Source organism: Myotis myotis, unplaced genomic scaffold (genome assembly GCF_014108235.1).
Source record: "Myotis myotis isolate mMyoMyo1 unplaced genomic scaffold, mMyoMyo1.p scaffold_m19_p_8, whole genome shotgun sequence".
Classification (NCBI taxonomy): Eukaryota; Metazoa; Chordata; class Mammalia; order Chiroptera; family Vespertilionidae; genus Myotis; species Myotis myotis.
Window position 1 is genome coordinate 48,177,724 of NW_023416390.1, and position 108,795 is coordinate 48,286,518.

Genomic DNA, 108,795 nt, shown 5'->3' on the forward strand with positions numbered 1-108,795 from the left:
ATTGGGGCCATCTTGCCCAGTCCAGATTGGGACCTACCGACTGCGGGGAGGGACCACGGGAGGTTGGCTGTCGGAGCGCACTGGCCACCAGGGGGCAGCTCCTGTGTTGAGCGTCTGCCCCCTGGTGGTCAGTGCATGTCACAGCGACCAGTCGTTCTGCTGTTAGGTAGATTTGCATATTAGGCTTTTATTATATAGGATTTATTACCACTTTTATTAAAACTATTGGTGAGCAAGGAGACCAAAACAATTTAATGAAACAAGGCTTTGGATTTATTTTGAGTCTTACTTTAATGAGTGTTTTAAAGTATGACAAAAAGATCTTTCTGAAGTGGTAACGGGAACTGAGATCACTGAGAATAGGAAAGGATGCCCCGTCCCTCCCCAGAGTTGATCTGTTTCAGAGTGTATTATAATTGACCAGGCATGTCCTGAAAAGTATTGAGGTTACAGGTGATGAGGGGGAAGTCATGCTGCTAATATGTGCCACCCCTCCAGGCTTGCACCTTGCCCTTAGGCACGCAGGCTGATGGATGGGTATACACTCCACTGAAGCTGTTTAGTTTCAGTTTCCTAATATACCAGTTTATGGTTATACATCTCAGATTCCCCAGGCTTCTTTTGTGTTCCTTCTTTTAAAAATGCAGTTTATTAAGATTTAGTTGGGGTGAGTGGATGAATAAATATATCTGTCTATCCAGGTTAAGTCTAGACATTGCTATTATCCTATAAATTAAGTGGGGAATCTTTTTTTTTTTTCTCCAAAAGAATTTCATTTCCTCAGGTAAAGATTAGGGTACCAAACATGTGCCAAATATACATTTCCCCTTTAACATCCCATAAGTCAGAGTAAGACTTAAAGAGAAAACCTTTTAGAGAAATAATACATTGACTTAAATCCACATGAGGAAAGATATAAATGATTAATATTGGACCCTTCTTGTGAGCAAGTTATTGCCACTGAGAGGTGGAGAGAGTTGCAGGCATCTGGGTAGCCATGAAGTAGAGAAGGGCGAAGGACAAAGAAAAGGCTATTTAAGTTTTGCTGATTCAATACTCTAGTCTAGTGTAGGTCTGTTTTAAAAACATCCCAATATGGACAAAAAAGGGGCCACATACTAAACATGACAAACTCAGGAGAGGCCAGCATGGTGGGCCTTACAAACTCAGAGACTGAAGTACCCACATAGGATGGTCTGATCATACACATTCTAACTAAAAGCAGATCATGGTGTGTAGTCACATCCTGGGCCTGTTGCTTCCTTAACAAAGGTCAATCTTTATCTTGAGTGAGCCTGTCTATTGTCCTTCTGCATCTAAGATAGGGATAGGGAACTTCCGGCCTGCTGGCCCTATGAGACCGGAGAAATCACTAAGGTCTAGTCCTGCCAAGGTATTAGGGGTGAGTTAATTAAATGTTGGACCAAATACAGCAGGCTAATTTTTAAGTTGATCATTTTGTATGGCCTTCAAATGATGTCATAAATATCCAAATGGTCCTTGGCAGAAAAAAGGTTCCCCACCCCTGATCCAAGATAACATACCTTTGAAATATCAGAGTAATCTTTTCTAGACCCCCTCAGGGCACAACCTCTCTACCCTAGCACCAGATCCCAGGAATCCTCATTGTTATTTTGTTCCCAGAATAACAACTCTACTAGTATATGCTATAAATGATCATTATTAATATTACCCTGTAACCCCCAAGATAAAAGAAACCTGTGTCACGCTAGCCAGCCAGTTTGACTCATTGGATAGAGTATCCCCTCCCCCCACCTTAGACTGAAGGGTTTCAGGTTTGATTCTGGTCAAGGGCATGTACCTCCGTTGCAGACTCAATCCCTGCTTCAGTCAGGCAGGTGCAGGAGGCAACCAATTGGTGTGTCTCTCTCACATCAATGTTTCTCTCTCTGTCTCCCCCTCCCTTCCACTCTCTCTAAAAATCAATGGAAAAAGAAACTCGGGTAAGGATTAACAACAACAACAAAAAAGAATGGTATGTCTCTCCATCTTATTTTTTATCCAGTCCCAGAGATATCCCCTGATTTGATCTCTCCTGCCCCCTTAATCTACCACCAATGGCTTTCATGCAACCCTTCTTTGATTCTAACATAAAATAAGCTGCAAAACTGCCATTTTCTCAATCTGTTGAGATTTTGCCTCCTGGCATTTGTTGTCAGTTTGGCTCAAAAAAATTCTGTATAGGTTTAGAAATTTCTTACATCAATACCAAATAGACTTTTTTTTTTTTTTTAAAAAAAAGATGTTTTGACTGATTTGTGTATTGAGAACTAGAACTAGAACTCTTGCTATGTCTAAATCCCTCAATTCCAGTGCACCCAGGTTTTTAAGAGTTCAGTTTTAGTAGCCCTGGCACCGGGGTTGGAACATTTGCTTCTCTGGTCAAATGGTCCTATTTAGCTGTTCAGTTAATGGAATCATTTGCCAGCAGCACTTTATCCGGCCTGTAACTATATCTGCCTTCAAATTCACCTCGTAAGTGCTGATTTTTCCTTCATTCCATTCTGTAATAAGACAACCTAGGAAAGTGCTATTTTGTTCAGAACTCACTCTACATTAGACTTCTGGCCATCCAAGGTGATGTAAAAAATCCAGAACTGAATTGCCATAGTATTTTTTTCCTAATTCCTTTTTAAAACAGAAGATTGCACAGTGGATTTCATTTAAATGCAAATGTAAATGTTGACAAACGGTAATTATAGAGGGGTAAGGCTAGATACTGCAAAACACTAACATGACTCTCCTTTTCCTTCTAAATTCATAGGCCCCCATTTTTCCCTCCAAAGGTGCCTTCTCCACCCTTTTCAGACACCACAATACAAGGAGAATATTTAGATTCTTGGCTGTCTCAGATGACATGCATTGGGCTTCTCAGATGACACACATTTGGTAACTGCACAGGGCTGAACATGGAGCAAACCACAGATAATCCTGAAATGGGAGTCAAATGGAGAAAAGCACTTCCAGCAGGAGTGTGGCTGGTGCTACTCTTGTAAGGATAGTGGGGGCCAAGGCTGTCATGGGGTGTGCATGTTGACCTCCCCCTTCCTGGCATAATTATAGAATCCTGTCTCCAAGGTCACCCTCAGTGGAGTGCATTTCTCTGAATAACTATGAATTGGTACTAGGACTGTATATTTTTATTAATTTTTTTGTTGTATTTTTAAAATGTTTAAATTACAGTTTTCATTCAATATCATTTTGTATTAGTTTCAGTTGTACAGCGTAATGGTTAGCCATTCATATGCTTTACAAATATTTTCAATACCCAACAGGCACCACATGTAGTTATCACAATATTAATGACTGTACTTCTCAATCCCTTCACCTTTTCATCCATTTCCCCAAACCCTTTCCCCTCTGGCAATCATCACTCTGTTCTCTGTATCTGAGTCTGTTTCTATTTTGTTTTGTTTATACTGTTCTTTAGGTTCCACCTATAAAGGCAATCATGTGGCATTTGACTTTATATTTTTAAAAGAGCATTTTGTAATTTCTATCTCCTCCCTTTATCAACAGAACAGCTCTTTTATTTCCACTATAGAAGTCTCCCTTGCTACATCAACAATACCTTTGACATTGGAGCAGAGCAGGTCAATTGTAAATGATGCCCATGAATGCATAGCTAGGTTTGGTCAAAACTAGGAGCTTTGTTACTCATTTGTCATTTCCTGACTCTCCCAACTGTAAAATGAAGCTGGGCTAATCTTTTGTTCCTCTACACTGTAAGATTCTTGGAAATACTATTAGGGACTGAGTCATGAGAACTTTTGGTAGATTCTTTGAAGAAAGATTTTTCTTATTTGCAGAACACACAACCTTTTAGCTTACTCAAACAAGAGATCTTAGTTTAAAAGGTAGGGTGAGGAGTATTATATTGGAGAGCATTGTTCTGAAAAGGAGCAAGAGAGGTGGGTGAGAAGGAAGGTAAAGGACCAGAAACACTAGGGATGCTTGGAAACAGGGAGACTTGCAAAAAATAAGATGGGAGCCTTAATAAGAAAAATGTGACTCTCAAGAGGAGCGTGTTAGGATCCCTGAAGAAGGAACATAAGAGGCCCAAAGAAGTAAAGAATTACAAATTTATTAGGTCATCTGGGGACCAGATGGGCTGAGTCCCCATATGGCACCAGCACCCAAGGATGGGGAGTCAGAGGTGTTAAAAGACCCTAGATGGGCTTTTTCAGTGGGCAACTCTCTGGGTGCGTCCTGCTCCTGGGAGGGTCCCGAGGGGAAGGATAATGGTCTTAGCAAGTGGACTATGGTCTAAGCAAAAGGGAATGTTGGTTGTGAAGTGGTCTAAAGGTCAGTTCCCAGGGGAAGGGGTATCAATTCAATTATTTGATCAGACCTAACAGGGGGGAGGTGGATGCTCCTTTTGGTGTGACTGTTGTGGGTGGAAAACAGGATCTTCCTCAGGATCTCAAGAAAAGCTTTGCAAGGATCCATGCACAGGAGATTGTGGTCTCATGGAAAGATTTATTCGGGATGTCTGCCCCTGCACTTCCAATGTTCTGTCTCTGTCCCACCATGGAAAAAGTCTAATCTCTCTTCAGCAAGGCCAAGACAAAGGCCAGTGCCCAGAGTTTCTGCTTCATATTCCTGTGGAGCTGGCTAAGAAAGAATTCAGAGCCCAGAATGAAACTATAAGATAACATTTATTTGTAAAATCACTGAGATAAAAGAAGTAATTTGTAGAAGAAATGGGTTTAGGAAACAAGATATAGAGGTAAAGGAAGGGCCCTTGGATCTGGGGAGCGAGGAAGGTAATGGTAGGTGCCTGGGAAAGGGAAGAGAAAGGCTGGGGCATGCTCCTGGGAGGGAAAGCGCCCTGGGTCCTGGGTTTTAAGGGATTTCAGGGTAGAAATTTTAGGGGAGGTCCCACAGGAAGATCTTAATGGAATACTCACTAGCTTTCCAGGTGTCCTTTCAGGGTCTAGGTCTCTACTGATTGATTCGTTGGTGCTGGGGGAGGGGGTCATTATCCAATGCAGCTGGTCCTGAGGTCAGCCTTGGTGTCACTGGTCTGGTTTTGCTGCTATTCTGAGCCTGGAGCTGAAATACAACTGAGGCCTAGATGTTATCTCTAGGGAGGAAGGGTCAGGGGGTCTAAACCGAATTGCCAAGGATATGCTAGGGGAGGAAATGTCACCCTGGAGGTGAGGTCCCACCTTACAATTGTACTTGTTAAGCACCCAGGACTTTCCACCCTAGTGACTTCTGTACCTGGCCCATTGTCCTTGCTCTGCTCATGCCTATCTAACTTCCTACTACAAGGGTACATACCTAGGTTGTGGGTTTGATCCCTGGTTGAGGCATGTATGGGAGGCAACTGATTGATGTTTCTCTCTCACATTGATGTTTCTCTCTCTCTCCCTCCCTTTCTCTCTCTTTAAAAATCAATTAAAAAAAATCCTCAGGAGAGGCTAAAAAAAAAAAAGAGCCTTTAGTGTTTAGGCTAATTACTGAAAGATTAAGGGATGAAGTAATATGATGGCTGGAAATTGTTTTAAAATCTACAAGTGTGGCAGGAGAGGATGCAGGTGTGGCTGAGCCAGGATTAGCCATGGATGTATGGTGGGGCTAGTGAAGGGTACATGGGAGATCAGAATACTAATCTACTTTTATGTATGTTTGAAATATCCTATATAATAAAGAGGTAATATGCAAATTAACCCTCATACCCTCACAAGATGGCTGCCTACGACCAGACTGGCAAGGGGGGTTAGTGAGAAATGACCAAATGACTGAACAGCAGGCTGTGTGGGGGGGACCAGGCCAGCGGAGGGCTGTGAGGGGCAACCAGGCTGGCGGGGGGGGGGGGGCGGCGCGGGTGCAGGGGTGAAGTTGGGGGAGACAAGGCCAGCAGGGGGGACAGTTGGGGGAGACCAGACCAGCAGTGGGGGGCAGTTAGGGGCAACCAGGCAGGCAGGCAGATGAGCGATTAGGAGCCAGTGGTCCAGGATTGTGAGAAGGATATCTGACTGTGGGTTTAGGCCTGATCCCTGGGATCAGGCCTAAACCGGCAGCTGGACATCCCCCACGGGGTCCCAGATTGGAGAGGGTGCAGGCTGGGCTGAGGGGATTAATGAATTTCATGCATGAATTCATGCGCTAGGCTTCTAGTTCTATTATAAAAAGTTTAAAACATGATATAACTACACTTTGTTATTTATATGTAAGATAGGTATTATTTGTTTGAAAGCAAACTGCCTGTACACTAAGCTGAGTGCAAAACATCACATTCTAGAAATGGCCGTGTTGTTAACAAAACTTACCAAAAGTAAAAGGGGTGTTGTTATAGTACCCTGCTGAAGTTGGTCGGCTGGAGGCACAGATAACGTCTCATGGTGAAGTAGATCTCTCCTAACACAGGTTAACTTCCCAGCTATCAGTGGCCCTCCAGTGCAGTGCCAAACATTTGTTAAGTAAATGGTCCCATATGAACTTTGTGCCTTATATTTATTATGTACCGGGAGCACTTCCTGGATGGCAGCTTTCTAAAAGGTTTACCATCAACTTATTGTAAACATTTTCTGATATTAATAACTATCATTTTGTTAAGTGATTTTTAAAAGGTTTTATTATATTCCATCATATGGGTATGCTTGTCCAACCTCTTATAATTGAGCATTTAGACTGCTTCAAATTTTTCATTATCATGAAAAATGCTTTGAAGAACGTTTAAATGAACGTCTTTTCATACCTCTGATTGTTTACTTAGAATACATTCCTAGAGTTTATACTATTTAAGCATCTGAATATGGTTGAAATTTGTGGTATATTGTTTCAGTAACGGACAAGCCTCCTCCCTAACCATTCCCTTGTGTGTAGTCCCTTCCCACATTGAATCTGGGTTTGGCCACAGGGCTTGTTTCAGAAAATGGGGCATTGGCAGAAGTGATGCAAGGGCACGCTAAAAAACCTGCCTTGTGTAATACTGCCACCATAGAAAGTCTGGGCTAGGTTGCTGGAGTCGTGTGGCACAGCCATATGCCAGCACCAAACCACCAAACATGAGTGTAGGGGAGCAGAATTTGCCACCAAAATATGTCTCTTGGGCATTGGATTATTGTAGGCTGGTTATTTTTAAGAAATGGTGGACATAAGAGAAGCTCTGAAAATTAAGTAGAAGTTCAAGTAGAAGTAGGTGGAGATCCAGTTGTTCCAGCATCCTTCGTTGAAAAGACCATTTGTGTTTTTTTCTCCATTTAAAACTCTGAAAATCAGGTTTTCCTCTTTCTAGAATCTCTTGTGTGATTTTTTTTTTCCCCTGTGGGTTGTAGTTGTTTGTTGAATGACTTTTCTAAGCTATTTTAGTAACGAATGTATTTTTTTGGTTGATCCCTACAATCTCTATTTCTTTTGCTTAGTAGTCAGCTAGTTGTTTGATATTTTCTTAAATGGCATAGGAAATTTAGCTCTAATTAGCTGTAAGAATCTCAGCAGTGGTTAGAGAAACCAGCTCAACCTTAAGGTCATGCAAAATGTGGCTAATCCAGGCTTTAAGTTACAGCAACATTTCTCACACCAGAGCCTTCTCGGCGGTTAACCACGGTTCCAGGATGGAAAGTTTTGTCACCCAGAAGGGCTGACTGAGTTAACTATAGATATTTTATAAGAAGGAGGGCCAGCAAGTAGAGATGTGGAGGGGGAAAAGGTTTCATGTTTTAACAGATTTGAGTTGGCAGTGACACACCGGCAGTCAGGGTGAGGGAGGGAAGTCAATAATCACTTAGGGGGGGAATCACTCAGAGAAGCCATGAGAAGTCATTGCAGTCAAGATTTGAGATGAATCATTGAAGAGTCATTTAGACTGTTTCTTCCTCTTTTTTTCTTACTTTCTTGTGTTATTTTCTGAATTCCTTGTGATCATATCTTCAGAATGTCTAAAATTGAGTGTGCATGCATGTGTCTGTCGATATGTGTTTTCCTATATCCCCTCAAGAAGTAATGATGCAATTTAGTTTCTGGAGCTATCTAGGAGTGATAAGGGATATCAGTGAGCATAGATCTAGTTGCACAGGAAAGAATATCCTGGTAAAGATGCCTTAGGTAATAAAAGCAATTATTTCACATTATATGAAATCTGGAAGCATTTCATTTCAGGGTTGGTTCAGTGGCTCAGTCATATCATCAAAGCTGATGCTCTTCCCACCTCTCCACCCTGCTATCCTCAGCATGTGGCTCTTCACTTTTCAGTATGTCACCTCATAATCACCAGAAATAAGTCCTTAAATTCTGACTTGGAGGCAAATACTATAACTTAGAATATGATACATGATGTGTTTGCTTTTGCTTCACACACACACACACACACACACACACACACACACACACACACACCACATTCATTAGTACTAAAAATAAAGACATAGCCCTGACTGGATGGCTCAGTACACCAAAAAGGTTGTGAGTTCGATCCCAGTCCAGGCACATATGGGAGGCAATCAACTGATGTCTCTCTCTCTCTCTCTCTCTCTCTCTCTCTCTCTCTCTCTCTCTCCCTCCATTTCCTCAGGTGAGGATTAAAAAAATAAAAATAAAGGCATATATAACAGCCCAAAAGAAAATAAACACCAGAACTGTCATTAGTTTATATGCCCATAATAACATGTGAGGGTCTGAAATGAATTCCTGAGAGTGCAGGCAACCACACTTCCATATCCAATAAGGAGGTAAGGATGTGGGAAATCAGCTAAGGTTGGATGGCTGTGGTCTAAAAATAAGGATGAGTAATTGCATCCTGGGAGAGATAAGTGTGGGCACCCCCAGGAGGTCTGCTGAAACTCTTGGGCTGAACTGGGAAAGAGTCCCTGTGTAATGGTAGCCACCTTGACATCTTTATCAGACCAGGCTGCCAACCTCAGATTTTTTAAAAATTTAATTAATTTATTTTTTTATTTTATCCTACCTCAGTTTGAGGTTTGATGCTCATGACCAGGATCCCCTAGTTAATCACTCTTAATTATTATTTAAAATTGTGACATTCCCAAGTGAGAAGCAATGAATTAGTGAATCAGGTCTAGATAGCTGACTACTTTAGAGCAGACTTTCACAAGTTATGTGTCCTGATGTATTAAGGAGTCACCCAGAGTTAGCAAGAGTGGAAGTGGGGAGCTCTGAACAGCCAGTTGCAACATAGCAATAAAAATGATGTAGCTCCCTTCATCTTTTCCCCTCAAAGTTAAAAATTTTAGTTTACCAACATCCATCTGAATTGAAAAGCTTATATAGATAACTGGATTTTGGATTTATGGGGCTATGGGATTGTTGTCCAAAGACATGATTGACTAATTTGGTGAAACTGGTTTACTGTTGCCATGGTAGGTTGTGTTAGCAATGAATTGCCTTGCTTTAGGCTAGGGAGTAATAGATATCACTCACACCTTAAAAATATAACTACTTAGCATAGATCACCAGGACCTATGCTTGACTATTAATATCCCAACAAAGGAGTGGTTCCCAAGACTGATGCATCACCTTAAGAAGCTGAGGCATGAAAGCTCAACCCACCACAAGTTTCAGGCAGGCTTGCTGCTTTCCAGTGAGAAATGAGTTCATTTGACACTTCAGATGTCTACTCAGCACCATAGGCACAACCACTTATTAATCAATTTCATTCTGTTTTTTTTTTCTTATTATTTAGTTCACCTATTCCTCTCCCTTCTCCAATTACTGATATTCCCTTATAAATTTTTCTTTTAGTATTTGACATGATGTGTACAATGATGAGCCTTTAGGAATAGATAAGAACTACACTAAAAATATGAGAAAATACTTGCTTATGAGTGAAGTCTATAGTCTATGCCAGTTTTTCTCACTAGAGAGGTAAACAAAAACAGAAATGCTGACCATATATTGAGTGCCAAAGTAGATAAGATCAATGTTTACATCTCATTTAGATAATTATAAATTACAACTTGATAAGAGTGTGATTAAATGGTCTTATTTCATGTTATTTTTTCTATAGAGGGAACATAAACATCTAAAATATATATTGAACTTACTCAACTCACTACTTTCAACTTTTGTCCCCATGATCATCTTGAAGAAACCATGCTTTGAAGACCATGATAAAATTTTGTATGTGTCAAATGTTTTACTCTAAATAGCCCAACAAGGAGTGCTTAGAGGAGTTCCAGGAGCCAAGGCCATGACATAGGGTGGGGACAGACTGTCCACTGAGCAAAGGGGGTCTTGTGCTCTTTTCACTGCTCCATTCTACCTCCCTCTGAATTGAGGTAAACTACAGAAACTGTATCCTTCTACACATTCTGCTTTAAAAACACAAACTACCCAAGGAAGCTTTAATTTAGACATATTTTTCAGCCACAAAACACAGTCAATTATATTATGTCAATCTGGCTTTTTACAACTTATATTGATTTCCATGGTGGTGATGATCAAGCTAAGGAGCCCCCTTGAACAGGACCACACACATACATACACTCCACCTCCTACACACACATACATGCACACACACTCAGTCTGGGACAATGGAGACACACCCATTCACCTCACATGCTCATCTTTGAGTCTGTCATTGGTGTACATGCGTGTTAACCTAAAAAAAAACCATTGAAACCTGTAAAGAATTTTTGTGAGTTTATTTGAGCCAAACTGTCGACATATGTCGGGAAGCAGAACCTCAATGAATTGAGATAGTGCTCCGGAGAATGGCAGGGTTACATCCATATTTATACATGAAATTCATTGGTGACAGATTTAAGGAGGTGGGATTAAGCGAAGCGGGGGAAACCTCTGTGATAGGATAAAAAGTTAAATGATGGACACATACTTAGGTGGGTGCAGGATCAATCAACATGATAATGAAGGAATTTATAGTATCTGCCCTGGCGCCCAGAACATTTGGTTATGCCCCAGGGGTTCCAGAAAAAGGGAAGCCACAAGCTACCCAGACACTTCAAAGGAATGTTATCTTAGAGTCAAAAAGGCAAATGGGCTCAGTAAGGATCAAAGTTGATCTTGTCAGTGAAGATACTGGCCTAGGACATAACTGCCCACCATAACTGCTTTTAGTCAAAGTTTAATTTCAGACCATCCTTTGTGGTTATTTTAGGTTTCTGAGTCTGCTAGGCTGCCACGCAGGCCTTCCCTGAGCTTGTCAGGTCAGCGTGTGGCCCCTTTCGTCCACATGCGCAAGACTTCCCCTGACCTGGAGTTCCAGTTGTAGACTGTCTGGGGCTCATTCTACTGGCATTGAAAACCCTTCTTTGTTTGTCTTCACTTATGTTTTACTTATTTGTTCATTGCTTACTCCTTGCCCCACTAGAGTGTAAATTACAGGGTTTCTCATCTGTTTTGATCTTTCCTGCATCCCAGAGGTTAGAACAGTTTTGGCACATAGCAAGCACTCAAAAAGTAGTTGTTTTAATGGGAGGACAGCAGGAAATGTAACCTTATCCATGTTCAGGCCATAAATCATAAAGAAAACTCACCCACTGCTGAAACAAATTAGGAATGATTAACTCGATACCCTCTTCCCCCAGGCCGGTCAGGTGCCAGACTGAAGGAGAAAAGGAAGACACCATTAGCCCTCCGAGGGGGTCAGGATAGGTTGCTGCTGAGTCCTTACTTTTCTCATCTACAAGATGAGGTGGTCAGAGAAGAAAAACAACATGTCCTTGAATAACATCATTTCACCCAATGTCATTTCATTACAAAGTTGATGAGGAGGAAAAAATTGATTTCCAGACAGGGCCTCTGTTTGTGTGGAAATTGCAAGTTCTCTCATGTCTGCATTTTCTCTGGGGACTCTGGTTGCCTCCCACACTTCAAAGATGAGTATGTGAGGTGAATGGGTGTGTCTCCATTGTCCCAGATTGAGTGAGTGTGTGTGCATGTATGTGTGTGTGGGAGGTGGGGTGTATGTATGTGTGTGGTCCTGTTCAAGGGGACTCCTTCCTGGTGGCCTGAGCTGCTGGGAGAGACTCTGGCCACCCTGACACTGAACTGGGGATAAGCGGGTTGGAAAATAATGTTTTTATTCATTTCTTTTAAATGATTGTGGAGCTCACATTTATTTCAATATGTAGGTGATGTTTTTATGACCAGAAATATGCCCTAGGAACTTAACTCTTGTTTGTATCAATTAGTCTATGGTAAAATCGGTTTCATTATACATTGGTTCATTTAAAGTCCCAGTTTTCAAGAACCTGTTGACGATGTTAAGTGAGGACTTACTGTATCTGCAATTTCCTGCTCTAAGGCTCTATGCTTCATCTTCCCCTAGGTCTACATGCCACACAAAGGAAACCTTAGGGTGCTAGGACCAGTGAGACGCTCCACTCTGGCTCCGAGGTGACAGTTTTCTCCGTAGCATTTTCACCTTTTTTTTTTTTTTTTTTTTGTGCAATATTGGGGGACCAGGCGGCCAAGTCCGGAAGGACTTCCACCACTGCTCAGGCTGCTCCAATCTTTTATTGATCTGGAGTAGCCCTTAGGGTAAGGAGGTTTCAATGACACACAGATCAGCAAACAATTTCCAGGAATAGACAAAGTATCTGATTAGCTCATCAATAGATTTCCGGGAGTAGGCAGAGTATCTGATTAACAATAATCAACAAGGATCTACATAAGTATGTTAGGAATTAAGTGAGCTAAGGTGGGGATGCTTCAACTATTATTACCTAAATTAACTGAGTGGTTTCTAGATTAACTGGGTGGTGCACAGCCCTGACCTTTACTAGGACTTTCAAGCCCTGACCTTTACTAGGACTTTCAAGGTCTACTAGCTTTTGGGGGGTCTCTGTCTAAACTCAGCTAGTGAAGACAATGAATGGACTCCGGCATCTCCCCCTTATTTTTTCTTTAAAAAATAATCAAGTCCCAATTTCAATGTCCAAAATTTCTGAGTCCAAGTTTCAATGTCGACAGTTCATGTGTACATGCCAGCATGAAATGTTGGTTCTGGATGGTAGAAAATGCAGGTCCGGTCCTTTCTGGTCTGGTCCTGGGTACCCTGCAGTGACGCACGGCTGCTGACTGCTAGCATGGCAAGGCGTCTTCACCATCTCCATCTCTGAACTGTCTCTTCTGTCTTTGTGGCTGGCTTTCTGGGATCCGTTGTTACAGGAATCCACATGGTCTTGTAGCTGTTCTCTGAAAGTATACGAACATATTCTCAACCAAAGGTTAAAGAAAAAAACCTTACTTGGGGTCTTTTCTTTAAAATGATCTTTCCTGGCTTACCCTGGCATAATGTGTGTTTTTTCTGGGTGCCTCGCTAATGAAAAAATTTTAATTTAGTTATAAGATCTATTTTCTTACATGGCATTTTTCCACTATATTTTTCCACTATCCCCCTTTTATTGATTTAATTAGGAGGCTCCTTGGAAATTTTATAATGCAGTCTAGATAGCTTTAAATATTAATTTTTTGCACACAAAAAAATGAACCTGAAGATGCTTTAGGTTCATAGCATGTTTACCACGAAATGAAAATTTTAGTTAATACTCTTTGAATAATTACTTCTTTCAAGTTAGCCAAATTTAATTTGAAAACTTGACAACTATGTTACTGTCAAATTTAATATTTTAACAATTATCTTAATTTACACTGTAAATATTAATTGAAAGGATCACTTTACGTCCTTGAGGAGGCCCAAGCATTCCTGTTGTTAGGCTAGATTTAGACATAGGGTCTGTTAGCCAAGCCTCCGTTTATCTGGATTCTGATTTCAGCTGGACCAAATCTCTTTTGTTATTTGGTTCCTGATCTGGGCTGGGCATGGAAAGCAAGATCAGCCATGGGTACAGAAGACCTTCCTCAGAAGGGGTGAGTGTTCAAGCCCCTGCACCATTGGGGGGGTGAGGATCTGTGCCCCACCTCTGTTGATCCCCAAGTTCTCTCCTACTGGCCGCCGACAGTGCCTGTCTTAGGTCGCCCCACCCTGTGGGGTCTTACCCGTCTTTGACTACCAGCCATCTCTGGGCCAAGTAGGGTGACGTGAGGTTCAGTTCTGTCTCCTTGGTAGCCTATGTCCCTCTGGCCTCCATGCCCAACAACTGCCTTTGGATCCCTCGCCTGTTGGCGGGGTCCCGGCATTGATCATAGGGAACCCAGGTTTCTTCTCCAGAGAGGGCCCAGCTTACGCCATTGGGCAAGAGACAGATCCATGGTACCAGCTTTTCATGATCTCAGCTTGAACGGAGAGCCTAGATAACAGCTGTAGACAATTGGAATCCTTTTGGCAAAAAAAAAGGTCAAGAGAGGTCAATACAGAATGCTTAAGTGCCTTCCCAGGAGGGAATAAATCCCTTCATATTCTTAAAACATTCAAAGTAAATATTAATTTGTAAGTTTGTTTGGGGTAAATGCACAATATACTGTTGTAAAGCATCAAAAATTAATAAAACTTTGTAGAATAATACCATGTAAGAATATTCTTTGCTCTAGGTCATGACAACTTAAATTTTAAATTCAAGGTTTGGAATGAGGAACCTAGTTTAAAAAAAAAAGAAATTTACAGAAGCAGAGACAGTATGCTATCTAAATTACAGTTTTTTGGGTGAACACATTATCTAGAGTCCTTGGTGACCTAGGTTAAACTTAGGCATGTTATCTAAATTACAGTTTTGGGTCTAGAACCCTTGAGTGACCTGGGTTAAACTTAGGCACTTAGGCAGTTTTGGGTCTCCAGAACACTGAGTTGACATATTAACTGGAGCCCTCTAACCTTGGGATAGCTGTGCTGTCCTTCCCAGGTAAAGGAAAAATGTGTCTTTTAAGACCAACTGTTGTCAATAACTTTGCCATAACAAAGATAGCAAAATTTTATTGAGAATTTTCTCCCAATCACATCTACAATCCTGCAGCTCTCTTTTTGGTTTTATAAAGCAAAGTTCTTTTTTCTGGGTCTTAATTGGTGTCAAATAGGATATTATTACATTTATGTCACCTCACAAGTCATTCCATTCCAGGACTGCTCAAACTAGCTCAGATAGGGAACATAAAGAAATCTTCCTTTGCTTTGCTGACCTTGGTATCTTGAGCTTTTGAAATATAAATATAAAGAATTTGGGGCTAAATGATGAACTATCATATATCTACATTCCAGTAGGGACAAATAGTAGTGGGATGCTAAATTTTCTTTTTTCTTTTTTTTTTTTTGAGAGGAAAGGAAGGGGAGAGAGAAATAGAAATATCAATGAGAGAGAATCATTGGTCAATTGCCTCCCACCACACCCCTCACTGGAGATTGAGCCCAGAACCTGGACATGTGCCCCGACTTGGAATCAAACCATGACCTTCTGCTTCATAGTTGATGCTCAACCACTGAGCCACACCGGCTGGTCTGGATGCTAAATTTTAAATAAAACTTTTAAATTGAGAAAATGTATCCTTATTGTGTAAATTGATCTGATTTTCTGCAAACAGAAGCACTGGCCCACTGGCTGCATTTCAGAGCACAGGCGGAGGAATGTTAGCATAGGGTGGTCAGAAGCATAGGCTCTGGGCCTATTCATTAGACGCCGTTGGGTGGATTACTGAACCTCTCTGTGCTTCAGTTTCCTCAATAATAGCATCGAATGTCTAGGGCCGTGGTCGGCAAACTGTGGCTTGCGAGTCACATGCGGATCTTTGACCCCTTGAGTGTGGCTCTTCCACAAAATACCACATGCGGGCGTGCACATACAGTGTGATTGAAACTTCGTGGCCCATGCACAGAAGTCGGTATTTTGTGGAAGAGCCACACTCAAGGGGCCAAAGAGCCGCATGTGGCTCGTGAGCTGCAGTTTGCCGGCCACTGGTCTAGGGTTATTGAAACACCTAAATAAGGTAGTACAAATAAAACTTCAACTGAGCCAGGCACCCAACAAGGGCTTGACCACTGTTGACTGTTATTCATCGCAGAAGGCCATAATAAAACATGCTTAGGCAAGGGTTAACTCAGGCAGGAAGAGAGATTAAAAAAAATAAGAGCATTTTGAGAAAATGTAAGGATTAACAAAAAAAAGAACAGGAACAGATATGGGCAACACAAGACCGTTGGATAAGCTATATGTGTTTATTTGACTTACATTTCTGTTCATTTGAACCTTTAAAAAATCATGAATCTACTTACTGGTACACAGGACTGCGTGTGTAGATGAGGTAGGGCTTGAGGTTATTGACTATTCAGGCAGGCAAGGTGCAAGGGTCATCGGAGCAAAGGCTGTTTTAGGTGTTCTTTTAGGTTATCTGTCTCCTGGAAAATCTGGGGACCTGCAACCCAGGGATTTTCCAAGAATAATCTTTCTAAACTGAGGGGGAAAGTTTAAAGATTTTGTTGCTGTTTTGTTTTGCCTTACTATGTTTTTAAATAACCTTTCAAAAATAAGGCTCTATGAAAAGAAGAGTTAGAACTCGCCTCTCTTTCCCAGGCAAATCAGTACTTTCCACAGCCCGTTGATCCCTCCGAGCATTTCCCCAGCACACTCTGTGTTTGGGGTTATTACTTTGAGCGTGTTCAACCTTTTCTCAGATGTCACTGAACTGTGCTTAGGCTGGCCTTCAGGGCATTGACCCTTAAGCAAATAGATAATGTTCTCGAAAAAGTTTGAATTCTGTTGAATGCTTTATAATGAACACTGAAGTTGGAAAAACCCTTTGACTCTCCACAGTGGAGTTCATTGTTTCTTCTGGCTTCCTCAAGTTCACGTTCACAGGTAAGCGACTTACAATTTCTACAGCATTTGAGGCCTATGTTCTGCAAGTTCATTTCCTCTAAAGCTCACTGTGTGGGGCATTGTGTTTTTTATTTACTGAAGGGTGGCCTCTTGTCATGCGATAAATAATATGACTTGCAGAATAATGAATGATTTCATAATATTATATACAATACAGATGACTCCTAATTTGTAGCAATGCTATTTTATGAATCAATTCTCTTGAGAATCTGTGGTGTGAGGGGATGTGTTGTACAAATGGGTGAATAGATTGAATAATCTACCAAAAATGAAAAATGCCAATGAAGTTTCTTAACTTGGCTTTATGAAAGCATAATTCTGTTTGTACTGATAGCCACAAATCCTTACCCCAGAAAGCTGGTGCTGGTTTAATAAAGAACTATACCGACTTACCTTTTTTTTCTCCAACACCATGCTCCTTTCCTCATTCTCCCAGTTTTTAATAATTTAGATACTGAAAAATATGAGCTCTGGGATACCTGGCTAAAGGGGGAAAAGTTGGTTTCTAGAATCTAACTTTAGTTTTTATGGTTCCCTCGCTAGTAGAAATTACATGTTGCTGATGATTTGAATGCATAGATAAAATATCATACACATTTAAGACTGGAATTAAGTGCGGTATTTCTAAATGTTCTGAGGGAGGACTCGCTTTCTAGACATTTTAGAGACACATTAAAATGATTGTACCTTAGTCTCTAAATATTTGGATCTAATCATGATTATTATTAAACTTTTAAAGTATTGACTTATGTATAAGCTCTTGTTTAATAGAGGTTCTTTCTATGTGCAGGTACCCGTCAACCTACCCCCACAAACCCCCTTCAGCTCCAGACTTAGTTACTCCTGGGCTGGCTCTGTAACTCTGTAATGATCTCTGAACCCTCCATCTCCCTGCTGAGGATTAACTGTTTACACACCCCTCCCCCACTTGATTGTAAGCCTCTTGAATAATTTGAGTCCCACCACTAAGAGTAGTGGTGACAAATATTTGCTGATGAATGCTGGGAGTGAATTAGGAAGTAATTTAGGAAAAAAATTTGCCCATTCTGGTTTTAAAAGACACTGAAATTGCTAAAAAATGCCTAAGTTCCACTGTAGGAATCAAGTATTAGAGTGCTATGTTGCTCTGTGAAGGTGAAAGGACTATGCATGGAGAGACCAAGGAGAGCTGGGAGTAACTGCGCAGTTAAATTCCACTTTCTTCAGGAGCTATTCCTTAGTCCTCCATCTCAGCTGTGACTCTGGGGAGGAAGGATGCTTGTGTGTCCCTTGAGGGTCCCTGTGTATTCCTTTCCCCTCTGGGCTATAAGGGGGCAGTGTCTCCCACATTGTTGACACACACCATCATCCCACAACATAAAAGAAAACATTTTTCTTGCTTCTTAGTATAAGTTAATACTTCTTCTCTTCTTTAATGATCCTTGGGAAAAATCAATCCTTTGCTAGGTTTAATGATAACACAGGAGCCCTACCTACATTCCTCAATAGCAGCAGTGAAAGATGTTTTAAAGGCTAGTTATTTATTTATTTGGTTAATCCTCACCAGAGGATATTTTTCTATTGATTTTTAGAGTGGCAGAAATAGAGAAACATCAATGTTAGAGAAACACATCAATTAGTTGCCTCCTGCACAAGCCTGACTGGGTCCAGGGATCGAGCCTGGAACTGAGGTACGTGACCTTGACTAGAATTGAACCTGTGGCCCTTCAGTCCCTGGGCAGACGTTCTATCCCAGTGGTCGGCAAACTGCAGCTCGCGAGCCCCATGCGGCTTTTTGGCACCTTGAGTGTGGCCACAAAGTTTCAATCGCAGTGTACGTGCATGCCCGCACGTGGTATTTTGTGGAAGAGCCACACTCAAGGGGCCGCAGTTTGCCGACCACTGTTCTATCCACTTAGCCAAACCTGCTAGGGCAAGGGCTTTTTAGAAAAATCAAAATTTGTGGCTTCAAAAGTGACTTCTAAATTCAAGAGGAGCAGGAGCAGTTCTGTTTTTCTCTCTGAGCAGCTCAGGGAAGGAGAGTTTGTGGAGCTCAGGGACAGAGGGAACAACTTCATAAGAGTCAGGAGAGTATTCACTGTGTGATGTTGGGGGCAGGGCGGGCCACTCCACTCCTGAGCTGATCCTCTCCCCTAGCTGTCCCTCAGCTCCTCAGTAGCTGTCAGGGTTCCCCCTTACCATGTTGGTCTGGATGTGGAAAATCCTCAGTCTCTTCCTCCTGAATCCAGTCTAGGCAAGACCAACATGTTTTAAAGATAGTATTTGAGAGAAAATGGAATGGGAAGCAGAACAAATCTCTCCCCCGACCCCCCCAAAAAATTCAAAACCCTGAACACTGACAGAGTCAAGAAGCCATCCCCTAAAGTGACAAGAACCTGGGCACCATTGGTTTGGCTGTGTCACATCACACAGCCCGTTTCCTTTGGTGACCTCAGTCACATAGGCCGGGGAGTGATTTGAACTATAATATACTCCGGGCCTTAGTAAATGAGGGGGAGCCGCTGCTTCATCTGGGTGGATTTCTGACCTTCCCAACATGTTCCCTTGTATCTCTCTCTAGTGTGGATTCCCAAGTCTCAAGCCTTATCAGAGGTTTGAATTTTTTTAAAAGAATATATAAATGTGATCAAACCCTTCTTTTGCCTAACAGCCTTTATTAGTTCCCCTTGTCCTTGGGATAGAATCCCAAGTCCTTCATGTTAAGGATTACCAGGTCCCAAGGAAACAACCAGACACATCCTCCAAGGTTACCCCGTCAACTTGCCTCGCTAAGGTAGAAAACTCCTGATGTCTACCAGTAAAGGTCAGAAGACTGTCCTTCAGTGTGGGCTTCTGTGTTGATAGGATTACACATTTTATCAAAGAAATTAAAAACTTCAAGCCTGGATAGTTAAACAGAAGCACACGTAGAACACAGGTTATAGAGTACGTGCCATTTAGCAAAGAGAAACACTGGTGTTGGCATGGACAATTAAGAATTCTTGGGGGATTGCATGATTAGGTGGCTAAAGTTTGCCAATGAGTGCTTAGAAATTTTGATTTCCTGCTTTTAACTCCTATATTCTCAAATTTATTAAAAAATACATTTTCCTGAAAGACCCTGAAATTTGTTCCCAGAGATTTTTAGGAGACTACATAAAAATTCAGAATGAAAAAGAAAGAGCATAGTATCTTATATATTTTTTAACACTGAGTTCTTTTGTGTTGGTTAAAGTGAAATTTTGTTATTATAAATTAGAGGCCTGGTGCACAAAATTCGTGCATTGGTGTGGTCCCTAGGCCTGACAGGCAATTGAAGCGTGAGCATCTGGTGTGGAAGGGTAGGTCTCAGCTGACCTCTGGGCCCTGGACAGCACCTGGGCCCCCAAGCCCTCATGTGCCCTCCTCTGCCTGAGTCATGAGGTGGATCGGAGCTGGGCCTGTCCGGAGGAGGAGACAGCAGGAGATTGGGCGGTTGGCTGCCCCCAATCGGGGCCTGATCAGGGATGGGCCAGCTTGGGGGAGGGGCCACGGGCGATTGGCCGGTGGGCCCTGCCCCCAATTTAGGTGTGGGGTGGCTGATTGGGAGTAGGGAGGCTTTGGGGAGGGGCTGTGGGCAGTGGGGTGGGGGGGCTGATTGCGGTCAGAAGCTGGGGGAGGGGCCATGGGAGGTTGGCCAGCCAGCCCTGCCCCTGATCAGGGTGGGGGCTGATCTGGGGTGGGACCAGGTGGGGGGAGGGACTGCAGGAGGTTGGCTGGCTGGCCCTGCCCCCTATTGGGGTAGGGGGGCAATCAGGGGCGGGCCAGTCAGGGAGAGGGGCTGCAGACCAATCAGGGTGGTGGAAGCCCATCGGGGCCGGGGCTGGCCAGGGGGAAGGGCTGTGGGTGTTTGGCTGGCCTCCCCACCCTCGATTGGGGTGGGAGAGGCCGATCAGGGGTGGGGCCAGTTTGGGGGAGGGGCTGCAGGAGGTTGGCCGCCGGCCCCATCCCCCAATCAGGCCAGTTCACTGGCTGCAGTGGGCATCATAGTGACCGGTTATTCCGGTCATTCCGGCGTTCCGGTTGCTGGCTTTTTATATATATAGATGAAGCAATTCATGTAACATCTAATTTTGGAAACATTGCCTTTTCTGGAAAATATCACAAGCAAGGCCTTGTTTATTCTTTCTAGTAATTTTGTTATCTCATTGCATTTTCCCAAACTTGGTGTCACAAAAATTGCCACTGTCTTTGTGGGTGCATGCAAGCAATTAACATTTTCAGCACAATGCCTTTCAAAAGTCATCATTGCCATTTCTAAACTGGCCAGAGATAAGGCATCTAGCCTCCATTTCTATTGAGCAACAGTCAAATGTTATGCAATGCATGCCTTGTTGCAATGGAGAATATACATCTTTTGAAGGATGGCTCCTTGGTATATCAAAAGGGAACAGTGGCCTTTCAAAGCTCAGAGTGATGCACTGAATGCTGAAAAAGGAAACAAGAAAAGGAAAGAATAGCCACAAATATTCCGTACCTGGCCTGTCATTCTCGGGTGATGCACTTGGAACCAGAGAGGAAGGAGCCTGATTCTGGGGTGCATCAACTGAGAACCATCCTCTCACAATCTGGGACCCCTTGGAGGATGTCAGAGAGCCAGTTTCGGCCTAATTTCCGGAGGCCAGGCTGAGGGACTTTACTGGTGCTTGAATCCGTGCACTGGGCCTCTAGTATATATATATAAAGTCAAAAGTAGGTTTGGAAAAATGTCTATTCAGTTTCTATACCCTCAGTTTCTCTTCTTTTTTGTTCTGTTCAAGCCCTCAAAGGATTGAATGAATGATGCCCATCTACATTGGTGAGGGAGATTTTCTACAGATTCAAATGATAATCTCTTCTGGAAACACCCTCACAGACACACCCAGAAATAATGTTTTATTGGCTATTAGGTATCGCTTACTCCACTTAAATTGACACATAAAATTAACCATCCCATCAACCTCAGGCAAGGTCATTTATTTGCCTGAAGATAAAATGAGAAAAAGCACGCCCACTTCATAATTTTGTCTAAGAACAGGACAAAATAAGGTCACTGTGAAACCCACAAAATACCAAACATCCCTCTCTCTTGCCAAATGAATGACTACCATTTCTTTAACTAACCATAAAATTACTCTGGCGTTCTGACAGCTTCCAATCTGGAGCAAACCCCCACTTCATTGGACTCTCTCCCAAATCATCTAACTAAAGCTCACGCCCTATAATTGGTTATTCCTAACAACACTCTTACTGAGACACCCATAGTCCCCACAATCTGTTCTTTCTCACTACAACAAGTAATAAATCCAGATTCTTCTACTACAGGTGCATTCCTGGTGGTTTTGGCTAAAGGGCATGGTGATGCTATGGGGATAGAAATCCATGCTGTGCATAAATTTTTGTCTGAGACTATTACTTTTTAATAGAAAATAGAGATCACAAAAATCATTGCATTCAGAAAGAAGGAAAATGTAAGCAAACCTAATGTGAAACCTAATGTACAGAATGGCTGAAGGCACATTTGGTACTTTGGTTAAAAAAGAGATCATGCCTCTATTTTGTTTTATAGGGTTACTGGCTGCAGATTGCAATTACCATGTCTGACTCAGTGATTCTTCGCAGTGTCAAGAAATTTGGAGAGGAGAATCATGGTTTTGAGTCAGATGGATCATGTAAGTGGCCCTCTTCTCTCACTGCCTGTTGTACAGCGACAGTTTAGAACAAAAAAGGAGCAAACTAGTGAGTCTTCAAGGGGCAGAGACAAATCATCAGCAGTATTTAGGACTATCACTGAACATGTTTCCCACATACAAATGGGTGGTTCCCCCTAGAATCCATGTAATGGAATGTCTGAAAGTGTTAAGGTAAAGATGCATAAAGTATGGGTGAAGGAAGTATCTATTAACATCTGCTTCCTAGGCAGAGTAGGGTTGTTCTAGCATTGGCTATGATGATTACCTCTATTCATGTATTGTTATAATTAATTATAGCAGTAATTATTCAGTGAGCACTGCTTCCCAAGAGGAACTGCACCAAGACTGTGCTGGAAGAATGGGAAAGGGCTAGTACCTAGCATGTAGTGAGCACAGATGATTCTAAGCAAGTTTTACTGTTTTATCATTTTTTAAGAAATGTGTTTTTATTGATTTCAGAGAGAGGAAGGGAGAGAGAGAGAGAGACAAAAACATCAATGATGAGAATCATTGATCAGCTGCCTCCTGCATGCCCCCTCCTGAGGATTGAGTCCACAACTTGGGCATATGCCCTGACCAGAAATCAAACCATGACCTCCTGGTTCATAGGTGCATGCTCAACCACTGAGCCACGCCGGTCGGGCAAGTCTTATTGTTTTAAACCAATCTTATGACTTTATAAGACAAGAAACTAAGACTTGAATACACTTTTTAAAACTTGGCAAAGATCACATGACTCATAATCCTAACCCAGTTCTGTCTAATTCCCAAACCTAAGATATTAATCTCTATCTATAATATAATTCCAGTTAACTCTTGATTAAATTAAATTAAATTAAATTAAATTAAATTAAATTAAATTAACATGCCAGGAGGATCAGGATGTGCTGCTCCATGGTAATGATTGACATTAGTTAGCACCTTTGGTTCCTTTCCCTATGGTTTCCCTACTCAGACCCTTTTGCTTCCTACCCTCCATCTGTTCTGACCTGTGCTGGGAAAGTAATGTGCAGCTCAATCCCATGGCTTCTACTGGCATGCAGGTGGCAACAGCATTATACAGTCTGGGTAATTTGTGGTGTGAATTCTAAGTGGGTAAATTCTGATGTTTCTAAAGAACCAAATAATAAATAAATATCTTTTTATTTGGTAGTTCAAAAAATCCTATTTTCTTCATCTAGTTTAGAAATGTTGGTCTCTAGTTGATATTCAGAAGATACAAATATTTCATATCCTGAAGAAAAGTCATGCAGAGATGTAATCAAGCCTGCAGTCCTAATCCTGAAAGAACATCTTCGAGATTATATATATATATATATATATATATAGAGAGAGAGAGAGAGAGAGAGAGAGAGAGAGAGAATAAAAAAGGAGAAAAAGCAAATAATCATTTTGCTATGTTACATGAGTAAAAAATAATTTATAGGAATGGTGCTTTTCTAATGATTATGTTGCATATAGTCATTATTAACTGCCTTGTGCATTGTTTTTATTCTGACAGATAACAATGAGAAGAATTCACGGTAAGTGACTATTTCAACAATGCATTTTTTTTCTAGAATAACTTCACAATATTCTTATGATAGGCACAAAGCAGAGGAAATATTTTTAAGTACATTGCACTTCCTATAAAATGGTATAAATAATCCATTATTTTTCTTTTTAAAACATTATTATAATTTGATTTCAAAAGCCTTTTGGAATATCCCTTCTAGACTAGGTCTAAATCTCCCCTGTGTATCCAGGAAAAGCACAAAATTTCCAACCTAAACAGTAGGAAAGGTGTACAAGTATGATTTTGTGAGTACAGGGGAGGTTCCCAAGCCCAAATTCTTCCACAAGCAAATAGCAGATACCTAAAACTTAATTGTTACATATTCCTCTTTAGTTTAAGAGTTTAAATTCTCATATAAAATAAATTTTAGTTAATTATACATTGGCATGATGGTAAAATTAGATGGAGTCTAATTTAGAAGACATTTGGGAGGTGCCAGGCAAGTTTCTGAAATAGAGGTGGTAGGAAGGGAGAGGTTGAAGGTATTTAAGAAATTTTAAGTAAGTAATTCATGGCAGAGGGAGGTGTTGGGTGTGGTAACATTACTTGGACTAGGAGTGGTAGGACTAGCCTGGGCCTAGAAGAACCACACTGGGTGGGAAAGAGATGAAAATGGGTGTGAATGTGCTGAAAACCAATGAGAGAATGACCAGGAAGTTTGAATGAATTCTTTGTTTTCTATTTTTATTTATACATTTTTTTCAGTTTACTCTTTTTAAAATTAAATTTATTGGGATGACCTGGTTAATAGAATTATACAGGTTTCAGGTGCACAATTCCATAACACATCTATTAGTATATACCATACTGTGTGTTCACTACCCCAAGTAAAGTTTTGTCCATCACCATTTATGCCCCCCTATGCCCTCCTTCTCCTTCCTTCATCCCTCTGGCAATCACCACTCTATTGTTGGTGTCTATAAGTTTTTCTCTCTTTCTTTCCCTTTTTTTCTTCTTTGGTTTTTAGAGGAGATGTAATAATGTAGAATGAGAATATAAGAGTGAAAGTTTGATAAAGCTGCTGGGGGGAACAGGAGCAATCTCTAGAGGGATAAAGTACATGAGCTAAGGTTGGAGACCATTCTCATTCATTCATTTCACAAATTTTGAGTGCCTACTAGATGTCAGGCATTAAAATTAGTGCTAAGGTACAGAAAAGAACAAATTGGGCAAAAAATTCTGCCCTTGAGGAGATTTCAACTTACATCTTAGTGAGGGAGATATCATAAACACCGTAAGTAAGTAAAATATGTAGCATGGTAGCTAGTGATAATCTATCAGTTTCTTTCTACAAAGGAAAAAGTAAACATGGAATGGAGTTATGAAATGATGTGGGGGAAAGTTGAAATTTTACCAACTTTGTCCAGAAAAGGCCCCATTGAGAGAGAAGGTAACTTATGAGGGAAGGTCTGAAGGAGGAGAGAGAATTGACCAAGTAGATAAAACCACATTCTGGGGGGAGAAAATTGCAAGTGCAAATGCCCAGAGGAGGAAACAAACTTGGTGTGGACAAAGGTCAGTAAAGAGGCCAGAGGGCTCAGCTGACAAGACCTGGCATGCAATAAGAGGAGACAAGGTCAGAGAACCAGTTGGCCAGACCATGGAGGGCCTTGAATGTTTCACCAAGGACTTGGGATTCTACTCTGAGCTGGAAGGGAAACTCAGGGTAACCAAATGCTAGGCATGGCATGAAATGTTGGTATCAGTTCACATGGTGGAGATCTTGTCTCCAGCCAGCCCAGCAGCCTGGCTTCAGGAGAAGATGGCAAACATGCTGGATGGATGGAGGGATGAAGTTTCCAAGGAGGGTTTTGGGGGAGATGATTGAGGATGATGTTGAGAGTGTGGTTCAGCTGGCAGGCAGTGGGACCTGGGAATGCATGGGGAAGAAGCAAAATCTGTATGAGGTTTAGCAATTAATTAGAAGTAAATGGAGGGTTTAAGGGACTGCATGTCTCACGTGAGATGACAAATAGTTGTGGAAGGGAGAAGGAAGTGAGGAAACAAGATGCCTGGGCTGTCCCAGTATGCGATGGAGTAGAGTAGTTCCTGGTGAAGGCAAGGTCCAGGGTGTATCCATGAATGAATGACTCAGCTGAAGAAGAGTTCCTTGGAGTGAGAAGGTCAAAGATGGGTTAAGTATAACTTTCTGAGAAATAAAATGAATAAGAAATACTAAGGAAATATGATTTAATGGGAAATATGGGAGTTTAAGGGAAACTTTTCATCACATCAACACTATTTAATGTAGTTGTAAAATGTTTTAAGTGCTAGAAGGAAGTTTTAAATCAGGTAATCCAACCACAAGAAAATAGGTCCATACCACATTATCTCACTTATATGTGGAACCTAATGAACAAAATAAACTGACAAACAAAATAGGTCCAGTGGAACAGAATAACAGATTTCAGTGGGAAGAGGGTTGGAGGGAATGGGAAAAAATTAACCAAAGAAGATATATTCATATATGCATAACCCATGGACACAGACAGTATTGTGGGGAAGGCCTGGGGTGGGGTGGGGCTTGTGTGGAGTGGGGCAAAAAAGGGTAGGCGGAGGGGGGGGGGGGAGATGGGGAACATCTGTAATACTGTCAACAATAAAAATAAATACATAAATAAATGTTTAAAAAAAGAAATAGGTCAGGGGTTAAGGCTGAACTCTAATAGTTATTTATTAGTATAAATGAGAGTATGGAATACTTTTTATTTTCTCTCAGTGCCTTCCGAAAAACATTCATGAATCTCTCCTGAACATGAGATATAGCTATACTGAAATCTCTATAAGAGGCAAATCTGAAGAATAAAAGCTTGTTTTTAAGATACCAGGTTTGGGAAGAATTTCTCAACCAGAGGGAGCTTTTTTTCTTGCTAAAAAATGACTCATTGAATCACAACCTAGGGAGAATTTCTCATTATTTGGGAAGGATGGTCTGTAAATCCCTATTTTCTCTCTTCAGGTTACAAAATGAGAAGAAAGGTGACAGCAGTCCAGTTGGCTTCTTTCAATTGGTAATAAGACTGTGCAGACTTATGACATAGGCTTTGTAACTATGAATCGTTCAGACCATGGAGGAAGTGTTAAATCTTTAGTCATATTGGCAGGTTTTTTAACTACAGTGATTACCTTTTCAGTTATAAACGTTGTCTATGTGATAACATGCTGACTAGCAATTAGAAATGTATTACTGATTAAACACACGAATCTTACTCAGTAGATCAGAAAAGTGTCCTGGAAAATAATCACTAAGTTTATAATGATCATTTTAGTAAGAAAAATCATCACAGAAATCATATTGTGCATATTTATTTGTATGACAAGACTTTAGAAATAGTGTAAGTATTTTCTCCAAATTATTCATGGCGGAGGCATTTCTAGGCACAAACAGGTACTCTTCGTTGCCATTATCAGTTCTAGGAGCCAATGCATGTTATTGCTGAATGTCCTGCGTAGTATATCTACATGGCAATGGTATACGTGCCAGTGACTGTTTCCCTCATAAGTTGTGGACAAATAGCTAAGTTGGCTTCTTTCAGTTGGTAATAAGACTAATAAAGTCAGCTCTTGAGATAAAGAAAGTGAATTCAGAGATCAGGAAAGAAATAACATGGACTGACAATGTAAGAGTCTAATGTTTTAGGTAACTGCTATACCCTTCATTTTTATGTAATTAGTGAGAACTCTGTTGTTCAGTATGATGATCCCACAAAATTTGGTGTTGAATACTATTTATCAGAATCTAGTAACTAAAATTAAATAGTCCTCCTACCTCTCCTGCTTTCACCCATAGATGACCTCTGAATCCTTTGTTTTTCAAGTTTCGATTTTCTTCAACGACTGACATTTGGCTGATGTTTGTGGGAGGTTTATGTGCATTTCTCCATGGACTAGCCCATCCAGGCGTGCTACTCATTTTTGGCACCATGACAGATGTTTTTATTGACTACGAAACTGAATTACAAGAACTCCAGATCCCTGGAAAAGCATGTGTAAACAACACCATCGTGTGGACCAACAGCTCCCTCAACCAGAACGTGACAAATGGAATGCCTTGTGGGTAGGCTGCTATTTTTTACTTTTTTGTTCACATCTTAAACTGTAATTCAAAATGTGTAAAGGGAACATATTGACTGAGCTGGAATGGTATCTAATATAGAGTACACAGAAACATAAATTTACCCACATTTCTACAAATTACTCTGCCCTGAGGTTCTCCTATCTTACCAGGTTTTGACATCCTAACAAAAAACATATTTGGAAATTGCCCATTAAATGCATCATCCAAATTTAACCACTTTTCAGTGTATAGGTTTGAGGATGGGGCTACCAATATTTAATACCAAAAGAAAATGGCCCATGGATTTTACTTTAGTTCTATGTCATGTCTTATATACAAGACTTCCTTTCCTTTTTTTCTAGCTCTCGTCCATTCCTTAGCTTCTGTGGCCATGGCTAATGATCCACTAGATCCCCAGCCTTTCCCGTATAATGGGAATTTTATTACTATGCCAGAGGCCTTGGAGTAGGGGGCGCTGGTCTCAGTTAGTAGTTGAATTTCTATGGAAGAGTGGTATGGTGTCATGAACAGAAGGAAGCCATGCAGGGTTAGCCAGAGCTGGCTGTGCTACTACTGTTTTCTTTGTGATAATTCCAATAGCTGCCTGGTAATCAGTGGAGTTAGAGTACACAGGTTGACTCACTGTTTTGGACTTTGTAGCCTGCCTCACGCTGCCTCAGGGACAGAACAAAGTCGTTTGCATATGTGAATCCACATGCTTAGGTTTAAGAACCAAAGGCAGGGCACAACCTCGCTAGGAAGACACTTGGAATGGCTTTCCTAAGTGAATTTATATTTTTTACCTTCATTTAAAAAGCTTTTAACAGGCTTGATTCCAGATTATGAAAAACCCTTTTAAATCACTCTCCATAACATTATCTACTCTTATAGCATTTTATTCATTCACCTATTTAACCAAAAATTTTTGAACACCAACTATGTACCAGAAACTTGTGTAAGCATCAAGGATACAGTGGTTATTTTAAGAGTATGGTTCCTATCTCTGAAACCATCATTAAATCAATGACCATTCAAATAAATATGTAGTTGAAAACTAGTTAGTGCTTGATAGAAAAGTATAGGATAACATACAGTATGCAGAAGTACCCTTTGAAAAATACTAAACCTACTCGTTAGAAATACATTTTCTAATACATATATGTGTGTTTTTTCTAAATTTAGAAGTAAGACTCAGAACGGTTTGTACGAAAGGGTGACTATTTCCAGTGACCATCTTTTAAGTCTTTCATTTACATTGGAGGACAGAGATGAACTGCTTTTTACAGAATGAAATGACTACAAAATGTAAAGTTAATTACTCCCCCTTTTGAAAAAAAAATGCGTTAAGACTTCTTTATAATGTAAATAGACCCAAGTCCTTAATAATCATGAAGATAAATTTTTTTAAGAGAAAATTCCTAAAAGTATATCTTATAATGTTTTAAAATTTGGAAATAACTATTAGAAGGGCCAAAATTGCCCTGGCTGATTTGGCTCAGTGGATAATGTTGGACCTTGAACTGAAGGGTCCCTGGTTCAATTCCATCAAGGGTACATACCTTGGTTGCAGGCTTGATCCCTGACCTCTCTCTGTCAGGGTGGTATGAGAGGCAACCAATTGGTGTGTCTCTCTCACATTGATGTTTCTTTCTGCGTCTCTCCCCCTTCTACTCTCTCTAAAACTTAATGGAAAAATATCCTTGGGTGAGGATTTACAAAAAAAAAAAAAAATCAAAATTAGAGATATATCCATGATACCAAGTGCTCATAAATAGTTATTAGATGAATTAAATAATGAATCTACCTTTATTCTGCATCACCAATGTCCATTAGAAAGGAATTCACTGTGGCCATCCATTACTCAGGCTTTATTCACTATTACTGGGTCATGTACTTCAAGGTGAGCAAATAGTGAAAAGCAAATAGTGGTTTTCAGAAGCTCACTGGCTTTAGGTGAGTCCACATGATACCAAACATGTAAAAAAAATTCATATGATAACTCAGATTGTGCAGACCACACCTTTCTTGGGCCATTTCTTTAGTAGGAACTCCTTTGATGAGTTAAATACTTTAATTGTGCATTATTATGGTCATTGACATTAATACTGTTACACCTCTGAATTACTATGTTTGTTTAGCTTTCATGTAGTAAGATCACTGAGAAAATGCAGTTGGGTGGGACAAAGGAGAAGGGAGAGGACATTTTCCTCCCTCTAAGTTAATATGCCTCCCAAATTATCCAACTCCTTGCAACTTGCTTTCTTGAAAAAGTGTATCATTAAAAGTCCAATTTCTCCACCTATTATAATAGGTCTATCAGTCTTGGACTATACAAGGCGACTCAATGATTTTATCAACATAAGCATGCATGTTTAATAGTAGGAGCTAGTTCTTCTCTTTCATTATATTGGTTTCCACATACCAATTGTAATTTATTGGATGGAATTTATAGGCTAAAGCCTTTCAAATGGCTCTTAGTGAAAAATGCTGAAAAACATTAGGCCTCCTGATTAACTTATTGGTTTTTACACTTTAATTGGATAGAAGTAAACTGCATTTTGATATTTGGACTTCCCTTCTTTCATCTTCTTTCAGTCTTTCACCTTACTGTTTGATTATTCTGAGCAAATAAATTCTGAAAAGCTAATGAAATCATGGAAGTGACATGCCATCATTTCTACCATATTCTGTTGGTCACACAGACCAACCCTAGTACAATTTGAGAGGGCACCACAAAACAGTGTGAATACCAGAAGACAAGAATCATTAGGGGCTTCTTGGAGGCTGATGACCAAAGCCATTGGGAAGTTACTATCCTCAATTGCCCCACATATGGATGCATTAATATAGAAATCTGAGTCTCTATTTTCTCTTGGATTTCAGTCTATTTTCTTAGCAATGTACATGTAACTTATGCATTTAAGCACTCTTTTGAATTTAGACACTTTAAGACCACACACTTAAAAACAGCTTTATTGAGATACAATTCAGATACCATATAATTCACCTGTTTAACATGTACAAATTAGTGTTTTCTAAGGATTTTTTTTGCCTTTCATCTAAATTATGTAACTTGTTGGCATACAGTTGTTCAAAGTATTTGCTTATAATTCTTTTTATTGCTGGAAGACCAGTAGTAATGTCTCTCTTTCATTTCTTTATTTGAATCGTCTCTATTTTTTTCTTGGTCAATCTAGCTGAAGGTTTATTAATTTTGTTTATCTTTGTGAAGATAAACAGCCAGCAGATGAGATAATATCCTATATAATAAAAGCCTAGGTGGCGTCACATGATGTCATCACAAGATGGCTGCCACAAGATGGCTGTCACAAGGTGGCTGTCACAAGGTGGCTGTCACAAGATGGCCAGCAGGGGAGGGCAGTTGGGGGCAACCAGGCTGGCAGGGGAGGGCAGTTGGGGGTGAGATCAGGCCGGCAGGGGAGGGCATTTGGGGGCAACCAGGCCAGCAGGGGAGGGCAGTTGGGAGTGACCAGGCCAGCAGGGGAGGGCAGCTGGGGGTGACCAGGCCTGCAAAGGAGGGCAGTTGGGGACGACCAGGCCAGCAGGGGAGGGCAGTTGGGGGCCATCAGGCCAGCAGGGGAGGGCAGCTGGGAGCGACCAGGCCTGCAAAGGAGGGCAGTTGGGGACGACCAGGCCGGCAGGGGAGGGAAGTTGGGGGCCATCAGGCCAGCAGGTGAGGGTGTTGGGGTGACCAGGACTGTAGGGCAGGGCAGTTGGGAGTGATTGGGCCAGCAAGGGAGGGCAGTTGGGGGCAATCAGGTCGGCAGGGGAGCAGTTAGGCGTCAATCAGGCCAGCAGGGGAGTGGTTAGGGGTGATCAGGCTGGCAGGCAGAAGTGGTTAGGGGCAATCAGGCAGGCAGGCGAACGGTTAGGAGCCAGCAGTCCCAAATTGTGAGAGGGATGTTCCCCGAGGGGTCCCAGATTGGAGAGGGTGCAGGCCAGGCTGAGGGACACACACCCTCACGCACAAATTTTGTGCACCGGGCCTCTAGTAACAAAGATTTAAAAAAACAAACAGAAAAATAATACAGGAAATCAATAAAACAAAGAGCTGTTCCTTTGAAATCAGCAAACCTTTAGCAGGACTGACAAAAAAAAAGGGGGGGAGAAGACACAGTTACCAATATTAAGAATAAAAGATGAGATGGCTACAGATCTTGCAAACATCTTCTAAAGTAGCAGTTCTCAACCTGTGGGTTGTGACCCCTTTGGGGGTCTAACGACCCTTTCACAAGGGTCACCTAAATACATCCTGCCTATCAGATATTTACATTACGATTCATAACAGTAGCAAAATTACAGTTATGAAGTAGCAACGAAAATAATTTTATGGTTGGGGGTCAGCACAACATGAGGTACTGTATTAAAGGGTTGCGGCATTAGGAAGATTGAGAACCACTATTCTAAAGGATAATAAGGAACTACTATAAACAAGTCTACACACTTAAATTTGACAACTTGGAGAAATGGACCCATTGATTGAAAATACAAATTACCACAGTTCATCCAATATGGTATAAATAATTTGAATAGTTCTAACTATTAAGGAAATTGAATTTATAATTTAAAAACTCCAAAAAAGGACCTTCCAGGTCAATACGTTTTCACTGTAAAATTCTATCTATACTTAAATAATAACAACACAATTTTATACATTATTTTCCAGATAAAAGGAAGGAACATATGCCAATTCATTTTATGAAGCTAACTAGGGGACCAGTGCACAAATTCGTGCACCTTGAAAGGAACTGTGGGCCACGAGGCTGCAGTAGGCACAGAGGAGGGTCTTGGCTCAACCTCTGTGTCCCCACCCAGCCACTCCCGCCATGGCCTCCAGCCCCCTGTCTGCCAGCAGCCTTGCTCTTGCTGCTGCTGCTCTCATGCACTGACACTGGCCCTGCTCACACCCTCTGAAGGTGCGGAGCGATTGGGGCCAGTGCCAGCAGCAAGTGTGAGCGGCAGCTACTGCCCCAATCACCCCTCAGGAGCAGGGGGAGGTGGAGAAGCCATCAGGGGCGAACAGGGCCGCCAGCTGCCACTCACTACCGCTGATGGTGCCGAGCGATCAGGGCTGTTGCCGGACACCAGCAGCAGGTGTGAGCAGTGGCTCTAGCACTAGCAGTGGATGGAAGTGGGGCTGGTGCCGGCAGCAGGTGCGAGTGCTGGGTAGGGCCGCAGTGTGCGCGGGAACAAAGAATTTTCAGTAACAACCAGAGGCTTGCCCTGATAACAGCGACCGGTACCCTGTCTTGGTCTGGTGCCCCCTCTCACACCATCCCACTGCAGCTGACACCCGCCATATTCCGCACATGCCCCCTGTTGGTCAGCACACATAATAGCGACTGGTTGTTCGGTTGTTTGATTGTTCCGGTTGTTCTGTTGTTCGGTCTATTTGCATGTTAGGCCTTTTATTATATAGGATATTATACTGATACCCAAACCAGGCAAAAATATTACAAAAAAGAAAACTATACATTACTATACTCTCATGAATACAGATGCCAAATCTTAACAAAATATTAGCAAATAGAATTTGGCAATATACCAAAAAAATTATACACCAGAAGCAAGTGGGCTATATTCTAGAGAAACAAAGCTGGTTCAATATTTGAAAAAACAATCAATGTTATCTACCATGTTAACAGGCTAATAAATAAAACCACATGATCACCTCCATAGATGAGAAAAAGCATTTCAACATCTATTCGTGATGAAAAGAACGAAAGCAAACCCTCCCTTTAAAAAAGTGCATCTACAAAAAATCCAACAGTTAACATTATACTTAATATTGAAAGATTTTACCTCTTTCCTTCCCCCTAAGACTGGAAATAAGGCAAGAATATATGCTCTCACTTCTATTATTTAACATAGTTCTAGCTTGTGCAATAAGGAAGGAAAGAGGTAAAAAAATATATTGATTTAATACTTAATACTACTAAACTGTACATTCAACAATGGTTAAGGTAGAAAATCTTATTGGTTTTTTTTTTTTTTTACTACAATTAAATATTTGAAGATGTAAAGGAAGAATTACAGATATCTTAGTTGGCAGATGACATGATTTTCAACACAGACAATCCCAAAGAATTTACAAAAATCTCCTAGAACCAATAAATGAGTTCAACAAGGTCTTAGAATACAGATAAAATACAAAATTCAATAGTATTTCTATATACTAGCAACAAAAATGTGGGTACCAAAATTCAAAATATAATGCTTATAACTACTTAAAAACTTTTACTTATGTGTAAATCTAGCAAAACATGTACAGGATTTGTATGCTGAGAGCTGCAAAATGCTGATAAAAGAAATCAAAGAAGACCAAAATAAATGGAGACACATACTGTGTTAATCAATTGGAAGATTCAGTACAGTAACAATGTCAGTTCTCCCAAATTTACATACATATTTAATACAATTTCTATCAAAATATAAATAAGATTTTTTGTAGATATAAACAAGATAACTCTAAAATGTACATGAAAAGGCAAAAGAACTAGAATATCTAAAACAATTTTCAAAAAGAAGAATGAAGTGCGAGAAAACAATATACCCAATTTTAAGTCATATCATATAGCCATAATAATCAGGGCAGTATGATATTGACAGAGGAACAGAATAGAGAATGCAAACCCACGCAAATATGGCCAACTGTTTGTTGACAAAGGTGGAAAAGCAGTTTCAATGAAGGAAAGATAAAGTTTTTATTAAATGGTGGAGAAGTTATTGGACATCCCAAACATAAACATATTCAGAAATTAGCTCAAAATGGATTATGACCTTAAATGTAAAAAATAAACTGTAAAATTTTAGAAAAATATATTGGAGAGCATTTTCTATGGCTAGAGAAAGAGTGCTTAGGCTTGACACCAAGAATAATCCATAAAGATAAAATTTGATAAATTGGACTTCATCAAAATTAAAATCTTTGCTTTACAAAAGACCATGTTAACTGCCCTGGCTAGGTAGCTCAGTTGGTTAGAGCACTGTTCAGTATGACAAGGCTCTGGGTTCAATCCCTGGTCAGGGCACATAGAAAAATCAACCAATGAGTGCAAAAATAGAGAGAACAACAAATGGATGCTTCTCTGTCTCTCTCAAAATTAATAAATAAAAATTTTTACAAAGACCTTGTTAAGAGGGTGAAAAGACAAACTACAGACCAGGAGAATGTATTTGCAAATCATATATCTAACAAAGGACTATAACTAAACAACTCTCAAAACTCAATAGTTAAAAAAATTCAGAATATGGAGGAAAGACACAGACATTTTACTAAGGATATAAAGATGGGAAATGAGCCTATGAAAAGATGTTCACACTAGTGGTTAGGGAACGCAAATTAAAATCAAAATGAAATCAGTATTTATCTGTCAGAATGACTAAAATAAAAAATAGTGATAACACCAGCTGCTGGTGAGGATGTGGAGGAACTGGATCACCCATACCTTTGTGGGAATGTAAAATGGGACAGCCACTCTAGAAAACAGTTTGGCAATTTTTAAAAAGCTAGGCATGCAACTATTATATGACCCAGCAATTCTACTCTTGGGGATTTGTCCCAGAGAAATGAACTTAAATGTAAAAAATAGAAGCATTATTTGTAAAAGACAAAAAGTGGAAACAACCCAGACATCCTTCAATAGGTGAGTGGATTAAACTAACTGTAATTCATCTATACCGTGGAATACTACTTAACCATAAAAAGGAATGGGCTGTTGATGAAACTTGAAAGAATTATGCTGATTGAAATAAAACCCAATCCTAAAAGGTTACATTCTGTGTAATTCCATTGAACATTCTTCCAATGACGAAACTATAACAACAGAGAACAGATTAGTGGTAGCCAGTGGTTAAAGGAGGCGTGGCCACATAAAAACATGGATGCATATGAAAGGGCAGCATGATAAATCCTGTGGCAATGAGTCTGCCCTGATCTTAATTATTCAGTTTCAACATCCTGATTGTGATACTATCCTATAGCTTCACAAGATGTACCACTGGGGGGAAACTGGGAAAAGGGCATACATAAGCTCTCTGTAATATTTCTCACAATTGCATCCTCATCTATACTTATCTCAAAATAAAAAGTTTGATTAAAAATAAACAAAAAGTAGATTCCTGGGTGGAAAAAAAATGGTTTTGGGTTCTCTGGAAGTAAGACGTAGCCATTTTGGCAGTAGCTACCCTCATGGGTGGGTGTTCTAGCAACATATCCCTTGCATTAAGGAATACCGAGTCTCCAACACCTTGAAGCTAGGACATGAACATGTTTCTGCCGCATCGTGATGCTCAGTTTAGAGCTGACAGGGATGTTCACTCTACTGTGCCAGTGTTCCTATGTCTACAGGGAATGAGGACCATTGAAAGAAAAACTCCTCGCTAAGCAATGCACCTTGTCATAATGACCTCCTAGGTATTTTAAGTGAAAAACCTATGGCTCTAGTAAATATGGAACTGTGAGGTGTAAAGTGAGTGATTCACTCTCATGATGCATTTATTTTTTATAAAAAGCAAGGTAAAAATCCTCATATATTAATAATTTGTAAAATATCTCTTTCCTTTCCTTCTAATTGTCCTCACACCCCTCTCCTCTTTTCAACGAATGAGTCAAGGGAATCTTAATTTATTTAAGTAGATGTAAGTTAATTTTGCTGTTTTAAAAAAAGGTGCCATTTTGGGGTCAGAATCACCTGCACAATTTATAGAATCCTTTCCAGGATTTTATAATCAAAAGAACTTTCCACCAGGCACATGATGCAGAGTTTGATGTGCAGCCAAAGGAACAAGGCCAGCCTCTCTTTTCCTCCCTGTCAGTTTTCCTGAGAGGTTTGTCCTGTTGTTCCAGAAATATTCTCAAGTAATCTCTAAAACTGATAACTTTTTCTTCCCAAGAATAACACAGAAACGAGTTAGTCATCTATCTCTGAGGTGCCTCAGAAGTGAAAAGAATCATAAACTGCACGTGCCCTTATCCACACCACTCAGCGATGACGTAATTCTCCTGACCTTCGCTCCAGTAAATCCCGGGGCTGGCTAGGTGCTCAGTTCTCTAAATCCTCGTAGGTTTGTTTATAACTGGCAGCTGCGTCTTTCATGACAGGCACTAAATCACCTCTGCTTGGAGTGTCCGTAGAATGAATGCACCATAGGAAGGCTAAGTAAAGCTTTCTTACGAATGCCCATAGGTTTCTGTTTTTGGACACCCAAATTCCATTTCACAAACAAAGAACTCAGAGTATGGACTCCTTTATTCATTAGAAGGCTTTACTCATTATACGCTCTGTTGTTAGCTTTTGTAAATGCCTCTGACCGTGGATACTTATATATACATTTATGATTTTCTAGGTCTTGTTCATTCTCAGGGTTCCCTTAAATCATTATGAAAACCTTGGAATGGGGTGAGAACAGACTTATTAGCTGGTTTAGAGATTATCAGAGGGGTTGGCCAAGGCAGTTATTTCCCTTCCACTAGTTTTTTCAAAGTCAAAGCAAAATCCAGAAACATTTATTAAGTACCTACTATGTGGAAGATATTGTACCAGGCTTCAGACAGTGTGAGCAAGCAGCTTAAACCCAGTCCTTGGCCTCAAGTAGCTTGCAATGTACTAGCATGGAAAACAAATATATATATACTAATAATAGGGGAATATGCAAATTGTCCAGGACTCCGTCACAGTAACAACCGAACAGCAGGCTGTGTGGGGCGACAAGGCTGGCAGGGGGTTAGTGAGGGACAACCAAACAACTGAACAGCAGGCTGTGTGGGGTGAATAGGCTGGCAATAGGGTTAGTGAGGGACGACCAAACGACTGAACAGCAGGCTACATGGGGCGACCAGGTCAACAGGGGTGGGCAATTGTGGTTGACCAGGCCAGCAGAGGGGGAAGTGAGGGATGACCAGGCCAGCAGGGGGCGCATTTGGGGGCAACCAGGTCTGCAGGGGGGCAGTTATGGACAATCAGGCCAGCAGGCAGAGGCATTAGGGGTAATCAGGTTGGCAGGGGGGGCAGTTAGTGGTTATCAGGCAGGCAGGCTGGTGAGCAGTTAGGAACCAGTGGTCCCGGATTGTGAGAGGGGTGTCCGACTGCTGGTTTAGGCAGTCAGACATCTCCCTAGGGCTCCCGGATTGGAAAGGGTGCAGGCTGGGCTGAGGGGACCCCCCCATGCATGAATTTTGTGCACCAGGCCTCTAGTATATATATATGTGTGTGTGTGTGTGTGTGTGTGTGTGTGTGTGTGTGTACATATTTGATGTAAATATATTCAATAAAGGTATTGAAAAATAGTGCAAGGTGGCAATAAAATCTGTCATAGATAACAGTCTGTTCTGAATTAAATGAATTAAACTTTGATACTTGGTTTGAGGTCAGTAGAGGAGAGAACACTTCCAGCCTGGTCACAAAAGGAAGTTGTGATAGAAAGCAGGAAGCTTGTGGGGTGAAGATGCTGTTTTCTGATTTTCTAAAGAAATGGACTCCATATCATTTAACTTGTCCCTGAGGATCAGGACAGTCATCAACTGATATGTTAGTTTTCTAATTATAAAGTTCCTGATTTCCTCCCCTCCCTGCCCCAAACCCTATGCCACAGCATGATAGCTGTGCTGGAAAACGCTGTGGAGCTTTCTTGCTGTTCCCCATAAGTTCTTTGGCTTCAACCTTAGAAAGCGCCCTGGAGAGTGAAGCTTCCTGAGCTGTAGTCAGCAGAGAGGCTCTGCTAATACAGTGTTTTTCTGCCTCTGTGGGAAGATGACATTGCACATTCCTCACAGTGTCACTCTGAGATGGAGGACTTGCAAAGCGGCTTAGATTCCTGAAAGAGGAACAGCAAGCCTCCTGATTTACAGCACACATCTCCCTGTGGCTGTGATTGCTCTATCACTGCACATAGAACCCCAGTGAAAGGGGCCTCAGTGGACAGAGCACTGGGTTGCCATGGAGGGCCCCCGGGCTTCCAACAACTGCAGATTGATGATTTCACACCCTAGCATCTGGGCCTGCAAAAATGAAGGGGGTAGGCATCTCGGCTGTGATTGGTACCTTGAGATCTATTTAGGGATTTTTTTTTGAATTGTCCATAATTCTATTTAGATAAAAAGCCTTATCCATATTTAGTAGAAATGTATAATACATGTATGTTAAATTTCTCTGTACCCACAAATGTAATCTTTGGTAGCTTGATCCTTCTTGTGAGTCTTAACATTTTCTCTCTCTTTTGAAGGTTGATGGACATTGAAAGTGAAATGATCAAATTTGCCAGTTACTATGCTGGAACCGCTGTTGCAGTTCTTATCACAGGATATATTCAAGTTAGTAGCACCTATATTTATTTCTTTTTTAACTATCATGGGCTTTTTCTTTTCTTTTCTTTTTTCATTTAAAAAGATGTTTTTATTTATTTTTTAGAGAGAGAGGAAGAGAGAGGGAGAGAGAAAGAAATATTGATCTGTTACCTCCTGCATGCTCCCTACTGGGGAGTCCACAACCCGGGCATGTGCCCTGGCAGGGGAATCAAACCAGTGACCTTTGGTTCCTGGGTCAATGCTCAACCACTGAGCCACTTTGGCCATTTTACTTCTTGAGCAACATCTGGGTTCAAAGTCATTACAATGAAATGAAAAGTGTACTCCTTAACTTTTAAGTTACTCAGAAGCCCTGAGGACTACAGTGTTGTGCTTGTTTTTCCGGGGGTGGGGGTGAGGGGTTGAGGGGTGGTGGGGTGGGGGCAGAGGAGCCATGAGAGAATGAGAAAGATTCTTCCTCTCAGTTGGAGAGGATACAAGCAGTTGTCTAGAGAGACAGATAGACCTTTAATTTCCATGTCCTGTCCTTCCCTTCCCTCCCTACTTCATACTCTCTTCTAAACTCAGAAATAGACACTGCAGGTGAGTTTGTAGAGGGCGAGTGAGTGGTCTGGAGAAAGCCAGATGTGGTGAGTTGGAGGAAAGCAAACTTTACTCTGCTTCTCTTTCATGCTAAAGTCTCACCCAACTGTATTTCAACCCAAATGCTATAAACTAAATGTAGAGCACATTTAAGCTATGGAAAGACCTAGAGTCACTGAACCCTTATTAAGGAAAAAAGTATTTCATGTTTTGCCATCTCCTGTAGAAAAAAATAATAACCCTCCCCCCCTCCCCCATTTAATCAATAATTCTAGGAAGTTAGTGCTAGTTGAAGAGAGAAATGCATCAGTTTTTCTCATTTGGCCCTGGGAGTTTTAGTAATAGGCTTACTTTGCTTGGTTAGGGGAAACAATTAGCTTATGTCATAATTGTTGTCTTGCTTTCTCTGAAAATTGTTGTCTAAAAGCTCGAAAACTATGCATAAATACTTGTTGGCAGGCCTCTCAGGGGAAAAATTCACTCAGACATGGCATGCAAGACGAGTGAGTTAAAAGCAATAATTATTTTTGGTGCTTTGAGCCTTATTTTCCACACAAGGTAAGTGAAGCTCAGTAAGGTTCAGTCTAAAAGTGGCAGAGCTGGATTCAAACCCAGGACTTCTGGCTTCCCTGCAACAGAAGCAGATGCCAGCACTTACACCTCAGATCCCCAAAAGAGACATTTTGTGAATTACTTCCCTCCTTTTCTCAACTGTTACAGTGAAAGTATTTTCTTCTGAAAAGAGAAGGAATTAATAATGTTAATCTCAATGTTAAACATGCCTTGCTCCATTTCTAGATATGCTCTTGGGTAATTGCCTCAGCTCGTCAAATACAGAAAATGAGAAAACTTTACTTTAGAAAAATAATGAGAATGGAAATAGGGTGGTTCGACTGCAATTCAGTGGGAGAGCTGAATACAAGATTTTCTGAGTAAGTGGCTGGTAGGACATTTTATGTATGTATGTATGATTTTTTTTTTTATAATAAACTCTTATTTTTAAACTAGTGGCCCAGTGCACAAAATTCATGCACGGGGGGGGGGGGCGGGAGGGGGGGGTCCCTCAGCCCGGCCTGCACCCTCTCCAATCTGGGACTCCTCTGGCAATCTGGGACTGCTGGCTCCTAACCACTCACCTGCCTACCTGCCTGATTGTCCTTAACCACTTTGCCTGATGGCCTGCTCACCCCTAACTGCCTCCCTTGCCAGCCTTCTCATCCCTAACTGCCCCCCCTGCCAGCCTGCTTGCCCCAACTGTCTCCCCCACCAACCTAATTGCTCCCAACTGCCCCCCTCCCGCTGTCCTGCTTGCCCCCAACTCCCCCCTCACCACCAGCCTGCTCGCCCTCAACTGCCCCTCCCTGCCAGGCTGATCACCCCTAACCGCCTCTGCCTTGGCCCCGCCACCATGGCTTCGTCCAGAAGGATGTCCTGAAGGTATCCTGGTCTAATTAGCATATTACCCTTTTATTAGTATAGATGAAATAACAATTGGAAACATTCTCAGTTATTTTTTAATTGGGGTGGCATTGGATAATAAAATTATATAGGTTTCATGTATACAATTCTACAATATATCATCTGTATATTGTATTGTGTGTTTACCACCCCAAGATGAGTCTCCTTCCATCACCATTTATCCCCGCTTTACCCTTTTCTACCTCCTCCCAGTACCCTTGTTCGCTTTGGCAATCGCTATACTGTTGTCTGTGTCCATGAGTCTTTATTTTTTTTCTTTGATTAATCCTTTTCCCCATCTTACCCAGTCCCCATCCCCTGACAGCTGTCAATCTGTTCTCTGTATCTATGAGTCTGTCTCCACTTTGTTAGTTTATTTTGTCATTCTCAGTTATTTTTTATATGTTTTGTCTCTTAAGTTGGGCTTTTATAGGTATGGCTTTTTCACGGGTAATGTTTTATCAAATATGGCCATTATAAATTAAAAGCCAGGATACTATCATTTGGTTTGTAGGCCTTTGATTAAACTACTAGAAATGACATTACAGAAGAGAGTTAGAAGAAGTAGGTTATTTGGCCCCAAAAGGAGAAATTGAGGGATGTCACAATCTAGGTATCTATCAGGTATCTAACAATATAACTAGAACAAATCCCCTTGCTTTGACTGTTGAGGTAATTTTTATGCACATAAAAACAAAAATAAAAAATCCATAATAGTTTGAGAAAGATTCAAGCTAAAAAACTGTCTGTAAATCCAGTTTACATCTGAATGCTAGTTTGGGTCATTAATAGCCCCCTCAGTGATTCTGAATGAGCCCTGAGTAATTAGAACCAGTTGAACCCTGAGGAATTAGAACCAGTTCAATGGAATGAAGCTTTGAAGCCCCATTAAAGATAGTGTGCAGTGTAGTGAAAATAAAGTAGACTGAATGTTGGGACCCTTAGATTCCAGCACTCATTCTGCCCCTTACTGAGACCTTGGACAGATACATAGCCTTGCTAGAATACAATTGTCTGATCCCTGCATAATGTCTCAGGTCATTTTTTGCTATCAAGTCCTAAACGCTTATTTGCTCCACTGAACAAAAGATTATGGGAATGTGAATTTAATGTAACTATATTCAACCAATATTCTGGAGCATTTACTCTATGCAAAGCATAAAGATAAACCACAGAACTCCTCATCTCAAGGAACTTACAGCCTAGTATGATGATAAAAGGTACAAACACATAAATAATCAGAACATACACATGTTGACTGCTTACTATATCCTAGGTACTGTTTTACATGCTTTACATATATTAGCTAATCCTCATTACTACCCTTTGAGGTAGGATCTGTCATTCTCTCCATTTTACAGATGAGGAAACTGAGGCACAGAAAGGTTAGGTAACTTGCTCAAGAATAGCTTGTGTTTAAACTCAGGGTCTGGCTCTAGAGTCTGTCCTCTTAAACACTATTCTATACTGTCTATAAGCAGAATGAAATAATTACATACACATACATACACATGTATACAGACTAGTTACATTGCTATGGAAATATAGGGAAGAAAATATTACTTCTTTCTGAGGAATTACATAACTTTCTATGAATTAGTTGGTATGTGAGCAGAACCTAAAAGGACTTAACAGAAATAAAGAAGGGAAGACTGGTTCTTCAGGGCAGATCAAGGATATCTATAATAATAAAAGCATAATATGCTAATTAGACTGGACAGCTGGACATCATTCCAGACATCCTTCCGGACAAAGCCGTGGTGGCAGGGGCCAAGGTAGAGGCAGTTAGGGATGATGAGGCAGGTATGAGAGAAGTTAGGGGTGATGAGGCAGGCAAATGAGTGGTTAGGGGCGATGAGGCAGGCAGGCAGAGTGATTAGGGGAAATCAGGCAGGCAGGCAGGCGAGTGGTTAGGAGCCAGCAGTCCCAGATTGTGAGAGGGATGTCCCACTGCCTATAGGATTGGGCCTAAACCGGCAGTCGGACACCCCCCCCGAGGGGTTCCAGATTGCGAGAGGGTGCAGGCTGAGTTGAGGGACACCCTCATCCCTGTACATGAATTTCATGCACCGGGCCTCTAGTACTAATTATAAAAAAGAGACAAATAAGATGGTTTCCAAAAGCCTTTGCCAATGTTTAATGGAGACCAGTTGGGAAAACTGGGTTAAGGACAACTTTCTTGGCTGTGACAGAAAAGGCTTGATGACCTCCCAAGCTGCAGCAAATTTTTCCAGATGTGAGAGTCAGTCATGTTTCCCAAGGGCGATGGGGTACAGGATAGGAGTGTTTAGAAGGGAAAGACTGAGATTTCTCAGTAAGACATTTGAATTGACCAATCCCACTGTAGTGATAAAAGCCTCTCTTATTTCTAGTGATATTAATAAAATCAATGATGCCATTGCTGACCAAATGGCCATTTTCATTCAGCGCATGACCACGAGCATCTGTGGGTTCCTGCTGGGATTTTACCAGGGTTGGAAGCTGACCTTGGTCATCATTTCTGTCAGCCCTCTCATTGGAATGGGAGCAGCCGTCATTGGTCTGGTAAGGGTGTCTTCTCATTGCTTTCCAACGGGAGATATTGTCTCTGAGGAACAGCCAAAAATATAAGCTCGAGTCCCTTTTCCTGAGTATGGCTAGTCAACATCTTTATCACTATTTTGACTGATTATTCCTCAGTATCAAATAACATTCCATAGATTAGGGATTAATGATATTTTAATAACATAAATATTGCTGTATTAATAACAATAACAACTACACTTATTGAGCATTTACTATTGTGCCAGGCACTATGAGGAGCTTTATATATATATGATCTCTAATCTTTATGACAATCTTATAAAGTATTGGTGCCATTTTAAATATAAGAAATGGAGACTCAGAGGGGTAAAGGGACTGCACAGATAGCGAGTGACAGGATAGAATTCAAATTCAAAGGGGACTGACTCTAAATTTCCACACACTCTCTAATGCCTATTGCTTCCCTGGTCTCCCAACCTCAGATGTTCCCTCAAAAAGGCCCAACAAATATACCCATATTAGTAACAAGCACCTAAAAGAAATTTCTGCAATCACTACTGTGTTCTCTCTTCATTCCATCTGATCAGTTTCAGAGAGAGATTACTTGGTCCATTCCAAGCAGTTTCCCAAGAGCAGTCTCCATTCCCCAGGTGCACAGGCCAAGAAAAAGTGTGGGAGTAGGAATTTTGGGTCATCCCAGTTAAAACACACTCCCAAGGATTGAAAAATTCTTATAGCTTACTATTAGAGCAACCACATTAGATAGCAGGTCCTGGGACCAGGCACACTAATAATTTTCTCTAAATGAGAGTAGAATTCAAGTGAAAAGCTGACGTTATTGAGCAACATGTACCAATCTCCAGATGATATTTTTCTGGAAAACTATTCTCTACAGTCCACTGGTTCTAATATTCAATAGAGCCAGGTAATGCAGAGGGACAATAGCAAAGAGCTCACTGCACTTAACTAGGTCCCAACCTGGCTTAACAAAGGTATGTTTAACTCATCAAAACTTCAGTCTTCTCAACTTAAAAACAAGGATAATACCTCCCAAAGCCATCATGATGACTCAAGACATAATCCACATTATGCACTCAGCACAGCACCTGACACAGAATTAATTACTAAAGAGATATTAGCTTTTATTTGTTCCCAATCCACCATATCCTGCAAGCTTTGCATAAGTCTTTTCTACCAAATGCCCTCCAGCTGCACTCCAGAGGAGCCTCTGTTTCTGTGGAGGGTCTGTGGGGATTCTGCACACATTTGATTAAAAACTTTTCCTGCCAAATACATGTAATCTCTTTCTTTAAACCCATGATAAATTAATATTCACTCTCTACCAGGTCACATGACACATTTTAACATGCTGGAGACCGACAATGTGGCCTGGTTTCCTTGGCTTTATTCCGACTGAGAGCACTGCTTCCCTTGCCTCAGTGCCCAACATTTCAACTTCAAGTGTTTTGCAGCGTGGTGGCTCTGCGCTGGTTTCTTCTTGACTTCAAGCCTATGCCTGTTTGTGTAAAATGATACAGGCATCTTCCCTGGGCTCAATTCAAAACAAGGCAAGAAAAGGTGGAGGGGCACTATATGACATGGTGGAAGATATGCTGGGCTTTGTTTGCCTTTGACTTTTGTAGTTACGATGAGAAACATGAGCAACTGTTAGACATTCCCCAATCTACATTTTTTAAAGCTCCCGTATCAGTTTAAGTGAGATTATTAATGTGTCATTACAACAAAAATTGATAACATTTGTAACTACTTAATTATCTCATTACCATGCTGCCAGTACATATTTGTGAAATAAATTAGAAACTGATTGTGGTAAAAACTACAGGCGTCCATAACACCCAAATTTAAGTGTTAATGAAAGTAACCTCACTTTTCTTATTGTTGCCTTTTCAATTCACAGAAGTTTTATAAAATGTGGATTTCTGAGATAAACATATTGCAGTAAAATATTACTTTTACTTACTTTATATCTTAGAATTATACTTAAGAGTTTGTTTGATAAGAGTTTTGCTGCTAAAAGTTTGGAAAAACTAGGAAGAGAAATCCTCTTAGTGTGGGTACTAAATGTTTTTTAGGTTTGCTGAGTGAGATAATTTCCCACAATATTTGCTTTTTCCCCTCCTTGTTTCTTCATCTGTGCCAGGAATTTTGTTGGTAGTTAATTCTAACTAGGATTCAATCCAAGTTCAATTTTAGAAAAAGTAACTTGTTTAATATTAAGTACAATGTCCTTTTATTTATTTTTGTGAAAAGCAAAGGTAGTTGGTGGATAAATAGTGTAGTATTTATCTGAAGCTTTCTCCTGTGGTATTACCTTTGCAGGCTCAGTACCTCTCTGTCATTCTATATTCTAACAACGTGATGCCTGAACTGACCTCTGGCCTTTGCCTCTGATGTTTGTCTGTGAATTGTGCAATGGTCTCTGGCTAGTAGCAATGAAATGTGACTTTTTAAAAAATAATTAATAATGGCTGTATTTTATTTTATTTTTTTAAACTTTGTTGTTGAAATTATTACCTATGTCCCCTTCCCCCCCCCCCATTGACCACTTCTAGCCCACCCCCACCCCTTCACCACCCTATTATCTGTGTGCACAAGTTATGCACCTATGCATACAAGTTCTTTGTTGATTTCTTCCCACCCACCCATCCACCCGCGCAGCCACCTACCTATCCACCTGGCTGTGTTTTGACTTGAAAACTTCTTTACTGTAATGATGAAACACTGTGGTCTCACAGAATGCCCTATTTGGAACTTACTCTGCGAGAGGGGTTTTGAGGCTGACTTTTTTTTTTTAGTTTGAGCAGTATCATTTATTTTTTAATTTTTATTTTTTATTGTTTAAAGTATTACATATGTCTTCTTTTTCCCCGATTGACACCCCCCCCCCAGACACTCCCACACCCAAGAGCAAGCCCCCACTGCCCAGTGTCCATTGGTTATGCTAATATGCATGCATACAAGTCCTTTGGTTGATCTCTAATGCCCTCTCCCCTGACTCTTGTCTCTGGATCTATTTTTGTTCATCAGTTTATGTTGATCATTATATCCCACATATGGGTGCATATATCCTTTCTGATTGGTGTTTCTGGTTTCTTGAGATATAGTCCTAGAAGTGGGATTACTGGGTCAAATGGGAGTTGCATTTTTAACTTTTTGAGGAAACTCCATACTGTTTTCCACAGTGGCTGCACCAGTCTGCATTCTCACCAGCAGTGAAGGAGGGTTCCTTTTTCTCCACATCCTCGCTAACACTTGTCGTTTATTGATTTGTTGACAATAGCCATTCTGACAGGTGTGAGATGGTACTTCATTGTTGTTTTGATTTGATGATTAGTGACTTTGAGCATGTTTTCATATGTCTATTTAGGTCTTTTGCCCATTTTTTGATTGGATTGTTTATCTTCCTTTTGTTAAGTTGTATGAGTTCTCTGTAAATTTTGGAGATTAAACCCTTATCTGAAATATCATTGGCAAATATGCTCTTCCATGCGGTGGGCTTTCTTGTTGTTTTGTTGATGGTTTTGAGGCTGACTTTTGATGCAGTCATTTTGATATGTCAGCAACCAAACACTGGTGCATCAGGCTTAGCACACATCAAATTTAGACCAAATCCTTCCTTGGCGAGAATCTAGTCTTGTGTAAAACCATGACACCTGTTTTCTCACCTAAATGAATCACTGAGTGACAGACTGACTTACTTAATTACCTGGTCTTCAGATATTATTTTCTTCTTTTGGATTTTAGAGTGTGTCCACGTTTACTGACCATGAATTGAAGGCCTATGCGAAAGCAGGGTCAGTGGCTGATGAAGTCATTTCATCCATTCGAACAGTGGCTGCTTTTGGTGGTGAGAAAAAAGAGGTTGAAAGGTTGGTTAACTGAAATGTCTGCCACTTTCCTGAATTTCCTTGATCCATACACTACCCTGAAGCTTCCCCGTTTTTTTGTGCAAAGCGGCATATCCACCGTGGTCTACGGTACCCGGAGGAGCTTTTGTTCAGAGGTAGCTCGGCAGAGCAATGAGAGCGACCAGAGCACTACAAGGCTCCCAAGCCCTTAGCTGTGTGTTTTGGAAGATGCTAGAGTCAGTAATTTTTAAAAACCCATCTTAGGTGAGGGGTGTGTGCACACATACTGTACTGCATACCCGGCTATAACAGTTTGCTGCCATCAAGGAAAAGCCTCCATGATCTAAAGTGCAATTTCACACATTTTTATTGAACGCTTTTTTATTCAATGTGTTTTAGTCAGCTACTCAACTACACATCCTCAATTGCTAGCACATTCACCAAATAAAAAAGAGAATGGGATTTACAGTCTCTAATTATCTCTTTTCCTCTTTTATTTTTCATTGGCTTCTTTTGGTTTGTGGAATGAAGTTTTCTGATTTCTCGTAAAAATTTTTTCAGTAGCAGTAGCATATTTCCTTCAGTATAAAAGATATCTTCTTCTATTGTTAATAAAACAAGCAATGTGAATGTTTTAAAAATTAACAGACTAGGTCTTCAATTTTGTCCTATGAAATGTTAAAGTTCTCCACAAGTTTACTTTTTGAGACGAAGGAAGGCAGTTACAGGATGACTAAGCTTTAAGACAATGCCCATTACTAATGGCTAAATGATAGAATTACTGAAGCTTAGTGTTTGGACTGAATTTCCACATTGTTATCCATGTCCTATGGCTGTGAATCTGACCCATCATGTTACAACATAGCATTCTTGGTCACAGGGCAGATAGGTGAGTGAGTACATGCAGATGAATTGGTGCGAACACTATATTCAAACCTGGAAGAAAACAGTTGCATCTTTTTCTGATAGAAAGCATGTCGCATGACTTAATAAAACAATATAAGCACAAACAGTACTGGATTCATGTCACATGACTTAATAAAACAATATAAGCAGCAACAGTACTGGATCCGTCACGTCCAGACATGTGTGCTGAACAATTCTTTTCTCTTGGGGGCAAAGCTTACCCCTCTGTACTCATCCCTGAAGTTATCAACTATGAGGCTTTGTTAGGCATCATTCTTTCAACTCATTTCATTGCCAGGTTGAAACAAACATTAAATAGCTACACAGAACTTGTTTTCTTTCCCTAAAGCTGTTCTGTGTTTGGATGCCTTTATCATCATTGAGGAAAGCCGCTGCACTGTGGTCTGTATTAAACATTCTAACTTGAGCCACTACTGCTGCTGCTGAAAGAGATCCAAATGTTTTCTCTTGACAGGTATGAGAAAAATCTTGTGTTTGCCCAGCGTTGGGGGATTAGAAAAGGGATAGTGATGGGATTTTTTACTGGATTCATGTGGTGCCTCATCTTCCTGTGTTATGCACTGGCCTTCTGGTACGGCTCCAAACTCGTCCTGGATGAAGGAGAATATACAGCAGGAGCCCTTGTCCAGGTACTTGGTTCTTGATGACCCACATGTAACATTTCCTGTTGGTTTCTCAGAAAAGCCCACAGTTAAGGCATTTTGTTTATTCCTTTACTGTCTGAGGGAGGACAGTGTCAATGATTTGCTGGAGTCCATCTGCAGAAACGAGCAACACGAATGAATTTTATGGTAAAGGGATGCTGAGCATTTTAATTGATGAGACTACTGATTTAATGATCTTCAATTAAATAAAGGTTTTATAGCTGCAAAACAATGATTTTTCTGACTGAGTCCAAAAAATAATATGGCATGAAAATTGGAAGTCAGTGATTTCTCAGCTAAAAATTAACAGCTCATATAACTGAGCTTAATAGTAGCACAATATATGTGCTAATGAACACATTTGTGAAAACATAATGAGTTACTAAAATGCCAAGCTAATAAAATCCTCAGCGGAACAGGTAATGCAAACGTATTTTATTGGTCACCTGCTTATATCTGCTCATTCTTCAGAAATACAAGCATTGAGAAAAGACATCTTTCTTTTCATTCTATGCCTGCAAGGAGAGAACAGAAAAAAATAACTTGGTACATTGAAAATTAAATAATGTATGATTCCAATTGCAAAGAGTGAGTTTAAAAAAACCCTTGGAGCTCTCTTTACAAGAATCCAATTTTATGGTTCTGTTAAAAGAAAAACTGAGGCATATTAAAACTTTCAGGAGTTCATTTGAGCAAAAATAATACTAATTAAGTGGTGCCAAAATAGAAGTTGTTAAAAGGGCTTCACTGATAGAAGTGAGGGCAAAGACTTTTATAGAGAAGAGGTGGAAGCAAAGCAAAGACATTACTTGATTGGTTATAGCTTAAGCAGTTGTCTTATTTGAAAAAACCTAGTTGACTCTTGGTGATTGGTTGCTCATAGGTTTTGATTTCTTAACCTTGAGGCAATTTTAGGCTTAGGTTTTGGTTTGCTTATGTAAGCTACTAAGGCTACATAAAGCCACCTCAATCTAATGACCTCCTTGTTTAATTAATTTAAGAGTTCTCACCTTTGAGTTTCCAGTTTGATTGTGGATTACTCTGCACCTCTGTAGATAATTCATTCTCCCAATTAATATTTCTTGAGTACCTACTATATGCAGACATGCATACTACATCTCTCTAACATTTTAGTCATCAATTACTTTTTTATTTTATAAAGTTTTTAAACAATTTTATTTTTAAATTATATTATAAATTCATTATTATTTTGTATTAGTTTCAAGCGTAATGATCAGACAGTCATAAACTTTACAAAGTGCTCCCCCGATATTTCCATTGCTCACCTGGTACCACATATAGTCATGAAAATATTATTGACTATATTCCCTATATTAGTCATCATTATAAACCTGCCTTTTACTTCTAACCTCTTCCTGCAAGCCTCCTCTTACACCTTAAGAAAGTTTTCTTTGGGAAAGTGGGAGACATCCTTTAACAGAATAAGCTTTGATTGTTCTCTCTCTCTCTCTCTCTCTCTCTCTCTCTCTCTCTCTCTCTCTCTTTCCTCCCTCCACCCCTTCTCTCTCTGTCCTCTCTTCTCTTTTACTCATGCTTGAGCAGCAAACTATGAAGACTGAGTATGCATGAGTTGAGTTTTTTTAATCCACTAAACTAATTAACAATTAGGTTAATCTAATGCATTTTGTGATGCACAAAATCATAATTGGCTGCATAGTAATTGGGCATAAATAGTAAGGAGTTCACATAAATGATTGTAATTAGTATCACTTGTACCCAGACAAAAATCATACTCTGTGATATATTAGGGGAAAAAAAATGTAAGGGAACTGAATGGTGAAGAAGACTGCTCTTTCATTCCCCTCTTAAGTTTCAGGACTCAATAATAAAAAATAATAGCAGTCATAGAGAATAACATTATTAATTATATACATGGTGTGAAGCACTGAGTGAGGTATTTAATAAAATTATCATAGGTAATATAATTTTATTCAGCAATTGATGTTATTATACTACCACTTAAAAATGAAATAGAGCCATGAGGTTGGGAAATACGTGCCCAGTGGTATGAAGTCGGATTTGAACTCAGGTTTTGGGGGCCTGACCCGTTAACCACAGTGTTGCTGACTCTGGATCTGTCTTCCAAGTGGTCACAGATCCCCCTCTCTCCAGCACAGCACACGCACAGGTAGATTGTTTCCCAGTGGTCTTTCCAGCCCTCCCTTTCCCCACATTAGTCCATAGGGCTAAACGCCACTAAAGAGTGACATTTGGAATGAGCAATGAGGGCCTATTGGGATGTGTACCAGCTATTGCGAGGTATTAGTTGAATGCCCCTGTCCTGTCTCACTCACTGTTCTCCTAAGAACCCCGAGAGAGACCTTTATTTGAGGTAATGTTTGCAAAGCCTAGCTGAGTGAGGATTTAAGCCCAAACCTCAGTTTAGTACCCTAGTGAGTCAGTCTAGAATCTAGATCAGGGGTTAGCAAACTATGGCCTGCAAGCTAACGTCAGCCTGCTGCCTGTTTTTGTAAATGAAATTCTATCGGATCACAGCCACAGCCATTTGTTTACTATTGTCTATGGCTGTTTTTGCATTAGATAGCAGAGCTGAGTAATTGCTGAGCGCATGTGGCCCGAAAAGCCTAAACTAGTACCATCTGGCTGTTTGGAGACAATGTTTATCGACCCCTGAGCTAGTACACATGGAAGGGTTCCTTTGCTCAGATAGGAAGTCTTTGGAATATAGTGATCTTAACCCAAGCTACACCACAATTACTGTTCTGTTTGTTCACCTTTCCACTTGCTAACTGGGAAATCATGCTTTTTTCTTCATCATCAGTACTATTATTTATATGGCTGAACTGGATTAATCACTTTTCGTGCATTATCTCATTTAATGCTCATAACAATCACATGAGGGATATACTCTCATTATTTCTGTGCTATAGATAAAGAAATTGGGGCTTGAAAGATTAAGCAATCTGCCTAAGGGAGGACCTACCTGCCATATTTAAGGAGAAGGAATAAGAAGAACAGATGAAGAGATAATGTTTACCCCCCTACATAGAGTGGGGAATTCAGGGAGACGTCAAGAGGGGGCTGGCCCACATAATCCTGATGTGTGGAATGGAGAGGTGACTGAAGAGGGAGGGAGGTGGCTGGGAGCCTTTGAGAAGCCTCATGGTCAGAATCCAGCTCATGGAAATCACCACAGACCAGGATCATCTGAAAATGATTACCTGAAAAAGACTACATTCATGCAAAAGTCAATATTTAGCTCAGCAAATAACTGTAGTCCCTTATAGACGGTGACCACTGAGATATCCTCCATTTGAGTTGTGACGGGCAATCAATCTTTGGTTGGAAGGGTGGAGAGAAGGAGTCTTGTGCTCCTCCTGGAGGCCAGTGTGAGGAATTTTCTCTTCCTTTATAAACTGATAAAAACAGAGTGCTGTTGGGTCATGATCATGTCGCCTTTACCTAACCTAGTGAGATGGTTGAGTTGGTGAATCAATGACAGCTTCCCCAGCTTTGCACAAGAACCTGGACACTCCACCTGCATGCAACCTCCTGCAGATGAACCTGGGAGGTAGACAGAATGTCAGTCATGAATGGGGTTAGATACTGCTCTACCACTTAATATATATTGTGACATATGTGAAGTTAGATAACCTCTGTTAAGGATTAAATGAAGTAATACAGGATAAAGCACATAGAAACATGACATTATTATTATTATTACTAGAGGCCTGGTGCAAGAAATTCATGCATGGGGGATCTCTCAGCCCTGCCTGCATCGTCTCCCATCCAGGACCCCTCAAGTGATGTCCGACTGCCGGTTTAGGTCCGATCCTGCAGATTGGACCTAAACCGGCAGTTGGACATCCCTCTCACAATCTGGGACTGCTGGCTCCTAACCGCTCACCTGCCTGCCTGATGCCCCTAACTGCTCCCCTGCCTGCCTGATCACCCCTAACCTCTCTGCCTGCCTGCCTGATCACTCCTAACCGCCTCTGCCTCCTGGCTTGGTTGCCCCTAACAATTCTCCCCTGCCAGCCTGATTGCCCCTAACTGCCCTCCCCTGACAGCCTGGTCTCTCCTAACTGCTTCTGTCTTGGCCCCTGCCACCGTGGCTTTGTCCAGAAGGATGTCCAGATGGATGTCTGGAAGATGTCTGGTCTAATTAGCATATTACCCTTTTATTAGTATAGATTATTATTATTACTATTATTATTATTATTGCTAGTAGTATTATTATTGCAGTAGTTATCCTAATAGCTAGTATACTAGTAATAGGAATATAGCAGTAGTAGTAGTAGCAGATCTATATTGTGTGCACCAAGTTCTAGGACAATCAAGCTAATCATATTGTCTTTATTATTTCAGGGACCCCTTAACCAGAAAAACCATTATAAGGCTATTTATATAATGAATCAAATTATCATATCACTATTCTAACCTACTTTGTGTTGATTGAAATCTCTGCGTTCACATGGATAGCCCCAAAACACGTGAACACCATGTTTATCTCTTCTCACTTCAGATTTTCCTCAGTGTCATAGTGGGAGCTTTAAATCTTGGCAATGCATCTTCTTGTTTGGAAGCCTTTGCAACTGGACGTGCAGCAGCCACCAGCATTTTTGAAACAATAGACCAGGTATGTAAAGGCCAAAAGTAAAGGCTATTCATAGGTTGGGGGTGGGAAGAGGAATGAACTCCTAAGAAATTTACCCTCAGTGTTAAAAACTATCCGGAACTATCAGAATGCCCTTAATTCAGCAATATTCAATAAGTGCTGTCTTGAGCCTGACCCTGTTCTGAATTGGGAGTGCAAGTGAAACAAAACCAATAAGGCCCCTGCTTTCATATCAAAACTGGGAAATAGGCAATAAAGAAGTAAGCACATTTATGGGGCTGGCATAGCTCAAGTGGTTGAGCATCGACTTATGAACCAGGAGAACACTGTTTAATTCCCAGTCAGGGCACATGCCGGGGTTGCAGGCTTGATCCCCAGTGTAGGGTGTGCAGGAGGCAGCTGATCAATGATTCTCTCTCATAATTGATGTTTCTATCTTTCTACCTCTCTCTTCCTCTCTGAAATCAATAAAAAATATTTTTTCAAAAGTAATAAGCACATTTAAAGAGAAGATAATATTAAATAGTACACTGAAGGAATTTAAATAGATCAATGTGATAGCAATTGGGGGTGGGAAGGAGTGTTTAAATTGAGTGACGATGATGGCATTATCTCTGAGGAGGTAGTATATGAGCTGAAAATCAAAGAAAGAGTTGGCCCTACAAGGGAGACTGGGGGGCGGTGAATTGGAGGTAAGAACAGGGAGGGTATTCATGGAAGAAAGGTCTTCAGTTTGGAAAATAGCTTGGTGAATGCAAGAAGCTAAAACAAGGCCAGTGTGATGAAACTGAGTGAACAAGCGACAGAGGCTAGGGATGGGAAGGGGCCAGATCATGTAAGACTTTAAAGCCCAGTTCATATGATTGGATTACCTTGTAAATGTGACAGAAAGTCTGTACCAGCTAGAAAAGGACCCTGATAGTGTGGCTAGAATTTTTCTGGTTAATCTATTAAATCATTGGAGGTCAAGGTAGAAAGTCAAAATCCAAGAACAGAAGGGAAAAATGGCAACATATTCTTTCCCTCTGAAAACAATGCCCTGGGCTAAGAGTCAGAAGCCCCGTAAATCCAAAGTGCTTTGTGGGTTCCCTAAACCATGGCTACTTAGGAGGCATCTCACCTTCCCGAGAAAATTTCTCATCACTGTATCTGTTTTGTACTTTGGGGCTTTGTGTATTGGGATATAAAGAGATTATTGAAAACCACATAGGCCCGTTGAATGATCCAAATTCTCATTCCTGGGTTGTTATTTGCTCAAGTAAGATGATGAGTCTAAAAAGCCCCTTAAACTGTGTCAAAAAATTAAAGCATTTAAAAATTATTTTATAATCTTTATTGGAGATCTGAGAAGAAAGTAGGTTACACTATAGCCCCAAATAGAGATATGGTAATGAATTTCTCTCACTAGTGTGGAAGAGTAAGAAGCTGACCTGGGGATGTCCTGGTAGCAGGAGATGACCCTTGTCTGATGAACTGGAATGGTTAAGTTCTAGATTAGGCTCACTACTAACAACAGCAGAGGTGAAATTCAGCAAATCAACTGAAAGTTGGTAGTGTTTGAAGACACCCTCTGAGGACATTCAGTTACTCAAATCTTAGACCCCAGAGTGGTTGACTAGTTGTGTGGCCTTAGGCAAGATACTTAACCTCTGAGATGTCTCAATTTCCTCAAGTGAAAAAAATGTCTTGTTAGGTTATAACGACATTTACTTAAATTAAAAAAAGCACACTAAAACACCTAGTACATTGTCTTCCATGGTATCTTAATAATATAATTATACATAGTAATCTTAATATGTAGATCAGTACTATATATTATATTAGTATGTTGTTAAATAATAATGTCATAGTGCCAATAAATAATAATTAAATAAACTAATGTGATATATATAATTTTTATTAATTGGCATAATATGTTATATAAATTAAAATTAATTATATATTAGTTATTTATATTATACTAGAGGCCCAGTGCACAAAAATTTGTGCACTCGGGGGGGGAGAGGGGGTCCCTCAGCCTGGCCTGTACCCTCTCGCAGTCTGGGACCCCTCGGGAGATAAAGACCTGCTGGCTTAGGCCTGCTCCCAGGTGGCAGAGGGCAGGCCCAATCCCTAGGTGCAGCCCCTGGTCGGGCTCAGAGCAGGGCCGATTGGGGAGTTGGGGCGCCACCCTGTCATGCACAGAGCAGGGCAGATTGGGAGGTTGTGATGCCACCCTCAGTCACGCTCAGGGTAGGGCCAATTGGGGGGTTGGGGCACCGTCCCCTGTCACACTCAAGGCAGGGTCGATGGGGAGGTTGCGGTGCCACACCCTGTCACACACAGATCAGGGCCAATCAGGGGGTTGGGGCGCTGCCCCCGTCACACACAGAGCAGGGCCCATCAGGGGGTTGGGGCGCCGCCACTCTCACACTCAGGGCAGGGCCCATGGGGAGGTTATGGCTCTACCCCATCACACACAGAGCAGGGCCCGTGGGGGGGGGGGTTGGGGAGCTCCCCCCTATCAGGCACAGAGCAGGGCTGCTCAGGGGGTTGGGGCCCCACCCCCTGTCACACACAGAGCCACAGGGCGATCAGGGGATTGGGGAGCTCCCCTGTATCAGACACAGAGCAAGGCTGATCAGGAGGTTGGGGCGCCTTCCCCTGTCACGAACAGAGCAGGGCCGATAGGGAGGTTGTGGCCCCACCCCCTGTCACACACAGAGCCGCAGGGTGATCAGGGGGTTTGGGCGCTGCCCCCTGTCACGCTGATCCCGGTGCCGGGAGGCCTCGTGGCTCCGCTGATCCCGGTGCTGGGAGGCATATTACCCTTTTACTATATAGGATAGAGGACTGGTGCACCTGTGGGGGCCGGCTGGTTTGCCCTGAAGGGTGTCCTGGATCAGGGGGGGGGGGGTCCCCACTGGGATGCCTGGCCAGCCTGGATGAGGGGCTGAGGGCTGATTGCAGCTGGTCACACACCCTTCAGGGTGGGGGTCCCCACTGGGGTGCCTGGCCAGCCTGGGTGAGGGGATGATGACTGATTGCAGCTGGTCACACACCCTTCAGGGTGGGGGTCCCCACTGGGGTGCCTGGCCAGCCTGGGTGAGGGGATGATGGCTGTTTGCAGCTGGTCACACACCCTTCAGGGTGGTGGTCCCCACTGGGGTGCCTGGCCAGCCTGGGTGAGGGGATGATGGCTGTTTGCAGCTGGTCACCCAACCTTCAGGGTGGGGGTCCCCACTGGGGTGCCTGGCCAGCCTGGGTGAGGGGATGATGGCTGTTTGCAGCTGGTCACACACCCTTCAGGGTGGGGGTCTCCACTGGGGTGCCTGGCCAGTCTGGGTGAGGGGCTGAGGGCTGTTTTCAGGCTGGTGGGTGACGGAAGCTCCCAACCACTCCTTTTTTTCTTTTTCTTTTTTTATTCTGGGCCAGCTTTAGCTCTGGCTCCAGCTCTGAGGCTTCTGCTGCTGAAAGAAGGTATCTGGTTTGTTTCCATCCTATAATTGAAATACTGTATAACTCCAGCTCTAAGATCCCAGCCTCGCTGAAAGCAGGTTTCTGGGGTTTTTTTTAGCTTCTATAATTGTTACAATGTTTCTTAAACTGCAGGCTCAGAGGCCAGCAAAGCAGGTGGGGTAACGTTGGTTTCCTCCGTCACTGAAGCAAGCAAGCCTCATGTTAGTTTCAAGCTGCCTGGCTGCTGGCCGCCATCTTAGCTGGCAGTTAATTTGCATATCTCGCTGATTAGCCAATGGGAAGGGTAGCGGTCGTACGCCAATTACCATGTTTCTCTTTTATTAGATAGGATGTTAACAAATATAATATCAGATAAAATGTATATGTATATTAATATGTAACATAATACATATAACATATTATATGCTAATATATTATATAGTAACATAGCATAATACCATTAATATATCATAATATAATATCTCTATAAATGCTAATTATTCTTAAAAATAATTATTTAATGTGGAAGAAACCTATCTTTAACAAATCGCTGCAATGTTTTACCTGGTTGTTATTTTCTTTTATGAGTAAATTCAAACCGAGATGGACAGTAAATGCATCTAATACATGTTGCTATATCCCTTTACATTCTCTTCCAGAAACCTGTTATTGACTGCATGTCAGAAGATGGTTACAAGTTGGATCGAATTAACGGTGAAATTCAATTCCACAATGTGACCTTCCACTATCCTTCCAGACCAGAAGTGAAGGTAAGTACTAATCTTTCCTTCAGGAACAACAGCATTTTATTCTTTTTTAAAAAAAAATATATTTTATTGATTTTTTACAGAGCGGAAGGGAGAGGGATAGAGAGTTAGAAACATTGATGAGCGAGAAACATCGATCAGCTGCCTCCTGCACGCCCCCTACTGGGGATGTGCCCGCAGCCAAGGTACATGCCCTTGACCAGAATTGAACCTGGGACCCTGAGTCCACAGGCCGACGCTCTATCCACTGAGCCAAACTGGTTAGGGCCAGCATTTTATTCTTGATGATTCATTTCCAGAGCCATGAATTGCTTGTTTTCCTGAGGCATGATTCAGTTTCCAGAGACATGGAACAGAAGCATGTTTCTCTAGAAGTGTCCTTGGGTGTTGTGTGATTTCTCAGGCACCAAACCACATTCCTTCATAATGACAGTACTGTGCAAATCCCTTTGGTAGGAACACAGTCTGGCAGCACTTTCCGGTTAAGTCACCTTTATGAGTCTGTTGAAATGAGTGTGCCAGGCCCTGTCATTGTAACCATGAGTTCAATAAAATGCAAGGCAATCAGACCAATTAAGAAGTACAACTATGTCAAACCACCTCCTTAGAGAGTACAGAAGGTAGAACACTCAGAGTAGGAAGGATATGAAGTAACAAAGGAAAGCAGCTCTCTTTGCAGTTTTTTACTTGCTATAATTTCACCAGGGCCAATATATCAGTCCTTGGTGCAAAGGTAATCTTGTGATATGCTCATAAGTCACCCATGGTGAAGAAAATTTAGTTTTCCTGTATCTACTGAACAAGTATATTTAAAGGCAATTTACTCTACAGGAAAATTAGGATCTACTCCTGCTGAATGAATTGGCTTTGAAATGAGACTTGTTCCTCATTTTTAACAGAGTACCTCTAGCTACCCTTTCTTAATAATATTTCTGTTATCCCCACAGAACTAAATTCCATGAAACTTAATTTGATAATGCATACCTATAATGCAGATAAACACACACACACGCATATACACTTTCATTATATGTACATATAAAGTATAAGTACATATATTAAGGTTATGTTTATGAAGTAAATTTTTTATTAATGTTATATATTACATATATATGTAAACATTAACTGTCATAAAAAATATAAAAGTACTTGTGAAATATAAACCTCAAGGTGGTGTTCATTCAATAATGATCTTTGAAGGGATGGCTCAATACTTCCTTTATAATATTTGTTCAGAACCAGCTCATAATAGCTGTTCAACAAATACCAGTTGAATTGAAACACAGTTATTTCATTTGTTTTATCTGCTATTTCCAATACCAAGAGTTTGTTTTAATAAAATCTTCTTACTTAGACCTGTAAATATTCTTCATTCATATCACAAGGGTGTATTTAGCCTTGCTGGGTGCCATGATGTACTGAGACTATAGTGATATTAAAAAAAAAAAAAAAGAAGAGCATACTCAATGCCTGCCTGCCCTAGGGGAAGATTACAGTCCAGTAAGTAAAAGTTTGTAAGCCTGACCCTATAGTGTGGAATGAAAGACTTGTGAGATTTTGACACATAGAGCACCCCAAACCACCTCACATAATAAGTACAAAAATCACCACTGAATTGGTGAAAATATCCAACACATGGTTATAAGGTAGCTTTTTTTTCTTCCCTTTCTAGGCTTACCAGCATTCAATCTCTACTTTGAACAGAGTTTTGTATCTAGCAAATAAACCACAAACATCTGTTAGATACAGTTATTCATTCAAATAACATGTTCACACACAATACAAGTGTGTGACAGCTTAAACTTTGAAAACTGGCTTATTAACATGTGGTTAATAAATTTGTATTATTTTTCTAACTTAATGGCTTTCTTCCCTTAACTAATTGGGACCGTCTTCTTGAGGTATCCTAGTATGTCAGGATGTTTTAAATGAGATTCCAGAACATCTAAAAGCGGATGTGGTTGATTTACTTTAACCTCAAGTGTTACCACACATCATTTTATTTGTTGGCCTGGCTTTCAGCTAAATAGTAAGTAATGTGCTGAATGCTAAAGCTTCATCCTAGGCACTGCTTACTAATGTGCTGCTTATTCATGGATGCAGGGTACAGTTCAACAAACACAATATCCTCACAAAGCATCCTAACTTGCAGCCTAGCTGCTGACATTGTTCTTTTCTCTCCTCTGCAGATTTTAAATAACCTCAGCATGGTCATCAAACCAGGGGAAATGACGGCTGTGGTAGGATCCAGCGGAGCTGGGAAGAGCACAGCCCTGCAACTCATCCAGCGATTCTACGACCCCAGTGCAGGCATGGTGTGTGTCTTCCAGAAACTTCTCACTCCAGGGGATGGGCAAGTGCAAATGGTGATAACTTAATCAACCCCAAAGGCTTAGCATACACTGAGACCATCCTGACACATGTGGGGTTGACTTAATGATTTTGACTGCTGTGGCTGCACTAATTCCTTGCATGACCACGTTCACTGAACAACCAGTCCATTCTCTGAGTGATGGAACTGGCTGTGCAGATACATTCCAAGTGGCTGCCTCCTCAGTGAACTAAAGTTTTCATTTATTTCTTTGTATAATAGCAAAATTATTATTGTTCTCCTGAAGCTCTTCAAATGCTAAGTATAGGAAAGCTTCCATGGCCAGAATTAACAGAGAACAATTATTTATTACAGCTTTGAGAAGTTAGGTTTTAAAAATATATATATAATTTCACAAACTACTTAATTTTTTTCTTGTGTTTATTTGAATATAAACATAAACTGAAAGTAAGAAAATAAATATTAATAATTTCCATTTATCACATATTATAATTAAAATACTTTATAAAAATGCTTACTTATTTTCACAATGATCATCAAAGGTAAATATCATTTTACAGATGAGGAAGAAGAGTCAGAGAGATTGAGAGTTGCCCCCGTTTTGAACACAGGTCTGTTAAGTGCCAAAGGCTTTTCACTCTCTAAATCATTCTTACCAAGATAGAATTGTTTGAGTACATATTAAATACTTGAATGCAATGAATTCTCTATAGTGCATGTACTGTTACACTAACATGGCAAACAAACCAGAATTTTCCTATGTCATAAGACATCATTCTCTGATTGGATATTCTTGGCCTCATACCAGCATAACTATACTCTAAATATATTAAAATCATGGTTTCTTTATGTAACATTTTTATATTTTGCTAATAGTAATTTTAATTTTCTCATTCCACTCGCAGTTTCAATTGCTGTTGAATAGCAAAGTACTATTTTGGTGAATCTGGCCAGAAAGAAAACTTTACTATAAAGAATATATACAAGATAAGAATCATTGCTTATTTTTAATGCATCTAATGAAGTCCATTTTAGGTCACAAGTCAAAACATAGTGCCTGGCCACAGTGGCTCAGTGGTTGAGCATTGACCTATGAACCAGGAGGTCACAGTTCAAGTCCCAGTCAGGGCACATGCTGAAGTTGGGGGCTTGGTCCCCAGAGTGGGGCGTGCAGGAGTTAGCTAACCAATGATTCTCTCACCATTGATGTTTCTATCTCTCTCTCCCTCTCCCTTCCTCTCAGAAAACAATAAAAATATATTTTAAAAAAGCATAGTAAAAATAGTCAAAGTATGGTGAATAACTGACTGTATTCTTTTTGTTGTTGTTAATCTTCACCTGAGGATATTTTCCATTGATTTTTTTTTTTTTTTTTTTGAGATAGTGGAAGGGAGAGAGACACATGTGACTGTACTACTTATCGAGGAAGTAAAATCCTTTCCCAATTACATTAAATAAAGAGACTTTTACAACATTTATGTTTCTACAATAAATTGTCCTATAGCTATATTTGATTTCAATTATACTAATATATTGTCATTCTTATATAAACAACCATATTATAAGAGGAATTGTTTCTATTACCATCTTGTTGGTCTCTATTTTTTCTCCCCATGGGTTAAGTACAACATAGTATTATGATTCAGACCCTGAAGGGTTCTGAGAGATGTGATGTTGTGCTCATGTTCTCTAGGTGACTTTGGATGGCCATGACATTCGCTCTCTTAACATTCAGTGGCTTAGAGCTCAGATTGGAATTGTGGAGCAAGAGCCTGTTCTGTTCTCCACCACCATTGCAGAGAATATTCGCTATGGCAGAGAGGGGGCCACGATGGAAGATATAGTCCGAGCTGCCAAGGAAGCCAATGCCTATAACTTCATCATGGAGCTGCCACAGGTACCCCGAGCCTCTCATTCAGAGGGAAACTCATGAATTGTAAAAGGAAAAAAGTTCTATGAGGTGTATTTCTTTGCATTTGAATCCTAAATCATTAAATTCTTAATGTCATGTTTTTGTGTCATGCTGGAAAAGTACCATGAGTTTTCCCCTTTGTTTGAAACCATGTTGTTAATCTACTGAAAGTCTACCAAGCTGGGGAATGTTCTTTTAAATGCTCTTTTGACATTGATACAATTTCCTTATTCTATCTATTAAGCATTTGTCAAAGCAGATGATAAATTTGTTATGTGGCAATAACTTGCACGATGCTCTTTTGATGTCTCCCATTGTCGTTTAATTTTCTTATACTTAGGTGGCTAATATGTGTCCTCAGCACTGTATCTAACACATTCCAAAATTCCTCCTTTATCTTCATTTTCAGCAACAATGACAACAAAACCAATTCCATATTATTATATGAATTTTGCTTGAGGCTAATGGTTAGCTAAGTCAAAGAAGCATTGTTATTCGTTAAAACATATATAGTGCTTCCTACAAACCAGGCATTGTTCTAAGCATTTTAATTTATTAATTCATTTAGCCCTCTGAGAGGTCAAATAACTTGCTCAAGGCAGGAGAGACAAGGTTCACACTCAAGTGGTCTGGCTCCAGAGTCAGTACTCTAGAACAATTTCTAGTCCACCTTCTAAATTTCCTGTATAAATAGGATTACAGCCATGAGTATACTAGTAATATAGCCTAGTGATTAAAGAGCATAAAACTCTGGCATCACACTTCCTCCATACAGGCCCCAGCTTCTCCACTTGCAAGCTTTATAAACTTGGAGAAGTTACCTTACCCCCTTGCACCCCAGCATTTCCTTATCTATCAATTGAGGGGAATAGTAGCACCTACCTCATGGGACATCTGTGAGGACTAAATGAGATGATATGTGTGAAGTGAAGCTCTGTGCTTTCTTTATACATGGTAGGTGCTCAACTCACATTGGCTGATGATATGCAAGACGAGAGTCTGACCTGCTGTGAGGTTCCAATATAATGCTAGACATGCAAGATACTTGCCAACTGTCTGCTCTCGATGGTGACGGTTATAAAGGTGGCTTGGTATTTCACAATATAAAGACAGCTTTAGCATTGTGTTTTTCTGTGTTGTTTAGCTAGAGAAAAGAAATGAGATCTGATAAGTGCTCTAATCCTCTAAAATGGATTTTCAGGATCTCAATCAACTTTTAGTTTGGTGGAAACATTTTATTTGAAGTTGAGCTAAGCAGAAACATTTACACAGCCAGTGAACCTGGGACTAAGAGATTAAATCAATTTTTTAAAATCTTAAACACAAATATTGATGAGACCTGTTTCAGGAAAGGGTATTTCAGTAAAAGTTAGACCTCTGAAAATTCATGTTTGAGGAGGAAGCTAGAAAGGACCTCATGAAGGATTAGTCAGGAGTCTTCAAATTCTTCCTATTCATTGCTGGGCTCACTTTCTTTCTAGCAATTTGACACTCTTGTTGGAGAAGGAGGAGGCCAGATGAGTGGCGGCCAGAAACAAAGAGTAGCCATTGCTAGAGCCCTGGTTCGAAATCCCAAGATCCTGCTTTTGGACATGGCCACCTCGGCACTGGACAATGAGAGCGAAGCCATGGTGCAAGAGGCACTGAGTAAGGTTTGTGGAAAGTCTGAGTTCATTTTACACGTGGAAATGTTTGTGCTGTTGTAGGAAAGGCTGCTTATTGAGTGGGTGGGGGAAAGAGAGATATGCTACATGGGTCGCGGTGTATCCAGTCTGACTGTTTAGAAAATATTGGCTGACTGCAATGTTCCTCACAATTGAACAAAAGACAGTTATGATTTGCTTCCAGAAGTTGCACATGTAAAAGTTAAAATCTTGTTAGGTCTAACTTAAAATCTGTGAGTTTTATTTTATTTCTTTTTTAAACCTCACCCGAGGATATTCCGCCATTGATTTCTTAGAGATAGTGGAAGAGAGAAGGAAAGACAGAGAGAAATATCGATTTGAGAGAAACACATCAATTGGTTGCCTCCTGCACTTGTCCTGACCAGGGTCCGGGCAGGGAGGATCCTGCAACCAAGGTATGTGCCCTTGACCAGAATCAAACCCAGGAACCTTTGGTCTGCAGGCCAGCACTCTATCCACTGAGCCAAACCGACTAGGGCAAAATCTGTGAGTTTTAAATTTTCCTTTTTTGTTTTAGCTGTTTTTTAATAGCAACAACTGGACCAACAATGTGAGAAAGTGTGCTGGCTATTTTTAATGTCTGCACAGCCTATTTAAGGATTCTCCCAGGGACTGAGGCTCTGACTCACTTGTGAATTCCGAGATGAACCAAAGGTCGATGCCAGCTCTGTCTTACGGTCTCAGTTAATGGTGCACTATGCATCGTTACAGATTCAGCATGGGCATACCATCATTTCAGTCGCTCATCGCCTATCCACGGTTAGAGCTGCAGATGTCATTATTGGTTTTGAACATGGTGCAGCAGTGGAAAGAGGTACACATGAAGAACTGTTGGAAAGAAAAGGAGTTTACTTCACTCTAGTGACTTTGCAAAGTCAAGGAGATCAAGCCCTTAATGAGGAGGGCATAAAGGGTAAGTGCCTTGTTCATTATGCTTATATATTGTATTAAATAGTTAATGTATTAATGCTTTATGTTTTTCTATGCACTTTAATATACACTGTCCTATTTGTTCTCCCAAAAGCCCTTGGAGGCATTATGTAAATGATACAGGAAAGGACAGGCACTCAGGAGGTTCAGTTATCTTATCAAGTCATAGAGCCCTGGTGTTCTGTTGAAGAACATTCAACTTCATCCCTCCCTCTTACCCCACTCACCCCCTACCCCCCCCCCCCACACACACACACTTTGCAAGTAAGAGAGACTCTCTATAGTGTCTTGCACACAGTAGGAGCTCTATTCTTGTTGGTTGAGTGAATGAATCAATGACTAAAATGTATTGTGCTTATTTTCACTAATGTAAATAGATACTTCAGGCCCTAGCACACCTTCTCTTTTTCAATCTGAATTTTCAGTTTTGGTGGTTTATCTCAACCTACATTAATCAACCACTCCACACTTTCTCTACCATGTCACATATCAATTTTGAACTCCACTGGGTATAATTGTATAGTTACAGACTATACAATTATATAATTATGTAACTTTATACATATAACTTGTGATTTATTCTGAAATGATTTTTTTTTTTAAATTTGGTGAGTCTATAATTTTTTTCCTACTTCTAGTGGGCTTCCCTTAAGGTTTTTTATGATTCATGCTATAAGATATCTGTTTCTGTGGTTATAACACATAGGTTATTATACATATGTAGTTTGAAAGATTCAATCTTGCCTATTATTTTGAAATCTTTTGTTAGAATGTGCTGGACAAGGGTTATTTTACTTATTGCAATAAAGTTAATAGTTAATGTCTGTTTTAGCATCAGGCATGGTAATTATGTGCGAGGCAAGCATAGTAAGTAATTTTATTTTGATATGGTTCTGTTTATTGCATACACTAAGGAATCCCTCATGCTGTGTTGAAATAGGAAAAGATGACACTGAAGGTGCTTTACTTGAGAGCAAACAGACCTTTAGCAGAGGGAGCTACCGGGCTAGTTTAAGGTAAGTTTGAGCCCTGGGGCAGATTTTAAGGTTTTCAAATATTCTTAGGACTCTTAGGTAATATTTTGGGTACTACCAGGAAAGCCCTAAGCACAGGCCCAAGTCTTGTGTAATAGGAACATGCAAATGAATTCTTGGTTGCTATATTGACAGTCCTGTTTCTAATTAATGAGGAGTTTTTGTTTAACTTTAGCTTCTCATTTTATTAGGGTTAGGGTCATGATAGAGATGCTCTATAGTTAAAATGTTGTTTATTGAACTTAGAAACATGGTTGTTTTAGAAAATATCTGTATTGAGTCTTTCCCACCAAAGCTAACTCTGGTATGAATTACCACTTTACGTGGAGGTCAGATTCATTTCTTTAGCTCTACTCTTTAACCTTCTGAGTCGCAATTGAATTCAAATATTTCTTCCAGAGTAACCTTCTGAAGACAAATCATGTTTTAGTTAGATGAAATAAGAAGTGCATTTTCTAATGTTTAAATATAATTTCCCCAAACATTGGCTATGTATTTAATTAGTTTATATTTTAGGTTTTTATTTTTCTATGGATAAATATATCAGTATTCACTCTCAAAACATATTTTTGTTGTTGTACACTGTTAGTAAGACTGTAAATTTAGGCTTTCATCCTGGTTTAAGTGTTTTAATAAAATAATTCCTTTAATATTAAAAAGATTCTTTTTCTCAAGTTAGGATACTACAGTAGGCAATGAACTGACAGCATATTTCTCTAACATTTTTTTACATTTCTAGATCATTTAATTCAGGACTAGTTCATTCAAGATAACTAGCTAATCATTTATTGAAAAATGGCTAAAGAGCTTAAAACAAAACATTCAGGTAACAACTTCAAGTAGTACAAACATACATTTATTTATTTTTAATATTCAAAGGGTAGTTCACTAAGTTTATGCTTAGAGTTTTTTATTTTTCCTTTGGAGAACAGATCATTCAGAAAAATTTCATGAAATGCTAGTTTTATTGAATTTAGAAAAGAATAAGTTGATAGCGTGCTGAACCAAATTCCATCTGTTCTAAGTAGTTTACTTACAATCTGTTATCAGGACCAGATAACCATTTTAATACAAACATTTCCTATTTGACCATTTGTTCTCACAAAGTCTAGATTTTGGTGGCTAGGATGAGAAATCCAGAAATACAATCTATACACAGAAAGAAGCTGTTAACTTCCTGCAGAGAAAGATTTACAACTTTAAATGAGAAGATGGTTAAAAATATCTCATTGTGTAGGCTGACAGATTTTTAATTTTTTTTTGCTAAAAGATGACTAAGTGGAATGTTAATTTGTATCTTATTTCCTTGTCTAAGGTCTTTCTGAAGGCTAAGTCTCTCTTTAGTCATAGATTTTAGGTTCAAGAACAATTTAATGGATGAAGAAATTAATTTTCTAAATAACAATGTTGAGAGCAAGTATTATTTATTCAGCTAACTTATTTCCCAATCTAGCTGCTTTTGTTTGCGTTGAGAAGTAGTAAAGCAGCTTCTGAGAAAGGGAGTGGCGGATGTTGTAGGTTTCTGGAAGGGCTTAGGTAGAATTATAACTCTGGTGTTTATGGTAGATGAGAGGGGAACTGCCTGGCAGATAGGGTGCCTGCCTAGCTGTCTCATGGGGACAGCCTGTCCTAGACAGGTGGAATGGTGTGAGGGATAGGAAGGGAGAGAGGGAGAGAGAGAGAGAGAGAGGGAGGGAGAGAGAGAGAGAGAGAGGGAGGGAGAGAGAGAGAGAGAGAGAGAGAGAGAGAGAGAGAGAGAGACCTATGAAATGTAATATTAAAGTAGTAGAAGTCCGAGGGGACAAGGATATAGGTCTTCCCATGCTCAGACTGGAAGGTAGTCAAGTATATTTTGACACCTTCTTCTCTTTATATACTCCTGCTATGGCTTCTAATGCTATGAGTTTTATTTCAGCCCCATGAACTTAAGTCTCAGCTCTGTCATGCACTCTGCTCTCTCCAGGTGACACATGTCTATTCCTTACACCATCTGGACAAGACAGTTCGACCTTAGTTACCAAACTCAAATGACTCTGTTGCTGTAGCTTCAGGTCAGATTGGGAGGGAAAAGGGGGGTGCCCCAGAAGAAGCCAGTGTGGTAGCAGGCAGTAGGAGATAAGGAGTGGCTTCATGCCTGTTCATAATGAGGTTTGGCAAGAGTTTGAATATGTAAGAGCAAGGAACAGGGAGGAATTGTGATACATGCACCTTGTTGAAACTGGGTGACTAAGAGGGTGGCAGTACCATTAACAGAACGTGGTAACAAATTAGATTAATTAAGTTGATGTGTTACTGCCTTCTCAAGAAGGCTAAAGGAGCCTGTGTAATAGGCAGACACCACCCTGATATGAGTTTTAGTCCAATTGCACCTGGATACAAAGGATAGAGGCTTGTGAATGGTTCCATCTGGATTGCACTAAGCAGTTGATATAGGTCTCATCTCTCACGTTGCTCTCTTACACCATATGACTTCCAATTAATGCTTCCATCAGGAAACTGCCCTCCTCCCAAGTCTTCAGCATTGCCTTTGTCACTGAAGACACTGTTTGCAAATGAATGAAAACCTAACTCGACCTGGTTTAACCTTTAAAGGGAGAGAAGCAGTTGACATAAGGAATAGTCCCAGGAGGATGCTTTGGCTTCAGGCGAGGCTGGGGTGTCAATGATTTGCCCAAGTCTCTCTCCTCAGCTCTACTTTGTTTTCACTATTGGCTTTATTTTAGGGGAAACTTCTTTCCTTAAGAGTTTCAACATAATTGCCATCAGCTCCCAATGCTACATCTTCTCAAGCTTAATCTAGAGGAGAGTAGAATCTCTTTCCCAGAAATCGCAGGAAAATGAAACAAAACAACCTGAACCAATCACTTCCTATATCTGTCCTGTACTAAGTATATCTAATGAGTGTTCCTGTTCTCTCCTCTCTTCATGCTTCCATTTACACTGTTCTCTCAATTAGAAATGCTGTTCCTTCTAGTCTACAAAAACCCAAATCCTACCTTAGTCACCTCTTCCAAGAAGCCTTCTATGGTAACATCTACCATACATGTCTTTTTCCTTTACATTTTCATACTCTTTATTCAAACCTGCCCTATAGCACTTAGTACATTTTTCCTTACATTAGGATTGGGTGTACATGTGTTGCTCCTCTATACAATTTACGTTTCTTGAGGGACAAGTCTGTCATTGACCAGTCTTTGTATCCCACACAGCACCTGGAATATTGCATGCTGTAGGTGCCCAATAAACTTCTGTTGAATGAATGAATGAACACATCAAGTTAAATTATATATCAATAAAATTTAAATGCATCGCTAGGGGTGATATATAGCCTGGAGAATATGTCACTAGGGGTTCTATTTCCTTTCAGACTAGCTCATTTGTATAGAGGTGGCAAAACTTTGAAGTATACAAAGTATAAGGTGATGGGGGGGAGGCAGGGATGGGTAGATAAAAATACAGCCAGAAGGGAAGTAAAGGCAATGGCCTATTGCTATGATAGCAATTAGCAGAGCCATGTGGGTTCAGAATGGATTTGAGTCTTACACCTTTTTCTGGTAAACTAGTAGGACAACTTTGCCTCCCTTCTTTTTCTCCCTTCTGGGTCAAGGTCTAGCTTAGGGCCCAGAGCAACCCCACTGATTAATTCTGCCCTAAGAATAACTCTGTCTAGTTTAATCAGAAAGATCCCTTATCTGGTTACCAGGTGACCCGGAAAACATTTCTGTTTATTTGACACATGTCTTGTAAACTTGAATACCAGTTGACTTCTGTTCCAACCTGCCCACAATCTACAAATGGTTTCATCTTTTTATTTACAGAGCTTCCATCCGGCAACGCTCCAAGACTCAGCTTTCTTACCTGGTACAGGAACCTTCATTAACTGGTGTTGATCATAAATCTACTTATGAAGAAGGCAGAAAGGTCAGGCACCAATCACTCATGGGGGAATAGAAGAAGCCTCTCCTGGGGACTATTGTATGCAGGCCTAGAATATGAGCTTTCAAGGCCTATATCTAGTAATATTTCACTGTTGGACTGAAGGGGAGAACATATTAAGACCTGATGGAAACTCTAAATTTTACGCAATGTTTTTAAAGAAACATATATTAATTAATTACTTTTAAGAATGCATGGTAACTAAAACTGGACTATTAATGGTTAATAGTTCTTAAATGTACCATTCTAGTAAACACAGGCAAATTACATGTACTTAGCAGGTTACTTGATTATGTAGGCATCCTTTTAAACTTTTAAAGAATATCTGAAAACTTTTTCCTTCCAAAATTTTAAGTCTCTTTCTTAAATTGCAATAACCTTGGCAAAAGTGTTTGACCAACAAACATATTTGATAAGGCTAACCTTATACAAGTTATCACAAATTTTTTTAATTAACATACAACATACCTTACAAAATGACCCCCACAATAAGTCTAGTTACCATCTGTGGTAACTAATCAATACTATTAATTTTAACACAATTCTAAACAACACAAAGATGAAAGAGATAGGAGAGGGCCCAACCTATATCTTATATAATAAAAGGCTAATATGCAAATTGTCCCCTCGGGAGTTCGACCCGGAGACCAGGAGTTCGATCGCTTGCTATGATGTGTGCTGACCACCAGGGGGTGGTGAGGAACATGGTGGGCGACCAGTGGCAGTGGAGGGGTGCTGAGGCAGTGAGGGAAGGAGGAGGCAGGAAGGCTGGGAAGCGGGGAACCTGATCGGCCCTGATTACCTGCCAGGCCTAGGGACCCTATCCGTATACAAATTTTGTGCACCGGGCCTCTAATAACAATATAAACCTTTCTTCATTGGGATGCATGTATCCAGAGCTATTGTGGGCACTAACTTTCACATAAAGTGACCATCCTCCTCCCGAAATCATTGCACTTTAATCATTGCACTTCATTCTTCAGCCCTGACACTCTCACTTTTGATCCCCCATTACTCTTCACATGACTCTTTTCATGGAACTCTTCTTATTAAACTTTATTTGAGGTCACGTTGTCTTATCCCCTTGCTAAACTATAAGCTTCTTAAAGTTAGTGACTATATATTATTTGTATTTGTATCAACTTGGGCACCTTGCTCAGTGCCTGCACCTAGTAGGACATCAGAAGATTTTAAAACTAGTATAAAAAATGGAATTGCTACAATAAAATAAAGCCTTAACCACTATTTATCAAAGCAAATAAGTCAGAGAATATTTTAATTACAAGCACAATTATTATGCATGATGTAATTTCAAATTATCTTTAAAAATTCATTTTGGAAGTAATTGTACATTGGCTCACAGTGACAGAATTGGAAGAAAGTACAATACTATCTATGACCTTATGACTAAGAAGGACTCTTAAGTTTCTTTTGCTTTTAGTGTATTAATCATGAATAAGTAGAGATTCCACTACCGAATAGAGTTGTAAGTATGTTTCATAGATGAACGCTTTTTCTCTGGAGCAGCAGGATGAATCACAGTGAGAGAAAACATTTAGCAAGCATGATTGCTTACTGCATTTTGATGGTAAGGACTCAAACCCCCTCCTGGCTCTAGAAACAGGTACTTCATTTCCATTCAGGTGCTGCCACGAATAACTACAAGAAGCATGAGGCAGGGAGTTTATTAGAGCTGCCAGGGAGAAAGATCCAAATACGACGTTGAAATTTCAAACAGCAGCACCAATCATAGTCAATTTTTACATTTTTATGTTTTTCCCCCCTAGTTTCTGGGTAAACATTTGACAATAAAAGCAAGAGTTGGGAAGAAGAAAAAGGAAATGGGATTTTGCTGTTGTTGTTGAAACTGGTAGATGGCCCAGCATCGTTGCAGAGAACAATTAGATTCCCTGGAGTCACATTTCCATGGAGTGCTGTTACTGCAGGGAAAACTCCAAAGGGAGCCATTTAACTAAAGGGAAGCAAATCAAATACAGAGATTAGTTTTAGAGACATAACACTGCTACATGTCATAGTCTACTCATTAGCATTGCAAATTAGAATGGAACAATTAAACTCAATTAAATGTTAACCAGTATGATTTTAAAAAGTGCCACTTTATATTCTCTCTCTAGTTAAGGGAGACATAAAGAAGAACGAGGAAGAAAATAACAGGGAAGCCAATGTGGTTTTGCTAAAACTCCAAAAGGAAAAACATCTTATGCTTCTATTAATACTGCTTGCTTGTATGATAATTATCTTAGAGCCTTTTAGATTTAAAAAAAATCAAACATTTTTAAGAGGAAAACAGTAGACTATGGGTTAATAAATTTTAAATTATGGAATTTCTAATCCTGGTAAATTTTAAAGTATTTTAAATATTTGGGTTGTTCTAATCCCAAGTAAATTTTAAAGTATTTTTATAGTTCACTAAATTCTGCCCAAGCACTGGTGAAATTCTTCCTTTTTCTCATTTTGATGTGGAAGCTCTAACCTTATCTTCTGTAAAATTGGGAAATGCTATATCTTTTGTTGCAAAAGGTTTAATTACATAAAGAAGAAATAGTCAGCATCAAATAATCCTCATACCAAAAAGACATATTTGGGGGGGTGTGAAATCCTGTTTCCCTGAGTGTCAATAGTGTTGTGGTTTCTTAGAGTTTTGACTCTGAAAACTTAGAAGAGAAAGTCTGTTTTGAAACTCTAGTTAGCTGGGTCACAGCTGAGACTACAGCCCATTTCTCCTCCCTCTCCAAGCTGCACTTTTGGCTCCCAGAAATGGGGTTTGGTTTTAATGGTAGTGCTGATAAAATTCAGCTTAGAATTAGGGGATCCTGCAGGCTAGAGGTTTCAATCTCTGATATCTAGGAAAGAGTTCAGGAAAACTAGAAAAGACAAGGTAGAATATAGGGGTATGGCCTCGCCGGTGTAGCTCAGTGGATTGAGTGTCATCTAATGCAACAAGAGGTTGCTGGTTTGATTCCTGGTCAGAGCACATGCGTGGGTTGTGGGCTCGATCCCCAGTAGGGCCATGTAGGAAGCAGCCCATTAATGTTTCTCTCTCATCGATGTTTCTATCTCTCTCTCCCTCTCCCTTTCTCTCTCTCTCTCTCTCTCTCTCTCTCTCTCTCTCTCTCTCTCTCACATCAGTAGAAATCCTGTTCCCCTGAGTGTCAATTATTAGAAACCCACCACTGCATCATAACTAACATAGGGCTTAGGCATTTGTTTAAAAGGTATGACAGAGACAGGACCCATAAAAGTGACTATCAGTATTTATTCATTTGAAGAACCTCTACTTCTTGTCATATTTACCATTTTTTTAAATATTTTTTAAATTGATTTTAGAGAGGAAGGGAGAGGGATAGAGATATAGAAACATCAATGATGAGAGAGAATCATTGATCAGCTGCCTCCTGTGCGCCCCCTACTGGGGATCGAGCCCTCAACCCAGGCACATGCCCTGGCCAGAATCAAACCTCAGTCCTCAGGCTGATGCTCTATCCACTGAGCCAAACCGGCTAGGGCCATAGTTCCCATTTCTTAAAGTCACTATTTTTTTTTTTTTATTATTAGTTAAGGTATTACAAATGTGTCCTCATCCCCCCCATTAACCCCCAACCTCCCCCCCACACACACTCATGCTCCCATCCCCCTGTTGTCCATGTCCATTCGTATGGCTTATATACATGTATACAAGTCCTTCGGTTGATCTCTTCCCCTTACCCCCGCCCTCCCCTACTTTCCTTCTGGGGATTGATAGCCTGATTGCTGTTTCTCAGTCTTTGAGTCTGTCCCTTTTCATCAGTCTATGTTGTTCTCTATAATCCACAAATGAGTGAGATCATGTGGTATTTATCTTTCTCTGACTGGCTTATTTCACTTAGCATAATGCTCTCCAGTTCCATCCATGCTGTTGCAAAAGGCAAGAGTTCCTTTTTTTTTTTTGACCCCATGATTTGGCATGCAGAAACCAGCAAAACAAAATATAGATAGAAGGGCATAAAATTTAAATAGGAACTTATATTTTCACCTAACCTATACAAGGAGATGGAAGGAAGGAAACTGAGAAAAGCCCAGTGTCTAGCATTTAACCATCAACATAGTAGGTTTCATCCATTAAACATTTATTGCACATCTATTATGTGCGAGGTATTGTGTTAGGGATGCAAGGATGAGTGGGGGCCACTGCCCTTCTCCATGCACTGGAGTTGCTAGCAGGATACTTCTTTACATATGATAAACAAATGAGCACTGTGCAACTTGACGTTGCTACCACAGAGGCAGGAACTCTGCAATGAGGAAACACATGCATTTTTATAATTTTATCGCTCTCTTTCAGTTACTGGTTTGCCATGAATTTATTCATCTTTCCTTTAGTCATCTTAATTTATCTTTAGCTTTTTTTGGATGAGTAAATTTATTGGTAGATTTACAAAATCAGAGAGAAAAACATTCCACACATAATTATATTTTGTTTTATTCTTTTACTATGCCTTTAGCTACACCAAATAAAAGTCAATCAAAAGTAAATTACCCAGGGACAGATTTCTTCGTTTTTTCATCATTCAATCTTGATACTCACTCTTTGGGGGGGGGGGGGGGGGTCAGAGGACAGTGTCCTTTAAAGTCCAACTTTTAATAAAATAGACAAAAGAAAATTATTCAAATTAGTTAAATTTTGGTTCTTGTTAGTTTATCTTGGAATGAGAGCTACTACGCAGAGTTACCTCATATTGCCTTTCAATGCCTTAGATGTTGTTGTTTAGGGTTGGAGAAATCTTCAGGTATCAGAAGGGCAGAGAAATTTCTGTCATGTAAGGCTATGTGTGGAGCATTCTGTGGGGAGCTGGTCCAGGAAACATTAGACTTTACTGTTCTAGCTGAGACTGACAAAATGTATAGTCACGGAATGACAGACATTAGTGCTGGAAGGGGTATTAGTACTGCTGAGGATCTCACAAAATGGGCTTTGTCACCAGAATTAACTGAGGAGTATTTTTTTAAAACACACACTCATACTTAGGCTGACTAAATTAGAATAGCTGGTGATGGGACCCAGGAATCGGTGTATTTAATCAAAGATCCACATGAGTTTAGTATGCATCCAAATCTGGACACCAACCACTGTTGAGAACTGTGAGGAGTCTGATGTTTGCTCTATTGCAAGTTATCAAGTTAGGCTGACACAATTTCATGGACGCTGGCAGAATACACAACAGACCTGAGTCAGAGACAAGCGGTTTTGTTAGAGCAACGGCAGTAGCAAGAACATAGCGTTTACCTCACTGATTCCCTAGCCCAACCCCCACTTTCCCTAAGCTGAATTATGTCGAGGTCCAATGGCATTGAAAGATTCCATCACTTTGCCCTGGCCAGTGGTGCCAAATGGTTAGAGCTTTGGCCACACACTGAAGAGACATGGGTTTGATTCCCTGTCAAGGGCATATGTACCTGGGTTGCAGGTCCCATCCCCGGCCCCAGTCAGGATCAATGTGCCTAACATCGGTATTTCTCTCTCTCTCCCCCCGCCCCCCTTCCTCCCATCCATTCTTTAAAAATCAGTGGAAATAATATCCTTGGGTGAGGATTAACAACAACAAAAAGATTGCATCACTTTGGAAAATGGCCTCTTCCAGGGGACATCAGGAAAGCAAGGGAGGTCTCAGCTCCTGACTTGGGAAATCCTGGTCTGTGATGCACAGGGGGCCAGATGATACCCATCAATGAAGGGAGAGGAATCTCGGGCTTAAGGAGCCTGACTCGTAATGGGCAGTAAACACACCTGCCCTTTTCTGGGGATGGAGACACCATCTGTGTCCTCCAAGGCTATTTGCTATACAAACTTCCTTGAAAAAATAGTCTGAACAAAGGGAGTCAGTGCTTCTGTTCACAAGATGTGCAGAAACACGAGAGACCCATGTTTTGGAGAACTGCCTCCTCAAAATAACTTAGTCTAACTTTCTCATTTTGAGGATCAGGTAACTGAGACTCAAAAAACTCAAGCGCTCAGTAATACATCTCATTGTTGGTTGTGTGTGGCTTGTCCAAGAATCCTGTTCTTTCTATGCCTATTCCACTCAGCTTTCCCAGGCTCCTTTCTTCCTCTCTGGCATTGATTCCTGGAGTTAGTAAGCTGTCAGAAATAAAACCATCGAACAGAAGGACTTGCTGCAGGAGAGAGTAGTAATGACAAGTGCAAATGTTGAAGGCAGGCCAAGAGAGAACTTGAAATGAAGGCAGTAACACATCCATCTCCAGCTAAGCTGCCTTCCTCCATCCTATCTGGCTTGCAACTATAATGACATAGACATGATACAAGCTTTTATTTAAATTGAATTGGTATTATGATCTTTGATTTTATAAGCAAAAGGAAAGCATTTGAAATTCCTTGCTGTTGTATGTTCATTATATTCAGCTACGAAAAGGGTACATTACTATGTGTGTTATATATTTTTCCCCTTTATTTTTTAAAATTTATCGTCATTGTTGAAAGTATTATAGATGTCCTGTTCTTTTTTTTTCCCAGTGACCCCTTCCACCCCGCACCTGCCCCTCCCAGGCCTTCACCACACTATTGTCTGTGTCCATGGACTATGCATATATGCATATAAGTTCCCTGGTTAATATCTCCTCACCCACCCCTCAACCCCCACCTTCCCTCTGAGATTCATCAGTTTGTTCCATGCTTCTATATCTCTGGATCTATATTGCTCAGCAATTTATTTTGTTAATTAGATTCCACATATGAGTGAGATCATGTGATACTTATCTTTCTTTGACTAGTTTATTTCACTTAGCATACTTTCCAGGTCTCTCCATGCTGTCTCAAATGGTAAGAGATCCTCCTTCTTTACACCTGCATAGGATTCCATGGTGTAAATGATTCGCAGATAACATGATATTGTACATAGACAACCTTAAAGACTACACCAAAAACCTACTAGATTTAATAAGTGAATTTGGCAATGCAGCCGGATACAAAATTAACATCCAGAAATCGACGGTATTTTTATACATCAATAATGAGCTCTCAGAAAGAAAAACTAAAAAAAAAAAAAAAAAAAAAAAAAAAAAATCCCATTTACCATTGCAACAGAAAAATTAAGATATTAGGGATAAACTTAACCAAGGAGGTAAAAGACCTGTAATCAGAAAACTACAGGACATTGGAAAAAGAGATAGAGGAAGATATAAACAAGTGAAAGAATATACTGTGTTCATGGATTGGTAGAATCAACATCATTAAAATGTCCATACTACCCAAAGCATTCTATGGGTTCAATGCAATCCTTATTAAAATACCAACAATATATTTCACAGATCTAGAACAAATACTCAAAAATTTATATGGAACCAAAAAAGGCCTCAAATAGCAATGGTAATCTGGAGAAAGAAGAACAAAGTTGGAGGAATCATAATACCAGATATCAAGTTATACTACAAAGCCACTGTACTCAAAACAGCTGATACTGACACAGAATAGGCATATAGATCAATGACACAGAACAGAGAACCCAGAAATCAATCTAAGCCATTACACTCAATTAATATTTGGCAAAGGAGGCAAGAGCATACAATGGAGTAAAGACAGTCTCTTCAATAAATGGTGCTGGGAAAATTGGACAGGTACATGCAATATACACTATATATAATATAGTGTATATAGTGTATTTTAATAGAAGAAAATAAAAAATTATTATAGATCTATATAAGCCACCTAAAATCCTTTCTCAAATAAGGTGGGTAATAAATTTAAAAATTATTGAATACATGGGCCTAAGACAAAGCACTGAGTAATATCTATAGCCAAGGAAAAATGATGGTAAAAATGAGGTTTTGAATATAATATTTGCCTTCAAGAAGATAAAAATTTGCTAGCTATGACACTTTAATGGCAAATAAAAAAAAATCAGAATAGGAAAATATTAAAATAATCTTCACTCCTTGTGAAGAAAATGTGAAATTAAGAAATCCAAATAGATTACAGTTAAATTTTGGGTACTAATTGAGGTAAACCTTACAGAAAACATGTAAATGAGAATTGTTGACACAGCTTCACAAATTTCAAGTTATTTTGCCTCTGTTTTAGATACACTGGCTTGCCTTGGGAGCCTTGAAAATTTCAAAAGTCCTCAAATATGTAAATACTACTATAACACAAATATTTTTTTTTAAATCAGGAGTTTATTTTCCTCAAAGATCCAACATATTGATTACTCCCCAAGAGTCAATGCATGTGCAATTGTGAAATGAGAACTGTAAAAGTCACTTTCAGACGAGTAGCCCCTCCGGGCTCCTTCCTTCCAGTGACAGCTGGGTCTCAAGAAATTTAAAACCAGTCCTCACAAAATAACAAATCACCACTCCTCACAGATCTTTGAGGTCACTCATAACCAGTCAAAACATGACTCTTCCACCTGTGAGTGCTAAAGGGTCTGCTATATAAAAAAATAGTATGTAAAAAAGTGTCTGTGTGTACATTTGAATGATTAATCTAACCCTCTTTCCCCTCAAGGACAAGAACATTCCTGTGGAAGAAGAAATTGAACCTGCCCCGGTTCGGAGGATTCTGAAACTCAATGCTCCAGAATGGCCCTACATGGTGGTGGGGTCTGTGGGTGCCGCTGTCAATGGGGCAGTCACACCCCTCTATGCCTTTTTATTCAGCCAGATTCTTGGGGTAAGCAAACGGCTGGACTATCTTTATTCTCCTTACCTTTGGTGCTTCTATCAGTGGATATTGTTGTTTTTGATAGGTTGGCTCTTTACTTACCAGGTAACGAGTTTAGTTTTTTTCTCATCTCTAAAGAATTAAAATGCCTCAAGTGTCGCATCACACAGAAGGTAAGAAGGCGAAGCTGAGCACTGCCGTTTGGGCTGGCAGGACACTCATCGTCATCAAGTCTGTAAAACTGCATTAAGGCTACAAATTTAATGTTAGAAGAGGGCAATTAACCTACATGCAAACCACATCAGAATGCAAACAGGTTTGTTGAATAATACAAAAGAATTTTAGGGCTATTTTTATCTTGCTGAACAGCTGAGGTACAAAGTTTTACTTATAATAGCAAGTGTTAGAGTACGTTGTGTAATACGCTGCCTTCCTGCTGATTAGAGAGAAAATGGGGAAAGGAGAGTAAAGTAAAATAGGAATGGGAAAAGATTACATTTATGTCAGTTTTTCACTTCCTAGATGTTTTGAATATTCTCCATCTGACTTCATTGCTATAATAAAAAATAACTACGAACAGTAGACACTAGCTAACCACTGTCATATAACAGCACATTAACCTCTCCTAATAACCATCTGCAATAGGTATTCCTATTGTTCCCATTTTACACAGGAGCAAACCAAGGCACAGAGAACTTAGGATAGCAAGTAGTGAATCTAAGATTCAAATTGAAGCAGTGTTTCTATAGAGTCAGGTTCTAATAAAACCTTATCATTGCAAAATTATTTATCAAAATGATATCAAGTTTTCTTAGTTGTAATTTACACACATACTATCTTGTGAGGTCAACAGAAAGGCAAACCTAGAATCTAGAGAACTTTATTAACTTGTTCAAGGTAACACAGGCATTAAGTGATGGGGCCAGGACTAGAACCCAGCCTTTCAGAAGCCTAGACTAAAGGATTTGCCAGCACACCACATTGTCAGAGCTTAGTAGGAGTCCTAAATTTTAGTTATTCTGTCTCTGTGTCTGTTCTCTCTCTCTTTCTCTTTCTTTCTCTTTCTCTTTCTCTCTCTCTCTCTCTCTCTCTCTCTCTCTCTCTCTCTCTCTCTCTCTCCCCCCCCCCCCCTCCTTGTCTCTCTAGCAGAGCTCCTGACCAGAAAAAATGTCCCAACAGGCATAAGTTGTACATAAAGACCTGGCTAGTCCACAGACAAAATCGTCAATCGTGTAGGGAGGGCCCAAGCCTGGGCTTTAGTTTTCACACTGCCCCCTTGTGGTCAGTGAGGAAATCATGTTCACTTCAGGGAGAGAGGTCATTGAAAACACAGGGGATCTTCAACTCTGGTAAATTGAAATTCTAGTTATGTAAAACCTTTATGCTGAAAATCTTTTAAATAATTAATTTATATATCTTAATGTATACTAAGTGCAATATCCTAAAATAATAGAAATATTTGTTCACTCAACAGATATTTGTTATCTGCCCTAGACACAGTGCTAAGAACTTGGAAATGCAGTTATCAGTCATGGTGTCTTCCTTAATGGCATTTTAAGTCTCTGAGGAAGACAGGCATTAAACAAAAAAAAATCCACTCATAATATAATTATTCAACAAACATTTATTGATCACTTATTGTTTATCAGACACTGTGGCTGGTTTTGGGACTAGCAGAGTGGTGAACAAGAAAATCAAAGCCCCTTCCTGCTCTCATAAAGCTGATATTCTAGTAGCGAGAAGCTCTGGAAATGCATTGTACTTAGCAGTGATGTAGATGTAGAAGGTGCAGGGGATAGATTTGAACCTATAAAGACTCAAGACTATGCCCTAGATCAGTGATGGCAAACCTTTTGAGCTCGGCGTGTCAGCATTTTGAAAACCCTAACTTAACTCTGGTGCCGTGTCACATATAGAGATTTTTTGATATTTGCAACCATAGTAAAACAAAGATTATATTTTTTATATTTATTTTATATATTTAAATGCCATTTAACAAAGAAAAATCAACCAAAAAAATGAGTTCACGTGTCACCTCTGACACACATGTCATAGGTTCGCCATCACTGCCCTAGATGTTTGTTTTTAAAATAAATCCAGGAGGTCAGCATCTTTGCTGATCATTTCCTTCTGTTTTATAAAAGCAAAGTAAGGAATATACTCACCAAACTTCATCCTATATATGAACTACTGTGGAAAGAATCTGGTTTTCCTGTCAGGAGACTTTACTTCTGAAACTGGCTCTGTTAGTTATTTATAAAATACTATATTTATTTATATTATTATTATTATTATTATTATTATTGCTTTTGGTGTAGAATTCATCAATTTCCATAGAAAACTAACCAGAGCCCTTCACTGCCATAACGGGGGGTGAGGGGGGTATGTGGAGGGAGGGGGGCTTCATAAGTCATATGGGATCCCATCATAGTACTTTTCTAGGCTTCTGTTTCCTGAACTTTAAAATGAAGGACTGACTAAGATAATTTCTAAGATACCTTCCAGCTCTAGTGATCAATGAAATGGCCAAGACAGAAAAAAACTTGATTATTCATCTATAAACCCTGCCCTCCTAGAGCACCCACCATTTATTGGTGGTGAGAATATTCTCTGTGATTCTTCTGGTCACAACCAGAAATCTTAGGAAAAACTTAACCCAAGCTATTGAGCTTTTCACTTAAGGGCTGCAGGATGAGAGTAGCAGGGTCTTGGTCTAGTTGGTGAAATCCAAAGTCTTCTCATGGTTAATATCCTCACAGAGTTATATTTGCTAAGAGAATGATGCTAAACAAACTACTATTTTTCCTCTGGTAATAAAGATTGTTTCTGTTTGTCTCTTAGTATAATTATCACATAGTCATCTGTAGATTTATGATATTTTTATAATCATGAGTCAGATAATAGTCTGCTTTTAATGGCTCTATTTTCATTCTGACATATGTAAAGGGCACAATGTTCACATTTAGTGTATTGAGACCATAGTTTGGCACATGGACTCAGCAAATTATTGGGTATTACTAGGAGCGTGATTGCTAATCTAGTGAAGCCTCAATATACATGTAAGGCATAATTTATCTGACTCACATTCCCTGGGTCTTTTTGACTTGGAAAATGTGCCAAGTGTTCCAAGCGCAGCAATTTGGATAGGGAAAGCATGAACTGTGGAGTCAGCTATCCCTGGATTTGTAGTAGTGTTTGCTCTGAACTCTGTGCATTTGGGCAAAGGGCTTCTCCTTGATGAGCCTTAGTTTCCTCATCTATTACATGGGGCAAGAAAATCTACCACACTGAGTCGTGTTAAGAATCCCAATTTAAGGAAGTCCTTACAAGTTAAATTAGGTTAAGCAACACATTTGGCATCTGGCAAATAGCAAGAGTGTAGTGAATGTTTGTTTTCACTGTAAGGGGATTTCCATTAAAAGAGTGGCACTGACGTATGCCCAAGCCACTAGTCTAAGAACAGAGGAACCTATTGATGGATAGCCCTTTAAGTTGCAAGAACAAAGAAAGTACAAAGAACTCATGGGGCAGAATGTTATTTTAAAAGGTTATGGATAGATAGATGATCATTTTTTGCTCTGGACACAAGCTACATGAACTTGCAAAAAAAAGATGTGATGTTTTGGCTTTAGTTTTCCATCTGGAAAATAAGAGTGAAACTGGATAATCTACAGCTCTATACTATAGTCTGTGAATATAATAGGTGACCTTAGGGAGGAATGGACATCGTGTCCTCACAATTTGGGTTTGCAGGGGATTTGTATAGTGCTTTAAAAAAGCAAACTGAAATATATCTTTAAAGTCCTGAATTTTAAAACTTTATAAAGTAAAAATGTGAGCTAGTCTATGCTGGGAGAATGACGGTGGTGACTCCTGAAACCACTTTTACTTGTATAAAGAACCATGAAGGCTCTAGAAACTTTCTGTCCTAGAAACAGTAAATCTCATTCATCTGGAACCCTTTTCCCACTTTGGAATTTATGATATTTAGAACTAGTTACTTTGGCCTGGCCGGCATGGTTCAGTGGTTGAGTGTCAACCTATAAACCAGGAGGTCACAGTTCAATTCCTGGTCAGATTTGATCCATGCAGGAGGCAGCCAACCAATGATTCTCTCTCATTATTGATGTTTCTATCCCTTTCCCCCTCTCCCTTCCTCTCTGAAATCAATAAAAAAATATATTTTTTAAAAGAATGGGTTATGTTGGCTTTACAAAAAAGGATCTGTTAATGGAGTAGTATACATTGTTTTCAGGATATTTATTTGGTATATAGCGGTAAATATTTATTGAATAACTGGTTGCCCTTGAGCAATAAATAAGGATTTTTTGTACAGCTCTATAAAGTATGCTTTTTTCTGAACTCTCCAGTTCCCTCATTTAGTCTGAATTAGGAAGGTGTTGTACCTAAAACCCCTTTCACTGTAGGGCAATGTCATTAGAATATGTGGTTCTCTTCATTTTCTTATTGCAACAGCTTAGTCCCCAGTCCATTACTTGAGCATATGTCTGTAAGTGCAGAATACAGGTACTTGTGAGTATAGTTTACTACTTACTATAGGCTAAGAAAACCCACTCACAATTTTCATAGTTTTTTGAAAGGAATGTTTTCAGCGTCTGGTGATTTAGAGCCAACAACCTCAGCCTCAGATGGATGGAAACTTTTTTCTCTCCTAAGCCAATTCCAGTCAATACCTTGATAGCTAGTTGCTTTTTTAATGATATATATATATATTCTAAAAAACTAATAACAGGCAATGTACCTGAGTGGGAACATCATCTTTATTGCATTTATTATTGAAGAAAGACAGAGGTCATAATACTTTGAGTTGTGTCCCAGATAACAGTCTCAGATTTTCAAGTAACCTACCTTCCTTCCTTCCTTCCTTCCTTCCTTCCTTCCTTCCTTCCTTCCTTCCTTCCTTTACTTTACCTAATTACATAAAAGATTTGAGGCATTTCATAACAGTTTTTCATCTATTTCAAAGGAAATCCAACACAATTGCCTACATCAGGTAAAGAAACAAGACAAAAATTCTGTCAATCATAACCATTGGTTTTCATTCTCCAGGCTTCCTTCCCCCACGGGGAATTAAAGTACACACACTCAAAGTTAACTTTGGTTTAATTACTGGTAAACATGAATCACTTTAATGTTTAAAGTGAAATAGTTTTTAACTCAATGCTTAAGAGAAATTTCTAAAAGAAATTTGATTTTTTTTGGTAATAATAAAGTTACTTTCTTGCTTACTGTCTTGCAAAGACTTTTTCACTTCCTGATAAAGAAGAACAAAGGTCACAGATCAATGGTGTGTGCCTGCTTTTTGTAGCAATGGGCTGTGTATCCCTTTGCACTCAATTTCTGCAGGTAAGGAATTTTATTTTAAAATAAGTGATTGAGCTATTTCCCTCTTTTCCCTGTTAACATATCACTAAAAACTCTTTTATGTTTTAGGGATACGCTTTTGCTAAATCTGGAGAACTCCTCACAAAAAGGCTACGTAAATTTGGTTTCAGAGCAATATTGGGGCAAGACATTGGCTGGTTTGATGACCTCCGAAATAGCCCTGGAGCACTGACAACAAGGCTTGCTACAGATGCTTCCCAAGTTCAAGGGGTAAGCTATGGACAGGGTGGGGGTGTAGAGGGTATGTGCTAGGGCTGTTGTACCTGGAGTACATTTTCTTTCTTTTGAGCCTTCAGACAATCACCTATGTATTTCCTATGAAATAGGACCTTGCAGGATTGGGATATCCCAGAGCCACATTTCCCTGCATTTCCAATGCTGAGAAACAGGCAGTGCCCAGAACTAATCTTATAGCATGAGTCAAAATATATCAGGGTTTTGGATTTCCTCTCAGGGTGGAGGCAAAGTGTGTGGGAAGAAGCCTCTTTAAGTAGTTTAGCACATCCTTCATTGTTCTTTGTTCTCAAAGTGTAATCATTGGCTTATACTGAAAGTATACTCATTTTGAAAGGTTTAATAAGCATGTCTTACTGCTTAGAGAAAGTCTGTACCAATTTCACTCTCATCATCCGAGTATTCTAGTGTCTCATTCACCTTACTCTTAAACTTGGGTTATGTAAATAAATCATACTCTTTTCCATTTTTGTATCCTTTAATCTGCAAGGGGCTCTTAAAGGTTATTCACTCTCGCTAGAATTCAGAGGGTAGTATCTAATCATCTCACAAAAATGTTATTTATCCTTTAAATAAAAGGTTTCTAAGAGTTTTTCTAATATTTTTTAAAAATGAGATTACTAACCCAGGTCAAATTTACTTTCATATTGGTGTAAGGTAGAAGTTTGTTTTTCCTTCAAAATGGATAGAAATATTTTTAAAATATTTAATATAAATTCTATTTTCCATTGATTTTAAATCCTCCTGCCCATTGTGAATATCAACCTCCCATGTACAATTAGAACTATATGGGGATTTTCTATTCTATTTCATTGGCCAATTTTATTTATTCTGTGCCTGACCCTTACTGTTTTAATTATTATAACTTTATTGTAAGTTTTTATTATCTGGTAAGGCAAATCTCTGCACAATGATGTTCTTCTTCAAAATGTTCTCTTTATCTTTTCCTGGACATTGATTATTCTAAGTGAACTTTCAAAACATCTTGACTTCTTTAATTGAATAAAATGTAAAAGGAAACAAAATAATATCCCAAAGAAAAATTGCACAGCTGGTTTTCAAATTCTCTATAATGCCTGATAGTTCTTTCCAATCAGAAATTCTTGTTTAAAAAATTGTGGTAAAATATACATAACATAAAATTTACCATTTTAGTCATTTCTAAGCATACAATTTTGTGGCATTAAGCACATTCTTTGTTTGCAACTATCCCCACTATTCATATCCAGAACTTTTTAATCAGCCCAATAGAAACTCCGGACCCATTAAACAATAACTTCCCAATGTTCTTCCACCCCCTGATAACCACATTCTACTCTGTCTCTATAAATTCTAAAAGCCTCATACAAGTGGAATCATACAAAATTTGTCTATTTGTAACTGGCCTCTTTTACTTAATGTCTTCATGGTTCCATATCGTGAAATGTGTCATACTTTTATTTCTTTTTTAAGAGTGAATAATATACCATTGCATATGTAGACCAACTTTTTGTCTGTTCCTCCATAGATAGGCACGTTGGTTACTGTGGATAATGATGCTATGAACATAGGTATGCAAATAAGAAATTCTTAATTTAGATTTATTCCTGTCTTCAAGGCAGTTAGTACCAACACATGGAAACTTTTTGACCACAGTGTTCATATTCTGTTTGGGTCTTGCATACAGTATGAAGATGCAGACTATTTTTTAATAGCACTGCCTTAGCACCCATGGTTGCCTAATAGCTTACTTTTGGTTGCCTTAAATAATACTAAAGTCTCTTCAATTTTGAAAAGCAGTCCTGTACTTGTACCCACCCACGTGTTTTTTTTACACAGAAGGCACCAACCTTTGGTCATATTTGCATAGCTGCAAGTGAAATGAAGACTTGGAACAATTGAATACTTTTGATTAATATAAGTAATCACCACAATTGCTCCAATCTCTACCTATATTGAGACCGAATCCATTTTGTCTCCCTGTGTTGGCTAAACATCTGTGTATTAAGTCAGCATGTAGTTTGTACCAATGAGCAGGCTAACTTTAGTGAGAATCAAAGTGGTGTCTTTTCATAGTCTTGTATGAATTCCAAAATGGTAATTATAGAGCAAGCATCAATCTTCACTGAATAATAAGTAATATTACCACAAGCCCAATGCATGAGTATTTTCAAGGAAGCCAAATGCATAAATACCTGAAAGACATGCAGCCCATGTTTAGGACTGAATTAATCTCACACTGCCTACTCTAGCTCTGACACCCGTGAAATGAGATCAGGCAACAGATCCCAAGAAGCTGTGAATAAAATAAATTTTTATTAATCTAGCCTTCAAATGCATTGGGAAGCCCATTATTTAAAATAACCTACTTTTTTAAACATAGAACTACCGTATGACCCAGTAATTCCATTCCTAGATATATATCCAAAAGAATTGAAAGCAGGGACACAAACAAATATTTGTCCACCAATATTCATAGCAGAATTATTTGTTATGTCCAAAAGGTGAAAACACCCAAGTGTTTATCAACAGATGAATGGATAAGCAAAGTGTGGTCTATACATACAATGGAATATTATTCAGCTTTAAAAGAAATGACCCAGCAATTCCACTTCGGGATATTTATTCAAAGAAAATGAAATTTGAAAAGATATACGCACCCTTTAATTGCAGCGTTATTTAAAATAACCAAGATATGAAAGCAACCTAAATGTCCATCAACAGATGATTAAAAATATATAATATATAACGAAACACTGCCAATTGCAGCAACATGGATGGACCTAGAAAGTACTGTGCTAAGTGAAATAAGTCAGACAAAGACAAATACCATATAATTTTACTTATACGTGGGATCTAAAAGACAAAACCAATGCATAAACGAAACAAAACATGAACAGACTCACAGATATAAGAAACAAACTAATGGTTGCCAGAGGAGAAGGAGATGGGGGAATGGGTGAAATAGGTGAAGGGAATTAAGAGGTAAAACTTTCAGTTATAAACTAAGTCATAGGGATGTAATGTGCAACATAGGGGATATAATAACTTCATATGGTGATAGATAGATGCTTACTAGATTTATCATGGTGATTCTTTTAAAGATATTTAAATGTTAAATCCCTATGTTGCAAATACTAATATACTATTGTATGTTAACTATACTTTGATTTAAAACCAGAAATAAAATTCTGATACATGCTACAACACAAATAGACCTAGAAAGCATTATGCTTAGTAAAATAAGATAGACACAGAAATATGTTATATAATTTCACTTATTCATGGTACCTAGAAAAGGCAAATTCATAAATACAGAAAATAGAATAGAGCTTATCAGGGGTTTGGGAGAGGTAGGAATGGGGACTATTATTTAATGGGCACAGAATTTTGTTGGGGATGATGAGAGGTTTGGGGTATAGATGATGGTGATAGTTACACAACAATGTGAATGTATTTAATGCCATTGAATTGTACACTTATGAATGGATAAAATAATAAACATGATGCTATTTTTATTTTTATCATAATAATTTTTTAAAAACAATCTTTTTGGAATAAAATAGCTTTGTCACGTGATGGTATTTGGTAAAAGAGACTCCATGTCTGAGCTTGCTTGATTGCTTTTGGTTTGCAGGCTGCTGGCTCTCAAATCGGGATGATGGTCAATTCCCTCACTAACATCACTGTGGCCATGATCATTGCCTTCTTCTGTAGCTGGAAGTTAAGCTTGGTCATAGTATGTTTCCTCCCTTTCCTGGCTTTATCGGGAGCCGTACAGACCAGAATGTTGACAGGATTTGCCTCTCAAGACAAGCAGGCTTTGGAGTCGGCGGGACAGGTAACCTTACGGACCCGGTTTTTAGACCGACTATGGCTGAATGGCTGTCACTGTTATAAGAATGGGTGTGTAGTACAAAGAGACTTAGGACACTGTTCACCTACAACTTTCATGGTTAGCAACTTCCCACTAGCCCTTTTCATATGTGCCTCTGCTCAAAGGCTGTGACAATCAAGTTCTGACACAGGGTTTGAGTAGGTGTGGACAGTTAGTGGGGCATATTCAATTTGGTTACATGTTCAATTTCCTCTCAGTATAGTTATTTTTCCCACATCCCAGTCTGGTGTATTCTCATTTGCAAGACCAGATAGTTCAGCTTTCTGTCTGTTCAGTTTTTTCATCTTAATGACTTCCCCAGGTCATGCAGCCCACTTGGAGAAGAGTTATCTTTTTAATGGCACAAACTTTTAATTTCACACTTTAATGCCTGCTAGATTTGTGGCAAATGTCTTTCCTAAACAGAACCATGAGGTACAACTTAGATTTCAAATACAATTAAGTTTTAGTTATGCACTTTTTAAAAAAATATGTTTTTATTGATTTTTAAAGAGAAAGGAAGGGAGAGGGATTGAGATAGAAACATCAATGAGAGAGAAACATCACTGATCAGCTGCCTCCTGCATGCCCCCCACCAGAGATTGGGCCTGCAACCTGGGCATGTGCTCTGACCAGAAATCAACTGTGAGCTCCTGGTTCCTGGGTGGATGCTCAACCACTGAGCAACATTGGCCAAGCTTAGTTATGCACTTTTAAAAGTATGTTCGAATTAATATCTGGTTATCAGGAGCAAATGAGGGAATGGCAGCATGGACATTTATTAAGTATAAAAATCATGCACATACACACCCTTACTCTTTAAGCAAATTTACTATAATCTAGGTTTTGCCTCTTTTAAAAGAGTGAATGTGAACACTGCCTAAGCAGGCAGAAGCCAAAAGGATTTCATATGCCAATGGTTGTGTCTTTGTTTAGGACAGGACCCTAATTCAGAAGCTGATTATTTACCCTGAGTATGGATTGAAACAAAGTCAGAGTATAAACCAAAAGATAAACTTTACACTTAATTTAACTTAAATAATATTTGGTCAGATTAACTTTTTAAGGAAATAGAAGCTATGTTAAATAACCTTTTGTCTCAGAAGACATCTAAAGATACCATTGTAGACATTTTTTAAATATATTTATTTTATTGATTTCAGAGAGGAAGGGAGAGAGAGAGAGATAGAAACATCAAGAATGAGAATCACCAATCAGTTGCCTCCTGCACTCCCCACACTGGGGATCGAGCCTGCAATCCAGACATGTGCCCTGACCGGGAATCAAACCATGACCTCCTGGTTCACAGGTCGATGCTCAACCACTGAGCCACGCCTGCCAGGCCCATTGTAGACATTTTAAATGAATTAACGATGAAGATAAAAAGCTTTCAAGGATTACCATGTGTATCTCCCATCTCCTCTCTTCCACAAGTGGAAGCAACACAGCCATGTTAGTATGAAGTAGAACTTGAGTTCAGCTGGCAGAATGTCTTGCATTCCTGTTGAGTTGATCTCCAACAACTTCGCTGTGTTCCCTGATGATCCTTTGTCTGCGATTTGTACCACATTCTGCCATTTGCACTATAGTCTAATTCATGTAGCAGCTGAAATGTCACGAAAGTAATTTTTGCTCTTTTATTCCTAAGACTCTTTTTCATCCTTCAGATTACAAGTGAAGCCCTCAGTAATATCCGCACTATTGCTGGAATTGGAAAGGAGAGGCAGTTTATTGAAGCATTTGAGAGAGAGCTGGTGAAGCCATTCAAGACAGCCATTCGAAAAGCAAATGTTTATGGATTCTGCTTTGGTTTTTCCCAATGCATTGTGTTTGTTGCTAATTCTGCTTCCTACAGATATGGAGGTTACTTAATCTACAACGAGGGGCTCCATTTCAGCTACGTGTTCAGGTGAGGACTATAGGCCAAGGTCATAAAAGATCAATATTCTGGGAAGAATAGCCTAGTTCTGTAAGTTAGCTTTTTGCTGCTTAAAAACCATCCCAAACTGGATGTCTTAAACAGCTGGGATTTATTATTTCTCAAGATTCTGTAGATTTTCAGGGTGGTTCTTCTGGACTGGGCCAACACAGTCAAGCTTCTGAGTGGGCTTCTGTCTCCACAGGGATGCTCTAGTAGGTGAGCTTGTTTTCTTCACATTATGTTATCAGAGTTCCAAGTGCACCAAAGAGAGCAAGTCCCAATGTGCAAGCACTTTTCAAGTCTGCATGCATCTTATTTTCTAACTAGAGGCCTGGTGCATGGGATTCGTGCACTGGTGGGGGCCTGGCCTGCAGGGATCAGCTGCTGTGGGAGCGCCATTCATCCCTGTCAGCCGAGTGGTGCTCCCACTGTGGAGTGCACTGACCACCAGGGGGCAGCTCCTGCATTGAGCATCTGCCCCCTGGTGGTCAGTGTGTGTCATAGTGACTGGTTGACTGGTCGTTCTGTTCATTCCGCCATTTGGTCGCTGGGCTTTTATTATATAGGATATCTCTTTGACCAAAGAAAGTCACACAATCAAGCCCATATTTAAAGACTAGAGAACTGTAGTCCACCTTTTGATGAAAGTATCTGATATGTTTCTCCTTTATTCTCAACCTACTATCACACACCACTTCTGACACCAGAGTCCCACAACTCAACTTCATTCTGGCACCATGTGCCTGGAGATAGCATCAGAGCCCACACATGAAGGACATGGTCCTACAAGGCCACCCACCTTACCACTCTCAGAACCCTCAGACCCTGTATCTTTCCCTGGAGGTGAAATGTGGTGGAAGAGACTGAAAGTTACACCCCTTTCCAAAAGTTATTTCACTAATATGATTGCTCTTCATATATGGGAAATTTCAAGGGCTTAGGTGCTCTGTGTCAGGAACTGGGCAAAGTTAAATGTTTCTCATTATAAATCACCATGTCACAGAGGAGTAAAAAAGTCATATTGCAAAGGAGTGCATACATAAAAATAGGATGAATGAACCATTTTCATAATCTACCAGACTGGCTAATGCTGAGAAAATCTAGAGGCCTGGAATGAGCAAATGAGTGAATGAGTGGATGAATAAGATGGTTCAGAGAACTACCTTATTTGAACTCTACTTCTTACCAAAAGGGCATGTTTCCAGCTGACTCCTTCTAGGTGAAGATGGAAAAAGGCAGTTCAGGAGAATCATGTTCCTTTCTTAAAGCTGGATCCTGCTCTGCTATGAGATTCGCTTTGAGTCCAGTTTCTCACATTTCCAGAGGAGAGAGCCTGAGGGTGTCAGGACACCAAGGGACATGTATATGGGTGTGCTGTGGAGGGTGGGAGGGCATAAGTGTGGTAGGGGGAAATGGTATGAGAAAGGCCTGGAAAGCATTAAGGAAAGTGGTCCTAATAGAAATCTGTCCTTTTGGGTTCATTCCCAAGTCATGAGTTCTGTCTTCTTGCCTTTGATATTCAACATAGAAGAATTTTTTTTTTCTCTTGCCCCATTACCCTGACCCCAACCAGGAAAGTCTCTTTTCTAAATTTTTGCTCATTTACTAACTTAAATCCTGAATCACAAACTGGTGATTTATTTAGTTTATATAAGATTTTTGAAGAGTTATTTATTAGCCAACATGTAAAAACTCAGAGACTCTTGAAAGCTCCTAATTTCTGGCTTCTCTTTAGATCACCTTCCACCACTTCCCATTTCATTCCAGTTGCTTCTCATTGCTTTAAACTTCGGACTGGCCTCCTGGAGATGTTTGGGTTTGCAAATCTGGCCTAAAACAGTTCCTGCTTATGAACTGAGCTATCAGACACATGAAGACACTGCCCCCTACCACTATGGAGGCAGGTCCTCTGTGCTTGGGACAACTTTTCAGGGTGCCCATTGTATCATAATGTATATAGTAACAGAGCTATCTCTTACCATGTTCATCTTCCATTTATTCATCCACTCATTCACTCATTTGCTCATTAATTACACACTATATGTTGAATATAGTTAGGAGCTGGGCCAAATAAAAGGATACAGGCAATTATATCTTTCTTTTACTGTCTGAAGCATGAATTATATGCATGCTTGGTACAGATTGATGCATTAATCACCATTCATTCTTTTATGCACTTATGATAGGTTCAAAAAATGTTAGCATTGTAAAAAAAGAAATTAACCCAATCTGGTGATTTTTATGCCCCCTTTATTTTTTTTTAAGAACTCTTTTTTCAAACACATTTAAAAAAAAAAAGAAGTTATTATAATTGAAGCAGGGTTGGGATGTCTGAGATTCTCTTGTTTAATCCTCCCCTCACCCTTTTCTCATAGTACACAATTTGAACACTGCTAATCTCTCCAACCCTAGCTCCCCAGACAAGTCTAAAGTGACCTGTCCAAGGTTGCTCAGTTCTTTGCTAACAGAACCAGGACTAGACCCCCAAACTCCTGCCTTTCAGGCCCTCACACCAAACACACCACATTCCTCTCTACATGGGTGTCTATCCGATTGCAGGGTGATCTCTTCAGTTGTACTGAGTGGGACAGCTCTTGGAAAAGCCTACTCTTACACCCCAAGTTATGCCAAAGCTAAGATATCAGCTGCACGCTTTTTTCAACTGCTGGACCGACGACCCCCAATCAATGTATACAGTGGTGCAGGTGTAAAATGGGTAAGTACTGAGATGGAGGTATGAGGGCAGTAGGGGAGGGCTGTGCTTATGTGCTTGTGAAGAACAGCTATTGGGGCTGATCATACACCACCCCCACATAGCTTCTAAATTCCTGCAGCACATGGGTTCATTCATATGCACTCAGAATGGACAGACAGATTTATAAATGTAAAGAAATGAAGTAAATTAGCATTAAAAATTATTTATAAAGCAGACATTTGAAGAAAACAACAAGATCCAGTGAATACTAAATTCTGGGTACTATAAAACAACTTAGTTCCAGAATAATGAAGCTACCCAAACACCATGTTTTCTGCTGATGTTCAGGGATGGAATGTAGAAAAACCAGTTTTTCTTGTCCAGTGATATTGTTGTAATTCATGTTTATCTGTGTTCAAGTTTTAGCTTATTATATGGGCGGCTAGAAAATTAATTTGATCTTAACAAAATATCTCTTCTCCTAATTTATAGTCTCCATAGGCAGTTTTTAATCTTCTCTGTTTGTTTTCAAATATCCTAAAATGTTCAGGAGAGCAAAACAAATCTAAACTTTTGTAAAGCTAAACTAAATTCAGAAATCTTTTTAAATTGATCAAATGACCTGTTTCTCTTTTAGTCCAATAAAAGTAACGTCTCTGTGTGGCCTATTACATATCTATCCATTTCTAGAATTCATAATTCAGATAGTGCAACTGAAGGTATTCACGTTTGCAGTACAGGGCTTAGGCATTTCAAGTGTAATGCTATTATTTGAAATCTTTGGGGGAACAGAGCTAGAGGGTTTGGACAATTCCTGGCTTCTATGATGTAATCCTATATTCTAGCTATTCTTTTCCATTTGACATTCTTCCAGAATGTCAAGTAATGGATGACAAGGAAATCCCTTAGGTTAGAATGGGAATAAGAGCTCACATATCTTTAATTTGAGAATAAAGGCTCAAACCTCCCTTTATTCTGCACCTGATGGAATAGGGAATTCATTAAATAGCTGTCTTTGTGCTTTGCACTTTGGCAGCATGGTGCTAAAGGTATCTTAAGCAGGGATTTAAAACTCAGGTTTAGTTGAATTTTCCATGTTCTAGATTCTAGTAGGTATATTTATAATTCCAATCTTCCCATCCACAGGATAACTTCCAGGGGCAGATTGACTTTGTTGACTGTAAATTTACATATCCCTCTCGACCTGATGTACAAGTTCTGAATGGGCTCTCAATATCGGTTAGTCCAGGGCAAACACTGGCATTTGTTGGAAGCAGTGGATGTGGCAAAAGCACCAGTGTCCAGCTGTTGGAGCGTTTCTATGATCCTGACCAAGGGAAGGTGGTAAGCAATGCAAAAGCTTTAGGGGATTTTGCTTTCTGCAGAATATCTCCCACCCCTGAAAGTGGTCTTCAAGATTGCGCCTTGCCAGACTCACTCTACAGCTCTAGCCTTGGCCTTTCCCCCATGTGGATAGTTTCCAGTACCGGTCATTTGCTGGTTGACCTGATTCTACCTCACAATTTCTAATATCAGATTCTTCCCAGTTCCAGATGGCCTGCTGACCAGTTAGGCAAGGGAAACCGGGCACACTGCAATGCTGGAGATGAGTGTATTTAGCAGAAGCATTCACTTACCCGTAAATGGAGCAGAAAGTGCAGACTAATCAGGAGACTAATGACTGGGAACGGAAAAAAGTGGGGGTGATAAGGGACACAGTGATAGATGAGCAAGAATGGGGATTTGAAGAAATCTGAGAAAATCCTGGTTTAAGAAGCTTCCGTCTAAATAATACAAGGAACTCAAATGGTAGTCATGCACCATAAAGGTTTGATGAGAATATTTGAAAAATTGGCAGATTTGCTTTGTTGTTTATTTTCCACAGTATTTCTTTTATTTTATTTTATTTTATTTCTTTCCAAAGACTATATGCAGAGGAGTATAAAATAAAATAAGAAAGATTTGTAATGAAAAACAAGTTTTTATTCTTGTTTTCTTTCTACCACTCCCCCATTTCTCTGCTCAAAGGCAACTATTTTGACCACTGATGTTTTCAGATCTTCCAATGATTACCTCAGTGCCTCTAAGTAATATGCTTCTGCTGCTGTTTTGTGATTTAACAAATTTAGATTTGAAGAGATAAAAATTTAGGTGGCCCTCACCACTCTTTCTCCTTTTACCCACCCCCTCACAATACTAGTATAGATATATAAAAGTTCCTCTATTTGTAAATTTAACTAATATAATTCTGTCTCCTTTTTTTACCACATATAGATAACATCTCTGGAATTCTTTCTTTCTAAGATGAGAATATTAGTAATTCTACCTTTATTTTCAGCTCTTCCTCCTTTAACCTGTCAAGTCCTATTAACTACACTTTTATAGGCTCAAGAATACAAAATGCTCACATTCTGTTTATAACATTTCTTACCTTTCATGTTTTCATTCTAGGCTGATTCTTAAAGTTGAAAATCAATGACCAACTTTTATTCTGATTATATAAATAAATAGTGTTTATCCCTTAGTCAAGTAGTGAGGTCTATTAGCATTACATTTTCTTTCTGGCTTTTCTGAAAGATTATTTTTCTGGTATTCTCTGCCTTTATAAGTCTTTATGTCCTTCCAGAGTTTCTATCCTGCTATCTATCCTGAGGGATCTGCTTCCTTCCCTCATTTCTGCCACTGCCTTGGCTAATTACAACCTGTACCTGCTGAATCATTTGCACCTTGAGTTTCCTGCAATATTTTCTTAGATTAGATCTATCATTTCCTAGTCCCTATATCATTCTCTTTCTTGCTCTTCACTCTAATTGGAGTATGTCCACAGTAGTTTTCTAAGATGTGATGCAGAGGCGAGGGTCTGGAAATGCTTTATTCTGCTCCACACTTGATTGACTGTTTCATCTTAATATTTTGAAAAAGGCCTTTTTTATTTCCCTGAATAGTTTAATCTTCAGTGCAATGAGCATAGATAACTTTATGAAGAGAAATGCTGAGAAAAACATGCATATTATGTATATTTCTCTGAATGTGCTCAGTGAATGTTCTGGTCCCAGGTAGAGAGCAATGTCCATGAGGAAATCAAAACGATTCCTTGCATTTCGTGGATTCAATATATTTTGTTATCATTGTAAAACATTTCCATAAACATTTTTAAGTAGAAAGAAATACCACCTTTTATGTAATTTTGAAAATCCTCTTTGCTCTTAGGGAAGCTACTGAATGCAAGCATTCAACCTTTTCAACATTTAATTGGCTACCTATGGTGTGCAGGACTGCACTGGGCCCTGTGGGAGATATTAAGGACCATGAAGCATGTCTCTATCTTCTAGGAGCTTACAATACTAGCACATGTGCAACAATGAGCAAACAGCTCCAGTATTTAATTAAGTATTAATTGTGCTTTGCAGACTATACAAACTATGGAAAATGAGTAGAGGAAAATGAGAGAGGGCTAATTGTTGAGGAATGCCTTATGTTCTTTCTAACAGTGTTTGCTTTTCTCATTGCTGAGATATTATCTACAATATAATATGCTCACACCATTTACCATAGTCTTTTTCTGAAATCAAAGGACCAAATACTTTACAGTAGTATGTTAGTACTTTTAAGTGAACCAGCTCAAATGGTAGATATTTGAGTTCCTATACTTAACTGTCTAACTAAAGAGTGAATTCCTTAAAAATATATATATTTTTTCTTTCTATAGCAGTCAAAAGACTGCTTAGCTTAGTGCCTCTGTGGTAGGGGATTCAATATATGTTTGTTGATTAAGTGAATAAATGTATCCCTTTCTTACTCAGGTCTATTATCTAGTTATGCAGAGACTGATGTCAGTAAGCTCATGGAAACAGGTTTGATTCTTATGTGGTCCAATTTTATAACCCATGGGGTCTCAAATTTGAGCAGTTCTACAAATCTGCGGAGGATGCCCTGCACCAAAGTATAAGGGGACCTTTAAAAAAAACTAGCCTGTGTGGCTCAGTGATTGAGCATTGACCTATGAACCAAGAGATCACTGGTTCAATTCCTGATCAGGGCATATGCCTGGGTTGTGGGCTCCATCCCAGTAGGAGGTATGCAGGAGGCAGCTAATCTATGATGTTTCTCTTTTATCAATGTTTCTACTCTCTATCCCTCTCCCTTCCTCTCTCTAAGAATCAAATAAGAACATTAAAAAAAAACAACTAAATACTGTCCTGAGTACTTTTCTCATTTGTACCACCTGTACAGCTAAACTTTGGGAAGCAAACAAACAAAACCATAGTCTGATTATAACTTTGACACCATTCTGATAGACCCCACCTCCAAGGGTCAAAGGCAACATAATTTATTTCTAAGAGTCCTGGGATTGTTGTCTCTTCAGCAAAGCAAATATCCTACGTAATATTAATTCTAGAATATAAACTTTCCTTGCTGCTGGAATTCTAAAACTTAATGCCCTGGTTGTTACCTCTGTTGGCAGATGATCGATGGGCATGATAGCAAAAGGGTGAATGTCCAGTTTCTCCGTTCCAACATTGGAATTGTTTCCCAAGAACCGGTGTTGTTTGCCTGTAGCATAACAGACAATATCAAGTATGGGGACAACACCAGAGACATCCCCATGGAAAAAGTCATAGAAGCTTCAAAGCAGGCTCAGCTGCATGACTTTGTCATGTCACTCCCAGAGGTGAGTACTGTGTCAGAGTGGTTCCCTAGGGGAGATGGTGACGGGGAGAGAGAGAATAACCAAAGAATATCATGATTTGGGCTCAAGGAGAAAGTCAAAGACAACACAATTTATTTCTCAGTGCCTGGGGTTCACCTCAGTCTTTTAAACAAAATAAATGTCCATCAACATACTTTTTACTTTAGGAAAGTATTCTATCGTCAGGTACAAAGGATGCTATAGTACATAAAGCAGTAGCACATTGGACATCAGCCTAGCATAGTGAAAAAAAGTCCTGAGATTTAAAGCAGACCGGTTTGAACCCAAGCTCTATCACTTACTAGCTGTGTAACGTTGGGACAATTACTTATCTTGCCTGAGACTCAGTCATCTGTAAAAAATAACATTAGAATGAAAGAATATACATAATAGCCACACAAAGAAAGCTGCTGCTATTATTATTGTCTTCATAATTTCATTACTTGGCAGCACAGACTGCAGCTGAAATGGTTTCCCAGGAACCAGGGCAGCTGGTGGGCTAAGGTGCGTCTGCCTGAGCATGTCACACTCTTCCAGAGCCAAGTGTGAGCTTAGCACAGTATCGACTCCGAAGTTTTTTCATCTACCAAGTCTCTCTTGGTGATTGATCACAAAGAAAATTAAGACGTGGAAACTGGATTTTAAGAGCCAAATATTGCATTAATTTTTTCCACTGCTTTCTCTTAAATACCACTTGGAAATTGCTTTTCTTTATAAGTGATTACATTTATAACTTTTGTGGTGGGCCTTTTTCTTCCTTCCTTCCCTCCTTCCTTCCCTCCCTCCCTCCCTCCCTCCTTTCTTTCTTTCTTTCTTTCTTTCTTTCTTTCTTCTTTCTTTTTTTCTTTCTTTCCACAAAGGCTTCTAAGTCTTGGGCTCCTGACCTCATTCTGTCTTGTAGCCTAATGTGGAAATGACTATTTGCTGTACCATGATTGAAAAGCAAAGCTTGTGTCCATTGAAAGATTCATTTATTCCACAAATCTTTGTTGAGCACCTACTCATTTTGTGGGAGACACTGGCTCAGAGTTAATTTATTGCCTCTTTCTCAGATAGACTTACCTATAATACCTTTCACTGAACACGTTTTCTCAGTGGTGAAAGTAGGACAAAGTAGGCTATTATGAGTCTCAGTTGGCTTGGTTGAGCATTTGTCAGGAGGCCAGGGAGGCAGAAGCAGACCTATTGTGGAAGGCAGGCAGAGTAATGGTCAAGGGCAAAAGTTCAGAAGCCAGACACACCTGGATTTAGAATTTATTGTCACTGCTATTTATTTGTCTATTTTTACAGAATTTTCTTAGCTGTGTGTGTCTTAGTTTTGTAATCTGTAAAATAGGGAGAAAATGATTTTTGTGATTATTAAATGATAATCTGACTAGAATAGTTATTTGGCACAGTACTTAATGCCTAGTAAATAGTCCATCAACATTAACTATTTTTATGTAGTCATGCCAGGAATCTAGCTAGGAATTTTCCTTCATAATTTCATCTAAAACTCACAATAAATATGTGAACTAGTTATTAACATCTGCATCTTTCAGATTGGTTTTTTCCTCAAAGAAATTTAAATAATGTTTTCATGATCACAGAGCTAGTAGCAGCAAAACGGAGATTCACATCTAGGCTTGTGTTCTAGAATGCTGCCTCCTCCACAGGGGCCTCGACTAGAAGATCTCTCACAGGCCCTTTTTCCTAGGGTTATTCTGTCTGAGATCTTCCACAGAGGAGTTTGGAAATCAGGGAATCTGGAAGCAGTGAGGAATCTCACACACGGAGAAAGAGATCAAAATACAAAACTAAGGAAATGCAGAGGAGGGTGTAAAAGGGCCCCTTGTTTCCCAGCGGAAAAGATCACAAACTCCGTGTTTGCCACAGATTTCTAAATGGATTTGACATCCAATGTAGAAGGACCCATTCACTATTGCCAATTTCAAAAAACAACAAATGGTTTCAGTTCCCAGAGGGATCATTGATGGGGGCTCCATACAGCATAGGAGCAATGGCTGCTACTGGTTTTCAAACTTATCATACTTTTTCCAGAAATATGAAACTAATGTTGGGTCCCAGGGGTCTCAACTCTCTCGGGGAGAGAAACAACGCATTGCTATTGCTCGGGCCATTGTGAGAGATCCTAAAATCTTGCTACTAGATGAAGCTACTTCTGCCTTAGACACAGAAAGTGAAAAGGTATGTACCGGTTTTCTGAAGTTTTAGATCATTATAAATGAGTCTTTTCCTGTAATATTTGTCCTTCTAAAATGGCACTATTTTCAATTTTCTGATTCATGTACAGTAGGAATTGCCAATACTCTGCAGTGAAGGACAATAATCTAGAGCAGTTATTTTCAACCTTTTTCATCTCATGGCACACATTAACTGCTAAAATTCTGTGACACACCAAAAATATACATATATTTTTGTTGATCTGATGAAAAAGAGATATAATGTTGATTTATTCACACTGGATAGCTATTGTTGTGTTGGGTGTTGTCATTTTTTTATTTGACAGTCTAAGGGGAAAGAGGTCAGTGCCCCCAATTAAATAGTCAGGTATTGCATGTTTAAAAAATTCATGCAGCTCAACGATTGAAAATTGCTGAACTGGAGAAAGTAATTTAAAATAGGGTTGCTTCAAATTAAAAAAAAATAGTTTAACTTTAAAATAAAAATTGTTTTTAAGATTCTCTAAGCTTGGTGACATTTTTTCAAAGGCAAAGAATTAGCTTTATTAAGTAAAGTAAAACAATCCAGGTCATTTGTTGGGCATTGCCATTTTTATAGTTCTAAAGTTCTGTGCAGAGCAGGTAGCAGCATACAACACCAAGTAGGAGGCGGTATCTGTTGTGCAGTTTGAATGAAAGGAGATGCACTTGAGCAAAAAAACACAATTATGAAATTTACTATTGGTTAACTCCTGGAAAACCAGGATTTCATTTTGGAGCCAGCTAAAATATCCTCGATGAAGAACAAAATCAGGAATGATCAATGACTTCTACCTTACCTTGCTTCCTTGGTTTCATTTTAGCAAACTAGACTATCAGGTATTTTGAAATTACGTCATGACCTCGTAGTTTGGTTCATGCTAGCTTCGTTGACATTTCTCCGCCTATGGACTGCAATTCAAACCATTGGTGCATTCTATTCAGCAGATATTTATTTCTTTTATGTCAAGCCTTTGGGTTTAACCCCTGACTATAGCCATGTTACTCAGGTGGAATTAAACAGAATTCTTGCAATGCTGGGTCAGGGAACAAGCATGTATCTTTGCATCATCTTTCTACCTTTTTTTTTTTTTTTTTTTTGCAGACGGTGCAGGTTGCCCTGGACAAAGCCAGAGAAGGACGGACCTGCATTGTCATTGCCCACCGTTTGTCCACCATCCAGAACTCGAATATCATTGCTGTCATGTCCCAGGGGACAGTGATTGAGAAGGGGACCCATAAAGAACTGATGGCCCAGAAAGGAGCCTATTACAAACTGGTCACTACAGGAGCCCCTATCAGTTGACCTGACTCTAGAATTTCACACACAGGTGATGCACCAAGTACAGAAGTGCCATGGGTTATTTTTTTTCTTTAAGAAGATATGATGATTATTTTACTTTCACACACATTGCCATACATTGGGATCCAAGCTACCTTCTCATGACCTTTGATAAAAATAGTTCTAAATGCCTATATATAGAAAAGTGAAATAAGGTAGGCCCAATGTGAGCGAAAAGCCAATGTCTAGCAGCTTTTTAGGCATCGCCTGGTGCTTACCCCATGCAGGAGCCAGCCCCCGTGCTCCATGGGAATCAGTGAGAAGTCTTGGAGTAAGTGAGAATTTGAATTCCTTAAGGGCAGAAGAGGGTTTTTTGTTTTTGTTTTTTGTGTTGTTGTGTGTGTGTTTTTTCATTTGAGCCCATAATTTGTTAGCCCCAAGACAATAAAAGTGGGAAATGTTCATTCTTCCCATTAAGATAGAGCAGTGCCTTTCAATGGAAATATAATGAGTCACTAATGCAAGCCACATATGTAATTTAAAAATTTCTAGTTACATTAAAGAAAGGAAAGCAAAAAAGTGAAATTAATGTTAATAATGTTTTTATTTAAGCTGATATATCCAATATATTATCACAACATGTAATACATATAAAAATTATTAATATTTTGTTATTTTATCATATTAAATTTCCAAACACTCATGTGTATTTACTCTTACTGCATATTTCAGTTCAGACTAGCCACATGTCAAGTTCCCAGTAGCAGCATGTGACTAGAGACTACTCTATCAGACAGACAGGGTTAGAGAATCCAGGTTCATGTATTTCCTGATCTGAGCCTCAGTTATTTCTTTATGATTCAAGTCCTGTAAAAACATGAGCCCAGCCCTAACTGGTTTGGCTCAATGGCTAGAGCATCAGTCGGCGGACTAAAGGGTCCCAGGTTCCACTCTGGTCAAGGGCACATGTCCCAGTTGCAGGCTCCATCCCCAATAGGGCCATGCAAGAGGCAGCCAATCAATGATTCTCTCTCATCATTGGTGTTTCTATCTCCCTCTCCCTCTCCCTTCCTCTATGAAATCAATAAAAAAAAAACTTTTTTAAAAATAAAAAATATATTTTTAAAATTCTTTACATCATTCATTTTATTTGCATCACCTATTGAATTGAGTTGCAAAAAGGGAAAGAACTAAGGTTTCTTAGTGTAACACAATATAACTTTAAAAATTGGCATATTATTAATTCCACCAAGGTCTTCTTTCCAAGATATGTTTAGTTCCAGTTAACTTATCAGAATAATTTATGATTTTTTTCCTATGAAGAATTCTTATGAATAGTTGGAGCAGCACATCTTCCTACTTATTTTGGGAAGAGACCCTCAGTCATTTAATGCTTCTCAAAACTATATGGAGGCAGATATCCATAAACCAGAAATGTGACTATGAAAAAAAAAGTAGAAGAGTTGGCCTCTAGATTTTTTTGTCTAGAAACTATTTTTCATGTATTTACTCTATGTCTATTCTACATGTGCTTTTAGGAAATTATTTCAATGAATAGACACTTTGAATTTAGTGGTACATTCATGCATGCAATGTTTGGAAATTAAACACTCACTGAAAAATGTAGATCCTGAAATGTTTTGATACTATGTCCTGAAAGAGAAAAATACATAGGATCATAATTAAATATGATTTGCCACATATTTATTCATGAATTAAATGTAAATGTCCTATCCTAAGAAAATATCAGGACATTATCATAAGGTTGGTTTAAGATCCCACCTCATATTTCCAACTGAGAGCTGGATTCTCCTACGCATGTAGATTCTCTCTGTAATCAGGTCACATAAGGCTGTTAGTGGAGATTAAAACTTTGCAAATTTTATTGCTGTTTTCTAACACATTTTGAGATTAATTTACATATGTGCGCCATTATAAAATAAGCATTATGTCCATTTGTATTTGTTTTAAATTTCTAGATCAAGTGAATAATCTTACCTGCTATGTAAGAGATGACAGATGAAAGTAACTTAACTGAGAAATGCAATTCCAATTTCTTTCACACTGTGTTCAATTAAATGCCCAATTAATTTAAACGGATGGATTGTAAATAAAGCAGTGCACATGATTATCATCTAATTGGCACTGGCCAGCATTATAATGTGTTCATTAGTGAGTTGTATGGTATCCTAAAGCTCATAATGAGTAATCAGGATACACATGATTGGCATATAGCTGTCTGGATGCAATTACTCAATGCAATAAATCAGCACTTGGACAAAATGTGCAGTAGATTAAGGAAGAAGAATACATAGCCAGCTGGTGAATTGGTAATTCTCTACTGTTTGTAATTCAGGTACAGCTTCTACTCTCAGATACAAAGAGATGAATGTGAGGACAACAGAATGGCTGGAGATAAAAAGGGAAATGTTCACTCAAGGTGACCCAGAACAGTGTTTACAATTATTAACAACTAGAGGCCCAGTGCACAAAATTCAAGCACAGGGGTGGGGTGTCCCTCAGCCCAGCCTGCACCCTCTGGCAATCCGGGACCCCTCGGGGGATGTCTGACTGCTGGTTTAGGACTGATCCCACAGGGATGGGGGCAGGGGCCGAGGCCAAGGTGGTTAGGGGCGATCAGGCAGGCAGGTTAGCACTATGTCAGGCATCATAGGTTAGCCCACTTGACACCCATATTACACCCCATTGCCTTTGTTTGCCTCGATTACAGAGGCTGGAAAGTAAAGTAGTCACCTTCCCAGACTTCCTTGCAGGGGAGGCCATATGATACTATTTTGGTCAATGAAATATAGACACAAGTCTCTATGGAGGCTGTCCCTTCTGGAATAAAGCCTGTGTCAAAAACAAAAACCAATTTTCCTTCTTTCTTCTTTCCTGAATGCATAGCAGCCGTGCTGTGGTCATTTGGACATGACTACGAATGGCAGAGAGGGTAGACAAATTGAGTCTGATTTTTGGACATCCTTGAGAAGCTGCTCCAGCCTGAGCTGCCTAACTCCAGCCATCCTACTACACAAGAAAAAGACACCTCTCACCTGCTAAGCCCTGAAGTCATTTTTTTTTTTGTAGTTGTTGTTGTTAATTTGGAATTAACATAATTAATAGATACAGTTAGATTTTTATAAATAAAAAATACTGAAAATGCAACATTGAAGTATTGATTTGTGTTATTAAATTACCTTAAAATATGACCTTTACACCTAGAGGTTTTCCAAAAATATTGACTGAAAGGAGGAATTAATCATAGTCTTTCTTTTCAAATGTCACTCATATGAAAAGAGATATAACTGGATGGAAATCCTCACAGCTCATTCTAGTTTTCCAAGAACATTTCATGTACCTTTCTTTACTATGCTTTAACTGAAGAGGTTTTTACTTAGGGACTTGGTGTTTTGTGATGATGCTTTCTCATCCTCTCATATGATAAAAAGTAAATTTTAAAAAAAGAGAATGAATCTGAAATAGGGTGGGTTAGAAGAGATGGGGAATAATGTTACCAGCTAACCTGTAGCTGGGTATAGTCTCAATTCAGTTCTTCCAAGCCCACAGGCCAGAGATAGCCCTGGTGTCCGCCCACAGTTGCAGCAGGGAAGCCTGGAACCCTGGGGGTCTCCTCAAGGGAAAGGCCTATATCAAAGTCACCCCTTGCATATCTAGCACCTAAATGATTTTAATAAGTGTTTGACAGAGGGTGGTAGGAAGGTTAGGGAGAAAAGAAAATCATGGACAGAAGGGGTCCTGTTTGAGCCTGAAAAGATCTTAGAAGCTACTTGGAACTGGATCTCTAATTGTCATTTAGCATGATCATCCTCAAAAATCTTGCCAACATATAATTTGATGTTAGACTTGTGGTGCATTCAAGAAAAACATAACAGCAACCATGAAATTTAAAAAGTAAAACTTATCTTTATGTGTTTGAGAGATCTGTAATTAGTCCACAACAAACGTACTAATAGGATATTTCAATTTTCTAGTTACTTCCCCCATACAGTGCAGTTTAGTTAAGCACCTCCAACTCCCCTCCCACCAAGCAAACTTCTTCTCATTCAGCCTGTTATAAATAACCCCTTAGTATCTCTTCCTGCAAGAACATCTTCCTCTTTAAGTTGTTAAGAAAGGGGAAATGGAGCCGATAATTTCATTATGGGATCTCTTTTGTAAAATAGGTGAGCAGAAAATCTATGAATATTCTCATGTCAATAATCTTGCTCTATAACATCAGCCACATTATTTCATGTTTCAATGCATCTCTTTACATAGCTATAAAATTCAAATTCTAATCAGAATAGGATGTTTTAAAGACTGAAAGGTATTATATAAATCTAAATCTAAAATTGTTTATTAAAAAGCAAATTACAAAATGAAGTACTGTTTAGGATTTACAGCCTTATTCATTGCATGTAAGTAAAAGGTAATATGCTCTGGCTCTTCTTTTTTTTTTTTAATCCTCACCCGAGGATATTTTTCCATTGATTTTTAGAGAGAGTGGAAGAGAAAGGGAACGACAGAGAGAAATATCAACTTGAGCAAAACACATCGATTGGTTGCCTCCTGCACACGTCCCAACCATGGCCAAGACCGGGGAGGAACCTGCAACCAAGGTACGTGCCTGTGACCAGAATCCGCAGGCTGACGCTCTATCCACTGAGCCATGCTGGCTAGGGCTGTTCTGGCTCTTCTTCCAATTTCATTAAAGAAGATCCTTAGAGCTGCAGAATGTCAGAGCTGGAATGAATCTTCCATTCTAAGTCCACTTGAAGGTCCTGATTTGAGAAATTATTCAGCTAAACTCACCAACATAAATGGCTTCCCAGCATCCCAGTAGTTAAATCCAGAGACAGACTAAAACCTAGGTCTGATAACTCCAGTCCACAATGCCTGCTGCAAAATCCACAGTCTTTTTTACATCTATCTGTCCTTGAACTTGCTAGCACCTGCCCCCTTGTATTATGACACCCTTTGGGATCCACATAGGGGTATGTGGCACCACCATCAACATTCCAATGCTAAAGGATAAGAAGCACAATAAAATCTCACAAACTCAGACAGAGGCATTTACTTTCCCTGTGTTAAGCCAATGCAATCCTATGTAATAAAAGGCTAATATGCAAATCGACCAAACTGAACGTCGGGTCACTATGATGCACACTGACCACCAGGAGGTAGACATTCAATGCAGGAGCTTCCCCCTGGTGGTCAGTGCACTCCCACAGGGGGGGCGCTGCTCAACCAGAAGCCGGGCTCATGGCTGGCAAGTGTCTCTTCCACCTCTGCGGCATCACTAAGCGTCAGTCGGACATCCCCTGAGGGCTGTGGGACATCCCTCGAGGGCTCCCGGATTGCGAGAGGCTCAGGCTGGGCTGAGGGAATCCCCCAAGTGCACAATTTTTGTGCACCAGGCTTCTAGTCTTTATATAGAAAGATAGCAGGGTCTTTACCATTTCTTTCACTCAAAACATTGTTAAAAGACAGAGTTTGGAATGATTCTGCAGAAAAAGAGGTCTCGAGGGTCAAATGCTTTGCACGAACAATTATGAAGCTTGAGGGCAAGGGTGCTGTCTGTGAAAGGCAGTGACGAGCGAATGCAACGTCCAGCTCTAGAAAACTCCTTCCGTTAATGGCAGAATGTGTGAACAAGGATGACAGGCTGCGTCCAGGAAAAAGTCAATTCTTTGAACAGAAATTAGAGTGTGACTGGCCCAATTGATGTGCAAGGGTGGGTGAGAGCTAGAGGAGGAAAGAAGCCTTAATTAGTTCTGGGTTTCTTTCCCAGACTCGCACAGGGCCTGCTCCTCCTGCAGGGCACACAGCAGGTCCTCCCAGGGAAGAGGTTTCTGCCTTCGCTTGGGCCAGCACTGGAAGTGGGCAAGATGCTACCAGAGCAAACGCTCCTCTTGGCAGTGCCTGATCTAAGCCACAAGCCCACTCACCAGGACCACAGCGGCTGCCCTGCCCTCATTACCTGCCCCTGCCCCTGCCCCTGCCCCTGCCCTGGCAGCTCCTTCAGAACATAGTGCTCTTTGGGAAACTGTCACAATTTTTTTTTTTAACTGAAGCAGATTCTGTTCAGAAACCACATGGCAAAATGTTAAAAGAAAAAGGATTCTAGGAAATTTTAAAATTTAAGACAGAAAATAATTAATCAGCTTGACGCTAACCTTTCTAACCTCAATCTTTGAATTTTCTCCCTCCTTGAGAACAATCACTTCTGTGCTGCCAAAGGAAATGAGATGTAATTTCTTCTAAGTCATTACTGTGATCTCCATCAAAGAGCAGCAAAGACAGTAATTAGTATTAGTATTCCACATCAAACCACCCTCAAATTGGACAAAATGTACATTTGTCCTTTGCCAAGCTGAAATGAAGCACTTCTAATTCTTAGAATTCTCCCACAAGTTGCCATCTTTTGGAAGAAGTTTTTGGAACTATTGATTCTTATAGACCTTTTCTGCTGTTAGCATTTTGTCTTTAAAGAAAAACAAAATAAAGTCTTTTTTAAAAATGAACCAGTCGTATCGTATTACTTTTAGTGTGAAATCACTATTGGAAAGCATTAAAGGTCAGGGGACAGGGAAAACATTAGGAACACTACCTTAGTTTCTTGGCAACACTCAGGTCCAGGTATTCATCCAGAAAGCTGTTTGCAATTTCCAGAGTGACTGGGACAGTCAGTCAATGAGGGTAAAATTCTCGGGTGCAACTGGACACTGGTAACTCTTTTTACAAACAGTTTCTGAATAGCCACAGCAGTTCTGGTGTCTGGCATGTAGGTCTGGCAGACCCAGACAAGCAGGGTAACTTGGCAGAGAGTCATCCAGCCACCCAGAACGTGGTCATAGATGTTGGTAAAACTTCACCCAGTTCTGTGGCCCTGTGAGGGTCTCCAGGACAGGGAGCAGAGAAGGGTAGCCAGCCTCCCTGCTTTGGGCAACAGAGCTAAGAGTCCCAGGAAACCAAGGCGGCTAGAGCTCACAGGACAGAGAAAGAGAGAAGGGAACTGCACAGAGAGAGAACCCCAGCTCTGTAGAGGGCCTCCATAAAAACACAGCAGAGCCTACTCTTAACTTTTTATAGTCACTTTAATCCTTCCAGCCCCAGAAATTGTTTAGTGTCAGTTACCCCACAACTTAAATTTTTCTTATGAATGTGTAAAGATCACAGTGGGATTTACCAATCACCACTACTATATTTTCAACTGAAAAATAGCATCTGTGGGCTAATTAAGAGATTCCTGTGCTGAGGTAAGCATCCGTTGTCCATGTTCTGCCAACAAATCAATTTTTTTCATATAAAATAAAGCAGTTAATACTGATTCATGTTGTCTCACAGGAATGTAGTATAAGTGACAATATTTTTAAAAAGACTTATTATTATTATTTTTTTTTTTTTTAGGAAAAAGCACTGTGGGACTTGATTTGTGCTATCCATTTCAATAGCTACTAAACACACATGACTATTTAAGTTTAAGTTAAAGTAAGTAAAATTTTAAAATGTATTTCCTCAATTGCATTTGCTGTATTTCAAGAGCTCAATAGCTACATGTAGTTATAGACTACCATTTTGGACAGCACAGAATACTTCCATCAATATAAAAGTCCAGTTAAACTATATAGTTTTAATATACCCAAGAAATCAATCACATTTAAGGCAGGAGTGGGGTGGAGGGGGTCAATGGGAGGAAAATGGGGGACATCTATAATACTTTCAACAATAAAGATAAATTAAAAAAAATAAAACCTAGTTTTTTTGAATTCATCTTATACCAAGGTTTTTATATGTATTAATTTGATCTTGGATTTATTTATAGATTTTGAATAAATAAAAACATTTAGAGA

The 108,795-nt window shown here is 39.7% G+C and overlaps 1 protein-coding gene across 15 annotated transcripts; it reads left to right on the top strand.

The window, feature by feature from the left end:
- Nucleotides 1-16,589: 16,589 nt before the first annotated feature.
- On the top strand, nucleotides 16,590-108,533 carry ABCB11 (ATP binding cassette subfamily B member 11). Of its 15 annotated transcripts, none has more exons than XM_036320395.1 (29): nucleotides 18,334-18,385; nucleotides 22,282-22,384; nucleotides 23,907-23,928; nucleotides 26,920-26,971; nucleotides 27,779-28,017; nucleotides 39,262-39,349; nucleotides 40,724-40,857; nucleotides 43,756-43,927; nucleotides 47,672-47,796; nucleotides 49,157-49,331; nucleotides 53,854-53,967; nucleotides 58,044-58,154; nucleotides 60,341-60,466; nucleotides 62,177-62,380; nucleotides 63,877-64,047; nucleotides 64,792-64,993; nucleotides 65,951-66,026; nucleotides 69,863-69,965; nucleotides 78,499-78,663; nucleotides 83,917-84,021; nucleotides 84,109-84,270; nucleotides 87,911-88,114; nucleotides 89,818-90,059; nucleotides 92,631-92,787; nucleotides 93,913-94,110; nucleotides 97,232-97,438; nucleotides 99,497-99,643; nucleotides 100,763-100,988; nucleotides 108,353-108,533. In XM_036320395.1, the coding sequence occupies exons 2-28, from the start codon at nucleotides 22,309-22,311 to the stop codon at nucleotides 100,961-100,963; spliced, it is 3,978 nt and encodes a 1,325-aa protein (XP_036176288.1). In that variant the 5' UTR covers nucleotides 18,334-18,385; nucleotides 22,282-22,308; the 3' UTR covers nucleotides 100,964-100,988; nucleotides 108,353-108,533. The 15 variants fall into 15 exon arrangements, with proteins under 15 accessions (XP_036176285.1, XP_036176288.1, XP_036176286.1 ...); XM_036320393.1 differs by lacking the exon at nucleotides 108,353-108,533 and adding an exon at nucleotides 103,847-105,404; XM_036320394.1 differs by lacking the exon at nucleotides 108,353-108,533 and adding an exon at nucleotides 103,850-105,404.
- The last annotated feature ends 262 nt before the right edge of the window (nucleotides 108,534-108,795 follow it).

Bases quoted from the DNA above. Each gene is read 5' to 3' on its own strand.
- ABCB11 (XM_036320392.1), top strand. From the start codon at position 22,309: ATGTCTGACTCAGTGATTCTTCGCAGTGTCAAGAAATTTGGAGAGGAG. The intron at 26,972-27,778 runs GTAATAAGACTG...TTGTTTTTCAAG, and splicing joins CAGTTGGCTTCTTTCAATTG to TTTCGATTTTCTTCAACGAC. The intron at 58,155-60,340 runs GTAAGTACTAAT...TCTCCTCTGCAG, and splicing joins CTTCCAGACCAGAAGTGAAG to ATTTTAAATAACCTCAGCAT.